This window comes from Hemicordylus capensis, chromosome 2 (assembly GCF_027244095.1).
Source record: "Hemicordylus capensis ecotype Gifberg chromosome 2, rHemCap1.1.pri, whole genome shotgun sequence".
NCBI classification, from domain to species: domain Eukaryota; kingdom Metazoa; phylum Chordata; class Lepidosauria; order Squamata; family Cordylidae; genus Hemicordylus; species Hemicordylus capensis.
Window position 1 is genome coordinate 216,611,138 of NC_069658.1, and position 128,497 is coordinate 216,739,634.

The window sequence follows — 128,497 nt, forward strand, 5'->3', positions numbered from 1 at the left end:
GGCATCTGCCTATCTGATCATTGTCAACTGCAGCCCATAGCTCAGTGGCAGAACACCAGCTTTGCAGGCAGAAGTCCCCAGGTTGAATTTCAGTCTGAAATTTCAGTTTTTGGGTAAGAGCTCCAGGAAAGACCACTGGGAGCCACTGCCAGTCAGAGCTGTCAATACATTATGGTGGAAATATTGGGATACATGCCTCCCTTTCAGAAATCAGCCACTGGGTTCCAAAAGTGCTAAACCATAGGAGAGGGGTTCTTAAATGCAGACCTCCAGATGTTGTTGGACTACAACTCCCATCATCCCACTGCGGCTGGAGATGATGAGAGTTGCCATCCAGCAACATCCGGAGACCCAAATTCTGAGCACGCCTGGTGTAGGACAATCCCGGAAAAGATGGGAGAAGGATCTGCGATTGGGACAGCAGGGTAGACAGACCAGGGCCTTTTTTCTCCAGGCAGTTACCAGCTCTATCCATGGTGGCCTACCTTGCAGGATGGTTGTGAGCGTCAAACCCAATGGGGGTTGGACGCTCAAACCCAAAACCAGCATCGCCAAGCGCTTTGTGAATCTTTCAAACTGAAACGAAAGTATTCAGCAGGAGTATTGAAAAAATGCTTCTCTCCCAGCCTCTCCGTTTGCAATTCCAGATGTCCATCCCTCCGGGGGTGTGGCAGCAAAAGGGAAGCTCAGCCAAGCGCAGCTATTGGGTTGGCCACTCTTTGGGAATCAGCCTGCTTCTGGGAAATGCTTCTGGCCGCTTCCCGAGCAAGCTGGGCAGATGGAAGTGTGAGGAAGTGAGGGGTTGCGGCGGCTAGTCTGAGGCCAAGCCAAAGAGAGAGCCGTAGCTTCCAGAGCAGAGACGGATGTAACGGATCCTGCAGAGCCTGGGAAGGCAAATCCTTTGCTTGTGCTGGTGAGTGCTTGGCCTCTCCTTTGTTTTGCTTTTTAAGGGGGTCGGCTCCATTGACAGCTGTGGAAATGTATTGATGTATTTATGACTGCACCATCATATTTATCACACACACCATCAGTGGGCAGGTCTATCACTGGCTACTAGTCTGGTGGCTGTGGGCCACCTCCAACCTCAGAGGCAGCAAGAGGCCTCTAAACACCAGCTGCAGGGGAGCAACAGCAGGAGATTGGGCATGCCCTCACCTCTTGCCTGTGGGCTGCTCAGAGGCATCTATGGGAAACAGGATGCTGGACTAGATCGGCCTTGGGCATGATTCTTATGTTCTTATGAAGTCCCCAGTCTCTGCCCTGAGGAACCTACAGGTGAATGGGAGGAAGAAAGCCTTGTTTCTCCCTTCTTGCAGATATGCTCAAATCAGCTAACAACAACAACAACAAACCCAGCACAGTGCAACCAGACCAGATAATAAGAACCAGCAATAACAATCAAAGGCAGCAAAAACCAAGCAAAACGTTCGAATCCAGGGAGAGAAATACCCTTCTCACCCCGCAGAAACACATGCATAGCAGGGATGTATTGCAAAATGTTGTTGCAGAGCCATACTTGTAATAACAAACACATCGGGGGCATAGGTACCGTAGAGCAAGGGGTGACGATTGTCCCTCAGCCTCCAGGGTCTGAGAGAAGGCCACCAAGGCACCTCCTTGTCCTCAACCAGGATGCCCCCTTGCCCTTTCCCACACCCAGCAAGCGAATGAAGTGCTCGCTGGCTGGGAGCACAAAGCATGCCCGTCTTCTCCCCAGCTGGTGTTTTACTAAAACGCTCGTTCTGCTTGTTGGAAGTGAAGGACTTTGCGCTGTCCCATGTCTCAGTGACAGAGGGGGACAGACTAGTGAGTCAGAGGGCTAGAGAGGTCAAGACATTGGTCATCCTCTACTGCTCTGACACTATCCTTTTGGTATGTAGATTGCTACTCTTAGGGACTAACTTACTTACTTCCTGCCTGCCACTTCCTCTTCCTCCTTCCCTTCCCTTCCTTCTCCCTTGCAACATGCAAGCTCCTCTCTCCCTGCACTATGTGTGCAGAGATGCATCCATCTGCATCCAGCTAGCTAGCTAGATTAGAGATCCTATCTCTCCACTTTACTATCTGGAATGGAGTTCCCTAATAAATACTCCTTATATTGATTTGAAACTATGAACTGGCTCCAAGTTATTTTACTCTCAGCATACACGTATGCCTAACTAAATTCCGCTGTGTTGTGCCTCTGTGCACTCTGCTATAATGAAAAAGGGTACCAGAGAGAATTCCCAACACTGCTCAGAGGGGAAAGCCCAGCCAGCCAGTGTTTCCATGAAATGCTGACTGGGGAGGGATGGGAGATGATCTGAATGGAGAGGGTCCCTCAAGAAGGCAGGGGAGGGGGCTCCCCGTCAGCGATTCCACGGACCACTGATTGGGGAAGGGAAGCTCTGCTGAGGCTGACGGGCCCTGGCCTTGGCATTAGCCCTGCCCCCTTAGGTCTGATGTCAGATGCAGGGGAGGTGGCTGGGGGGGGGGGGGGCGTGTGCAAAGCATGCACAATTGCAAAGCCTAGGGGGTGGGGGCAGCTGCTGGGAGACTTCGTCCTGCAGCCCAACTCCTTACGCCCCTGGAGCACACGGTCTTGAAGGTTTACAGGTAGGATTCTCAAGTTATTCACAGAACAGAACAGAACTTTATTACAGTCGTAGACGAATATACACCCATTCACACGTTGTGTTCAACACAACACTGGTACAATGGGTGCGTTTATTTATTTGTATTTATTTAAAATATTTATCGCTCGCCCCTCCAGCACACTACTTCTCGGGGCAGCTCACCACGTTTATAAAATAGATACAATGTAAAACAAAAGACTAATATTTATTTATTTATTTATTCATTCATTCATTCATTCATTCATTCAACATATTTTTACACCGCCCAAAACTTAGGGTGGTTCACACAAAAGTTTAAACACTTTTAAAAAGTGTTTTAAAAGACAATTTTTAAAAAGTCTTTAAAGACACATCTGTTCGCCCAGGCTTTTAACTGAAACTGTTTGGATTGTTTTTAATGTTGTCTTAGAATATTGTTTTAAAATTTTTAAAATTGTGGTGTTTTAAATTTCTTGTTTTTGTTTTTAACTAATGTTTTACTGTTGTTTTTATCTTGTTGTAAACCACCCAGAGACGTAAGTTTTGGGCGGTATAAAAAATATGAAAAATAAATAAATAAATAAATAAGATGAACACAGGTACAGTCATTCACACAGACACATGTACAGATATTTGATCTATCTATCTATCTATCTATCTATCGCATTTCGATACCACCTAGTATAGATATCCGCACACCCATACAGCATCATGTCTGCATCAGGCTATTACCCTCTAAGTATTTTCCTTTTCCTGGATGTCCTTTATGCATGGCTGAATTATAAATCTGACAATATATCATAGTAAGCAAGTGACAGAACATTTCAAAACTATTCCCCCCCCCCAGTGGAATTTGAAGTGACGGAGATGCTGTGGATACGGGTCCTTGCCTTTCCCCTGCTGTTCTGGTCTGGGTCATATGAAGACAGCGTTGGGTTCAGTGAAGAAGGAGGTATGAAGAAGGGAGGGAAGGACCACTTTGGGGCGGCCCTTTCATGAGGCAAGGTGGGACGGTTGCCTCTGGTGGCAGATTGCTCAAGCACCAGCTGGGCAGCGAGACGCTCCTTGCTGCTGGCATCGGAGCACCGCTTCGGGACCAATCCAACCCTGGCAAGCTTTTCAAGGAGGCCTCTCCTCACACTCCCAGCAATGCTTGCAAGAAGCGAGAGGAGAGGAGAGGAGGCTCTTGGCAACTTTCCCTCTTCCCTGCCTCCATGCCACTTTCCAAGCTTGCAAGGGTTGGTTTTGAAAGGGGGCTGGCCCCCAGCAGGGGCATGGGGAAGGCAGCATTTGACGCCGTGTCCCAAGTGCCGCAATCGCTCAAGCCACCCCAATCCACTTCCCAGATGGTGGAGAGGATTGGTGTTTTGGTTGCTTAGTTCTCTGGTTCATGATCCTAACATCAAGTGTGAATTGGTTGAAGCGCCACAAGAACTAGCCTCTTATTCCTTGTGGCAACTCCTGCCACAATCTCCACAGAAGAGTGTTCCAGCCCAGGTCTTGTCTCTAAGATTGGATAAAGGCTTGTAGGATCTCAACAGAATTCTGTCAGTCTGCAGTCTCCATATTTTTATACAATTACACATGCGCAAGAGCAAGTGTAAATGTAAAATAGCAAGTGTGCATGCGCAATAGCAAGTAAAACCATGGCTTTTTAGCCAGGCTTTTATATGAGCATTGTTTTCTGGTTGCTGCTGTTTCTGTGTTGTGTTTCATGGAGACTTTCCAGATGGCACCTTGAAATGGCTTCACTGTAAGGCTTGCTGTCCATTGGTATGACACCGCCTTGCATACGGGAACAGTAGGGTGCCGTTTGCATAGCCACAGCCTGTTTCAGATCTTATCTTGAAGTTTCAGGCTTAACACCTTGTATGTGCATCGTGCAATACTAGCTGTTTTTCTGAGTTTTGAGAACCATTTGCAGGCTTGCTGGGATTACTCAGAAGTAAATGATTTAGTTCAATGGGCCTCCTCCTAGGTAAGAGTGCATATTCTTATATTTAAGAGTGCATATTCATAGATGTGCATATTTCTTATATTCCAATTTAACATTTGTATTGTTTTAACTGTTTATTTTGTATGTTTTTTAAAAAAAAATATTGTAAACTGCCTTAAGATTATTTAATGAAAGGTGGCATATAAATCTAGCAATAAAAGAACAAAAAACCCCAAAATAATGTTTGTATTGTTAAGGTGGGCCTGCTCAGTCAGGTGGACTGTCATTAGAAGCCAAACGTCCTAAAAGCGAATGAAATCCAGTGGGCAGTACAGATATTTAGAGGAGACTGTTGTGTGTTAAAGGATGTGGTGTGGAACTCCCAACAACTGGAACAATCCTTTACTAAGGATTGAAACCATCCTTTTATGAAGCCTAACCCTGAATTTGGGTGCAGGGCGGGCCGGCTGATCCAGGTTTCAGGAGACCCTCAGCCAATTGCCTCCCCATAGATGGCACCCTACTTGGGTGGCCCCAAGACTGCAGGAGGGGTGCCAAGCTCTGGTTAGGGGTCTCACTGGTATTTCCTCCTCCTCCGTCACTGATTGGATCTCGTCCGGGCAGGTGAGGACTGAGTGAGTCCTGTCAGGGAAAGAGAGAGTTCAGGACGAAATTGACAATGGAAACTCTCCAGTCTTGGACTCAGACATATTCTATCCAACGGGTCCAAGAATCTGATAAGAGTTCCTTGACGTACAGAGATCTCTGGTTGCAAAGTGGCAAGGGGAGGGATGCGCAGGAATATAAAACACTCCCCTTGTGCTGTATATTCCTGCACATCCCACCCCTTAACACTGGGCCTTGTAGTTGCCTAGCAACAACACACCTTCTTCCCATGACCAAGTCATGGAGGACAGGTCTATCAATGGCTACTAGTCTGGTGGCTATAGGCCACCTCCAGCCTCAGAGGCAAGATGCCACTAAATACCAGGGTGCTTTCCAGGTTACCCACTCAACAGTGGCAAAATGCTTCGGTTCGGGCAAATCGCATTCAAAACGTAAATAGCGAAGCACCCAGTAGGGGGAGCAGTCTCACGAAAACGAACAACTGGAAAACACAGCAAGCTTTTTATGCCGGACATACAACGTTATAGCAATAAATTGCAGTGATTAAATCCGAAACAAGGCATCAGGAATGTGAACGGCACCCTGCTGTCAGCGTAGGGACTGCGGTGTCACAACACAGGAAGTGCAGAAGCACATTTTGGAGATATGCTGTGACCTTGTTGCAGAGTCTAACCTGGAAAGCACCCAGTTGCCAAGGAGCAACACCAAGAGAGAGTGCAAGCCCTCACCCCCTGCCTGTGGGCTTCTTGGAGGCATCTGGTGGACCACTGTGTGAAACAGGATGCTGGAGAGGCCTTGGGCCTGATCTAGCAGGGCTGCTTTTGTTGTGTTCATGTTGACCTCTGCTAACTTGGGCACAGTGGATAAACTGTTGGACTCAAACTGGTTAGGGTCAGGTCCAAATACCTGGAGGAAGATTTTAAAAACTCTCTCTTGCTCTCTCGCTCTCCCTCTCTCACACACACACGGGAACCAAACAGTGCAAACAGGTTTGAATTTGAACTGGTTCGATTCGAAGGTTCAGACTCAAACCAAACAGGGCATTGAATTGGCAATGCTGGTCCGAGTTTGAACCAAACAGAGCGTGGTTCTATTTGAACTGGTTCAAACTGTTTCAAGCCTCAAAAACTGAGTTGGGGTTGTAGGCACCCATAGGTGCCAACTACCACCCAAACCTCAAAGCAATTGGACACTCTTGCAATTTTTAATGATTTTTTGCGTGTGTGCATTTTTCCCTTAGGGAATAATGGGGATTTGAGGATGCCCTAACTGCCCCCCTGGGGGGTGCCTGGGCACCAAAGTGGGTTTGGGTGCAAGGCAGGTATGGCCACAACTCCCCCCAGGAGCCCCAAACCAGTAGGGTTCATGGTTTATAATTTTTTTATAATTTTAAAAATATTTTAGCCTGTTTCAAAGCAATGAGCAGCATGTGACCTTAACTGCTGTAAACTCAGAGTTTACATCAATTAAGGTCACACACTGTTCTACATATGAATGGGGGAGGCACTCCTATACATTGCATACCCCAGTTTTGTGCCCCTAGGTGGTCTGCATAGGGAATAATGGGCCAGTTCGAGTCCCCAATATTCCCTATGGGAAAAATGCAAAAAATGGGAAAATCTTCAAAAAAAATAATTAAAAATTGCAGGAGTGTCCGATTGCTTTGGGGTTCGGTGGGTGGTAGGCACCCCAGGATGCCTACCACCCACCCCAGTTTTGTGCCCCTGGATGCTCTGCATAGGGAATAATGGGCCAGTTTGAGTCCCCATTATACCCTATATAGAACCTTTTAGAACCGGTTCGAGTAGGGTTTGAATAACCGAACCAATGTGTGGGGGGTGTTCCGAGCAAAACCAAAACAAACCTATCCACCCTGGTTCGAATTGGGTTTGAATTCGAACCAAACAGGCCTAACTGGTTTTGTGCCCATCACTCTCTCTCTCTCTCTCTCTCTCTCTCTCTCTCTCTCTCTCTCTCTCTCTCTAATTGCTCTTTTCTCCATTGTTTTTTGGGGAGCAGCAGACTGCACACACCAGCAATATGCCAGCATGGGGGCCTCAGAAGTGTTCCTCCATTGTCCCATGCCCAAAGGCATATCCACAGTGGAATGGAGAGTGAACGGTTCCTCGGGGGCCATTTTGAAGGAGGCAAGAGAAGATGGCAGCCTGGCCTTGTGGAATACCAGTCTGGCCCAGGAAGGGGAATACAGCTGCCACGATCCCACCACGGGACAGGTGTTGCGAAGAGTTCATCTGCAGCTGGGCTGTAAGTGGAAAAAACAGCTCTAGCTTCCTCATGAGTAGAGCTGAACATTCAAATCTGTAATTCAAGGAGTATTTACCTGAAATTTCAGAAGTAATTTACAAGGCTCCTCTCAGGAAGACATATTAACATAGGAACATAGGAAGTTGCCATATACTGAGTCAGACCATTGGTCTATCTAGCTCAGTATTGTCTTCACAGACTGGCAGCAGCTTCTCCAAGGCTGCAGGCAGGAGTCTCTCTCAGCCCTATCTTGGAGAAGCCAGGGAGGGAACTTGGAACCTTCTGCTCTCCCCAGAGCGGCTCCATCCCCTAAGGGGAATATCTTCCAGTGCTCACAGTTCTAGTCTCTCTTTTATATGCAACCAGGGTGGACCCTGCTTACCTAAGGGGACAAGTCATGCTTGCTACCACAAGACATTTTGGATGATTTCAGAGGCAGGGATGCAGGAGGGATGCAGACCGTGGATAGTTCAAGGGGAGCACAGTAAGGGAACAGAATCAGGACCTCAGCTCCAAACAAGGGAGAGACAGCTAGGTGCAACAGACAGTTCAGGATTACCAGCACTGACTGGTAGCATCTCTCCGGGGTTTCAGATTGGGGCCTTTCTCAGCCCAGATTTGCAACTGAACCTGGAACCTTCTGCTTGCAAACCAGATGCTGTTCCACTGAGATATGGCTCCATCTCCAAGCAAGTTGCCTCTACTGAGTTAGATCGTTGGTCCACCTATCTCATGAATGTCAACACTAACCAGCTGCAACTCTCCAGAATTTCAGGCAGGGCTCTTTCCCAGCCCTGCCCAGAGATACTGCCAGGGACTGAACCTGGGGTTTTCTGCATGCGATGCGGCGGCTCTGCTAATGGGCGATGGCTCTCCAGCTGCCTACTGAGTCAGGCCCTCGGTACACCTAGCTCAGGATTGCTAGGCTTGCAGGAGAGCTCAGGATTCAGACAGAGGTCTTTCCCAGCCTTAAACAGAGATGCTGCCAGGGAGTGAGCCTGGAATCTTCTGCATGCAAGTCAGATGCTGTACCACTGAGCTATGGCTCCATCTCCAAGTCAGCTGCCTTTTACTGAGTCAAGCCTTTGGTCCATCCAACTCAGCTCTGACAACCCTGACTGGCAGCAGCTCTCCAGAGTTTCAGATGGGGGTCTGGTTGCATTGGAAGGGATCTGCCACTGAGCTACTGTCTCCTTCCCCAGCAACAAAGGACCAGAGAGTGAGTGGAAGAGAGCAAAGACGCGCTTAACATTCCCTTCCATGACTCTTTGCTTTTCGCACCTTCTCCACAGACCCGCCTGGGGAGCCTACGGTGCAGTGCCGGTCTGCCAGTTACCCTAGTGCCATCAACTGCAGCTGGAAACTGGAAACCGAGACACACCTGGAGACCTCTTTCTTCTCCACGTACAGGTAAGAGCATCAGTTTGAGAAGGGTTACTATCTTTCTCCAAGCAGGAATATAGGGGGATTCCCAGGCAATCGGTGACCAGACCTACACCTGCTTATCTTCTTGCAGGTGCAGTTGGTCTTTGGTCTCGTAGCCACACACCCCTCCTCATCTATCCACACCTAGTCACTCTCTACACAGCCTGGCGGCCGTTCTTCAGGATTTCGGATCAGGGCCTTTTTACGTGGGGATGCCCGGGATAGAACCTGGAACCTTCTGCATGCAAAGCAGGGCCTTATGGGAGGAGAGCTGGTCTTGCAGTAGCAAGCATGATTTGTCCCCTTGGCTAAGCAGAGTCTGACCTGGTTTGCTTTTGAATGGGAGACTGCATGTAAGGGATTCCCCTCAGGGGATGGGGCCGCTCTGGGAAGAGCAGAAGGTTCCACGTTCCCTCCCTGGCAGCACCTCCAAGATAGGGCTGAGAGAGAGTCCTGCCTGCAACCTTGGAGAAGCCGCTGCCAGTCTGTGTAGACAATGCTGAGTGAGATGGACCAAGGGTCTGACTCATAGCTTCCTATGTCTCTGTGCCTCTGCTGCCACTGAGTGCTGCCACTATAAAGCTGCCTTCAGCTGAGTCCATCTAGCTCAGTAGGGCGCTCTTGGTCCATCTGGCTCAGAGAAGATGCTGCTGCAGCAGCAGCAGCAGCTGGACCAGGGGATGGAGAGATGCTCAGAGCTGCTTGGACAGACGTCAGGGCCTGGGGCAGCTTCTAAGCCTTTTGCTGTTGGCCGCTTCTTTGCTCCTATCCACATCCTTCTCTTCTCAGTGCTTTGTCATCCCTTGGTTTCATTTCTTGGGGGGAGCTGCAGGGCTCAGCAGGTGAGGGTAGGGGTGGGCCTTTGTCGGAGGACAAGCATCTCTCCCCGGTGAGCATACCTGCTGGAGGAATGGTGGTGCTTCTAGGATTCGGATGCCAAGCAGCAGCAGCAGAACATTCCCAAAGCACTTTCTAATGGAGGCTGGACTTTTTGAGTTTGGGGGAGGAGAGGAGGACGAGTGGCAATCATGGAGGGGGGGGCAGTCCTTAAGCCTTGTCCTCACAGATGCTGCCAACCTGGGCTGCTCAGGTGAGTCCCCCCTCATACCAAAAGTAAAAAAATATAAAAATCCCTACACTAAGAAAGCTAACATTTCAGGAGGATTCGGTCTAGTAGTCTAACACTGCCATGCTCAGTATTTGAATTAACTAGTATACAGGCGACCCAATATACGCACGATGAATCTACCACTATGTTCCTCTTCAGACCCTCTTTATTGCATAAACTAGAATTATAACATTAGGGGGGGAAACCATCCTCAGTGTACAGAGGAATATTGAACACTGAGGTTGATGTGTTGACGTGGAAACGTCTGTTTTAAGTTTTTTCTAATGCTTTAATTCTATTTTACGCAATAAAGAAGGTCTGGAGAGGAACAGAGACGCTCAGTATTTTCTACACGGGCTGGAAGCAGCTCCGTAAGGTTTTCGGACAGGGATCTTCCCCAGCCCAACATGGAGATGCTGCGGATTGATGGTGGGACTTTCTGGCTCTTCCCCTCCCGTGTGTATTCTACGCCACACAACAGCCACCAACCCACCCATTTTCTTCTGCTGAAGAAGGAGCACTTTGCTAAGCCCTAGCCTCTTTGCACATCAGGTACGGCATGGAAGGAGTGGCACAGGAGTGCGTCCAACCCACCGCAGGAGCTGCCAGCTGCTCCATTGCTGACGTCCAGATGTTCTCCATTATTCCCTACATGCTGAACGTGACAGCAGTGAACGCTCTGGGGATGGCGACCCACATCTTTCCCTTCTTCCTCAACGAAATCAGTGAGTCCACCCAGAATCATTACCCTAGGTTTTCCCCTCTGACACCCCACACCCGGCACCCCACAAGAGTAATTGCTGCAGCCAAAATTTATTTATTTAGGAACATAGGAAGCTGCCAGATACTGAGTCAGACCATTGGTCTATCTAGCTCAGTATTGTCTTCACAGACTGGCAGCAGCTTCTTCAAGGTTGCAGGCAGGAGTCTCTCTCAGCCCTATCTTGGAGATGCTGCCAGGGAGGGAACTTGAAACCTTCTGCTCTTCCCAGAGCGACTCCATCCCGAGGGGAATATCTTGCAGTGCTCACACATCAAGTCTCCCATTCAGATGCAACCAGGGCAGACCCTGCTTAGTTATGGGGACAAGTCATGCTTGCCACCACAAGACCAGCTCTCCTCTCCTAGGAGGAGCGGAGATTTATTTAGCATATTTCTATTCCACTCCAAACTCACATCTCCGGGTGGTTTGTAATCTCAAACCACATGGACTAAAGCAAAAATCAAACCATTTTTTAAAAACTATGACATCTAATTAAAAGTCTGGATGAATACATGTATCTTAACAGCCCTTTTTAAAGTTGCCAGAGATAAGGAGGCTCTTATTTCAGCAGGGGGAACACTCCTCCCTCTTCAGATATTTGAAGTCTGCTCTCATATCCCTCCCCTCGCTGCCTGGATCTTCTCTTCTCCAAGGCAAACATTCCCAGCTCCTTCAACCATCCCTCAAAGGACTCTGTTTCCAGAGCACTCCCTGTCTTGGTTGCCCTCCTCAGAACCCCTTCCAGTTTCTCAACATCCTCCTTTTAAAGCGGGGCTCAGAACTGAACAAAGGATTCCATGGGAGGTCTGACCAGTGCAGAACAGAGTGGAAATGACTTCTTGTAGAGTTTGACCCAGGGACCCACTCCCTGCTTCTTTGCAGGAGTCAGTAGACTTGAGTGGGTCTTCCTCCAATCAGGAATCACCCCTCTGGGACCAAAGACACCAGGGGCGGCTTGTGAGAGGGCAGGTAATTCTCTCCTCCCACACTGAGGCCCACAGGTTATACTAGTGATTATAACTCCTAGCAAGCACAAGCAGTGAGTGAGGCATGACCCTGGACAGCTCACTATAGAGCTGGATGGATACAGAGAGGCAGCAAGCGAAGGTGCTGCTCCAGCAATGGCCTGGAGGCGAGCGAGGGCTTATTTGGTGTGTCTGATATTTACCCAATTTATCTTTGAAATCAGCAGACACCAGCCAACAAAGCTCAAAATGCATCGCTGAGGGAGGGTAGGATGCCTCCATGTTTGAAGGAGGCAATGGTTAGACTGCTCCTTAAGAAGCCTTCTCTGGATCCCTTAGCGATGGATAGTTATAGGCCAATCTCCAACATCCCTTGGTTGGGCAGAGAGGGTGGTGGCCAACTAGCTCCAGGTGGTTTTGGAGGAAACTGATTATCTAGACTCATTTCAAAATGGCTTTTGAGCTGGCTATGGGGTTGTGACAGCCTTGGTCTGCCTGATGGATGATCTCCAATTGGGAATTGACCAAGGGAGTGTGACTCTGTTGGTTCTCTTGGATCTTTCGGCGGTGTTCAGTACCATCGACCATGGTATCCTTCTGGATCGCCAGGGGGAGTTGGGGATAGAGGGCACTGCTTTGCAGTGGTTCCGCTTCTATCTCTCAGGCAGATTCTAGATGGTGGAGCTTGGTGATAGTTGCTCCTCAAAACAGGAGCTGCTATAGGGAGCCCCTCAGGGCTCCATTCTGTCATCAATGCTTTTTAATATCTACATGAAACCACTAGGTGAGGTAATCAGGGGGTTTGGTGCTGGGTGTTATCTGTATGCTGATGACACCCAAATCTACTTCTCCTTTTCATCTGCGTCATCGGGAAATTATGTTCATTCCCTAAATACCTACAGGCAGTGATGGGCTGGATGAGGGATAACAAATTGAAGCTGAATCCACACAAGACAGAGGTGCTAATTGTAGGGGTTCCGAATCTGAGGGATGAGTTAGATCTCCCTTTGCTGGATGGGGTTAGCAGTTACCACCGATACATCTGGTGGCGACTCAGAGGCAGGCCTTCTCTGTAGCCACTCCTGGGCTGTGGAATGCACTCCCTGCAGAAATCCATAATTTGAATTCTTTATTGGCTTTCAAGAGAGCCCTCAAAACCTATCTGTTTGGCCTGGCCTTCCAAGGTTTTTAAATTATTGTAAATGGTTTTAATGTTGTAATCTGGTTTTTCAGGGTTTTAAAATTGCTTTAATTGTTGTTTTAAGGTGTTTTATAATCTCTGTTTTAACTGTTAATTGATTTTAATGATTTTGTTTTAATTGTAAACCGCCCTGAGCCATTTTGGAAGGGAATATAAACATTGAATGAATGAATGAATGAATAAAATAATAAATAAAAGCCAGAACCTTCAACTTGCTCACCGTACTTCTGAGGAAACAGGAAATCCAGACCTTTGAAAACCCCATCAAAACCCAAGAGTCACAGCCATACTCAGGGCTGGAGAAATCCACTAGTCTACTAGTCTGTGACGAGTAAAAAAGTCATAGGAAACATAGGAAGCTGCCATATACTGAGTCAGACCATTGGTCTATCTAGTTCAGTATTGTCTTCACAGACTGGCAGCGGCTTCTCCAAGGTTGCAGGCAGGAATCTCTCTCAGCCCTATCTTGGAGAAGCTAGGGAGGGAACTTGGGAACTTCTGCTCTTCCCAGAACGGCTTCATCCCCTGAGGGGAATATCTTGCAGTGCTCACACATCAAGTCTCCCATTCATATGCAACCAGGGAAGACCCTGCTTAGCTATGGGGACAGGTCATGCTTGCTACCACAAGACCAGCTCTCCTCTCCTGCTGATGTCCTGATGAGTAATGTACTAACATAGCTTTGACGAGTAAAATATTTTGTCTGGCTGATAAACTGAGCCAACATTTTTTCATCCCTGGCCATATTCATCTGCTGTGGCAAAAACAAGAGAGTCCTATTGCATCTCCAAGACTGCCACAGAAGCTCTTGTGGACCAGTGTGACTCTGCTGCAATAAATGTGATAGTGTTTTAAGGTGCTGTGGAACTCTGTGTGGATCAGAATTGCCTCTTCTCAAGGAAATTTTGCTCCCAAGAGAATTCTGCAAGAGAATTTCCTTCTTCCCCCATTTCTTCCCTCCAAGAAAGAATTCATTTCTTCTCCCCAGCGAGCATTTAACCCTAACTTCCTCCGTGTAAGAGATAACCTTTCCCATCACATGTATGGTCAAACACTTTTGATTTGCTAACTTGGGGTGAGACGATTTTCTTGGCAATGTTTTTTGTTAGTCAAGCCTGACCCTCCAGAAGACGTGGAGGTCTCCCCGATCCCAGGAGAAAGGAGGAAGCTGCTTTTGAAGTGGAAGCCACCCAGTTCCTGGCTGCTCCCTGAGTACTTCCCTCTCAAGTATAAGATCCTTTACATGAAGAATGGAACTAGCAACAATGGAAAGGTAAGGAGAGTGGAGAACAAGAGTCATACAGCCCCGGAATCTTTCCAATCAAACTCTGGGAAAGTTTCCTATCTCAGCCCAAGCAGCCAGGGCGGCCATTTCAAGAGGCGAGGTGAGGCAGTGGATTATGGGGATGTCAGTGGTGGGTGGGTGGGGAAGCGGGGAGATGCCCCTCACAACTGCCCTTGGAACAGCTCTTTGAGACTTATGAGGCAAGGCTACAGCATCTGGGGCTTTTTAGTTTGGAACATAAGAACAGCCCTGCTGGATCAGGCCCAAGGAAGCCCATCTAGTCCAGCATCCTGTTTCACACAGTGGCCCACCAGATGCTGCTGGAAGCCACAAGCAGGAGTTGAGGACATGCCCTCTCTCTCCTGCTATTACTCCCCTGCAACTAGTACTCAGAGGCATCCTGCCTTTGAGGCTGGAGGTAGCCTATAGCCCTCCGACTAGTAGCCAATGATAGACCTCTCCTCCATGGAGTTATCCAAACCCCTCTTAAAGCCATCCAGGTTGTTGGTTGTCACCCCATTTTGTGGCAGAGAATTCCACAAGTGGATTATGCATTGTGTGCAAAAGTACTTCTGTTTGTCAGTCCTAAATTTCCTGGCAATCAGTTTCATGGGATGACCCCTGGTTCTAGTGTGATCTGAGAGCGGGGAAAGGTGACTATGGGCAGAGAGGATTGAGGTGTACAAAATTATGCATGGAGTAGAGAGAGTGGACAGAGAGAAATTTTCCTCCCTCTCTCACAACACTAGAAGCAGGGGTCATGCCATGAAACTGAAGGCTGAGGAATTTAGGACTGACAAAAGGAAGATTGTTCAATTGTTTTGATGGTTTTAATGTTGTTTTTAGAATATTGTTTAAATTTTTTTGAATTGCTGTGTTTTAAATTTCTTGTTTTTGTTTTTAACTAACGTTTTACTTTTGTTTTTATCTCGTTGTAAACTGCCCAGAGACCTAAGTTTTGGGCGGTATAAAAATATGTTAAATAAATAAATAAATAAATAAATAAATAAATAAATAAATAAATAAATAAATAAAGTGCTTTCCCCACACTGTGCATAATTAACCTATGTAATTCTCTGCCATGGGATGTGGTGATGGTCACTTTTTTGGATGCCCTTAAAAGGGGCTTAGACAAATAGAGGACTGGTCTATCAATGGCTACTAGTCTGGTGGCTATAGGCCACCTTCAGCCTCAGAGGCAAGATGTCTCTGAATACCATTTGCAGCGGAGCAACAGCAAGAGAGTGCCCTCATCCACTTCTTGCCTGTGGGCTCCCCAGCGGCATCTGGTGGGCCACTGTGTGAAACAGGATGCTGGACGAGACAGACCTTGGGCCTGATCCAGCAGGGCTGTTCTTAGGTTCTTATGCCCAATCTGATCCTTGCAAGCTTTGCAAGGAGCTCCCCACTTCTCACACTTCTTGAAGGAAGCAGCAAGAGAGGAGGCTGCTAGTAAACATCCTTCCAAGTCTGAACGTGGCGTGGCCAGCAGGGAAGAAGGTTTGGTTTTGAAGGAGGGTTGGCCCCCTCCAGGTATGTGGGACAAGGCAGCATCTACAAACATTTCTTACAGGCAGTGTTAGCTATGCCAGTAGCCTTCGTTTTGCTGCTCTCTTTAGGTTATTCTGAGATGCTGCTGATAATAACATTTACAGTCTTATTGTTTTTCCAAGCCCAAACTGTCTGAGCAAACCTCCCTCGTCTTGTCTGGAATCTATCCCGGAACCACATACCACGTCCAAGTGGCAGCAAAAGATTTCCTCGATCATGGCGAGTACAGTCCTTGGAGTGTGCCAGCGACTGGGGCAGCTTGGAAGCCAGAGTAATGGACTCCGAGAGCATCTTAGGTCCCTACAGCAAGGAGGCTTTTTGACCTGCTCCACTCTGCCACATTGACACTCAAGGTTATTTGCCCTCTTTGATTCTCTCTGTATGGAATTCATCCAGAAACTGACCATCTGATTCCTGTGTCAATGTGGGAAATTAAGAATTCTCTTTTTCTTCTGTGTTTTAAAATCAGTAATTATTAACATTAAGAATATTTTATATACCACATTTCAACAAACAAGTTTACAAAGAACAAGGTAGTTTTTAAAGGAATAAGAATTTTTTTTTAAACTCCCCAAATAAACAAGTTTATTTTTTACTTGTTAAAAAAAAGAAAGAGAGAAATGAAGCTCATACAACAGTATAAACACCACGAAAAATAAAATATGCATTTCCTCATTGGCATAAAACAAACCTAAAGAATATAACAGCACCCGTTCATTAAAAAAATTGGGTTCCATTTGGTTCAGGCTCATCTGCATTTTTTAACTCTCAGGCTAATCTGCATTTTTAAACACTCAATCAACTTTAAAAAGTGATTCAGTAGCACTTTTGCTTATACAACTTTGTGAAATAAATCCAACTGTTTTAACTGAAGAGAGAGCCATTTAAACCATTTTAAACTTTATTTTTAGAATGAAAACAACACACACACACAAGATAAACAGCAGAAAAAAAATGTTAACCATAGCAAAAGGAAAGTGCTTGATTCTTGAACTGCTTATTCTGTACTGTTTATTCTGAATATATCTATGTGGTCGCTAAGAGTTGACACTGACTTGATGGCACCTAATCAATCAATCAATCAATCCTGAAGTGATTACCACTTCTTATGTTTAGGGATTCAGTTCAGGGGCAGGTTCAAGGAAACAGATATTTTAGGTTCAGGTACAGTTCTGGTTCATTGAAGAAAACCTCTCTGAATTAGTTTTTGGGTTTGTGTTCAGGTTCGATTCAGCCCCTGGATTTAGACCAGGGGTTCCCAACTTGGTCCCCTGATGCTGAACTACAACTCCCATCATGCCCAGTCACAATGGCCTTTGTCAGGGGGTGATGGGAATTGTAGTCCAATGGGATTGGTGGACTCAAGTTTGAGGAACCCCTGCTCTAGAGACATGGGCCTACAGTTCAAAGCAAAAATGCCCTATGATTCGATAGGGGTGCTGTAGCAGATGCCTGCATTAGTGGGGGGTTGGACTATAAGACCTCTAAGGTCCCTTCCTTTAGAATGGTACCTCTAAGCTCCATTCTAAAATTCTTTGATTTTATGCCTAAGCCCTGCAGAAAACAGCTTGCTCCCCACCAGATATTGGCCTTCCAGCCTGAGGTTTTACTCTTTCCTCTAAAGCCTTAGGAGGTGGTGAAAACCTTAAAGGTGTGGCCAAGTCCTAACTGGTGTTGCATAAACATTTCAAGGGAAGTGCTGGGCTGAGGACCTGTGGTTACCTGAAGTAATACTCCTCACTTCCTTGTGCGTAAGAAGTTCCACGTGGCACTGCTTGGGTTTTGGTTTCCTTTGGATAAGAGATGACTGAAGAGATTGCGTTTGCGATGCTGTAATACTTTATTTATTGTGGAGATGCACATGCGGCATCCCCAGGGTCCCTCTCTCCGGCAGCTCTCTCTCCTCTCTCAGTCTATTCCCCCTTTTGCAGAAACACAGGCAGGTGCATCATCTGACATCTGCCCATCCCTTCAGGACGCTGGAAAATTTGGTTGATTGGTCGGATTCAGCTAGGCTTCTTATTTACTATTTTACTATGCATAATCTCATCCCGCACAGCTGTTTTTTCCATTTGGCAGGATGAAAAGCAGCTTGGATTTTGAGCAGTGGAGTTTGGAGGTGAAAGGGTTAAGTAACACCTCTTGCTCCTCTGATCAAATTTTCTACCCCCACACTAAGTGGGAAAGGAACTCTGTAAATGCTCAGGGCCACCATTCAGTTTCTCTCCCATTAAGCAGGAAGAACTCTGTAAAACAACAACAACAACTTTCCAGTGAGGGGGAAAGGAATATCACACCTGCTCAGAAGGACTTCAGCCTCAGATTCCTTGGAGGACTTTTAGGAAGAAAGGAACTTTTAGGAAGAAAAGGTTTCCTTTTAGGAAGAAAGGAACTCTGCACATGCCCAGAGGCACTTGAGCCTTAGGACTGCTTCAGAGACCTTCCTTCTTTAGAAATAAAGGAACTCTGCACGTGCCCAGAAGCACTTGAGCCTTAGACTGCTTTAAGGACTCCACCCCCCTTTTAGGAAGTAATGAACTCTGCACGTGCCTGGAGGCACTTGTGCCTTAGACTGCCTTTAGTAAAAAAAAAAAAATGTTAAACACATAAAATAAATAAACTCTGCACGTGCCCACAGGGACTTGAGCCTTAGACTGCTTTAAGGACGTTAGAAGGAAAGCAGCTCTGCTCCTGCCGCTCAGGGACAAGTCAAGACTTCTTTCTCGGGTCTTTTCGGGCACGTGTGGGACGGGACAGCAGAACTCTTCATATGCTCAGAGGCACTGACAGCTGGCAGCCCCAATCTCTACAGAAGATTCAAGCCTGGTAGTGGAATGAGACTCCGGGTCCGGATACCATCACCGCTGAAACCGACCGCGCCTTTAAGAAAGTTTCTCACTCACCCGAACTCTTTTCCTCTCTCTCACCCTTGGACCAGCGGAACCTTTCTGCAAAGGCTTCGGCTGCATCCACGGACCACTTTCGGGGGGGGACAGAGGCACGGTGCACGCCAGACGCTCGGAAGCTGTGGGGCGGGCTTAACAAATAGATAGCCCGCATCAGCCAATGAAGATGGGCATATGGTGTCGGGCTCCAAGCTACCAGCCAATAATCACATAAGGGGGCGGGGCGAGTGGGAGAAACCCGGTAGTGCTCGGCATTAGAGGCTGCCTGATCAGAGGGATCTATTTTCTCCCCCCCCCCCACTTTTTTTTAGGAGGGAGCTGAATATCAGTGAAGGGGCAAAATGTCGGAGAGAAAAGTGCTAAATGTTAGTAAAGGAGGGATTTATTTGTGTGGGTCTGGGTGAGGATAGGGAGGTCGGACTGGGGGCGGGGGGCTGAAGGTCTCAGGCATGGGATAATAGGCTTAGGTAGGTGCAGGATCAGAGAGAACAGATCTTTGGGGCCGACCCTCCGTTATTTCTTGGAAGAGGTCTAAGGGGTTACTGTGGGTCTACATTAAGGTATGTAGAGCAAGAGTTGGGGGCGTGGTAAGCAGGGAAAGACAAGGCGGTGTCTATGTGGGGTGTGTGTGGGTCACATTTGTAATATGGGGAGGTTTGCAAAGGCATGAGGAGCAGCTACCCTGGAATTATGGGAAGGAAGCAACTACCGGAGTTATTTATTGATCTAGTGGGCCCTTGGGCCCCCAGATGTTGTTGCACTACAACTCCCAGAATCCTCAGCTGCAATGGGTTTTGCTTGGGGATCCTGGAAATTGTAGTCCAACAACATCTGGGGGCCCAAGGGCCCACTAGATCAATAAATAACTCCGGTTAAGAAACCCTGATCTAATGTATTTGTACACAACCGTCTTGGCTAGACTAGGAGGAATTTATTTTTATTTTACTTATTTGATTTCTATACCGCCCTTCCAAAAATGGCTCAGGGCGGTTTACACAGAGAAATAACAGATAGATAAGATGGAACTCTGTCCCCAAAGGGCTCACAATCAAAAAAATTGCCCGACTGTAAGAGCTCTTTGACTGTGCAGCAACCAGTCTTGCTCTGTGGTGGGCTTTTCTTTGGACAGAGGTTGGAGGGCCAGCTGCCGGGGATGCTGCAGCAGATTCTTGTGCTCCGCAGGGGGCTGGACTAAAAGACCTTCAAGGTCCCTTCCCGCTCTAAGATGCTCCTGATGTCTAGCCCATTGAGGCAGTCCTTCCACTGACGCTTCTTTCCTTGCATCCTAGAAATACTACCCACCGGACTTCGATCCGTCTAAAATCCCCAAGCTCAAACTTCCAAAGGACCGGCAGTATGTGGTCCGTTTGATGGCTCCTTTTAACATGCGGTAAGAGTCGGGACCCTGGGACCTGCATTACACCAGTTTTCCTTTTAAGACTATTGAGATTTTGTTGAGGTATTTATACTTCTAGATACATCTGTGGCTGTTCAAATGGGAGGGCAGAAGGGTTGGGGTTTTGATTTAGTTTATCTGGAGACCTCACAAACACCTCCAAGGAATGTGTTGCTTCTCCTGGGGATTCAAATACATCTCAGCTCTATTGGTCTTGACTCCTAAACCTTTGTGAAGATAGTTGAATGATCTTTCATTTGCCATTCCCTGCATCCAAAAAATGAATGCAGAAAACATTTCTCAACCCCGTTTCTATCAGCCTTTTAAAAGCTTAGCAGCTTGCCTTGAGATCTCCAAATAAGGCAATGGGGTGAAATGTATGTGGGTAATAAAGAATGGTTTTTTATATTGGCCTCATAGGAACCTAGGGAACGGCAGTATTCTGAGTCAGGCCACTGGTCCAACGCATAATCAGCTTGTGGAATTCTCTGCCACAAGATGTGGTGACAGCCAGCAACCTGGATGGCTTTAAGAAGGGTTTGGATAACTTCATGGAGGAGAGGTCTATCAAGGGCTACTAGTCGGAGGGCTACAGGCTACCTCCAGGCGCAGAGGCAGGATACCTCTGAATAACAGTTGCAGGGGAGTAACAGCAGGAGGGAGGGCATGCCCTCAACTCCTGCCTGTGGTTTCCAGCAGCATCTGGTGGGCCACTGTGTGAAACAGGATGCTGGACTAGATGGGCCTTGGGTCTGATCCAGCAGGGCTGTTCTTATGTTCAGTAATTACTACACTGACTGGCAGCAGCTCTCCAAGGTTTCAGGCAGCCCTACCTGGAGATGCTGCCAGGGATTGAACCTGGGACCTTCTGCATGCAATGCAGATGCTCTGTTACTTAGCGATGCCCACCCCCCACCCCAGACGTCCTGAAGAATGTACTTATTTGGGGGGTGGGGGGTCTACTCTGCTTTTCCCATAAAGATTCAAATCAGTTTATAGTAAATAAAACAGCCTGGATGAAATTATGCAAATAAGCACCTCCAGCCTCAGAGGCAAGATGCCTCTAAGCACCAGTTGCAGGGAAGCAACTGCCTCTCAATCCCAGTTGCAGGGGAGCAACAGTAGGAGAAAGGGCATGTCCTCAGCTCTTGCCTGTGGGCTTCCCAGAGGCATCTGGTGGGCCACTGATGCTGGACTAGATAGACCTGGAGCCTGATCCAGCAGGGCTGTTCTTATGTTCGAAGGCATTTCTGCTGTAAACTGCTCCTTTGGAGCTCTTCCTATTCCTCTTCAGATGCTTACATGTCCTCTTTTTCTTTATGAATCTCCTGCCAGCTTCTAAAATAAAATCTTTTATTTTATTCTATCCCTGGGACAGAGACTGGTCGGCTTCTTCTGAATGTCTTGGGAATCAGAAAGATTGTGAGAGACTCCTATTGTTATTGTTTATGATTCCAGGACAATTGTCAGCAACGGGTGGATGGAATGCTTTTTGCTGATGACCACAGTTAGGAGACAGGATCCTCTGGGCATCTCTTTTCTAAAATGGCCTTTCTGGCTGGGCAGAGTTAGGGCAATTGCTGAAGTCTCACTCATTTTCCAACCAATGTACTGTGGCACACTATGGTGCTGTGCGACTGAAGCCAGTGTGTTGTGCTGATGTGCCCCATAATGTAAAGTAAGCTCCCCACCTTAATAGGAACATAGGAAGCTGCCATATACTGAGTCAGACCATTGGTCTACCTAGCTCAGTATTGTCTTCACAAACTGGCAGCGGCTTCTCCAAGTTTGCAGACAGGAATTTCTCTCAGCCCTGTCTTGGAAATGCTGCCAGGGAGGGAACTTGGAACCTTCTGCTTTTCCCAGAGCGGCTCCATCCCCTGAGGGGAATCTCTTACAGTGCTCACACTTCTAATCTCCCATTCATATGCAACCAGGGCAGACCCTGCTTAGCTAAGAGAACAAGTCATGCTTGCAACCACAAGACCAGCTCTCTTCTCCAAGGTAAGCTCCCTGCTTTTGGAGTGGGTTCACATTCTTATACAGCAGGAGGGATGCATCCTTTCTGGTGCATTATGGGGCACGTCAGCTCAACACCCTGGCTTCGGTCCCACAGCACCATAGTGTGTCTCAGCACACTGGCTTGGAAATGCTATGCTCACAAGAACATAGGAAACGGCCTTATACTGGGTCAGACCATTGGTCCATCTAGCTGAACAACAGCAACAAATATTTTCATCCGCTTTTCAACAACAGTTTGCAAAGTGGTAAGATCGACACCATCAACAGTCACTGGAGATATACTGTGCTGTGGGGTGGATAGGGCCACTTGCTCTCCCCCTGCTCAATAAAGAGAATTGCCATGTTTAAAAGGTGCCTCTTTGCCCAGTTAGCAGGGCAAAGTTTACACTTTGTATTGTCTGCACTCAGTATTGTCTGCCCAGACTGGCAGCGGCTTTTCCAAGGTTACAGGCAGGATTCTCTCTCAGCCCTATCTGGAAATGCTGCCAGGGAGGGAACTTGTAACCTTCTGCATGCAAGCAGGCAGGTGCTCTTTCCAGAGCAGTCCCATCCCCTGAGGGGAATACCTTACAGTGCTCACATATGTAGTCTCCCATTCAAATGCAAACCATGGCAGACCCTGCTTAGCAAAGGGGACCAGTCACGCTTGCTGCCACTAGACCAGCTCTCCTCCCACAGGAGGAGACTTCATCAGTGGCCGTAACTCTGCCCAGTCAGGGAAGGTTGGACAAGAATAAAGGTTATAGAAGACTGATAAGGAAGGAAGTGAAAATAAATACGAATTGTGTGGCAGCTTTGCTGCCACCAAAAAAAAAGAAGTGTGTCTGTGTTCAGTTGGCAGTGTGCTCTCAAAAAATTAAAATGAAATTCTCCTGATGAAGCCGGTTGGCAAACATTACTCTAGCACTTGGGCCAAGGCAAAGTTGTCTCTTTCCAGGCAGTGAAGATGTTTTAGGAATGTAAATGCTTCTTCTGCTTCTGTTGTTGATGGAAAGCAGTTTATACATATTCTTAAGGCTGATGCTTGTTAGCTTTCTGTGTATCACTGGAATGTGGCCTCTGTGTTCTTCTAAAACTGAATTCTCCTCATAAATGTGGACACTTCCATTCCGTTTACAAATGTCGGGCGTGATTATTAACCGTCTCTCTAAACTTGGGCCAGTGTTTTCATCCTGCTTCAGAAGATGATTCTGTGGGGCTTGTCCTGTTTGAGTGGCTGGCTGTGTGTTGCTATCCTCCCCCACCCACCCCATGGCTTTGACTGTTTGAAGTGGATGGGTGTGGAACGGGAGGGCCCTGTTCTTGGGGCCTGTCGATTTAAAAAGTAACATCTGACAAAGAGGATTTTAGGAACAGCCGTAGCTCAGTGGAAGACTATCTGCTTTGCCTGCCAAAGGCGCCTGGTTCAGTCCCTGGCAGCATCTCCAGGTAGGTCTGGGAAAGCCTCAAATGCTGGAGAACTGCTGCCAGTCAGAGTCGACAGTACTGGGCTAGATGGGCCAATGTCTGACTCAGTAGGAGGCAGAGCTGGTCTATGGGAGGAGAGCTGGTCTTGTGGTAGCTCAGCGGGACCCACCCTGGTTTGCATTTGAATGGGAGACTGCATGTGAGCACTGTAAGATCTTCCCCTCAGGGGATGGGGCCGCTCTGGGAAGAGCAGAAGGTTCCAGGTTCCCTCCCTGGCATCTCCAAGATTCCTGCCTGCAACCTTGGAGAAGCCGCTGCCAGTCTGTGTAAACAGTACTAAGCTAGATGGACCAGTGGTCTGACTCAGTAGAAGGCAGCTTTCGATGTTCCTATGATCCATAACCCGGGGTAGAGCACCTGTGCTTCATGCGAGATGACTTGCCTGCTTCCTGCTTCAGTCTTAGCATCTCCAGGGAGGGTTGGGAAAGACCTTTCTCCACCTGAAACCCTGGAGAGCTGCTGCCAGTCAGTGTAGTCAGTGCTGAGCTAGATGAACCAAGGGTCTGACTCGGCATCAGGCGAGATATGCATAGATAATGGGGAGGGGGGGAGTTTTCAACCCAGTGGTAGAGCATGTGCTGTGCCTGCGTGAGATCCTAGGCTCAGTCATTCATTCATTCATTCAGTCCTCAGCATCTCCCGCTAAGGCTGGGAATGACTCTTGTGTGAAACTGAGGCGCACTGCTGCCAGTTGGAGCAGACAACCATAAGAGAGAGAGGCCAAGGTCTGACTCAGCAAGAAGCAGCTTCCTGTGTTTGGAAACCCCTGAAGGAGAGACTCTTTTTCCATTGACTAGGTGCAAGACCTGCGGCGAGTACATCTACAAAGGCAAGAAGTTCAACGCCCGGAAGGAGACGGTCCAGAATGAATCCTACTTGGGGCTTCCCATCTTCCGCTTCTACATCAAATGCACTCGCTGTCTTGCGGAAATCACCTTCAAGGTAAAAGGCTCCCTTGCTCTCCCTGCGTTCTTCTTGGAGTGCTGTGACACACTGATGCGGGTGCTTAGAGCCCAAATTGGGTTATTTCCTGGGTTCACATGGCACCTTTAATGATTTGGTGGCATCGTCCCGAATAGAAGAGAACAAAGACGTGTCTTATACCGGTACTGCATAGGAGGGAAAGTGTTCGGTGTGGACTGGAGAAACCTGGTTTCCTATTTCTGTTCAGCTTTGAAGGTCATCTTGGAAGCTCACCTCATGAACTCTCAGGTGAATTTGCTCCTTAGGTGGAGTTCAGATTGAGGGAGAACATAAGAGCAGCCCTGCTGGATCAGGCCCAAGGAAGCCCATCTAGTCCAGCATCCTGTTTCACACAGTGGCCCACCAGATGCCGCTGGAAGCTACAGGCAGGAGTTGCGGGCATGCCCTCCCTCCTGCTGTTACTCCCCTGCAACTGGTACTCAGAGGCATCCTGTCATGGAGGCTGGAGGTGGCCTGTAGCCCTCCGACTAGTAGCCGTTGATAGACCTCTCTCCTCCATGAAGTTCTCCAAACCCCTCTTAAAGCCATCCAGATTGTTGGCTGTCACCACATTTTGTGGCAGAGAATTCCACAAGTGGATTATGCGTTGTGTGAAAAAATACTTCCATTTGCTGGTCCTAAATTTCCCGGCAACCAGTTTCATGGGGTGACCCCTGGTTCTAGTGTGATGTGAGAGGGAGAAGAATTTCTCTCTATCCATTTTCTCCACACCGTGCATGATTTTATAGACCTCTAGCATGTCTCCCCGCAGTCGCCAAAAAGCCCCAGGTGTTGTAGTCTTGCCTCATAAGAAAGGTGCTCTAGGCCCCTGATCACCTTGGTTGCCCTCTTCTGCACCTTTTCCAGTTCTACAATGTCCTTTTTTAGATGTGGTGACTAGAATTGTACGCAGTACTCCAAGTGTGGCCGCACCATAGTTTTGTATAAGGGCATTATAATAATAGCCGTTTTATTTTCAATCCCCTTCCTAATGATCCCCAGCATGGAATTGGCCTTTTTAACAGCTGCCGCACGTTGAGTCGACACTTTCAATGAGCTGTCCACCACAACCCCAAGATCCCTCTCCTGGTCAGTCACCGACTGCTCAGATCCCATCAACGTATACTTGAGGTTGGGGTTTTTCATCCCAATGTGCATCATTTTACACTTGCCAACACTGAACCGCATTTGCCATTTTGTCACCCACTCCCTCAGTTTGGAGAGATCCTTTTGGAGCTTCTCACAATCTGTTTTGGATTTCACTACCCGAAAGAGTTTGATATCATCTGCAAACTTGGCCACCTCGCTGCTTACCCCTGCTTCTAGATCATTTATGAACAAATTAAAAAGCACCGGTCCCAGGACAGATCCCTGGGGGACCCCACTTCTTACTTCCCTCCATTGTGAAAACTCTGCATTTATAGCTACCCTCTGTTTCCTGTCTTTCAACCAGTGAGCAATCCACACATGTACTTGTCCCCTTATCCCATGACCGCTAAGTTTCCTCAGGAGACTTTGATGAGTCTTTGAGGGAGGGAGGGAGAGAGAGAACAGCGTAACTCGATGAAGGAGCCTCTGCTTTGCATGCAGAAGGTCCCAGGTTCAATCCCTGCAACCTCCGGGTCAGATGGGGAATAGCTCTTTAGAACCTAAGAAATGGACTGGGGTCTGCACAGTTTGGAATTCCCCCAGGAAGACTCTGAAACAGCCAGGAAGGCAGGCAAGCAGGGTGGGACGAGATGGGACTCCAGCTGCGGTGCCTCCTGTGTGCCACCAGAGGGCACTCCAGTCTAAGGAAATGGAGGCTACCTGTAGGATGCTGAGTTTGCCGAGAAGAAGCCGTCCTCCTATTTCGTACTCTGCGGGAAAGGAGGCTCTTTAGCTGACTCGGATAGCCAGAGCCTCAGGCTGAATGTCCGAGGCCAACCCCAAGAGCTGCTGTGACAATAGGCACCTGCCGAATGATGAGACTGGGTGCCCCTGCAGAATAGACCCTGTCCCTTGTAGGTAGTCCACCTTGCTTCCCCAAGTGGGGGCCCCGGTGGCCTCAGCTGAAGATCTCCACACCTGGGCAGGTTCATATTGTTGTTCACAACATTTATATCCCGCTTTTCAACCCCCCAGAAAGGTTCTCCAAGTGGTTTACATAGAAAAATAAAGTGTTGATTCCCTGTCCTCAAAGATCTCATAATCTTAAAACCAAAAAGACCCAAGAGAGACACCAGCAACAATTGCTTTTCTCCTGCTCAATGTAAGCAAACCACCACTTAAGAGTTGCCTCTGTGCCCAGTTGTTAGTTAGTGAGGTTTTTATCCCACTCTTCCTCCAAGGAGCCTAGAACAATGTACATGGCTATGTTTATCCTCGCAACAACCCTGCGAGGTAGGTCAGGCTGAGAGAGAAGTGGCAGGCCCAGTGAGTTTCATGGCTGAATGTGGATTTGAACTCGAGTCTCCCTGATCCTAGGGAGACTAACCACTACAACATGCTGGCACAGTCAGTTGACAACACTGGACCAGTGAATATATCGATATCTCAAACCTAGGGGAGGCGTTGACCCTGAGAGCCCATCTATCTGCTCCTGTGAACCTGTAAATTAGGAGATGCCAGAGCTGTAGCGTCTCCTATGCCAGAGCCGTAGTGTTTCCCAAGGCATGTGTTGCACTGAAATGGTTCCCTCATGTTTCCTTGTCTCCCTCAGACAGACCCGGAGAACACGGACTACACCATGGAGCATGGGGCCACTCGCAACTTCCAGGCTGAGAAGCTGCTGGAGGAAGAAGAGAAGCGCTTGCAGAAGGAGAGGGAGGATGAAGAGCTTAACAACCCCATGAAGGTATCCCGCGGGGCCTTCCCCTGGGAGACAAACCTCTGTTCTTTTTTTAACTATCTTCCAAAGGGATTTGGACCCAGCAGGACCCAGCGCCTTGCCATATCTGCACTTCCCCAAAAAAAACCCCAACCCGCCCCCCCCCATCCTGCTGGTTCATGTTGCTTAAATTACTTGTTTTTGTTTAAAGTATTCATACCCCTCCCATCCAGTACAACACTGCTCGGGGCGGCTCACAACACTAATAAAATAGATACAATATAAAGGAAAAGATTAATAAAATTAAACAACTTAAAAGACCAAGCTTGACCTCTGTTCTTAAATCTTGCATTGGGTAGCAGCAACCAGGACTGAGTGTTCACTGCAAACAGAATTCAGCTGATTTCAAATAGAAGTTGGCTTTGAATCGATTTGAATAAATCTCCACTCTGTTCAGTGGTTTCTAATGGATTCGAATTCATATCAATCTGTGCAAATTTCATGCACATCCCTAGTAAGGTGTTGGTCGAGAAGACCTTCAGCATCCCTTTCAACCCTTATGCTTGTGATTCTGGGCACAGAAGCCAAACTCCTACAAACACATACCACACGCCCCACTTTTCTTTCTGGTCCGCCTGCTCCACACACCTTTTAAGAGATATTTCTCTTAAGAACCCATTCTGCTTTTCTTGCCAGGTGCTGGAGAACAGGACCAAGGACTCCAAGCTGGAGATGGAGGTCCTGGAGAACCTGCAGGAGCTGAAGGACCTGAACCAGCGCCAGGCCCATGTGGATTTCGAGTCCATGCTGCAGCAGTACAAGGACTACGAGGAGGAGCAGAAGCGGCAGGAACTGGAGGATGACGAGAGGGAGATGAAGTGAGAGCTTGGAGCCGGGCCTGGTCTGGCTCAGGGGGTCTTGGGTCAAATCAAGGGCTGCGGCGTGTAACCCATCCATTTGGTTAGCTTAACCAACTCAAAATTATTCTGGAGTACTAAAAAGGTACCCCTAATCCCTGGTTGGTGGTTAAAAAAATCTCTTTAATACAGTAAAAACTGCAGGTGGCAAGTTCCATCTTAGAAGCGGTGTTCTCTCTGCGTAAGAGGGAATGCATCTTCTAAGTTGGTATGGGAAGAGGCATTCCCTTGTGTGTGAGAAAGAGGATGGGGCCTCCTGTGGTACTCATTGTACACAAGAGAGAAGATGTTCCTTCCTTTGTGTGTAGACGTCATAAAAATCTCCCTCATTTTTAAAAAACCAAGCTTCTAGACCTTATGGTCACAAAGATATCCTTGGATGTATATTGGCAGTGCTGCTTGGTTTTTTCAGCTTATGTTTGGTCAGTGAAGCACAAAGAAGAGGGAGTTAGTATTGAGGTAGGGATATGGAGTAGGGTTAGCCCGTGGAGGCAAAAACGTGGCATGACTTCCTACCCATCCCTGCACTGTTGTGGAAGCAGTCCGGGGGGGGGAGGGTTGTAGCTCAGTGGTAAAGCACCTGCTTTGCATGCAGAAAGTCTCAGGTTCAGTCCCTGGCAGCATCTCCAGGCAGGGCTGGGAAAGACCCCCCTGAGCATCGGAGCTGCTGCCAGTCAGGGTTGACGATCCTGAGCTAGGTGGACCGAGGGTCTGACTCAGTAGACGGCAGCTTCCTTTCTTCTTTGCGTGCTCTTGCGGTGTCCTAAAGCGTACAGCTGCTCACCCTGCTGTTGCCTTTTCTCTTTTGCCAGAGCAATGCTGGAGCAAGCTCAGAGCCGGCGGCTGCTGGAAGACTCCAGCTCGGACGAGGACCCGGCTCCGGCCCCTGCGAAGTCATCTGTGAAAGTAAACCCCACCGACATCCTGCAGGAGGTATGCCAAGGCAGCTGTGTGAATATGCAAAGCTGCCTTCTGAGTCAGTCTGCGGCTCTGACAAGCCTAGTGCTGTCAACTCTGACTGGCAGCAACTGTCCAGCGTTGTGGACGGAGACTTTCCTCTGGTCTTTGCGCCACAGAGAGAGATTTTTAAGAGATGCTGCAGCAGGCCCAGTGCCATGCTGCAGCTGCTGGTTCAGGATAGCCACTCCTGGGCTCCAGTTGTGTGCAGAGACATGAAGTATATCTGCAGAAGTATTGTGTGTGTGTGTTTTTCCTTGGCCCCACTCCAGGATTTGGAGCCCCAGCCCAAGAAGCAGAAGCTGGAGACCTGGGAGAGGAGCGTGGGCGCGCTCTCCAGCAAGGCCAAGCTGTCGGGGCTGGTGACAGCAAAGAAGAAGCCGGTCTCTGGCACGGCGAACGGAGTGGGGAACCGGAATGCACCGTCAGGCCCAGGTGATGGAGGAAGCGAGTTGGGGGAGAAAGGGGGAGATGGCAGGCAGAGAGATGCAGGCCGTTAAAAAAAACAACACCCAAAAAACACGTTGATTTCACGGTGGAGGTAGAGTCAATGGTGGTTAAGCACATAAGAAGAGCCCTGCTGGATCAGGCCCAAGGAAACTCGTCTACTCTAGCATCCTGTTTCCCACAACGGCCCACCGGAGGAATATGCACGCCCTCTCTCCTGTTATTGCTCCCCTGCAGCTGGTATTGAGAGGCATCCCGCCTCTGAGCCCAGAGGGAGCTTACAGGGGTAAGGACAGGTTAGGGACACAGGAGTCCGACCCTTGGTCCATCTAGCTCGGCATTGTCCACACACAGACTGGCAGCAGCTTCTCCAAGGTTGCAAGCAGGAGTCTCTCTCAGCCCCATCTTGGAGATGCTGCCAGGGAGGGAAGTTGGAACCTTCTGCTCTTCCCAGAGCGGCCCCATCCCCTGAGGGGAATATCTGACAGTACTCACACGTCGTCTCCCATCCAAATGCAAACCAAGGCAGACTCTGCTTAGCAAAGGGGACAATGCATGCTAGCTACCACTAGACCAGCTCTCTTCCCATAAGGATAGCTTCTCTTAGGACGGGGTCACTCTAGAGCACTGGGAGCACCTTGGCTCTCCAGTGGCTGTTGAACTACAACTTCCATCATCCCCAGCCACAATAAATGAATAAATTCAAGGCTGGGGATGGTGGGAGTTCTAGCCAAGGTTGCCTTTCCCTGGCCTAGATGACCCTTGGGGGTCCCCCTTCCCGTTCAGAATCTTAGAATTTAGGAGTCGGAAGGGAGCCTGGAGGGCTTCTTGTCCCACCTCCTCCTCCTCAGTGCAGGGATCTGCTACAGAGGGGGAGAGCTGGTCTTGAGGTTGCACGCATGAATTGCCCCCTTTGCTAAGCAGGGTCGACCCTGGTTTGCATTTGAATGGGAGACATGTGAGCACTGTAAGAGATTCCCCTCAGGGGATGGGGCCACTCTGGGAAGAGCCCCTGCCTTGCTTTCCTGCAGAAGGTTCCAAGTTCCCTGAGCTTTTTTATATACAATATTGCCTTGCGGACACAAGCTGTGAGATCACAAAAGGGGTGGCCAAATTTTTTTATATTGCTATGAGATTAAGGTCTCAATTTTGGGAGTTGTTTTACTGTTTTTAAAGTAATTTAACCTGGATGCTTGTATACTGTTTTATTGTGTGTAACTATCAGCTACCATTTGTGTATATTAGCTATATTTGTTGTTCTGGATTTTATCTTTTGGCTGACCAGTGGCTGTATTAAAAAAAATTGATTGATTGATTGTTCCCAGTTCCCTCCCTGGCAGCATCTCCAAGACAGGGCTGAGAGAGACACTCCTGCCTGCAACCTTGGAGAAGCTGCTGCCAGTCTGTGAAGACAATACTGAGCTAGACGGACCAAGGGTCAGACTCAGTATATGGCAGCTTCCTAGCCCATGGTCCTCCAGATGTTGCTGAACTACAATTCCCATGCCCCCCCGCCACCCCCAGCTACAATTTATTGTGGCTGGGAATGGTGGGAGTTGTAGTTCAGCAACATCTGGAGGACCAAAGGCTGGGAAGCCCCTGTGCTCCAGCATCCCTGACAAATGGCCATCTGGACTCTGTTGGAGAACATCCGGCGAAGGAGAGTCCACCACTGCATGAGGCAGGCTGTTCCACTGGCCTCCAGTGGGCCACTGTGTGAAACAGGATGCTGGACTAGATGGGGCTTGGGCCTGATCCAGCAGGGTGCTTCTTATGTCCTTATGTCAGCTCTTATGGTTCGGAACGTCGGGTTAAATCTGCTGCCGTCAGGCCAGCCCACTGGAGGGGGAGAGAGAGAGAGAGAGAGTATAGATTGATTGTTAAATTTATATACTGCCTTTCATTAAAAATCCCAAGGTGGTGTACAGCAATAACACAAGATAGTAAAAAAGATACAATTAAAATATTAAGTGAAAAATATTAAACAAATCTGATTAAAAATTTAAAACAAAAGCATCAAAGCAATACAGAGTACAAAGAGTAGCAGCAGAGAATCAAATAAATACCTGGGCAAAAAGCCAAGATTGTACACTCTTTCTAAAAGCTGTGATGGAGTCCGAGGAGCGAATGGCCACCGGGAGAGCATTCCAGAGTCTGGGGGCAGCAACAGAGAAGGCCCTGTCCCATGTGCACGACAACCGAGCCTCCCTCATTGTCGGCACCCGGAGCAGAGCCCCCTCAGATGACCTCGTCAAGCGGGTAGTAACCCTGAATCTACCTTCTTCTCTTTGGTTTTGACTCCAAGGTACCAGGAACCGGAGCTCAGAGAACACCACTGGGGGCGCCCCTCTGTCTTCCGGGTCAAGCGCAGGGGCCTCTTCCCTCAGCCTCCTGGGCGCTTACTCAGACAGCGAGGACAGCAAAAGCGACTGACTCCCATCTTCGGACTCAAGGTGGAAGCATTGCCCAGCCCTTTCTTGGCAGAGGGATGGCGTCTCGGTTGCCGCTGGCCACCTCCTTGCAAGCAGAGACTTCCGGGCCATTCACACACACACCCCCGACTCGAGAGATCGTTCCCCTCCATGGGAACGCTCTGCCATTAAACCTGCAGGGCATCCGTTCTTCGGAACTGACCTGCTCCCAGCGTCACTTGGGGGCCGGTGAATGGACACATTCCCCCCACCCCCCAAGCACAGATATAGCGACACCAGCAAACTCTAACGGCAAGCTTGGCTCTTAGCAGTATTTCCTGGTCCAAGTTTCTGTCGGCACTTTAGAGAGGAGGAAGAGACGATGATTGAGTGACCATGACCCGTAGGGGACTCTCTCTGTCTTGGCGAACCTAGAAATTCCTGGTTGATGAAGCTGAGATTGGTTTTCCGCCCTGGGCCGAGCATTTCCCCGTCAGCAACATAATGGCGTGCGCAGTGAAGTTGTCCGACGCCATTCACCCATAGTCTGGAAGATGGATTGTTCTCGCTCACTCGCTCGCTGAATCCAGGCCCTCTGATTTCTGCCAGTTGTTTGAGAGGGACTTTGAAGGAACTGGACAGAAAGATGATGTTCCTTCGTGCAAATGGATTCCCTCAACCCCAAACACTCTAGAGCAGGGCTGTGGATGTTGGACTACAGCTCCTATCAACCCTGACCACTGTGGCTGGGGATGATGGGAGTTGTAGTCCAAAGGCAGCTGAAGGGCCAAGGTTGTTCAGGCCTGCTCAAGAGGGAGCAGAACAGCTAGTTGCTACTCTTATCCACCCAGGTGAGTTGAGCTTTCTGTGTTTTAACCTAATAAAGGAAACGGACAAGTGTACAACTTTTTCCTGTTAACTTAGATGATGTCCAAGTAGACAAACCAGTTTATTTCAGCCCAGTTCTGTTTTTCCTTCTGCAGCAATGTCTACATTGCATGGCACCTGCAGTGGTGAAGCATCAAGCACAAGTTGAGCTGGCGTGAAGGCATGGGGTGTTCAGTGGGCATCTCGACGGTCTGGGGAACAAAGGTGTCAGAATGTTCAGAGGCCAGTTTCTGGAAGGGAAGAGAAGTTAGTATGGCTGGGAGGAAAACTTCACACCAGTGAATGGAGCAGGCCAAGATCTTAGAAGTCTTGGGAGGTAGAGGCACTAAGGAATAACCAGATGCAATGTGAATCCTGGGTGTGATTGTGGGGATTTTGCCAAGGGTGTGCACATGTGAAGTGGTGGGAGGCAGAAATTGGAGAGTCGAGGTGCTGAATGAAGCAGGGAGGGGCCATAGCTCAGTGGTAGAGCACTTGCTTTGCATGCAGCAGGTGCCAAGTTCAATCCCCAGCGTCTCCCAGTAGAGCTAAGTAAAACTCCAAGAGAGCTGCTGCCAGACAGTCCTGAGCCAGATGGACCGAGGGCCTCACTCAGTAGCTGTTCAGCTCCAAAGGGGCTGCCTCATTCCTGCCAGTGCTTTCTCTGACCTGTTGGGGGCAGACTGTGACTGTGAGATCCATCCAAGAGAGTTTGGCAGCTGAAAGGGCAGACCCAGCCAGGCGAATAGCCTGCTGCAACTCAGAGCATCCGCTCGGCCCTCTGGTTCTGCCGGTAAGTGCATCCCATTAGGGAAACCGGTGGCCGTTTGTTAGATAGAGTCTTCAGCAGAGTTCCCAGCCCATCTGTCTCCCCATCAACCCATCTGCGCTCATGCCCGTTTTATTTCCCTGCAAATGTTTTTTGGGCGAGTGACACATGGCGAGATTAACTTCAAAAAAAGGGGGGGGTCTGTCTCCGTTCTAGGTGAAACAATGTCATTCTACCCTCAGAGACACAAATCCGATATCTATCTCCAAAAGAGCTGGAAACTTTATGGACAAATAACTGGAGCAGCTGCAGGCAAGAGGGAGGTATTGGCAGCCTCGGGGTGACCCGCAGATATGTTGGGGTTCAAAAGAAATCTGAAGGGAAATATACTGGGAGGGAGGGAGGGAATTGCCCCATGTAAGTCAATGGGATGGAATGTTCATGGGCCCAGAATGCAGCTAACAGACAGGTGCACAGAGCTAGTGGAATGCCGTAGCGGGGACGGGGAGCAGAAGGACTTAAACAAAACAAAAGCTTGAAATTTCTCATCTTATAGAAGACTCATGCAAGACGGTCGCAACGCTTTTTGCTTCCGAGGGGAAAAGATGCCTAAAACTTCCAAAGTGCTCAAGCCCAGGCAATGCATACTAGGTCCATATTTGCCTTTATTTTTGAAGCTCTAAAGGGAAGACATAAGGACATCCCTGCTGCATCAGGCCCAAGGCCTATCTAGTCCAGCATCTTTTCACACAGTGGCCCACCAGATGTCTCTCAGATGCCCACAAGCAGGAAGATATTTCTCTCCCATATTCAATATTTATACAGCACCATCTCTGGGCTGCAACAAAAAAAGAGACAGATCTTATCTGGTGGGTTGCACCAGCACCCACAAGGAAAGATATATAATTATATTTTACACTTATATTCTGACATTTATATCCAGCTCTTCCGCCAAAGAGCCCAAGACGAGTATCAGGGTTTACCAACGTTGGGTCTCCAGATGTCATTGGACTTCGACTCCCATAGTCCCCAGCCCCAGTGGCCTTTGGTTGGGGATTATGGGAGTTGAAGTCCAAAAACATCTGGGGACCCAATGTTGAGAATCCCTGGTGTACATAGTTATGTTTATCCTCACTACAACCCTGTGAGGTAGGTTAGGCTGAGAGATTCATGACTGGCCCAGAGTCACCCAGCGAGCTTCATGGCCGGATGGGGATTTGAACTCGGGTCTTCCCTGCTGGGTGTTGGCATATTTTCTGGAAGTGTCCCCAGGGTTGAAAAGAACAGGTCCTGAGAGAGAAGAGAGCTCGTCTTGTGGTAGTAAGCATGACTTGTCCCCATAGCTAAGCAAGGTCTTCCCTGGTTGCATATGAATGGGAGACTTGATGTGTGAGCACTGTAAGATATTCCCCTTAGCAGAAGGTTCCAGGTTCCCTCCCTGGCAGCATCTCCAAGATAGGGCTGAGAGAGATTCCCACCTGCAGCCTTGGAGAAGCTGCTGCCAGTCTGTGAAGACAATACTGAGCTACATCGACCAATGGTCTGACTCAGTATATGGCAGTTTCCTATGTTCCTATGAGAGCTGAATTTGGCCTTAGAGAGAGGCAATAGTGTCATGGTGATGAAGGTCAGCTGCTCTGTGCATGCTCAGAGGTTATTTTGTTTTATTTTGCATGCGACCTTGCATGCTACAGGGCTGTGCTTGCCTGTTGAAAACTGGTCTCACGGCTTGAGCCTTTGTCCGAATCCAACCCTCTCCGTATTGCATCGTTCCTCCCAAACGGGCCTGTCCCCTCTGTTAACGGCCCACCAATGAGGTCTTTCCTCCCCGCCTCAGCAATGAGTTATGGCGCGAGGCAGCAAACCGTAGCGCAGGGAGATGAATCTCCATTAGAGGAGACAGGTTGTCCTCTTTCCGGGCTGCGCTCCAACATTTTCTGAGCCGGGTTCCTGGCAGCGGGGGGGGGGGGGGGGACTTGCAATCTGATGGCTGCTGCTCTGTGTCTTTGGCAAAGCTGGAGGTCACCGGGGGGGGGGGTGAAATTCATCATGCGTCCTTTCCCGAAAGCCTCCTCATCGGCGCCTAATGAAGTGCGCGGTCAAGTTGTCCCCGTTTCTCTCTCCTTCTGTTTGATCGTTTTTCCGTCGTCTTTTCGTACACTTGTCCTTTGTATTGCAAAAGACGTAAACAGTCTTCCAAGATTTTGCAATGGCCTGCGCTAAATAAGAATAATATGGCTAGCATTTACATCGTACTTGTTGTGGAGTGTCAGAGCTGGAAGGGACCTCTGAGGCCGTCTAGTCCAGGGATTCTCAACGTTGGGTCCCCAGATGTTATTGGTCTTCAACTCCCATAATCCCCAGCCCCAGTGGCCTTGGGTTGGGGATTATGGGAGTTGAAGGCCAATAACATCTGGGGACCCAACTTGAGAATCCCTGGTCTAGTCCAACCCCCTGCTCAGTGCAGGAATTGGCTGCAGCTCCTCTGACAGTAGTTTGAAAACTTCTGCCTGGCTATTCTAAAACAGGGGCTCTTGACTTTGGGTCCCCTGATGCTATTGGCCTGAAACTCCCATAATCCCCAGCTGCAGTAGCCTGGCCTTCAGTTTTTCTTAAATACTTTACTCCGGAGTCACCAGATTGGAACATATATAGAAACATAGGACGCTGCCATATACTGAGTCAGACCATCGGTCTATCTAGCTCAGTATTGTCTTCACAGACTGGCAGCGGCTTCTCCAAGGTTGCAGGCAGGAATCTCTCTCAGCCCTATCTTGGAGATGCTGCCAGGAAGGGAACTTGCAACCTTCTGCTCTTCCCAGAGCGGCTTCATCCCCTGAGGGGAATATCTTACAGTGCTCACACATCGTCTCCCATTCAGATGCAACCAGGGTGGACCCTGCTTAGCTTGGGGGACAAGTCATGCTTGCTACCACAAGACCAGCTCTTCACTCATCATCATGTTGGACTATAGCTCCCATCATCCACAGCCACAATGGCCTTGGAAGTTATAGTCCAACACCACCTGGAGACTCAAGGTTGAGAACCCCTGGCATGAAGATTTTTTTTTAAAGCCTGGGGATGATGAGAGTTGTAGTCCAACAACATCTAGCCCAGTTTTAAAATATTCAAAGCACTTCATTTATTATTATTATTTCTTGTTTACACAGCCAGACAGGTGTTATTGACTGGTTTGTTTTATCCAGACATCGAGTCCTTCCCAAGGACCTGGGATGGCTGAATTTTATTATCAGTGTTGTTGCTGTTATTATATATATCGTCGCAGAGTATAGGCTGTTCCCAGGAAAGTTGCTTTTTGTAATTGGCTGGTGGTGATTTCTGTGGCCCCTATAGTGTTGAGGTGCTCTTCAAGGTCTTTTGGAACTGCACCCAGGGCGCCAATGACCACTGGGATAATTTTGGTCTTTTTCTGCCACAGCCTTTCCATTTCAATTTGTAGATCTTTGTATTTGGTTATTTTTTCTATTTTTTTCTCTTCTATTCTGCTATCCCCTGGTATTGCTATGTCGATTATTTTGACTTCTTCTTCTTTCTTCTCGACTATAGTTATATCTGGTGTATTGTGTGGCGGATGTTTGTCTGTTTGTAGTCGGAAGTCCCATAATATTTTTACATCTTCATTTTCTACCACTTTTTCAATTTGATGGTCCCACCAATTTTTGGCTACAGGTAGCTTGTATTTTTTGCAGATGTTCCAGTGTATCATCCCTGCTACTTTGTCATGCCTTTGTTTGTAGTCAGTCTGTGCGATCTTTTTACAACAGCTGATCAGGTGGTCCACTGTTTCATCTGCTTCTTGACAAAGGTGGCACTTGCTTTTTGTTGTTGACTTCTCTACTTTTGCTCTTATTGCATTTGTTCTTAGTGCCTGTTCTTGTGCAGCCAGTATTAAACCCTCTGTTTCTTTCTTCAAGTTGTCATTCTTAAGCCATTGCCAGGTCTTGGTGATGTCTGATTTTCCACTTATATTGTGCAAATATTGACCATGCAGGGGCTTATTTCTCCATTTTTCTGCTCGGTTCTTGACTTGTTCTTTCTTGTAGGCCTGCTTTCTTTCATTGGTGTTGAATAGTTTCGTGTTATTGACCATTTGAAGTGCATCTTCTTCACTGTCCTTGATATATTCTTCAAGGCCTCTTTTCTTCTCCTCTACTGTTTGATGGACTTGCAGCATTCCTCTTCCACCTGAGCTGCGAGGGAGGTATAGCCTATCTACATCACTGCGGGGGTGCAGAGCATGATTGATGGTCATGATTTTCCTGGTCTTACGATCTAGCGTCTCTAGCTCTGCCTGGGTCCAATCTATTATTCCTGCAGTGTACCTGATAACAGGTATAGCCCAGGTGTTTATGGCTTGTATGGTGTTCCCGCCATTGAGTTTGGACTTGAGGATTTTTCTAACTTTCCTGATGTACTCACTCCCAATTTTTCTTCAGTGTGTGCGATGTTATCAGCCTGGAGAATGCCCAAGTATCTCTAATGTTCTTTCTTTTCCAGGTTCTATTATTTATTTATTTTATTCACATTTCTATCCTGCCCTTCTTACAAAGAATGGTGTGGACTATTGGTGCTCACAATACGGTGTGCACTATTCTCCTCTCCTGTTTCATGGTCACAACAACCCTGTTAGGTAGGCTAGGCTGAGCTAGTGACTAGCCCCCCAGGATCTCCCACTATGGGAGCTTCTGGCCATAGCCTCCCTTGGCTGGCTGGTGTTTGCAGGGTGTCTGAGATCCTTCCCTGCTGAGTACAATTCATGCAGCAACCCACATCACCTGGCTCATTAGATTGCAATGATGTTTTAGGATCTGTTATTAGTGACAGTGAGCAGAATCCAGACCTATGAGAATGCCTCACTGAAAACCATGAGCCTCTCTTAGTCTGAAGTCCAAGCCTGAACAGCATTTGGTGGCTGACATGCAGTGGTAATTCATAGCTAATATGCTGACATGCAATGGTATGTAGTAGTTGACTGCATTTGATAGCTGACATATTTTCATTCTCAGGTTGATCTACGGAACCTTGGATTTCCAGATTGATTGATTGATTGATTACATTTGTACACCATCCCAAACTTTTGTCTCTGGGCCGCTTACATCAACATAAAACAAATTAAAACAGGAATTAAAACCTTAAAACTATTTTAAAAACACAAATCTAGTTAAAAGCTTGGGTGAATAAATGTGTCTTGTGAGACTTTTTAAAAAGTTGTCAGAAACAGGGAGGCTCTTATTTCAGTAGGCAGCACATTTCAGAGTTTCAGGGTGGCAACAGAGAAGACCCGTCTTTGTGTAGCTACACAAAGACAAGCTGGTGGCAACTGCAGATGAACCTCTCTGGATTATCTCAATGGACGATGGGGCTCATAGTGAATAAGACATAGGAACATAGGAAGCTGCCGTATACTGAGTCAGACCATTGGTCCATCTAGTTCAGCATTGCCTACACAGACTGGCAGCGGCTTCTCCAAGGTTGCAGGCAGGAATCTCTCTCAGCCCTATCTTGCAGATTATACCAGGGATGGAACTTGCAACCTTCTGCTTGAAAGCATGAAGATACTGTTCCCAGAATGGCCCCATCACACAAGAGGAATATCTTATGATGCTTACACAGGGCCTACCTCACAAGGCTGTTGTACACTTTATAAGAAGATAGAGTACGTGAAGCACCTGACCAGTCCTAAGAACATAAGAACAGCCCTGCTGGATCAGGCCCAAGGCCCATCTAGTCCAGCATCCTGTTTTGTACAGTGGCCCACCAGATGCCGCTGGAAGCCACACCGGCTTAAGGTGGTGGCAAAAGTGGCACTGGCCAAGGGCGCAGAGATTTAGGGGCGCTGTTGTTTCCTTCTAAGGGTTACATAGCCTCTAGTCTCTGCCCTCACTGCCGCCTTCTCCCCTTCGTGGCTGCGTTGGCTTTTGCTGTAGTCAGAGCGGAAAAATTGGCTCTCTCAGTCTCCCTCTCTGGCCGTAGCAAGATGGGTCAACTTGGAAAGGGGGCAGGCCCCACAAGTGGCATGGAGCAGGGCAGCATTAGGGCACCCTCTTGCAGCTACTCCCCATATATATTATTATTTCTCCTGGGTGTGCCTTCGAATGTGCGTCCCAGCACCCAGCCTGATTGGCTGGGCAGCGGAGGCACCTAATAAGCTGGCGCACCCAGGAGAATTGGCCGGCGGTGGGTCCAGCCTGGCCACGGAGGCGAGGCGAGGCGGCAGGCCCAGCTGTGGAGGCGGCACTCAGCCTGGCAGCCTGAGCCTGTCCCCGCCCGGAGACTGGGGCAGAAGGTGGGGGTGGGGGGAGAGGTAGCCGGACCCGAAGAGGCTGGCAAGCGGCAGCAGCGGAAGTGGCAGTTGGTGTGGTAGGTCCGTCTGCAAAGGCGGCACTCGGCCCAGCGGTGGCCCAGGTGGTGGCGTGACCAGCTGCCGAGGCCAGGTGCCAGTGGGAGACTGGAGTGGGAGGGAACCAGGTGGCGGGACTTCCCTGCTCGCTGCCTGGGAGGAGGAGCAGTGAAGGAGGGGAGAGGGCAAGAGAGCAGGGGGGAGGGGGAAGGAGGGCAAGAGAGCAGGGGGAGGGGAGGGCAAGAGAGCATGGGGCAGGGGGGGAGGGGGAGGGCAAGAGAGAGTGGGGAGGGCAAGAGAGAGTGGGGCAGGGGGGAAGGGGAGGGCAAGAGAGAGTGGGGCAGGGGGGAAGGGGAGGGCAAGAGAGTGTGGGGAAGGGGAGGGCAGGAGAGAGGAGCAGGGGGTGGGGGGAGGGAGGGCAAGAGAGAGGAGCAGGGAGGAGGGAGGGAGGGAGGGAGGGAGGGCAGGAGAGACTGGGGCAGGAAGGGCAGGAGAGAGTGGGGCAGGAGGGTGAAAGAGGGGTGGGAGGGTGAGAGAGGGGTGGGGGGGAGGGCATGAGAGAGTGGGGCGGGAGGGGAAGAGTGGCAAGAGTGTGGGGCAGAAGGGAGGGAGGGAGAGGGAGAGTGGGGCAGGAGGGAGGGGAGAACAGCCGGCCCCAAAGAGCGCACAGTTGCTCTGTGCGGGTTGGCTAGTGTGATTTATTTCTTCATTTCCCACATTTGAAGTAATCACTCAAAACAGCATCCAGAAATAAGTCACATACTGTAGCTGACTTGAGCTTCTAAGACTGAGTTACCGTCAAGCCAGACTGAAATGAAGTTGATTTCATAGGAAGCTGCCATATACTGAGTCAGACCATAGGTCCATCTAGCTCAGTATTGTCTTCAGACTGGCAGCAGCTTCTCTAAGGAGGCACACAGGAGTCTCTCTCAGCTCTATCTTGGAGATGCTGCCAGGGAGGGAGCTTGGAACCTTCTGCTCTTCCCAGAGTTCCTCCATCCCCTAAGGGGAATATCTTCCAGTGCTCACACTTCTAGTCTCCCTTTCATATGCAACTAGGGCGGACCCTGCTTAGCTAAGGGGACAAGCCATGCTTTCTACCACAAGATCAGCTCTTTTCCTCTATTTTCCCACAGTCTTTTTGGATAGCCATTTTTTCTCTGGATGTGATAGTTTCCAACTCAACCTGAAGCAATATTATATCTCCACCCCCATATTTCCACACACACACACCCCAATTTGTTTTCACAAGATCAAGCTACTTGAATCTCCCAGCTTGCTTTCTAGAGATGGATGCCGGTTCCTGGGAAATCTGGGAGAATCCTATGTCATATCCTCCTTCCTTTGTGCTGGTTGCTAGGTGTGCAAATAGGGCTGAGGTGAGGATGGGGATTGGGGCAGCAAGTGCTGTTGTCACAATGTGGAAACTCCAGCTATCTGGTAGGGATGTACGCAGAACTGGTTTTGGAGGTTCGGTTCAAATTAGAACTGAATTCAGACTAATCCGCCAGTCCGCAAACCAGTTCCGTCCAACTGGCTGGCGGTCTGGTCCGTTCGATCAAACTGGGTCTACCTGGGAAAGCAAAGGGGAATCTTGTCTTTAAAAGGATGGTGGAATCATGTTCTAAGGACGGTAGGGGTGAGGGAGAGCATTCCCTTTTACAACAATCCCCCCCACCGGATCCCCCTTTACAAGCATAGCCCCTCGAACCTGTTTGAACCAGTCCGAATTGGATCGGGCCCAGTTCGGTTCAAAAACAGACCACCTGGTGTTTTTTAAACTGGTTCAGTTCGAGTTTGAACCAGTTGAACCGGTCCAGTTGAACCTGGTTCGATTCCAACCGGTTCCTCACACCCCTATTATCTGGACTGTTAGTATCTCTAGACTTGCTTTCCAGAGCTTCTTGGAGACTAAAGGGCCCTATTTGGCTTGCTGCTAATCTGTTTGCCACAGAGGTTGCTTGACCCCCTCGTAGTATTCTCTTGCTCCTGCCTTACCCTGTTCCGTTTCTTTTCTGCCTCTGCCTGGTTGGCTTCTGTTACTCCATCCATCACGTGTTCTCTGCGTTAATCTTCACCATCCTCTTCGGCGGGGTCTTGCCCGACTTCATCGAGGCTTCCTCCCTGAGAGCTTAGCACCCAACCCTCGGGGAGCAGGGCGACCTCTTGGAATGTGTGGGCGCATCCTATAATAACATTTTTCCTGGAAAGGCTTGAAGCATTTGGGACCTTTTAGCGTAGAAGAAAAGATGGTTAAGGAGGGGACGTGACCGAGGTTTTAAAATGGCGCAGGGTGTGGAGAAAGTGTACAAAGAGATGCTTTTCCTCCTGGGTGTCATGCTAGAACTGAGAGTGAAATGGGTGGGCAGGAGAGACAAAAGGAGAGACAAAAGGGAGGATTTCTTCACCCTGCACGCCATTAATGTATGGAAGTTGCGAGAGCAGGTGGCAGGGGTGGCTATCAGCTTTGCAGGCTTTCAGAAGGCATTGGACACACTCTGGCTGCTAGCAGGGTTTCATCTGCCTGCTGCCGGACACCCCGCTGTGAAACCCTTGGTGCTTTACCCGCTGGAAAATCTGCAACACATTGAGGAACAAGTGGCCGCTTTCGGGCATATATGAAGCCGCTTTCTTGTTCGCCTTAGCCCCTGAGTCTAAAATGTAAGGTGGTGGGTGGGTGGAATGAGGATTCGCCATTGACCGCTCCAGGGAGAAGAGGTTATAGCGGATTCCGCGAGATTGCCAGCACCCAACATGTTGATCTTCAAAGTAGTAATCTGTTGCTTTAAATTTAAATGGGAGGAGAGCTGGTCCTGTGGTCGCAAGCATGAATTGCCCCCTTTGCTAAGCAGGGTCTGCCTGGGTTTACATTTGAATGGGAGACTACATGTGTGAGCACTAAGATATTCCTCTTAGGGGATGGGGCCACTCTGGGAAGAGCAGCTGCCTGCTTGCATGCAGAAGGTTCCAAGTTCCCTCCCTGGCAGCATCTCCAAGATAGGGCTGAGAGAGATTCCTGCCTGCAACCTTGGAGAAGCTGCTGCCAGTCTGTGTAGACAATACTGAGCTAGATGGACCATGGGTCTGACTCAGTGTAAGGCAGCTTCCTACGTCCCTTAATGTTTGTTTTAAAATTTTAACTGTTTTAATGCTTGGTTTTAATTCTAGTTTTATCTTTTATTTTGTAAACAGCCATGAGAGAGTGCTATGAGGAGGTATAAAAATGTAATTAATTAACTGATTGATTGTTTGATTGATTGATCTTCTAAGAGGCAAGCAGCAAGGTCTGAGAAGAAACAAATGCCTTCTGGACTCTCCCTTCTGAAAACTTGTTTTGTTTTAAAAATTGTCAGCCCCTTTGGGACAGGATTATCAATTTTTTAAAATTCTGTAAGCTACTCTGAGCCTGTCAGAAAGAGCGGGATATAAATTGAACAAATAAATAATCTGGTTGCATTCTGGAGGCAACAAGAACCCCAAAGCTGGCTTGTACAGAACATGCTTAACATTAACATTCAACAAGATGTTGATTTTAAAAGGGCCGGTATTCTAGTCCAGATGCAATCTGGGAGCGTCAAGAGTTCTGTGTAACTCAAAAGACTGCTTTCATATGACATAGGAACATAGGAAGCTGCCGGATACTTAGTCAGACCATTGGTCTATATAGCTCAGATGTTGCTGATCTTAAAACTGACCATCTTCTAATCCAGATGCAATCTGGGGGTAGCAAGAGCTCTGTGTGACTCAAAAGATTGCTTTCATAGAACATGTTTACCATCATCGCTCCAGATCCAGGCAAGCTTCTAAGCAAGAACAAACTCAGCCCTCCCAATGGAAAGTGCTGTCTCGCTTGCTGTGCGTTTTCAAAACCTGCTTTCTTGGAAGGCAAAATGTTCCCCTCCCTGAGAAGGCCGCATTTGTGGCTCTGCTGGGAGAGAGCCAGAGAGCCTGTTGTGCACATAAGATTTATGTGATTAGCAATTCCAGATGGCACGGGCTTATTAAGTTACTTAGGTCAACCTTCGGTCAGAGCTGGCGGCTTCCTGCCCGTTTGCCTTGGAACAAAATTTTGCCCGGCTGCGTTAGCTTTGTAGAAAAGAGAAATGCCCCCCTCGCCTTTGTGCCAATGTGGAGCACAGTTGGAATTCTCTCCTACATGAAGGTCAGAGACAGACCCATGTTTTACAGTGGTGGCTACCTTACTGTGACATGGCTGTGGATGCATGCTTAGACTCAGCTACGGAACAAATGAATAGCAGTTCTCTCCCAAACATCCTAGGAAGCTGCCATATACTGAGTCAGACCATTGGTCCATCTAGCTCAGTACTGGCTACCCAGACTGGCAGCGGCTTCTCCAAGGTTGCAGGCAGGAATCTCTCTCAGCCCTTTCTTGGAGATGCTGCCAGGGAGGGAACTTGGAACCTAGATGCTCTTCCCAGAGCGACTCCATCCCCTGAGGGGAATATCTTCCAGTGCTCACACACATAGTTCCCCATTCAAATGCAAGCCAGGGCAGACCTTGCTTAGCAAAGGGGGTAATTCATGCTTGCTACCAGCAGACCAGCTCTCCTCCCCACACACATCCTGTTGTGTGTGTTTATTTAAAATACAGATACCCAGCCCTTCCTTCCGTTCAGATCCACAAAGGTGGTTTAACGATGTGAAATAGTTAGCATACAAGACAGAACAGTCACATGATAAACATCAGGCAGAGGAAGGAAATGAAAGTGAGACTGACGAACAGGAGCAACTGAACATCTGCCACCTCCAAATGCCCTCTGAAATAGCAGTTGTTCGTTGTTGCCTGGATCCTATTTGTGAGGGAAGCAGGAGAGCTTCCCTAGGAAGGAGTTCTATACCTTAGGTGCCACCACCGAAAAGGGCCCTGTCCAGCACTGACACGTAGGATCATAGGAAGCTGCCTTTTACTGAGTCAGACCATTGGGCCTTCTCACTCAGTACTGTCTGCACTGGCTGGGAGCATCTCTTGAAGGTTTCAATTAGGAGTCTCTCCTACCCTGGGGAAGCCAGGGATTGAATCTGGGACCTTCTTCATGCAAAACAGATGCAATGCCACTGAGCCTCATCCCACTGTAGACACTTACCACACAGCCGGTGGTGGTGGTGGTGGTAGTGAGGGTGAGGGATATACAGTAGATTCAGAAGAAATTATCTATGTGAGCACATTGATATGTATGGGAGGAGATGGTCCTTGAGGTCTAGTAGACCATTTGGGACCCCAGATGATGGCGAACTACAATTCCTATCAGTCCTAGCCCCCTGCAGCACCAAACTGGCCAGGGGTGGAACCGGGGGCCACAATTTTAGCCAGGAGGGTTTTGTGTTTTTTTGTCTTTTATTTTTTTAATTGTGTGTTTTATGCTTTTATTTTTTTCATTGTATGGTGCCCTGAGCAGCAGTATTCTGGAAGGGTGGGATATAAATATTTTCACATAAATCTGTGCCGTCCATACTCCCAGGAGGTTTTGAATGGAAGGAAAAAGTGCAAAAGTCGGGTAGGTTAGTCTCCGTAGGAATCGACACTGGGATCATCACAGACCCCATCCTCCCTCCCCCATGCAGTTGGAACCCAGGCCAGGGCGGCGGGGGGGGGGACGGGGACGACAATAGGCCACATGTGCACGTCATGAGGAACTGCCCCCCCCATTCTACTGTCTGCATTTGGACAACAGGAAACATCCTCCCTGCAGCCAGTGAGACTGCAGAGAGGAGGGGGAATTGGCTGTCCCGGCTTCCTTCTTCCATGAAGGACAGCCCACACAGCCAATCACGGCCTGAGTTGAGGGAGGAGCTTCCTACCGCAACTACAGTTTCCGGGGACTCCGCCTGCGGTTCTGAATTTGGACGACACGTAGGCTTCACCCAACCTCGGGTTGCGGCAATGAAACTCACTACAAACTGAGGGCTTAGATTGGAGTTCCAAATCTGAACCCTCGGTTTCGTTACCACACCAAACCCCAATTGCACTCATCCACATGTAGCTCCCGCAGAACCTCTGGCCCCTTTGACTGCGGTTCTGTGTTATGTGCGAATGCGGCCATTCCATTTTCAAAAGCTATTTATTGCTGTAACCCGCTTAGGGACTTCGGTAGTGGATGGTATACAAATATGTGAAATAAACATTGGTTTGACGGCAATATATCAAAGCGGGCGTTGCTTTCGGATGAGCTTAGGAAGGTTACAGCAAGTGGATGCATCCTGAAGGCACCAACATGAAGCGCCAATTGAATATTTTATTGCCTTTATTTTTCTCCCCTTGATTTTTAAAAGCCTTACAACACCCGCATTGGGGGACTTGGAGAAAAATGAGGCTATAAACTCGAATTCTTGCAAGCAAACCCGCCGCAGTTCCAATTTCAATCACACGCCTGGAGGCAAGGAACAGCCCATCCTCTGCCTGTTGTCCCTTCCCCCTCTTGGCTCTCACCCCAAATCCCCATGTCCCTGAGAGCGCTGTCGGCCGTCTCTCCGCCATGCTTGGCGCCGCATGCGACCAGCAAGATAAATTACCGCTCAAGGTAATGAAAGGAGATGAAGAAGCAAACGGGACTGACACGTCCAATTTATTACCCCGCCACCAGCCGTTTTTAACAGGGACTAATGCAATTCCACCAGCCGACGCAATAAAAAAAAAAGCCCTCTAGAACATACAGGTTTATTACGCGGTGCGCTAAGCTGCCGGCAGATATGCCGCAGAGGGAATTGAACTGCGAGAGAGATCCATTTGGCACAGCAGTAACCGAGACCGCTGGGGTGATGGAGGGACGCAGCGAGGATGGCCATCATTTCATGATGCCAGGCCACCGGCAAAATGCAGGGCTGCGTGTGTGGTGGGATGTGGACGCCGAGCTTCTCCATATACTCAAAATGCAGACAGCTTAATTCGAGGAATCATTAAGTTGGTTCCAGTGTGCACTGCGCTCCGTGACTTCGCTGACATCTAGGAACCCAGGAACATAGGAAGCTGCCTGATACTGAGTCACGCCATTGGTCCGTCTAGCTTAGTACTGACTACACTGACTGGCAGCAGCTTCTCCAAGGCTGCAGGCAGGAGTCTCTCCCAGCCCTATCTTGGAGATGCTGCCAGGGAGGGAACTTTTTTTTTTTTTAAACACATTTTTATACCGCTCAAAACTTACATCTCTGGGCAGTTTACAACAGAATAAAAACAAAGTAAAACATTTGTTAAAACAAAAATGCGATGGGGGACACACACACATATTACAACAATTTAAAATATTTTAAAACAGCATTAAAACCATCAAAAAAACATTAATTAAAAGCCTGGGTGAAGAAATGTGTTTTTAAAGACTTTTGAAAAGCTGTCAGAGATGGGGAGGCTCTTATTTCACTAGGGTGCACATTCCAAAGCCTCGGGGCAGCAGTGGAGAAGGCCTGTCCCTGAGTGGCCACCAGACGAGCCGGTGGCAGCTGCAGATGGACCTCTCCAGCAGATCTCAGAACTTGGAGCCTTCTGCAGGCAAGCAGGCAGGTGCTCTTCCCAGAACGGCCCCATCCCCTGAGGGGAATATCTTACAGTGTTCACATGTAGTCTCCCACTCTGATGCAAACCAGGGTGGGCCCTGCTTAGCAAAGGGGACATTTCTTGCTTGCTATCACAAAACCAGCTGTGAAGACAAGCCGCTGCCAGTCTGGGTAGGCAATACTGAGCTAGAAAGACCAATAGTCTGACTCGGTAGAAGGCAGCTTCCTATGTTCCTTTGAGATCAGCATCAGTGGCTCACTGCCACGTGTCTGCATGGATTTACTCCTGAAATGCGGCTACTGCTACATGTTGGGAGTGCTGGCAACTTTCCATGGCCTGGAGACTGGTAAAAAGCCAGCCACATCAAGAGAGTGTTGCCCGGGCAGCAGACAAGCACCTTCCGAGGTGCCTGAAGCCAATTTCAAGTTCTCCTCCTACCTCTCTAAAGTGATTTGCTCAACATCAATAACCTGGAGGTAGAGTGGGGCTGAATCACAGAATTTAGAGTGGGAAGGGTCCTTGGAGCTCTTCTAGTCCATTCCTTGCTCAGTGTAGGAAACTGCGGCAGTGTCTCTGATGGATGGTCATCCTGCTTCTGTTTGGAAATCTCCACATAAACACAGCCATTGCATGAGGCAGGCTGTTCCACTGCCTGAAGCAAAGTGAAGTGAACCCTTCACTTATATGCTATGTAAGAAGATTTTGCCCACAAAAGGGCTGGCAAACAGCTCTTATAGTGAGGAAATGCTGCCTAATGTACAGCCTAATTCTGCTCCCCTGTAATTGCAACCCCATGGTTCTAGTCCTCAGGAGCAACAGAGAACAAGACTGCTCTTTCTTCTATGTGGCAGCCCTTTCGAGATTTGAAGATGGTTCTCACATCTGCTCGTTTGGCCAGCGAGGTGGCCAAGGTTCCAAATCCCCTCCCTGGCATCTCCAAGATAGGGCTGAGAGAAATTCCTGCCTGCAACCTTGAAGAAGCTGCTGCCAGTCTGTGAAGACAATACTGCGTGAGATAGACCAATGGTCTGACTCAGTATATGGCAGCTTCCTATTCTTCCCATGTCTCTGGGTCATCTCGGAGAGACCATATTACTCTTGTATTGAAAGAGCTACACTGGCTGCCCATAAGCTTCCGGGCAAGATACAAGTTGCTGGTTATAAGCTATAAAGCTGTAAATGGCTTGGGCCCTGGATATTTAAGAGAACCTCTTCTTCGCCATGAGCCCCATCGCCCGTAGAGATCATCTGGAGATTCATTGTCTGCCGTTGCCACTGGCTCATCTGGTGGCTACGCAGGGATGGGTCTTCTCTGTTGCTGCCGCGAGGCTTCGGAATGCCCTCCCTGCTGTGACATAAGAGTTTTCCCATCTCTGACAACTTTTTAAAAGGCAGTTAAGACACATTTGTTCACTCAGGCTTTTAATTAATGATTTTAAATTATTTTAATGTTCTAATGTTTTATTTTTATTTTTATTTTTATTGTTTTATTGTAAACCACCCAGAGACATAGGTTTTGGCCGGTATATAAATATGTTGACTGAAAAGAACGAATAAATAAATAAAACTCTGGTAGGACTGCAGTTCAGCGTTCAGACATAACGCTGACACCTTCGAACCTCAGGTAGGAGCGGCGAAGCTCACAACAAACAGAAAGTTCAAACTGGGGTTTCGGGAGGGAGACCTCGGATCGCTTTTGTATCCGAACCTTGTATTTGGACATACAACCTCCGGTCCCTTCAACTACGGTTTCCAGTTATGTGTGAATGGGACCAATCTCTCCAAACTGGGCAACAAAATGGCAGATGCGGTTCAATGATAGCAAGTGTAAAGTGAAGCACATTGGGGCAAAAAACCCCAAATTCACATATATGCTGATGGTGTCTGTGGAGCGGTGACTGACCAGGAGTGGGATCTTGGGGTTGTGATGGACAACTCATTGAAAGTGTCAACATAATGTGTGGCAGCTGTGGAAAAGGCCAATTCCATACTTGGAATCATTAGGAAGGGGATCGAAAATAAAACTGGTCATGCAGGTGAACCCTGTTGTCTGTGGGGGTTCCGTTCCACGGGGGAACCGTGTATATCAGACCCACAGATAGTGGGGCATTGCAGCAGTCTGGATGGAGGAGGGTTAGATTCCTGGAGGCTGAGAAAAAGAGCAAAAAGGGGGCAAAAAATGGGGGCATAAAGGTAAAGTGTGCCATCAAGTCAATTTCGACTCCTGGCGCCCAAAAAGCCCTGTGGTTGTCTTTGGTAGAATACAGGAGGGGTTTACCATTGCCTCATCCCATGCAGTATGAGATGATGCCTTTCAGCATTTTCCTATATCGCTGCAGCCCGATATAGGTGTTTCCCATAGTCAGGGAAACATACCAGCGGGGAGTCGAACCGGCAACCTTCTGCTTATTAGTCAAGCATTCAGATCACTAAATAAAGTGCCCTACCAATCTCAAGCCTTCCAGGAATGCCCCCCCTTCCCCCGCAAGTTGCAAATTGGTCATTTCCCCATGAAAAATCACGGGGGAAATGTTTATTTGTGTGTGTGTGTTTAATGAGCCACAAAATGGCTCTCCTTCACAAAATGGCAGCTGGAAATAACCTCTGAGGTCATTTCTGGCCACCTAGGAGGAACTGCAGGTACATGGGTTTTAACCTGTTTGTATCCATGTATAACTAGGATGGGTGATAATTAAGCATCCGTGGGTATGTGGGACCATGACTAGCAGTACCGTATATAGCAAGGTCCACCTGCATCATAATGTCCTTATAATAATCTAAGGTGCGGCCACATTTGGAGTACTGTATACAGTTCTGGTCTCTGTATCTTAAGGAGGACATTGTAGAACTGGAAACGGTGCAGAAGAGGGCCACCAAGAAGATCAGGGGGCTGGAGCACCTTCCTTACAAGGTAAGCATCTGGGGCTTTTTAGTTTAGAAAAAATAAGTCTGAGGGTTGACGTGACAGAGGTCTATAAAATCGTGCATGGTGTGGAGAGAGTGGCTAGGGAGAAATCTTTCTCTCTCTCTCATAAAACTAGTACCAGTGTCATCCCATGAAACTGATTGCCAAGAAATTTCGGGCCGACAAAAGGAAGTACTTTTTCAAACAATGCATAATTAACCTATGGAATTCTCTGCCAGCAGATGTGGTGACAGCCACCAGTCTGGATGACTTTAAGAAGAGTTTAAATAAATGTGTGGAGGACAGGTCTATCAATGGCTACTAGTCTGATGGCTATAGGCCACCTCCTGCCACAGGGGCAAGATGCCTTTAAATACCAGTTGCAGGGGAGCAACCTGCCTTCTTAAAATGAGGAGTCCACAACAGCACGTAGCATTCTCAGTGAGGTCTGACCAGTGCAGACTAGACTGACCTTCCTGTGGGTTATGGTGACCAATGCTTGCACTTCACCATTCCAAATGTTTCCTTCCGTATCCAGCAATCAGTTTGTTGTGAGCGTTAGCAACATCCGTCCATGGGTTCCCCCAAGGGAAATCATTGTAATATACTTTGCTAATATTTTGTATCCAATTGTAAAAACAAAATTAAAACAGCAGGAGGGACCAACGCAGAGCTCTTCAAGCGGGAAGCAATTAAGATAAAGCACATATTAGGTGAGACACAATTTGATGGCGCTCACTTAAGCCCTCGCCATGTTATTAATGCACTTTCCCCCGGCACAAGACAGATTTTGGCATGCTGCTTCTCTCCGCCCCCCGCCCACCCACACTAGCCGAGCTAATCTGAACTTTCCTGCTCCGAGTCCAAAGACAGTATGCAGACGTTCACTTCTCCCAGGAAGACTTGGTGGGCAGTTCAAAAATGTAGGAAAAGCCTGGCTGGATCAGCCCAGCATCCTAGTACAGCCATAGTATTTTAGAGTTGGAAGGGACCTTTGAGGTCCTCTAGTCCAGCCCCCTGCTTAGTACAGGAATCGGCTACAGCACCCCTGACAGGTGGGCCATCCAGCCTGTGTTTCAAAACCTCCAGCAATGGAGAGCCCACTCTGCATGAGACAGACTGTGGCCACATTCTCATCAGGGGCAGAGCCATCATTGGGTAAACGGGTTCAAACAACTCGGGCCGCCGTCTATCAGGGGCCACGCCTGGTGGCCCCGACACCCCCCTCACATCTGATGTCAGATGCTGGGGGGATTATTTTGCTCCCAAACGGGGCCGCATGGAGGGAGATTGACCTGCGCTGCATTGGCAGAATGGTCGGAACGGCTCTCCCTGCCTTTAAAGGCAAGGAGAGTCGCTCTGGCCCACACTGCCCAATGCAGCGTGGGCCGATCTCCCTTCAAAACTGGGCCACGTGGCCCCATTTGGGAGGGAGGCCACACCCCCTACATCTGATGTCAGGGGCAGTGTCAGGGGGCCATGGATGAACACAGGCCACCTCCAGCCTCACTCCATGCCTGTTTCTCATGTAACGTGGAACTGTGGGTCGAATGGACCTGTGGTTCTGCTCCCCACCCCCCACTCTCCCATCCATATTCAGATGTTCAGAAGAGCAGCCTTTCTGCAGTCAGCAAGATTGCAGAGAGGAGTGAGAACTGGCTGTGTGTGCTTCCTTCTTGCATGAAGGACAACCTGCACAGCCAATCAGGGATGGAGGGAGGGAGGAGCTTCCTCCCTCAACTCCTGGACGGCTGAATGCGGCCTCCTGTGCTGCATTCCAATGGAACGGAGGCTCCGTTTACCCTCCAGAGTTGGACCGGAGTTGGCTGGGTTCGGACGTAATGGTAAGGAAACCGTAGGTCCCCCCGACTCCGGCTTCGCCTTACGTGTGAATGCAGCCTGTTCCACTGTCCAACAGCTTTAACAGAAATCCCTCCGAATGTCTTGCCTGAATCTGCTTCCTTGTCATTCATAAACTCCAAGTATTTCACAGTTGGAAGGTGCCTTGGAGGTCTTCTAGTCCAGCCCGCTGCTCAATAAAGGAATCTTCTACAACACCCCTGACAGGTAGCCTCTGTTTCGAAGCCTCCAGCAATGGAGTGCCCACCACTGCATGAGGCACACTGTTGTCCAACAGCTTTTAACAATTAGAACTTCCTCCCAATCTCTTGCCTGAATCTGCTTCCTTGTTGTTCATAAAGTCCTTCCTCCCAGAGGCCCACAATTTTAACCAAGGATAGTGGCTAGAAAGTAAGCTCTGTCCCTGCCCAGTCGGTGGAGCACCTGACTGTGCCAGTCCGACACAAATGCCAGGTTCGTTGTGGCTCCTGCTGCTGCTGGCTCCCTGTGGGCTAGCAAAATCACCCCCACAGACCAGATCCAGCCTCTGGGCCTTACGCTGTGCAGACCTGGTCTACACTGATTGGCAGCAGCTGCCCAAGGCTGCAGGCAGCCGTCCTTCCCACCCCTACTTGGAGATGCTGTCAGGGACTGAACCGGGGACCTTCTGCATGGAAGCAGAAGCTCTGCCACTGAACCATGGCCCCATCCTCTAAGGGAAATATCTTACAGCAGACCACGTTCACATGTAGTCACCCATCCAAAGACAAACCAACACACACACAGGGGATAATTCATGTTTGCTCCTGCAAGATCGGCTCTCCACCCCAGTCTGTAGAATCCGAGAGTTGGGGGTCTTGGAGGCCATCTAGTAGGGATGTGCGAACCGGCTCAACCTCGAGCCGGCTCGACAGCAAACCGGCCTGGTTCAAGGGCTCGGCCTCGAGCCAGACTAGGCCTGGTTCAGTTCAGTTCGGCTCGAGGTTGTGCTCAACCCCCTCAGCCCGGTTCGGGCCCGGTTTGGGGTACCAGGGTCATTCAGTTGGCGGAGAGGGGGGGGGCTGGTGGACTTACTGCCACCAAGGGCCTCTGAGGCCTCGAGGGTGCTGCTGCAGCCGTGGGGGGGTGGGGGGGTTCTGTCGGTTCCCCTTCCCTCCGCCAGCCTCCCCTGAGGCCAGTTCAGCATTTATTTATTTATTTACTTACTTATTTATTTGTTGGATTTATATACCGCCCTTCCAAAATGGCTCAGGAAGTGGCCATTTTGGAGGCTGCTGTGCATGCACGTGGGCCATTTGCATTGCTAGACTCGGTCACACAAATGGCCTGCATGCATGCATAGTGGCTTCTAAAATGGCCACCACATGCTCAGAGAGCCCTGAAACGGAGCGAACCGGCCTGGTGGGGAGGCTGGCGGTGGGAGGGGGAATCCACTGGAGAGAGACACACACACACGGCCGCAGCAGCACCCCTGAGGTCACGGGGGCCTTTGGTGGTAGTAAGTCCGCTCCCCCCCCCCAAATAATTGAATGTACCTCGCATCGAACATGCCCGGTCTGGTTCGAGTCCGGTTCGGACTTGAACCGAACCAGGCAAACAGGTTTTGTGCCCATCCCTACCATCTAGTCCAACCCCCTGCTGGATGCAAGGCGGCAGCACAGAAAGGGGCGCTCCTGCTTCCAAGGTTGGGATCCAGATTACTGAGATAACAGACGTGAAGGTTCTTCCAGCACTTGAACTGTCGAGCTGTTTCCATCTGGACCAGTGCTCAGACGTTCCATCTGCTCAATAGAGGGGTAGGATATTATGTGGCATTGATCCCGAGTCAATGCCATCGAATCAGAATATCGACGCTTCAGAGCGGGGGCTCGTTTCGAATCGCAGCCCGCATTCCCAAAGCAAGGGCCAGGTTTCTAATTAATGAGCAGGATATTTTCCCCTTTAAAACCAAAACCCAAAAAAACAATTAACCTTCATGTAACCGCCCCCCCCCCCAGCAAACAGGGACCCCTTTCAGGAGCAAGGTAGGAAGAATGGAGGCAGGCAGGTGCTTGGGGGATGCGATGGCAGATACATTAACCTCTCACATTTAGGAGAGGAGAGAGCTGATAAAAGGAAAATTCCTAGATGCTTCTTGATTTTCCTGTTAGCGGAGCGATTAACATGCTTGGCGTTCCCATTATAATTAGAGCCCTCTTCAAATATTCATGTGCTAGAAGTTGGGGTATTTATACAGGGTCTGCATTTATATTTGATGAGGTCTGTCAACAAGGGTCTGGCTTGAGCTCCTCTCTCTTTTCTCCCTTGCGTTCTTTCATTCCCCCCACCTCCTTTCCAGCCGTGCACATAAAACAGAACAATTAGCTCGCTCTTATGGTTATTCCCTGTAGAAAGACACTTAATGTTGCGTTCGCCGTTGTCGATCAGCAAGAAGGAGGGGGTACATCTTTGTTCACAGCAAAAAAGGAAGAAAGAAAGAATATATTATTGTCTGGGGGGGTGAGACAGGCAACACGGCTTCTTTTATGAATGCGTAATACAAAAGGCTACAGGAGGATTACGACTGAGGCACACCAAAAAAACAAACCCCAGATTCCTCAAAGAGAAATGGAACAGTGCACAAGAATATTCTGAATTTTTAAAATGTTAATTTATTTATTTTAAGGACAACATTTCTGCCTCAACAGAAGAAGAGGATCTGAAAAGATGATTTCATGAAGCCAAAGAAGAAATCTTTCTTAAAACCATCTGAAATCCTTTTCAAATCACAAAGGCCGCAAGCAAGAGCGTTTTCTCTTTTAATTTTATGAAAAATAGGCAGCCGTCGAGAGATCATTTTGCTGTGGTTACACAAGTATTTGCTGGAATCTCTGTATGTCACCACGAACATACAATTCACACCACCAAGTGCCAAGTACAACGATAGCACGTATTACAATTTATTTGAGATTGTTCCAAAACAATGCACCCAGTTTTGTGATACAAGTTAACAGCTCTTTGGGCAAACTAAGGAATTCTCTGTGTTAACATTTTACCTGCATCAGAGACCAAATGGATGTTCTTCGCCTCAGCAGTTGTGGACGTCATGGTGTTAAATATTCCCTTCTGGTTGAAACAAATGAAAGCAGTCCAGAAATGTGGTTGCCAAAGGCTAAAGCATGCCCAAAAAATCTTGGGAGCTGGGAAAGAAAATGGAAATGGCATCCCATCTGGCCTTTTTAACCCTCAACATATGCCATGAAATGAAAACAATTGTTGCTATCATGGGGAGGCGAACTGCTCTTGTGGCAGCAAGCATGAATTGTCCCCTTTGCCAAGCAGGGTCCATCCTGGTTTACATTTGAATGGGAGACTACATGTGAGCACTGTAAGATATTCCCCTTAAGGGATGGGGCCGCTTTAGGAAGAGCACCTGCCTGCTTGCAGGGTGAAGGTTCCAAGTTCCCTCCCTGGCAGCATCTCCAAGATAGGGCTGAGAGAGACTCCAGCCTGCAACCTTCGAGAAGCCACTGCCAGTCTGTGCAGACAGTACTGAGCTAGATGGACCAATGGAAGAAGGCTATCCTGTGTTCTGAAGGATATCTATGCATCCCATACCTCCACATTGTGCAGACTTCTGTTCTGCAGGTCTTTCACTATTACTTCTGTGTTGTGCCTTGCACCAAACAGTTCATATTTATACTCCAAAGATGCAAACTTGGCACATCCTAGGGTTGCCCCCAGCAATATGCTTCTGGCAGGTTGACGGTGGGGCTTTTGCAGGAGAATGTCTCAGTGCATCATTCCTCCATGGGTCAGTGCAATCTATCTCCCTCTGTCACCTTTGAAGATGTCCCAAATCAGTAGGCTGTCCGCCCAATGAGGCAGACACCTCTTCTTGCCTTGTAGTTAAACCCTTGTACCACCTTCCATAAGTTTATAGGGTGGGGGGGAATCTTTGTGAGTGGCCCATCACAATATCCTGTGACAATGAGTTCCGCAGGCTAATTTTATTTAATTTATGAATTTATTTAAAATATTCCGCTACCACCCCAAACCTGCATCTCTGGGAGGTTTACAATTTAAAAACAAACAAACAAACAAACAAACAAACAAACAAACAAACAAAAACCCTGTTAGCCGTGAAGAAGATATTTCCTTTTGTCTATCCTGCCCCATGTAAATTGATTTTTCTGGATAAACCTTGCCCTTTTCAGAAGTTACATTCAATCTGTGTGCAGCTCATCATCTATATCAGGGCTGTACAATTTTGGCCCTCCAGATGTTGCTGGACTACAACTCCTATCATCCTCAGCCACAGTGGCCAGCAGTCAGGGACAATGGGCATTGTACTCCAACAGCAGCTGAAAGGTCAAAGTTCTGCAGCCATGATCTATACGTTCCCAAAGGGTCCCTGTGTTGAATTTCCAATTGAACACACGCACAGTCATGAAAGCCCATTGTGAATGTAATGTGAGAGCTACCCTTCCAGCTTGCGGCATTTGGAGTGGATTATTTCCCCTGAGTTCTCTGTCTCCACAATATACTTGTGATTTTCTAAACCTCCACCGCTACCTCCCCTGATCACTAGCCTTGTCATCTGGAAAGCCCCAATGCTTTACATCTTCTTCTTCTTCTTTTTGCAAAATAGATTACTCCCTGCACAGAATATGATGCATCAGAGGCTGGCATGGAAGGTGGCACAGCCTCCGCATTACCTCCCTGGCTTACTTTATCTTTGCTCGGCTGGGTGCATCTTGCTGCAGGCACTGACGTCTCTTCATAAATCATCATTTCCCACTTTTCCCTGTTATGAGCATCCTTGTCCGATGTGTCACCAGAGATGACATAGTTCCAAGGTTGCTGTCTACTATCCACGCCCCCCCCCCCACTCCCGAAAAAAAGAAAAGAAAATCTTCCTACGGCTCATGAATGGCCGCTGTGAAAAATATCCTCATCAAGCTTCGGATCAGAGCAGGCAGCTTCCTTGGTGCTGGTGTGTTCACAGGTTCCAGGTGAGTGTCTATGAGTTTTGCCACCTCTTCTCTTTTCTAAAATCCAGACACCTCAGGCCAAGTGTCCCGGGCATGTGCAGAGTGTCCTTCCCCTGAATGAAGAAACTTTTTTTAAAAAAAGTATTGAAAGGAAAATTTCTTTTATGTTTGCCTTTATTTAGAAAAACAAATCTGGAGGTTTTAATGCCTTGATCGGGTGCAAGAAATTGGAAACATATTTAGCATGCCCAGATGGAGACTAAGACTGGCCTGGAGTCGCCAGTGGGGATGTGCTAGAGCTGTGGTTCGAGCAACGATTCGAGCAGCTGGTTGGAAGGGGGAGTGGGAGATTTAAGAAAGAAGAGAGCAGGTCCTTACCTGCTCTCCACTGCCCCATGCAGCTTCCTGCTGGGGTGACGCTTGGCCATAAGCCTGTGTATGCACGGACACCATGTGCATGTTGGCGTAGTGCCGAGTGCTGCCCCATCTGGAAGCTGCACGGGGCAGTGGAAAGCCCGATCCCAACTCTCGAACTCGAACCACTGCACGAGCACATCCCTAGTCTCCAGGAATCACCATCCATCCCCAGGTGATTTGTGAAATCAAGTCTGGAGATTTCAAGGACTTAATCTGCTGGAAAACATTGGAAAACATAAATCTCCAGGAATAGTTTCAGTCGGAGTTGGCAACCCTGTGCTGATCCCTAAGACCACCTCCATGGCAATAGCCTTTGTGTGGTGAAGAGACACTCTTGGCCAAGAGGGAAGCGAGCTGGTCTTGTAGTAGCAAGAATGGATTGTCCCCTTGGTAAAACTGGGTCCACCCTGGTTTGCATTGGAATAGGAGACTACATGTCTGAGCACTGTAAGATATTATCCTGAGGGGATGGGGCTGCTCTGGGAAAGTACCTGCATGCTTGCATGCAGAAGGCTCCACGTTCCCTCCCTGGCATCTTCAAGACAGAGCCAAGAGAAACCCGTCTGCAACCCTGGAGAAGCCGCTGCCAGTCTGTGAAGACAATACTGAGCTAGATGGACCAATGGTCTGACTCAGTATATGGCAGCTTCTTATGTTTCTATGTTCCTGGGCCTGCTCCATCATTGCTTCCTGTCTCCCATCCTGTCCATCTGCCAAGGCAAGTCCCACCATGAACCTTGGAGGAGTATCATTCAGATAGGATAGGACTGCAATAAGCCTCTGTGTGTGTGTGTGTGTGTGTGTGTGTGTACGAGAAGGCCTCCATGGTCCCTTATGACTGACATTCTAGGATTCGGTGACTCATGGAAGGCAGTTTGCCAAGAGCCCCTTGTAACCATACACACAATCCAAATTCCCTGGGTGGTCATTTCTTGCATAGTCTACCTGCTGTTAGTATGGCTGGCAGATGCCTGTAATCATAGCTGCTGTAGAGTGGATAGAGAGAAATTCTTCTCCCTCTCACATAGCACTAGAACCAGGGGTCATCCCATGAAATTGATTGCCAGGAAATCTAGGACCAGCAAACGGAAGTATTTTTTCACACAGCACATAATCCACTTGTGGAATTCTCTGCCACAAGATGTGGTGGCAGCCAACAACCTGGATGGCTTTAAGAGGGATTTGGAGAACTTCATGGAGGAAAGAGGTCTGTCATCGGCTACTAGTCAGAAGTCTACAGGCCACCTCCAGCCTCAAAGGCAGGATGCCTCTGAGTACCAGTTGCAGGGGGGTCATAGCAGGAAAGAGGGCATCCCCTCAACTCCTGCCTGTGGCTTCCAGCAGCATCTGGTGGGCCACTGTGTGAAACAGGATGTTGGACTAGATGGGCCCCGGGCCCGATCCAGCAGGGCTATTCTTATGTTCTTATTTATTATTATTATTATTTATTTATTTATTCGATTTCTATACCGCCCTTCCAAAAATGGCTCAGGGTGGTTTACACAGAGAAATAACAAATAAATAAGATAAATAAAATGGATCCCTGTCCCCAAAGGGCTCACAATCTAAACAGAAACATAGATAGACAGCAGCAGTAACTGGAAGTACTGTGCTGGGGGTGGATAGGGCCAGTTACTCTCCCACTGCTAAATAAAGAGAATCACCACATTAAAAAGGTGCCTCTTTGCCCAGTTAGCAGGGGTTGCACTTAACACTGGGCAATGGTTACTGAGATGAATCTCAAGATGGTGGCTGCCACCAGATCCAGGATGTAGCCATGCTTTTGTCCCCAGACTCAGAAAAGTCCCTCAAGCATATCCCAGCTTAAGCAGAGCTCCTCCAGTGCTGACTGCTCCAATACTGGATCCAGTGCTTAGCAAATCAGGTAAGTCCTCTTTAAATAACAGAGCCTTCCCCTAGGAAGGGGCGGGACTGATCCACTCAACTATTAACTATTAGAACTGGTAATCGTCTCCAAACATCTGCCGGAGCAACATCCCTCTTATGTTGCTATACCCAGCCCTCTTGCAGTTCTGCTTGGAGCTATCCAGGGTCCTGATTGCTTCTTCCTTGGAGCTGCCCAAGGTCTGTGTCACTCCCAGATCCCTGTCAGAGCAGATGCTCCATCTTGGCCAGGAAGAGGATACCATTGCCTGTATGTATCCCCAGAAATTCTCCCCCCGTCATCCACTGATGGCACACTTGGGTTCCTATTATCAGTACAGCTCATGGAGGAGGAAAGATGTCCAGTTCTGCTTGTTCACTCTCTGCTGCCGAAGCTGAAAATTCCCAGCTAGTTCACCGCTCTTGTTGGAAAGGACCTGCAAGAAATGAGTGGATGCTGCAGCCTCTGAAATTGGCAGTTTGCCTTTCCTCCAGAAATATGTGTCATGTCTGGGCAGGCATGTGTGCCAGGAATACGGTCCATCAGGAGGAAGCAACAGGCCAGGAACCAAGACGTCAGCCCATAAAACAAGCAGAGTCAAAATACAATGGGCCAGAGGTCAGGAACCAGTCAGCCAGTCCATAAATTTTAATTGCTGAAATATGTTAATCTTTTTTATTGGTTGTTTTTTATTGTTTTGTAAACCGCCCAGGGAACTTGCGTTTTGCGGTATAAAAATATGCTAAATAAAAATAATAATAAATAATTAAAAAATCAGGTAGAGTCAAAGTACAACAACAACAACAAACTTTATTTGTTAGTACCCCATAACAAATTGTTCTCTGGGCATCTCATAACAGAGGATTGAAACATACAATGAAAACACATAAAACATTAAATCAAAGCAGACAAAAATTTGAAAAGAAAATACAAAATACAATACAAAGCAGCTTAAAAACTCTTTTTTACGTTAGTTAAAAATCAAATCAGATCTGAAAATCAGAATTTAAAAGGCCTGGGTGAACAAAAAGGTCTTTGCCTGGTGTCTAGAAGAACAAAACTTCACTGGGGAGGCTATTCCATAAATGGGGTGCAACCACCGAAAAGGCCCTCTCCCTGGTAGCCACCTGCCTCACCTCGTTTGGCAGGGGCACCTGGAGGAGGGCCTCTGAAGGTCCGGGTTGGGACATATGGGGCAAGGCGCTCTCTCAGGCAACCTGGTCCCAAGCCATTTAGGGCTTTAAAGGTTAAAACCAGAGCTTTGAATTGGGCCAAAAAACAGACTAGGAGCCAGTGCCGCTGACGAAGCACTGGTATAATATGCTCAAAACGTCCAGAGCCAATTAATAATCTTGCAGCCCTATTTTGTACCAACTGCAGTTTCCGGACTGTTTTCAAAGGCAGCCCCACGTACAATGCATTGCGGTAATCTAAGCGAGAGGTTACGAGAGCATAAGTAACTGGCCAAGCTATTTCTGTCTAGATAAGGTCGCAGTTGGTGTATCAGTCGAAGCGGAGAAAAGGTGCTTCGAGCCACAGATGCCACTTGAGCCTCTAGTGACAGTGCTGGTTCCACAGGCCAGAGGTCAGGAATCAGAAAGGAAGTCCGTTTGTCAGGAGTAGGTGAGGCCAAAGTCAGAACAGGCAAGAGGCAAGAACCAAAAAAATCAGTTGAGCAGAGCAGGCTATGTCAAATATGGATCCTGGGAACAAACAAGAGATCAAGAAAACCAATCAGTCTGGGCATGTTCATCGTGAAGTTGCTTCAGCAAAAGACCAAGACGAACCGAAGCCTTAACTAGAGGCAGGAGTGGGAGGAGAGCAGATCTATGGGAAGAGAGCTGGTCTTGTGGTCACAAGCATGAATTTCTGCTTTGCTAAGCAGGGCCCATCCTGGTTTGCATTTGAAAGGGTTAGGTTCCAAATTCCCTCCCGGGCATCTCCAAGATAGAACTGAGAGAGACACTCCTGCCTGCAACCTTGGCGAAGCCGCTGCAAGTCTGTGTAGACAATACTGAGCTAGATGAATCAATGGTCTGACTCAGTATAAGGCAGCTTCCTATGTTCCTATGAGTACAGCCTGCCCTCCACCCCGCCAAGCCTGGAAAGATGCAAGATGAAGGGGCCTGTTCTCCCACTGCTAGCTGTTACAGAGGTGGGGAACTGTGGATAGGGCCTCTGCCAGGGGCGTAACAAGGCTGGAGTGGGCCCGGAGACAAAATTTTAAAATGGGCCCCTCGCTGATACACACACACACACACACATACACACACACTTCATAAAATATAGTCATGTGACTTGCCTCTGGGGGGGCCCTCGAGGCGTGGGGGCCCCCAGGCAGCCGCCTCCCCTTGCCTGATAGTAGTTATGCCCCTGGCCTCTGCCTCCTTCTCTTAATCAGAAGATGGGGTGAGGGTGCGTTGAGGGGCTCAGGAGATACCAGAGGCCCTGGCAGAGAACCCACTTCATCTTGCAATTCCTTTGTGCTTTCCTCAGGACCAGACTCGACAAACGGGTTGACCTGTGGATAGGTGAATGGTTGGCCGATGAAGCTAAAGGCCACATATTGTCATAAGAACAGCCCTGCTGGATCAGGCCCAAGGAGGCCCATCTAGTCCAGCATCCTGTTTCACACAGTGGCCCACCAGATGCCTCTGGTGACCCCACAGGCCAGAGCTCAGGGCATGCCCTCTCTCCTGCTGCTACTCCCCTGGAACTGGGATTGAGAGGCATCTTGCCTCTGTCCACAGTCACTGGCCCTTTTTGGGAGGCAGATCAATTGGCCCGGCTGGATTTTGCTTCCAGATGGGGCCTTGCGGCCCTGTTTGGAATTGAAATAACACCCTCTGCATCTGATGTCAGATGCGGGGGGCGTGTCTAGGGCCGCACTCGCGGCCCCTGATTGGTGGCAGCCCGAGTTCTTTGAACCCATGAGCCCAATGGTGGTTCTGCCCCTGTTCTCTCCCACACTCTGAGCAAGGGAGAGAACACTCTGAGTGAGGGAGAGAACAAAGAAAATCGGGAGGGGTGAGCCAGGTGGCTCTCAGGAGCTGGGCGGCTCAGGTTCTTTGAACCTGTCTGCCCAATCATAGCTCCACCCCTGAGGATGCAGCTGTTAACCTCTCATGCAAAGGGGGGGAAACCCACCAATTAAAAACACATATTTTAAAAGAAGCTCTTTAATGTTTTATCTGCTGCTGATATCTGGAAGCTTCTTTAGTTTTTATAGCCCTCAGTTTTCAGCTTTTTATTAATTTCCCCCCCTTTAAAAATGTAATTTTAAATGTGGGTTTAGCCTGGTCTTTTAAATTTTTTAACTTTATCAGTCTTTTATTTTACACTGTATCTATTTTACTAATGTTGCGAACCGCCCTGAGCAGCAGTGTACAGGAGGAGTGGGGTATAAATATTTTAAACAAACAAACAAACAAACAAACAAACAAATATTAAATTCTGTAGCACTTTTCAGCTGTGTATGTGTTGTATGTCAAATAATGTTCTTTCTGTGGAATAACATTCCATGACCAGCCTTTACAGAGTGGGAGATGGCAGAGAGAGCTGAAATCTTTTTGTACATAGAAATGCCACTTCAAGGGGTGATTCTCTTTATTGAGCAAGGGGAGAGCAACCGGCCCTATCCATCCCCAGAACAGCATCCCTCCAGTGGCTGTTGCTGGTGTCTATCTTATGTTTCTTTTTTAGATTGTGAGCCCTATGTAAACCGCTCTGGGAAAGTTTGTTGAAAAGCGGAATAGAAATATTACTCATCGACATAATTATATTTTCCCAATTCAAGCTCACACCCACTTCCCAACTGCCTCACGGTTTGACTGGACCAAGTTGCCTGATGTCGCTTCTGGTGTAGTCCATTTCAACCTGAGAGGAATGTTAAAAATCAACAAGGAAAGAAAATATTCTTAAACGGCAAGGTGATCCTGAAAGACTCTCAAGCGTTGGGAAAGTCAGGCTCCCCAACCCCCCCCCCAAAAAAACCTGGTTCTACGTCCCAGGGGGGCGGGCTGTCAGTCCACACAGGCCAGAAGCAGACAGGGGTCAAGTCCAGAGGCAGCAACAAACATAGGAACATAGGAAACTGCCATATACTGAGTCAGACCATTGGTCCATCTAGCTCAGTATTGTCTTCACAGACTGGCAGCGGCTTCTCCAAGGTTGCAGGCAGGAATCTCTCTCAGCCTTATCTTGGAGAAGCCAGGGAGGGAACTTGGAACCTTCTGCTCTTCCCAGAGCGGCTTCATCCCCTGAGGGGAATACCTTGCAGTGCTCACACATCAAGTCTCCCATTCAGATGCAACCAGGGCAGACCCTGCTTAGCTATGGGGACAAGTCATGCTTGCTACCACAAGACCAGCTCTCCTCTTCATAAGGACCAGGGCGCTTTCCAGATTAGACCCTGCAAGGGGGTCACGTCGGATCACAGAAGTGTGCTTCCACACTTCCTGTGTTGTGACACCGCAGTCCCTACACAGACAGCAGGGTGCAGTTCACATTCCCAATGCCTTGTTTCGAATTTAATTGCTGCAATATAGAGCTAAGACATCGTATATCCAGCATAAATAAGTTGCTGTTTTTTCAGGTTGTTCGTTTCCGCAAGACTGCTCCTCCTGCTGTTTACGTTTCAAAAGTGACTTGCCTGAATGGAGGCATTTTGCTGCTGTTGAGCAGCTAGTTCGGAAAGCGTCCGGAAGGACCAGAAACGCAGTCAAAGCCAGTCATAGGTCAAATCCAGAGCAGCCATCAGCAGGGCTAAAACCAATGGGTGACAAGGAAGCAGATTCAGGCTAGATATGCAGAGGCATGTCCTGATGGTAAGAGACAGTGGAACAGTCTGCCTCATGGAGTGTTGGGCTCTCCTTTGCTAGAGGTTTTTGAACAGAGTCTGGATGGCCTCCTGTCAGGGGTGCTACACAAGTTTCCTGGACTGAGGAAGGGAAATCTCCAAGGTCTCTTCCAACTTTAATGATTCCCTACTAATGGCACAGCAGGGAAATGCTTGACTTTCAAGCAGAAGGTTGCCGGTTCGAATCCCCCGCTGGTATGTTTCCCAGATGATGGGAAACACCTATATTGGGCAGCTGCGATATAGGAAGATGCTGAAAGGCATCATCTCATACTGTGAGGGAGATGGCAATGGTCAACCCCTCCTGTATTCTACCAAAGACAACTACAGGGCTCTGTGGTCACCAGGAGTTGAAATCAACACACTTTACCTTCACTATCAGCAGTGGAGCAGTCTGCCTCATGCAGTGATGGGCCCTCCTTTGTTGGAGGAAGCAGACTGAGTCTAGACATTAGGAATGATTTCTTGACTGTAACAGCTGCTTGACTGTAACAGCTGTGGAACAGCCTGCCTCATGCAGTGGTGAGCTCTCCTTCGCTGGACGTTTCCAAACAGGCTGGACAGCCACCGGTCACAAACACTGTGGCAGTTTCCTGCACTGAGCAGGGGGTTGGACTAGATGACCTCCAGTGTCCCATCCGGCTCTAATGTTCTAGGTAGGAGAGGAGAGCTGGTCTTGTGGTAGCAAGCATGACTTGTCCCCATAGCTAAGCAGGGTCTGCCCTGGTTGCATATGAAAGGGAGACTAGAAGTGTGAGCACTGCAAGATATTCCCCTCAGGGGATGGAGCCGCTCTGGGAAGAGCAGAAGGTTCTAAGTTCCCTCCCTGGCGGCATCTCCAAGATAGGGCTGAGAGAGATTCCAGCCTGCAACCTTGGAGAAGCCGCTGCCAGTCTGTGAAGACAATGCTGAGCTAGATAGACCAAGGGTCTGACTCAGTATATGGCAGTTTCCTATGTTCCTATGTTTTATAAGGAAGCGGATTTTATTCATTCATTTATTTTATTTATTGTTGGATTTATAGACCGCCTTTCATTAAATACAATCTCAAGCCGGATTCAGGCTCATCAGGAGGAATTTCCCGAATGTAGGAGCTGTTGGGCAGTGAGACAGCCTGCCTCATGAAGTGGCGGGCTCTCCTTCGAGGGAAGTTTCCAACAGGCTGGACAGCCATCCGTCAAGGACACTGTGGCAGTTTCCTGCACTGGGCAGGGGGTTGGACTAGAAGACCTCCGGGGTCCCTTCCCACTCTATGATCCCACAATTCTATGAACTTTGATTCTTGCTCCAGGTTTCCTAATCCCCCGTTCTAGTCCTCTCCTCTCAACATCAACCATGCCACACCCCTCTCTCTCCCTCCTCCTTTCCCTTTCTTTCTTTCATCTCCCATCCTTTTGCCTTCTTCTTTTTTTAACCGTGCAGCTACCCACCTATCTGACTTCCCCCACTTCCTTCCTCTCTCTGCAGCAGGGGCCACTTGCAATTTCACACCTCAGGAGCGGCTGCTGGGCAGAGAAGCATGGAGGCACACTTGGGCTGTCTCACCAGTGGGGCCTGCCACCTCCCCCACCCCCTTCCCATTTTTAAGGACTGTGCAGAAAAGGAATGGGAGAGGGAGATCTGTCAGCTCTGCTCCTCTTCGCTCCTCTCCCCTCCCCGCTTTTTAATGCCTCCACACACACAACCAACTTTTTGGCCTCCTCGTCAATAACAGCCCCCCTCCCTAAAATCGAAGCTACAAAATGGCCATTAACTACACTACGGTTGGTGGGGGGGGGTGTTGTGAGGAAGAGGAGGGCCCCCGCCGAGAGTTTATCCTCCAGGGTTTAGTGTTAAGGCAGACGGTGGGGGGAGGGCAAATGACCCCCACAGTCCAATCAATACCGGATCCCTGCCCAGCCACCCCCCCCCCCCGCTGCATTGATTTGCCTTTGCAAATCGATTTCTCCAGCTCTCCTAAAGAGGAGAAGGAGAGACTGAGCCCAAAGACTGGAGGTCTAAGGAAAATGATAGCAAAGTGAAGTTACATTTGCCCCTAAATGTAGAAGCACAGTCCTCCCTCCTTGAAATACCATCTCTCTCTCTCTCTCTCCTCCCTCCCTCCCTCTCCCCCTCTAGAACATAGGAAGCTGCCATAGACTGAGTCAGACCATTGGTCTATCTAGCTCAGTATTGTCTTCACAGACTGGCAGCGGCTTCTCCAAGCTTGCAGGCAGGAATCTCTCTCAGCTAGTTTGTTGGTGTGTATATATACTAGTTTGTTGGTGTGTATATGTTGGTGTGTGTATGTATGTGTGTATATATATATATATATATATATATATATATATATATATACCAACCATATATATATATATATACACACACACACACACACACACACACACACACACCAACAAACTAGCTGAGAGAGATTATATATATATATATATATATATATATATATATATATATATACACACACACCAACAAACTAGCTGAGAGAGATTATATATATATATATATATATATATATATATATATATATATATAATATATATATATATATATATATATATATAAAAAATCTTGTCCTATTTTGGAGATGCTTCCAGGGAGGGAACTTGAGACCTCAGATGCTCTTCCCAGAGCGGCTCTATCCCCTAAGGGGAATATCTTACAGTGCTCTCACTTCTAGTCTCCCATTCATATCCAACCAGGGCAGACCCTGCTTAGCTAAAGGGACAAGTCATGCTTGCTACCACAAGACCAGCTCTCCCCCCCCACCTGTCTCATTTTGCTCTGCTTCCCCCCACTAGGGAATTTGACTTTCTCCCCCCTCTTCTCTCCTCTTCCTTCCTTCTTTCCCTTCTTCCCGACCACATTTCTAAATAGCACAGAGCCAAGTGGTTAGAGTGTTGGACTAGGACCAGGGAGACCCGAGTTCAAATCGCGATTCAGCCATGAAACTCACTGGGGCGACTCTGGGCCAGCCACTTCCCTCTCAGCCTAACCTACCCCACAGGGTTGTTGTGAGGAAAAACATAAACATGTACACTGCTCTGGGCTCCATGGAGAAAGGGTGTGATAGAAATATAAGAAATATCTACTACTACTAAGGATATTTATATACCACTCTTCAACCAAAGTTCTCAAAGCGGTTTATACAACAAAATACATAAAATAAGATGGTCTCCTGACCCCAAAGGGCTCACAACTTTAAAAAGAAACATAAGATATAAGCAATACCCACTGGAGGGATGCTGTGATGGGGCTGGATAGGGCCAGTTGCTCTCCCCCTGCTAAATATCAGCGAATCACCACTTTAAAAAGTGTCTCTTTGCTCAGTTAGCTGGATCTATCTATCTATCTATCTATCTATCTATCTATCTATCTATCTATCTATCAAGAATCCTTTCCTTTCTTCCTAATGTTTTTTTTTGGTGGGGGTCTAGGTGGACCCCTTTCGTACTCTGCCCTCCTAGTATCTATAGGAGGGGGAAAGAGAAAGCTGGTGAAACCGACTAGGGAAATATGTGGAAACAGTGTCCCCAGCCCCCACCTGATAGAAATTTCCTCCAGTATTAAAGGGAGCTTTCTCTCCCTTTAATACTGCAGAAAAAATATCAGTAACCATATCGATATGTGATAGAATATACCATCGTGACTTCAGTTTTTTCCTTTTAAAAGCAGGGGAGGGGATAGGGGACACTAGGATAGGTTAAAGAAAGGAAGTGGGTTTTAAAAGGGTGTTGTTTTTTTATGGGATGGTCAGGATTTTACATGCTTTCAAAATGCAGAGGGACAATATTTAAAAAAAAAATGAAAAGGGGGGGATGGATAATGATTCGTCCTCCATGATGCTGAAGGTCTCTTTAACCTTCCTCCCCTAACCCCCCCACCTCACTCCACCCCATACATAAACCCTGTACGGGAGGGTCGCTGGACAGCAAAACACCTCCAGACTCCAGAATCCTGTGCGATCAGCTCCTTCTGATCCCCACAGATCTTCATCTTCCTGCTTCCCAAATGTTCCCCTCCCCAAATTACACCCCTCCCAACAACATGTACATATTAGGGTTGAAGCATGCGATTTCCTAAGAAGTCCCTATCAGGGGAGAAAGAATCGCTATCAAAGAGGAGTCTGGTGTGTTTGCAATTTAGTCTTTCTTTTCTCTCTCTCTTTCTCATGCTCGCCTGCCTGTCTCTGCTTTGCAAGGGAGCTGTTGCTGTCTGGATGCTTGGTTGTGTGTGTGAGAGAGAGAGCGAGAGCGTGCGCACATTTTGGAAAGACATCTCTGGATAGCCCTTGTGGAAGGAGCTTTAAATATTTTTAATCCCCCCCCCAAAAAACCTCACCAAATCTCTTCCTTACTTCTTTTCTTCTCCCCTTCACTGTATCCCTCCCCTCTCCCTCCTTCCTTCCTTTCTGCACTGTATCTTTCTTTCTTTCTTTCTTCTCTGCCTGCCGCTTTCTTCTAACTCTCCCTTCCTTTCACTGCTCTCTCTCATATATACACACACATATAAAAGGCAAGGCTAGGCAGATAAAGTTTCTCCAGTCCAGCTTTTACAGATCTCCCTCAGAAAGGGGAGGAGAGAGAACAAGAGAAGGGAGGTTTGGTTGGCTGGAGGTCTTTTTAATTTCTTCCTTTTTTTCACCTTTCTAAAGAAAGATCTCTGGTCTCTTTTTGTGTGGGGCCTTTGCAACAGATCAATGGAGCACCCGCCTGAAAGTAGCAAATTATGGGATGGCGTGTGCCTGTCTGTCTCTCTCTTTCTTTCTCTCTGGAGTGGGACATGGTTTCTTTTTTGCCAGAGACTGCTGGATTAGACGTTGAATGCATCACCCTTTTGGGTTGTTATTATCTTGAGCAGCGGTGGAAAGAAACAGAAATCAGATTTTCCTGGGTTTGTTTTGCAAATGAAACTCTACAGGCGGTCAGATGCAAACAAAGAAGAAACAACCCTTTATTTCGATCTCCTCTCTAGATAAATTTCTCCTTGGCTTTTTCACCCTGAACTTTGCCCCCCAAAAGGAAAGCCGTAGATGGACCTGAGAGAGACAGATGGAGCTAAAACTAGTAGTGTATTGATTTTGGGAGGGATGGGGGTGGGTAGGGGCTTGTGTGATCTTTAAAGATATGTTTTAACCTAGAAAACCACCCCTGGATTAATTTTCCTTGGATTCTTGCAGAAGGAACAGGTAAAAAAAATTTTAAAAGCACCCCATATTTCCTTCCTCTTTCTCATTTTGTTTTTTAAAAAATACTTTTAAAAATATATTCAGAGTTCTAAATCCATGTTAGGGCTTGTATAAAAAAGGAATCTCATACGGAGCTTAAACATAAAGCTTTTGGAGCAGAGGAGAGAACTACCTTTTGCTCCAGACAAGGAAGTCTGCAAGCATTTATCTTATACGTTGAGTCTGAGCCTAGGCAAGTTTACTCTCAAGTAAACCCCACTGAGTTCAGTGGGGCTTCCTTCCCGGGAAGTCTCTCCATGAAGAATGCAATTGTGTTGCGACCTGCTCCCCTGCATGCTTACTCAGAAGCAAGCCCCACTGAGTTCAATAGAGCTTACTCCCAGGTAAGTGGGTGTGAGGTCTGTAGCCTTGAAAAGGGGTTGGGGGGGGATTTTGTGTCTGTGTCTTGCAGATCTAATAATTACATTTTCAAGTAGGACTGAAGGCAAAAGAAGAAAATATTCTTTTGGACTATTTCGTGGAAGGGGGGGACTTGTCTAAGACGGAGTGCAGAGGTGCAATTTTGTCCAAGGCATGTATAGAGATGCAGTTTTTGTATTTGGCAGGATTTGGGAATGCAAATCTCCAGAGGCACGTTTTAGCAATTAAATTCTCTATTGCAACTAAATGCTAATTAATCCGTTCCTAAGTCCCCCCCGCCCCCACAAACCGCCATCTAGACCTGGATAATAATACCTAAAAACTCACAAACTCAATCAACCGGCAAATTCTCCTGCAAAAGCCCTATTGAAATGGACAAGGCTTGCACCCAAGAACTTTCTGCAAATTGATAATAATAACTTGGCAGCCTTTCGCTCAACACGCTTGGCGAACGTTGCTTCGTTTTTAACCTTTGCAATATTCACGCAAGGCAGTCTGATGTTATTATCTCCATATATGCAGATGGGAGGTGGAGATAAGAGTGGCTTCACAGAATAATAGAATTTTAGCGTGGAAGGGGACCTTGGAGGTCATCTAGTACAACCCCCTGCTCAGTGCAGGAATCGGTTACAGCATCCCTGACAGGTGGCCGTCCAGCCTCTGTCGGAAAACCTTTAGCAAAAAAAAGCCCACCAGTGCATGAGGTAGACAGTTCCACCCTCCAACAGCTCTTGAAATTGCTCCTAATGTCTGTCCTGAATCTGCTGGCAATTTCATCCCCTTGGTTCTAGTCCTCAAGAGCAACAGAGAACACCCCTCCTCCTATGAGACAGGCCTTCAGATATCTGAAATCAGCTCCCATATCTCCCCTTTCTCCTCCAGGCTAGCGGGGGTGGGGGCAGGTACATGCTTCTGTTACCACTGCCATTTCCATGATGTGATAAACTGGCAAATTCTGGGCAGAGAGGGTTTTTAATTGGCTTGATGATCTTGGGCTGAGGTGGGTAACTGACATTCACCGCCTGACATTTCTGGTTTCCCGCTCATACTTACTTGCTGCCATTATGTGTGAAGCCTCCCATTGAATTATAAAATATTAGAGTGGGAAGGGACCCTAGAGGTCTTCTAGTCCAACCCCCTGCTTGGTGCTGGAATCTGCAGCCGCAGCTCTGACAGGTGGCAGCCCCGCCTCTGTTGGGAAACCTCCCACAACAACCTGACCTGCTTCAGGCCAACTGGGGAATTTATATCAGAGGGAAGATTCAACCCAGTGATGTCTTGGGTCATGTTTAAAAGGAATCTCCAAAGATGTGGAGCTTGACCAGCATCTGGTTCAGATAACGGTTGTCACTCATCTACAACAGCCTTGCAGGGCTGGCCAGCTCTGTTAACCCAGTTTGCAGGTGGGGTTGAGTGCTTTCTCTTGAGCTGTCTAGTGAGTTCATGATGATGCGTGATTCGCACTGGGGACCCTCAGCTTTGCAGCTGTCTCTTAAGCCACTGGGCAACTCCATCTCTCAGTTTTGTCTCTGATATTTGGGGTTTTCTTTTCCCCTACAGTCTGAGGAATTTATTTCTTGGACTGTTGTGGGGTGGGCACAGAGAAGGATTGCTCTTAAGATCTACCTACCCACTTCTGCACCAGACCATGTTCGTATTGCATTTGATGCTGGGTGAAATGCAAACCAAACAAGTCTGCAATTCAGCATATCCGAAGGTAATGTAAGAACAGACTTCTGGATTTCTATTTTTCTCTTTTCTTTGTAGCAAGTGTAGCAAAGGAAAAGACGGATGATTCCTAATTTGGATTATAAATCACGTTGACCCGTGAAGGATTATCCGGTTGCGGTTAGAGAATCCTTTTCTCTTCAGGCTTGGCTTGTCTTTGCCAAGAAGGATCAGTAGTCCAGAGGCTGTTGGTGTTGGATTAAAGGGGACAGATGGCCAAGTGGTTTAAGGATTATTTGAGTTTCGGGAGCAGGAAATCTCCCCCGCAGCCCCCCAAACCGGACTACACCGAGAGTGAGATCCTGAAGGCGTATCGTGCGCAGAAAAGCTTGGACTTCGAAGATCCTTATGAAGATGGTGATGGAAAACCTGAGACGGACCCCAGAGGGTCCCCAAACAAAGTGGCAACCTCCGGCAGCAATCCGGAGGGGAAGTACGACTCCCCAAAACACAGGCTTATCAAAGTGGAGGCCTCTGACCTGAACCGGAGCAAAGCTCTCTTGGCCACTGCTGCAGAGGAAGATCTAATTCAGCCCGATCAGGTAGGTCCTGGCCAAGCAACTGGAGGAGAGGGTGGTGAATCAGCAGCTAAAATATATCTCTTGCCCAAAGAGCTGGAGATGTTATAAACCTTATGGATGCATAGTCAGAACACCTGCAGGCAAAAGGAAGGTACAGTATGAAGGGGGGGGGTCCCTAAGGTGGCAACCCCTGCAAAACCTGCCTCAATGTAATTCAATGGAGCGGAATGTTCACAGACTCCGAGGGTAGTTAACCGACAATCAGGTGGGTGGAGCTAATGGAACTCAGTGGTGAAAAGGGAGGGGGGAAGGACTTAAACAAAAAGAGCAGGACATTTTTCAGCTTGAAGAATCTTCCCTCCAGACAGTCACAACCCCTTCTGCTTCAGAGGGGGAAAGGTACCTAAAACTTTCACCATGATCTTGCACAGGCGTAGGCAGCCCATGCACACCAGGGATATACTGTGACATTTTTTCATGGGTCCATACTCGTGCCAATTAATCTTCCCTTGTCCACACATTTGGCATTTGTGCTATTGTGCCATGCCACGGGACACATTCTGTGACTTGTGATCACCCCAGAGGTGTCACTCCTGCTCTGCAGTGTGGTTTTACCACCCTGAGAAAGCCCAGCAGCTCTTCACCGCTTCTTTTAAATGCAAAGTATCTAGTCCTCATGACTTTAGAGCTCATTGTCAGACAGGACAGTCAATGCCAAAGAGTTGGGGGTCTTCAAGGTGAGTGGAAAGACCACATTCCTCATGCGAACATTTCTGTGCAGGGTGTCTAAAGGTAGACTTAAGTCTGTTCACACAGACATGGACATCCCTTGATTCCCATGCACTGGATGGCTGCCATGGGTGTGTGGACCAATTCCATTCACAAGCCTTGCGCCTGCGGTAATCTAGCTAGGATCCTGGCAGTGAAAGGAATATCTGTTTTGTGATGCATGGATGCATGGGGTGCTGTCAAGTTGGTGTCGACTCTTAGCGACCACATAGATAGATTCTCTCCAGGATGATCTGTCTTCCATTTGGCCCTTAAGGTCTCTCTGTGATGCATTCATTGCTGTCGTCATCGAGTCCATCCTCCTTGTTGCTGGTCATCCTCTTCTTCTCTTGCCTTCAGCTTTCCCCAGCATGATGGGACTTCTCAAGGGAGCTGGATCTTCACATAATGTGTCCAAAGTATGATAGTTTGAGCCTGGTCACTTGTGCCTCGAGTGAAAATTCTGGCTTGATTTGTTCTGTTGATCCATAGAACAGGTCGGAACAGGAACCAGTGTGGTGTAGTGGTTAGAGCGCTGGACTTGGACCGGGAAGACCCGGGTTCGAATCCCCATTCAGCCATGAGACTTGCTGGGTGACTCTGGGCCAGTCACTTCTCTCTCAGCCTAACCTACTTCACAGGGTTGTTGTGAGGAGAAACTTAAGCATGTAGTACACCACTCTGGGCTCCTTGGAGGAAGAGCGGGATATAAAATGTAAATAACAATAATAACAACAACGTGCCCTTATTCTCCTAAGAGAAGATGAAGTTGCCTGTCACGGAGTCCGACCATGTCTCCAGCAGCAGCTTTGCAGGGTCTCTGGCAGAGAGAGGTCTTTCCCAGGCTTCTCACCTGGTACCTTCTGCACGCAGTGCCGGTGCTGGGCCCCTGAGTGAAGGAGGCTGCTGCTGAGCATAGGAAGCGGCCACCTGCTGAGTCAGACCCTTGGCTCACCTAGCTCAGGTTTGTCTGCACTGGCGGGCAGAGGCGCTCCAGGGTCTCAGGCCGAGAGAGGTCTTTTCTGTCACCCCTTTGCAGCTGGAGGAGCCAGGCTGGGCCGGAGAGCTGGTCTGGTGGTAGCAAGCATGACTTGTCCCCTTAGCTAAGCAGGGTCTGCCCTGGTTGCATTTGAATGGGAGACTTGATGTGTGAGCACTGGAAGAGATTCCCCTCAGTGGATGGAGCTGCTCTGGGAAGAGCATCTAGGTTCCAAGTTCCCTCCCTTGCAGCATCTCCAAGATAGGACTGAGAGAGAATCCTGCCTGCAACCTTGGAGAAGCCGCTGCCTATCTAGCTCAGTATTGTCTTCACAGACCAGCAGCGGCTTCTCCAAGGCTGCAGGCAGGAGTCTCTCTCAGCCCTATCTTGGAGATGCTGCCAGAGAGGGAACTTGGAACCTAGATGCTCTTCCCAGAGTGGCTCCATCCCCTCAGGAGAATATCTGACAGTGCTCACACTTCTAGTCTCCCATTCATATGCAACCAGGGCAGACCCTGCTTAGCTAAGAGGACAAGTCATGCTTGCTACCACAAGACCAGCTCTCCTCTCCAAACGGGCTTCTCTTTCTCTCCTCTTTGCAAGTCACATCCCTAGAACTGAAACAGGACTGCCTCTGCCTGGGACAACCAATGACTGTATTCAATAACTCTGCCTCTGAACATCCTACCCCAGGTGCTACAGTTTAATTTTTAGTCACCAGGACTCCCTGGTGCCTGGGATTTGTCAAAAGCTGCCTTCGCTGCTGCTTCTAAAAGGTTACAGGTGGAGGGATATTCAGCTAAAATTGGGGGGAATCCGAGAATAGGACTTGTGGGTTATTAAGGACCCCCTTCCCCATAATTCGAGCACTGGTGGAACCTGGGGTCTTGTTGTGCATGCAAAAGCATGTGCCCTACTGTGACTTTAGGGATAAGTAATGCTTGCCTTCAATGCTCAGCGTAAAGAGTCAGTGATGCTCACCTTAAAAGAGAGGCAAGCCTTTGAAATTTGAAAATTCTTCCCCAGCTGTTGAATTCAATTGTGCACTGGATGTGGGAGGGAGATAGAAAGAATCTGGAGCCTTGAAAATGCCTGCACAGGCGTGGGGGGTGGGGCGGGGGAAACAGCAACCCCCTGCTGAAGACCTTCCTGCTCTAAAGGCCTTTAGGAGGGGGCGGTATCCCACCATCAGGTCCTCTTCTCAGCTCCGGAGCTGGAAACTGAAGAGAACTGAAAGCCTTCAATAACCCCATCTGCAAAGGAGAGCTTTGCAGCTGGGTGGGTCTGAATTCAGATGGCCTCCAAAATAAGTGAAACCACTTCCCAAGTTTGGGGGGCATGTAGCTTGGTCATTGTCGTCCCCCGCCCCAACAGATAGGAACATAGGAAACTTCCATATACTGAGTCAGACCATGGGTCCATCTAGCTCAGTATTGTCTACCCAGACTGGCAGCAGCTTCTCCAAGGTTGCAGGCAAGAATCTCTCTCAGCCCTATCTTGGAGATGCTGCCAGGGAGGGAACTTGGAACCTTCTGCTCTTCCCAGAGCAGCTCCATCCCCTAAGGGGAATCTCTTCCAGTGCTCACACTTCTAGTCTCCCTTTCGTATGCAACCAGGGCGGATCCTGCTTAGCTTAAGGGGACAAGTCATGCCTGCTACTACAAGACCAGCTCTCTTCCCATGTGTCTGACGGAGGCTTCGCTTGTCTCTACTGATAGGTGGCAATCAGATTCACGAGGAGTTCCAGTGGTTCAAAATCTACCAGCCAGGGTTGACAGCTTTACATCTAAATGGGAAATAGCTCTGAAAATGAAATTGTCTCATCTGGGCACGTCCCAAGAAAACCTTATAGGGAGTGGTTTAGATCAGGCGATATGTTTTGTGAGGCAACGACTATTGGATGTAGATCTGCAGGAGGAGTGTGCACAACTACCAAGGGGAATGTATATAGGCTCCCAAAATTTCAGTCACAAACTGGCTGAATATTTAGATCATATGTTTTCACCTAAGTTTAGGAGAGCATTGACCCCTGCATGTTTGAATGCCGTTCCTTCTGCACTCTTAGATGGGAAATATAAACAAGTTCCATATGCATTGTGTCGTTGCCCTTGTGGCTCAGGGGATATAGAGTCAGTTGTTCATGTTATTCTGTATTGTCAGTTTTATAGGGATGCTCGTATTAAGTTCATTGCTCCTCTCTTAAAGAATCATCCTGGCCATACGGATCAATTTTACTTGGATTTTTTGCTGTCAGATTTTAAATCGGTTACCTCTATTAATGTGGCCAAGTTTTGTTTTGTTGCATCCAAACTTTGTAGAGCTTGTACTAGCAATCTGAATATTTTGTAAATTATCAATGTATTATTTTAAATGTTAAGCTGGTCTAAGGACAGTAATAAACTTACTACTACTACTACCAGCCAGGGTGCCTAGGCCTGTGCTGATGACCCAACCCACTTAGGAGCACAGATCTGCGTACAGTTTCATCTGTGTCTATCCTTTGCATAGATCGTATGTGCTTTGAACATAATGTGTGCACGGGGCTAAATCTGGAAGCCTGAATTAGCCTGATCTGGATTCAACCTGAGGTTCTCCAGCTGAAAGTGGGCCGCACAGCTCCCATTTAAGATGATGCTTTCCCCCACATCCAGTCCCTGGAGAGATCTGTACTGTTCTACAGAGATCTATGCGAGGGAGAAATGTGGCCAATTAAACCAGAGATCTGATTCTGGTTTCTGGCTTCTGCAGCTCCCAAGTGAATACTTTCATGCAGCCTAGGCACTCGTCTCTTCCCGTTTGTCCTCATCTCCCCACACATTGAAGCTTACTGGGCCCTTCTTGCTCGTTCCTTTAAATAGCACGGATCCACCTGGAGGTGTTAATTGCCCCGCAGGGATTTCACATCACTCCCTCCCTGCCTTCCTCACCTGACGATGAATCTTGCACCCTGATAACGAGATCACAGCTTGCTTTGTGCACCTCTTCTGCTGCGTTCCTTCCAGCGTCCTAATGAATCCCAATGTAGAGCAGAGAACTCAGTAACGAGGGAGCAGAAGTGGACTGAGATGAGTGGTGTGTGTGTGTGTAGAGTGAAAGTGCCTCTAGCAAATTCTTGACGAGCATGCATGCAGACATTTGAGGTTGCCTGTTCCCTCCGTTCACATTACTGTACAATTCAGAGCATTCTGCTCCAGCGGGGAATACAGTAATCCCTTGCCGAATGAGGGTTTACCAACTGCGGGGTTGAAGTCTCCGCAAATGGGAAATTGTGGCCGGTCTTGCTAACCGTGATCCGAGGATCTGCAGTTGGCGAGGTATTTTAGTGGGTTTTGTGGGGGTTGTTAGTGATTTGGGGGAGGGGTTGTTCAGATGTTCAGTCTGCTCATTCCTCTTGATGACCCTTGCCAATTTAAAGTGCATTTGAGTGGGGTCAAAAAAATTGGGTGTGTGTGTGTATAAAACAAATTCCAGAGGTTCAATATGCTTATTCCTCTTAGTGACTCTTGGCAATACTAAGGTTTTTGTTGATTTTTGCTGATATTAAAGCATTTTAACCTTTATTTTTAGGTGTTTTCATGATCATGATTCCCCTAACCCCCTGTTTTCCATTCATTTCAATGTGCCAACCGCATATTTGCCAACCACAGGGTTTTGCCGGAACAGAACCCTTGTGGTTGGCGAGGGATGACTGTACTCAAATTCAATTTCCAGCATCTGCCAGAACCGGTGCTTTGGAAAGGCAGGTCAAATGCGGGCAGTCTGGTGGTGCCAGAGGTGCTCTTGCCCCTGGACGTTGGGGCCGAAGTCCAGGGCCTCCACAGCTCCTGGCCCCCCCCCCCAAATCCTCTTTAGTCTGTCTAGGTGGTGTGGTCACCTGACAGAGCATGATGCTTAATTTGCAAGGGGGGGAGGGCTCCAAAGGCCTTTAGGTCCAGGCTCCGAAATTACCTCTGGGTGGCACAGAGAGGAACAGGAACAGCACCCATGCAAAGGATCCTGTGTGGTTCGCAAGTAACAGGAACCCTTTAATTCCCTCAGCCCCAGATATGGAGCTGGAGTCCCACACAATCACGGAGCTCCAGGCATTCATAAACCCACTTGCCCGCTCACCAGTGGTGAGTGCTCCCAGCCCTCTGGCGAGCAGGACAACCAACCAGCACACAAATCTCCTTCCCAGAGGTCTCATTTCTACTGCCATTTTTGAGAAGGTAAGAAACCGCGGGGATCCTTCCTGAGCAGGAGGAGAGGCCGCCCCCCCCGTTTCTTACCCTCTCCCCATATCCCAGTGCCAATGACAAAAGACCCACTTTCCTCCTAAGACTTGCACTTGCATGCCGGAAAAGGAACTGAGAGAACTGATTGGTGGCGGCCACAATGAATGGCTGGCTAGTGAGCTAAGCCTAAATTTTGGATCTCTGCATATCTTGGATCATTGGCAGTGGCTGAGCTGAGCCAAAGATTGGCCCTCTGGCCAGCCTCCCACTCAGATCAGGCCTGCTCAACTTAGGCCCCCCAGCTGTTTTTGAACTACAACTCCCATAATCCCCAGCCACAGTGGCCAATAGCCTGGGATTATGGGAATTGTAGGCCAACATCTGCAGGAGGGCCGAAGTTGAGCAGCCCTGCCTTAGATGCTGTCCATGCCTACCTTGCGTTGCCCTTCAACTGGCAAGCCTTCCTTACATCATCTGCTTCTCAGCCATTGGTCCTAATGGGAAAGGGGGCGGGCTCACCGGAAACAAACCACAGGTTCTTGAAGAGTGTGGGTTCAGACATAACGCAGAGCATTCCCAGAGGTGACAAGCCACTTCCAGCTTTTGATTACACATCTAGGTTCCCCCATCTGAAATATGCAGTTCCTGCCATAGGGCGGGTTCACGTGATCTCAGAAAAGTGATTACATGTAGGTAGAGATGTGCATGAAACTGGTTTGCCTAGTTCAGTTCGAATCTGAACCAGATTCGAACCAGACCGGGCATTTTCAGTTTTGCCCCCCAAAACAGGAACCCTCGTTCGGTTCAAATTCGAACCGGTTTGAGCCTGGTTTGAGTGTACCAGATACCATTAAATTTTGTTTATTAAAAAATCATGAACCGGGTCACTCAAGTGGCCTGAGCATATGTGCGGCAGCCCAAAAATGGCTGTGTGTGCAAACAGGACTGAAATGGCCCCAAAATAGGAGACTCGGGGGTTGGGCATGTGGGGGAGGGGAGCAGCTGGAGACACACACCTCCATAGCCGCAGCACCCGCACCCCCTGGGGCCACCAAATCCCTCGGCAGTGGTCAGTCAAACTTTCTTCTTACAAAATTTAATGGTACCTGGCACCCCGAACCAGGCCCAAGCTGGCCCGGAGGGTTCATCTTGATCTCAAGCCAAACCAGTTCAAGCTCAAGCAGGCTCAAGATCGAGCCGATTCACGCATCCCTACAAGTAGGTTTCGAGTTATGGGTAAACCCAGTCATTCCGAAGGCATGGGTGTCCAGGTTGTGTGCACATGTCCATCTGTTTGTGTGAATGACTGTACAGTGCCTGTGTTTGTTTCAAAAGTGAGCCCAGGTACAGGTCCCCTCGAATGCAGGGCGCAGAGAGGAAGTGTCCTACTGTATGGGCACTGAACATCATGTGTGAATGTGTACAGCTTTGCATGTTCTGCACTGTGCACAGACTGTATATGTGCTAAGCATGAAGTACGAACGGGGCTAGGGAAAGATGAAAATCTCTATATCAGTGTGGCCAGCCTGAGGCTCTCCGGCTGTGGCTGGACTACAACTCCCATCATCCCCCACCATGGTTGGGGATGATGGGAGTTGTAGTCCAACCGCAGCTGGGGAGCCTCAGGCTGGCCAACCCTGCTTTGTCTTATCCAGTAGTACTCTATCGGCCCTTTGGTGTCTCCTGACATCCCAGGTTGGGAGGCTTCTGGGAAGCTGCGCATGAATCTGCCTTATACCAAGCACACCCTTGGTCTGTTGAGCTCATCGGCCCTCCCAATTTTCAGACAGGGGCCTTTCCCAGTCCTACATGGAGATGGCAGGACTGAACTGGGGGCCTTCTGCATGCAAGGGAGATGCTCTACCACTGAGCCACAGCTGTTCCTTCCAGTCAGCAGCCCTTGTGGACCCAGGAAAATGGGGTCTGGTCCACTTAGTATTCCTTCTCCCAGCCCAGCAGCTCTCAATGCTCAGAGTACATAGGAACATAGGAAGCTGCTATATACTGAGTCAGACCACTGGTCTATCTAGCTCAGTATTGTCTTCACAGACTGGCAGTGGCTTCTCCAAGGTTGCAGGCAGGAATCTCTCTCAGCCCTATCTTGGAGAAGCCAGGGAGGGAACTTGAAACCTTCAGCTCTTCCCAGAGCGGCTTCATCCCCTGAGGGGAATATCTTGCGGTGCTCACACATCAAGTCTCCCATTCACATGCAACCAGGGCAGACCCTGCTTAGCTATGGGGACAAGTCATGCTTGCTACCACGAGACCAGCTCTCCTCTCCACAGCCAGGGAGGGAACTTGAAACCTTATGCTCTTCCCAGAGTAACTGATCAGTCACTGACTCTCAGCCTAACTGAGCAGGTCTTGTGGTAGCAAGCATGACTTCCCCCCCTTTGCTAAGCAGGGTCCACTCTGGTTTGTATTTGAATGGGAGGCTGCATGTGTGAGCACCGCAAGAGATTCCCCTCAAGGGGTGGGGCTGCTCTGGGAAGAGCACATGCATGCTTGCAGGCAGAAGGCTCCTCCACGTTCCCTCTCTGTCAGCATCTCCAAGATAGGAGCAACAGGATCAGAGAGGGCATGCCCTGAGCTCTTGCCTGTGGGCTCCACAGAGGCACCTGGTGGGCCACTGTGTGAAACAGGAGGCTGGACTAGGTAGGCCTTGGGCCTGATCCCGCAGGGCTGTGCTTATGTTCTTAGGGACTCCTGCCCAGAGGCTCACTTACCCCCGGACCTTGGGGCCCCGGTCCGTGGCCTCCAAGGTCTGGGGGGTGGGCTCCAAATGGCCGGGGGGTGGGCGTCCTGCAGCCACCCTGCCCTGCTCTGCCATTGACCCCCGTGACGAATCTCCATTTTTTCATAATTTCAGCTGCCATGTGCTGAGTGGTGGCATCCGGGGGGCGGGGTGAGCCGAGCAGGCCTCGGCAGTGGCTGGAACGACCACTAGGCCTGTCTGTCTGGGCCACAACCCTGTGAAGAAGGTTAGGCTGAGAGAGAAGTGATTGGCCCAGAGTCACCCAGCTAGTCTCATGGCTGAATGGGGATTTGAACTCGGGTCTCCCCGGTCAAGTGGCGCTGGGCCAGGCGGACAGGCCAAGTGGTTGCTCCTGCCACCGCCGTGGGAGTGGGGGGGCCCTGCCCTGCTCACCCCCTGCCGCCACTCCTCGGCCGCACACGTGGTGGCTGAAATTGGGGGGGGGGAACCAGAGGTTCGTTGCACCGATGTTGGCGTGGGGTAGCAGCAGGCAGGCCCCAAAAGTAGGCTGGGGGGGGGGGCTTTGTGGTGGGGGGGCCTCATGGCAGGTGCTGGCCTCGCAGCGGGGTCAGTCCAGGCGCCAAAATTACCTAGGTGCACCCCTGTTCCCACCTGCAACCTTGGAGAAGCCGCTGCCAGTCAGGGTAGACAATACTGAGCTAGATGGACCAAGGGTCTGACTCGGTAGAAGGCAGCTTCCGATGTCCCTAATATGTACCTCACAGGATTGTTGTGAGGATAAAAATTGAGGGGACAGGGCCATGCATGCCTCTCTGAAGAGTGGAATTCTCACATGGCATAATAACAATCATGTTTAATACATGATGGTCTGAAATATTTATAGGCAATATTATTAAACTGCCCAGCAACCCTAAGTGTGACTTTGTGACTGATTGTTTATTGGATCTGTGTGAAGGGGAATTCTCTGCACAGTCCCTCTGGCATTACGTCAGGCCTGCTTAACTTCGGCCCTCCTGCACATGTTGGCTGACAATTCCCATAATCCCTGGCTATTGACTGCTGTGACTGGGAATTATGGGAGCTGTAGTCCAAGAATGGCTGGAGGGCCGAAGTTGAGCAGTCCTGCACTACGTGGAGGTAACTATTCCCAGTATGCAGTGCTGGGCTTTGCTCATCACTGTGGGGGCTCCTTTAAGGGAAAGGGAGCCACCTGGAGCCCCTGCACCATCTGGGAATGCATGCACAGAGTGCTGGGAAGTGTAGTCTTTCTCAGGGCTTTCCTTCAAGAGTTCTTAAAAGAGGGCTCCGTCTCTCTTAAAGGGCCCTGCCAGCACTGAGGAAAGTGCAGGACTGTGCAGAGGTCAGCACAGAAGGAAAATAGTGCTTTCATACTGAAGGTTTGACAACTAAGAGGAGACATTATAGAGGTCTATAAAAGTAGGCATAGTGTTGATTGAGTGGAGAGAGAGAGAATTTTCTCCCTCTCTCTTAACACTAGAACCAGGGGTCACCCCATGCAGCTGATGGCCAGGAAATTAGGACTGACAAAAGGAAGCACTTTTTCACACAATGCATAGTTAACCTATGGAATTCTCTGCCACAGGATGTGGTGACTGCCACCAGCCTGGATGGCTCTAAGAGGGCTTAGATAAATTCATGGAGGACAGGTCTTTCAATGGCTAGTAGTCAAAGGGCTTTGCCACCTTCATCCTCAGATCTTTCGTTGTTGTTGTTGTTCTCAGGATCTTTCAAGAACAAGGATCTTTCGTTGTTGTTGTTGTTGTTCTCAGAGGCATCTGGTGGGCCACTGTGGGAAACAGGATGCTGGACTAGATGGGCCTTGAGCCTGATCCAGCAGGGATGTTATGTTTTTCGCCCAAGTTGGTCCCTGTTCAAAAAATAGTGAAAGCCACCGATATATAGGATTCTTTAAGAAGAAGAAAAACCCTCCAAGTAGAATGCAGACTTTTCAAAAACTTCAAATTTTGCTTTGGAATTCCAAAACATCACCATAGTTGGGCCAGGTTTCTGCTTGCTCACAATGCATTTTGTGGCTGGGAAGATGGTGCACATCTCAAAGGTTGCAGAAAGTGTGAGGAAAGGACTTCATCTCCTGCCCGAATGCGTAGCTGAATTTTCTCCCTGGGGAAATGCTTTCACAAGGAAATGGTCTTCCTAAATGTGCGTGTGTCATAACACAAGGAAACAGTTGTGAGTCCAGGGGGCGGGGTGCCTCCTTGCCGCCGCCATCCAATTCTAATTAAACTGTCGGCAGAAGATTCGTGTCCAACAGTTAATTCGTCAGTGATAATAGAGCAGCAACACCTTCTGTAAATTGTGATGAATGTGTTCTCAGCGGCCATGGCAGAGATGGTGCAGGGTGGGAGAGAGGCTATCGTTAGTGAGAGAACCTGACATTTGATGAGCCAGGATGGAGGTTGGAATGGCCACCTCCATTCATGCAGATGGTGACCCGCCGTTAGTCTTCTTTTGCTTCTAAAGGCTTTGTCCTCATTGTACGAGTGTTCTAAGCTTTTTTGGCAAAAGACGGAGACAGGAACGTTATATCATCTCACAAGAGGCATTTTTCTTTTCTCACACTAGCGGGAATGCCTCTTGTAATATCATATTAGAAGATTGCTTTCACGTGAGATGGAATGCTTCTAGTCATACCATCTTAGAAGATGCATTCCTCCTCTCCCACACTAGAGGGAATACTTCCTGTAACATCATCTTAGAAAGGAATATCTCTTGTTATTGCCACCTTGGAAGAGGCATTCCTCCTCTCCCACACTGGAGGAAATGCCTCTTGTAATACCATCTTAGAAGAGACATTCCTCTTCTTCCACAGTGAAGGGAATGCTTTTTGTAACATCATCTTGGAAGGGAATACCTCTTTAATACCATCTTCAAAGAGGGATCCCTCTTAGCTCAGACTGGAGGGAATGCTTCTTTGTAACACCATCTTAAAAAGAGAGTTTCTTCTTTCTCTTCCGCACGGAAGGGAATGCCTCTTCTGAGATTAAACCTGCTGTGATCCATGCATGCCTCATCTAAAAACAAATCCACTTTCTTTCAGAACGGTTGTTTTATTTATATGCAAATGTGTGCCGTTTAATTAATTAGTCCATTGAAGCTGGTAGGATTAATTGACTGCGATCTCTTTGAGCGAGCGCGAGCCCTAGAGAATACCTCGTTTTGAACCTTCCTCGGTCTGTTTCAGCTTGTACTGGAGTGTTTGACTCCGACAGAATCGCTCGCCAGTGTGTCGGCGAGGAGGCCTCTCTGTTCCAGGAGCCGCGTCGCGAAGAACAATCGGGATGTCATTTTGCAGTCTAAACACTGCGCATCAGGCGCCAGAGCGCAGGCGGGGAACGCACTCCCCCCCCGCCGCCCCCAGTCAATCGAGCACCTTTCTGCGCCACTCAACTGGCAAGCACCAGAGGCTAGAAACAGGGTAATTGCTTAGAGGAGAGGCTGATCGCTGATTTCCATACGCCTGTCTTCTTGTCTGCTTTCCTGCGGCTTCTCAAAACATTTCCTCTCTGCGGGCTGTTTGAGCGCATCTAATGCGCCACGGGAGGGGGGGGACGGCAGCAATTAGTGCGAAAGAAGGGGAGACGCAAGGGAGGGAGGGGAACCCTCCGGGGAGGCAGTGCTAGGCCGCAAAGGGGAGAGCGGGAAAGCGCGCTCAACCTTGTTGCAGATGTCCTGTTGTCAGCAAAAGGCGAGCATCGCAACAGGGGAATTATACACACACACACACACACACATACTGGTTGCACTCAAGGACAAATCACTGGGGATTCGGGCTGACTGGGAAATGGCTCCGCTTCAGAAAAGCCACCTGGAGTCCAAACGCCTCCTGCGGGGATGACGCTTGGTCTCATCGCCCAAGAAGAGCTGGCCTTGGTTTAGCACCTGGGAGGGCAGCTTCACCGCCTGTCCCCCATGCCCCTTAAAGCGAAGCTGTGCATAGAGCCATAGAATGTCAGAGCTGGACGGGACCCGGGAGGTCCTCTAGTCCAACCCCAGATCAGTGCAGGAATCTGCAACAGCATCCCCAACAAATGGCTGCCCTCTGGCTGAAAGCCTCCAGTGGAGGAGCTCTCCACAGCATGAGGCAGACTGTTCCACTGTCCCACAGCTCTTGCAGCTAGGAGATTCTTCCTACTGTCTAGCCAGAATCTGCTTCCTTATCATTCATAGAATCACACTACCGCACAATAAACACACAACACTCACACACACCCCCACCCGCCCAACACACACCCGGGATATACTGCAACATTTTGTTCATTTTGTTGTGGGCCCCTACTTGTAACCTATAGTTCTGTAACAGTGGGAGGAAGCGAGTTGACGCCATACAGGCTATAGTCATTCCAGGTTTACCCACAGAACGTGTCTGAAGCAGAAGACAACCTGATTCCTCTCTGGTTTGGTTCCTGGGAGATTTAAGGGGTCTGGGAGACCCCAACTCCCAAAGAGTGATGCTTAAGGACATCGTCCCTTTGGAGAGACTACGATGGAGCTGAGAAGGCTCTGGGGCAGGTTTCCAGAATGGAGGGGGTGTAAGAGGGGATTTAAAATTGTATTTTCATACATTGCAAACCTGTGGGTCAGAACGCTGGAAAGTAAGTCCTTCACTGTGGCTGCTTTCTTGTCTGTAGCCCCCCGGAGAAAGTGAGTACTCAGACCCCTTCGATGCCCATCGGGAGCCCAAAGAAGATGCGGATGAGGACGTGGGGCAGGAAAACAACGGATATATGGAACCCTACGATGCACAGAAAGTGGTGGCTGGTGAGTGAGATGTGCCTAGGTTCTGGGCACGGCAGGAGGGAGAAGAGGCGAGCTGATGCCAGGCAGTGTCAGTCGGTTTTTAGAACCTCAAGGCAGAGGTGGCTCCAGAAATAGCCAGGGCTGTGTGTTCGCTGCTGTTCTTCACGAGTAGCGCATATTGCACTGGGTGCAGAATTCAGTATTTGGAGAAATCACAGCTGTCATTGACCAACACAGCTCCAGGTTTGTTCACCCAGGCTTGCAGTGAGATACTGTTTAAATAGTCTGATGATTTTTAATAGTTTTGACATTTTAAATTTTAAGTTGTTGTAATGTTTGAACCTTTTTATTTGTTGTTTTTATTGTTTTGTTGTAAACCGCCCAGAGACTTGCGTTTTGGGCGGTATACAAATATGTGAAATGAATGTTAAATAAATAAGGTTCTAGTCCTCATGGATGCAATGATATGCTTGAAATGTTGCTTGCATTGGTTACTGACATCCCAGAAGCCAGAGGGAGGTCTGAATAAAAACAGAACTTAACTTAGCGTGTCCCCATTCCTTGTGGGGCAGCAGGAACAGTCATCATGGGTGGGTGGGGAAGGGGTGGGTGGGAAATGCACCCCCTATCCACAGCTCATCACCAATTCATTGAACTGAGATCACAAAAATATGTAGTTGCCTAGATTATAACATTTGATTTGATCTATTTTATCAGGTTTGTACTTGGCCTTATCACCATCATCATCATAATTTGTTCTTAATCATAAAATGATAGAATGTTAGAATGGGAAGGGCCTTTAGAGGTCTTCTAGTCCAACCCTTTGCTCAGTGCAGGAATCTAGCTAGAGTATCCCTAACAGATGGCCATCCAGCCACCACCGCCACCTCCTCCTCCTCATTAGTATTATTTGGAAAGGTGGGACACACCTTATATCTTAATAGTAATAATAATAAATATATTTAGATAAATGTTTACTATTGAATATGAATACGGCAAATATTTATATGCTGCTTTTCAACAAAAGTTCCCAAAGTGGTTTACATAGAAATTAATATTATATTTATATTATATTATATTATATTTGTTTTTTGTTAGTATGTTTTTAATTTAGAATGTAATTTTAATGTTGCCTTGTTTGCATGTTTTTGTGCACCTCCCAGAGTCTTTGGAGTGGGCGGTATATTAAATGTTTCAAATAAATATTATATTATATTATATTATATTATATTATATTATATTATATTATATTATATTATATTATATTATGGTTCCCAGTCCCCAAAGGGCTCACAATCTAAAAAAGAATCCTAAGAGAGACACCAGCAACAGCCACTGGAGGGATGCTGTGCTGGGGCTGGAGAGGGCCAGTTGCTCTCCCCCTGCTAAATAAAGAGAATCACCACTTTTAAAAGGTGCCTCTTTGCTCAGTTAGCAGGGGTTTACTTTCCCTTTCCATTATTATTATTTTAAAAAATCACAATGTTGACTGTCTACATCCTCATGTCCAAACTTCCTGGCCTGCTTTCCAGACCTCCAGCGCAAAAGTGACTGGGATGAGCGAAAGGTGAAAAAGTCCCGGAAAGGGTTGCAGCTCTATGACACCCCTTACGAGGAGAAGGAAGCTGAGGTTGACCCGGAGGGTCCCACCTCCAGCAAGCCCCGGGAGAGCCGCCTGCCCCAGGATGACGAGCGGCCGGCAGATGAATATGACCAGCCCTGGGAGTGGAAGAAGAATCACATCTCTCGGGCTTTTGCAGGTGAGATTCCAAAGTGCTGGTCTTCCTGAGAGTAGGGGATCCAAGGACGGCAGTTCTCAGGCAGGACAGTGTGCATGCCATGATTGCTGGAGAGTGGGGAGGGGTGGACCACAGAGAATGTGATGCTTGATGCAAACAGCTTTGCAAGAATCACAAGTTTCTAGTCCTTGGGAGAGCATTGGGAACCACGTTGAAAGCCAAGCGCTAGGTGTGTGCAGAGATTCCGCAGGTACCATAGAGAAAGCACTAAGCGTTGCATTGCGCTGTTGAATTCAGCTTATTTTATTTACTGGGCAAAATTCTAGTCCTTATGGTTGTAGAGATATAATTGAACGCGCATAGGTAAGTCTGGCTGAAATCTCACAGGGTGGGACTACAGTGTCCTGCATTGATTCCCTCTTCTCCCCTCATTAGCAAAACTGGAATAAATTATGAAGAGGAATAACAGTTTCAGATTGCATCAGACCTGCTAAAAGAGAGTGTGAACATTTACTGGGTACATAAATCATTTTAGAGGTGTGTGTGTGTGTGTGTGTGTGTGTGTGTGTGTGTTATAAATAAAGTATTGTAGTACATACAGACCTTGTTAGGTGAAGGAGGGGTGTGAGGGAGAGAATGAGTTGAAATTAAAAATCCCCAACAGTTTTTCTTCATCCAGCACCCAGGGTTTGAGAAGTGGAGTCATCGTTCTTTAAATCAGGGTGGCTAGTTCAAGGCTCTCTGGCGATCGTTGGACTACAACTCCCATCATCTCCTGAAAGGTTCACAGCAGGGGGTGATGGGTGTTGTAGTCCAGCAACAGCTGGAGAACCTCAGGTAAACCTACATTCTCACATTTTCCCAGTGTTGGATAGAAAAATGTCATGGCTAACTAAATGCACCAGAAACTATGAAAATGTTTCCACTAGACGTTTGCAGCCTGGGATTGAGTTGAAATCAGATCAGGTCCCTCCCTACATCTGTTCCTGCCTCCTTCACTTCTCTTCCCATATTCCCAATATTGCCTCCTTCCCTGCCGATGCTCTGCAATGTTTTTCCTGGGCTCCCACTTCCCTTCCTTTATTACCTCTCCACTCCTAAATCCATCCTGCTCCTTAGTTCTTAGCTCTGTCCTGGTTTCTCAGACCATTCCCTGCAATGTACTTCTTGTTCCCCTCTTTTTAAAAACAAAACACGAAGTTGAAAAGGAGAGACAGAACTTTCCGTGATGGTTTCCTGGTAACGCTTATTTCCTCCCCCCCACCGCCACAAAAAAAGTTTCAGATGTAGCAGTTTCAGGGCATTGTGGGAAGACAAATGGCATTGCAAGGCATTGTGGGAAGACAGCTGCCCAAAGCTGCTGCTGAAAGACTTCTACTCCTTTTAAACATTGATTTTTCCAGAAAAAGGACCAGCCCCCAAAATGAATAGGGATAACATTATTAAACTATGGCAGTGCTAACATATAATAATATAATAATAATATAAGTAATAAAACTCATGTTTAGTTAGTTAGTCACTCACATATAAGCAACTCAGCTCATTCATGTGTTTACGTGAATAACAATAGCAATAGCACTTACATTTATATACCGCTCTATAGCCAGAGCTCTCTAAGCGGTTTACAATGATTTAGCATATTGCCCCCCAACATTCTGGGTACTCATTTTACCGACCTCGGAAGGATGGAAGGCTGAGTCAACCTTGAGCCCCTGGTCAGGATCGAACTTGTAACCTTCTGGTTACAGGGCGGCAGTTTTACCACTGCGCCACCAGGGGTTCTTAATAAAAAAATGCGGTTTTATTATTTATTTATTTGTTTGTTTATTTACACAGTCAGACAGGAGTTATTGACTGGTTTGTTTTATCCAGACATCGAGTCCTTCCCAAGGACCTGGGATGGTTGAATTTTGTTGTCAATGTTGTTGCTGTTGTTATAGATATAGTCGCAGAATATAGGCTGTTCCCAGTAAAGTTGCTTTTTGTAATTGGCTGATGGTGATTTCTGTGGCCCCTATGGTGTTGAGGTGCTATTATTATTATTTTATAATTTTTACATTTATATCCCGCTCTTCCTCCAAGGAGCCTAGAGCGGTGTACTACATACTTCAGTTTCTCCTCACAACAACCCTGTGAAGTAGATTAGGCTGAGAGAGAAGTGACTGGCCCAGAGTCACCCAGCTAGTCTCATGGCTGAATGGGGATTTGAACTCGGGTCTCCCCGGTCCTAGTCCAGCACTCTAACCACTACCCCACACTGGCTCCATGTTTTGACTCATGAAAACTAGGAGTAACATAATGAAGTGTGCATTGTTTTTCTAGTGCACCCCATCGCTGCCTTCCTTGGGTGCTGTGTTGAAGGAGGGAGCAGCCGTCCTGTTGGGCTAATGAGGCACTCTGCTGAGGGGCGGCCTTTCATGAGGCAAGGTGACACTGTTGCCTCAGGTGGCAGATTCTTGGAATGCCAGCAGGTTGGCAAGATGCCGCCCGCCCCCGCCGCCATCGGAGCAGCTCTTCTGACTGAGCAGACCCTTGCAAGCTTGCAACCTCACACATCTTGTCAAGCTTGCAAGAAGCACAAGGAGAGAAGAGGCTGCTGGGAACTTCCCCTCCTCCCTGTCTCCTGTGCCACTTTCCAAGCTTGCAAGGGGGCTGGCCCCACCAGGGATGTGAGGCAGGGCAGTATGTTGTGCTGTAATCCCTTAGGCCACCATGGCTTTGCTGATGCTCAGAAAAGATCCAGTCTGGCCTTCCTCCTGAGCTGGCCTTGCCCAGCAAGAAATCTGGCACTCTCCTCTCTGCCTCCTGCACATCTCTCTTCATTTCAGAAGCATCCATTGAAATCCATGCCCATCTTTTCCCTCCCTCCTTCCCTGCCTCTCCTCTCTGTCCCTGGCTTCTTCCCTCCCCTCTTTCCCCCCATTGCGACTTTATCACCGTGATCGATTTTGCTCAGGCAAGCATAAACATCAGTTAATAAAGTAATCGGCGCAGGGGGCATCTGGGTCCAGCGGGCGCCACCCTTTCGGGTCAGCCCCTGAAGACAGCCGTGGAGCAGCTGATCTTATGGGGGGTGGGGATCTCAGCAGCTCTCTCCTCTCCCCGCCCCGCCCCACCCCACTGAATAACAAGATCCCTTTCCACCTGGTTAACCAGTTGCCTTTGGGGTTCGCCCCACACAAAGATTGACACAAAGCCCCAAGGGTGAATGAGCCCACATAAAGCACTGTTTGCAAAACAAAAAAAACCAAAAAAACGGGCCATGTATTGGAGCACCAGGATGTGAATGCATTCAAGGCCCTGAGCAGCTGGGAGAATGCTACTGCCGTTCCCTGCCCCGCTGCGGATTTGGAATCAGGAGTAAGACTCCTGCACAGAACAAGACCAACAGTTGGTTTACAAAGCCACTGCAAGCACACTGTGGGGAGTTGCTTCTCTGGAAGCAGTGGGCTGGATTTGTCTCCCCTGCCCTGCTCATTTACTTCCCCATCATTGACCCTTTGCAAGTGACCATTTATCTTCCTCATCCTCACTCCATCTGACTAGGACAGAAATCCCCAAATTGTGAGCTCAGGGCACTGGAGTTGGCCTTGGCCTTTTGAAAAAAAGGGGAATTCTTATTATCTATGATGAGGAATACCACCTAAAGGCACGGTGGGGAAGTAACCTGACTAGAGGGCAGGAGGCTGTTGGTTTGAATCCCTGCTGGTGTGTTTCCCAGAATATGGGAAACTCCGATATCGGGCAGCAGCAATAGAAAAAAGTGCTGAAAGGCATCATCTCATACTGCATGGGAGGAGGCAATGGTAAACCCCTCCTGTATTCTGCTAAAGAAAACCACAGGGCTCTGTGGGCGCCAGGAGTCAACACCGACTTGTCGGCACAACTTTATGATTAGGAATATCTATAGAATACATTTCAACAAAAAGGTTCTCAAAGTATTACGAATATCTCTATATTGCTTTTCATCAAAAGTTCCCAAAGCAGTTTACATAGGTATGTATGTATGTATGTATGTATGTATGTATGTATACATAATGTTTTTAAAATGGCTCCCTGTCCCCAAAGGACTCACAATCTAAAAAAGAACCATAAGATAGACACCAGCAACAGCCACTGGAGGGATGCTGTGCTGGGGACGGAGAGGGCATGAGCGAAAGAACCAGCTGGTTCCCTTTCCCCAAAGGGCTCACAGTCTAAAAAGAAATCCAAGAGAGACACAGGCAAGAGGCACTGGAAATAAGCTGTACTGGGTTCAACAGGGACAGGTGGGAGGGGATCTCAGAGGTCTTCTAGTCCAACCCTGCTGCTCAGCACAGAAAACATTTTCAAGGGAAGCCAAATGAGTTTCTAGAAGGCAAAAGAAATGCCTCAGCAGTGGGGGAGGTCCCAAGAGCTCAAAGCACCTGCCCATAACAGTGGCTGCTTGTTCTGTGTCTGTATGATGCCCTGTTCTAGTCTGGCCTCCTTCCAATCAGTTGGCGCTAGGAGTGAGTACACAGGAACATAGCAACATAGGAAGCTGCCTTCTACTGAGTCAGACACTTGGTCCATCTAGTTCAGTATTGTATGCACAGACTGGCAGCAGCTTCTCCAAGGTTGCCAGCAGGAGTCTCTCTCAACCCTATCTGGAGGTGCCAGGGAGGGAACTTAGAACCTTATTCAGGTAAGCAGGCAGATGCTCTTCCCAGAGTGGCCCCATCCCCTAAGTGGAATGTCTTACAGTGCTCATATGCAGTCTCCCATTTGAATGCAACCAGGGCAGACCCTGCTTAGCAAAGACCAGCTACCCTGCTACCATAAGACCAGCTCTTCTCCCATTCTGTTCTGTCTGTGTTGGGTGTTACTGGATCAGGCAATCACAGCAGAATTATCCTCAGAGCAGGCTGCCTGTCACACCTCTGCATGTGTCTTGGATTGCATGCAACCATGGTCTCATCCAGCAAGGCAGTTCTTACATACTTATGGTATCCTAGCCAGAGTGTGAAAATGACTGTGGGCACGATAGTTTTATCCATAAAGCTGGGGAATTCTGCGCAGCGTCATTTGGCCATCGAGACCCCCCTTTCTACTGTAGGGTTTAAAATCAAGACCACATCTTGTCCTTACTTCTTCCTAGTAATGTCTGGAGTAGCATCATTCTGATATCGGGCTGTGCTCCGCCCCCCTCCAGCTAGCCTATTATGCATGTTGGGGCAAGGTTCTGTTTGATGTCATCCTGTCATGCACTGGGTTCGACTGGACTTCAGCAGGAGAGACACAGTGACGGGGGAGAGCTCCCCCTCCATCTCACTCCAAATGCCCAATTGGACCTGTGGACTGCAGACTGTGGGGGCTAAGTAGCCACTGTGCAGCTGGGGGAGGGGGAGGGTTGGGGACTGTTGCCTGTCTTCCCTTGTCTGTCTGTCATTTGGTCTTTTCTTTTTTATCATGTTTGTTTTGTCTTCCTCTTCCCTTTCCCACTCTCATTTCCTCTCCTGTCTCCTCTTCTGTACTTTCCTCACCATTGTCCTCTACCTCTCCTGTTCCATCCCATGATCTGCTCTCTCCCCTCTCTTTCCCTTCCCACAATCTCCTCTTTTCTATTCCTTCCCATGATCTCACCCTGTCTTCTCCTTTCCCCTCTCCTCTTCCCTCCCCTCTTTCCCTTTCCACTATCTCCTCTCCTCCTTCCCTTCCCACTATCTCTCCTCTCTTCTCTCCCTTCCCACTATCTCCTTTTCTCTCTTCCTTCCCATGATCTCACCCTCCCCTCCCCTTTCTCCTTTCCACAATCTCCCTTCTCCTCTCTCCCTTCCCACAATCTCTTCTCTCTTCTTTCGCATATCTCACCCTCTTCTCTCCTCTCCTTTCCCCTCTGCTCTCCTCCTTCCCTTCCCACAATCTCTTCTCCCCTCCCCTTTCCCTTCTCACTATCTGTTCTCTCCTCTCCTCTTTTCCTTCCTGCAATTGCCTCCTCTCTTATTTCCCATGATTTCACCCTCTCCTCTCCTTTCCCCTCCCCTCTCCTCTTTTCCTTCCCACAATCTCCTCTCTTCTCCTCTCCCCTTTCCCTTCCCACTATCTGTTCTCTCCTCTCCTCTTTCCATTCCCACAATTGCCTCTTCTCTCTTCCTTCCCATTACCTCACCCTCTCCTCTCCTCTCCTTTCCCCTCCTCTCTCCTCCCTCCCTTCCCACAATCTCCTCTCCTCTCTTCTCCTCTCCTCTTTCCCTTCCCACTATCTGTTCTCTCCTCTCCTCTTTCCATTCCCACAATTGCCACTTCTCTCTTCCTTCCCATGATCTCACCTCTCTTCTCCTCTCCTCTTTCCCTTCCCACAATCTCCTCTCCTCTCTTCATTCCCCCTCCCTTTCCATGATCTTCCACCCCTCCCCTTCTCCACAATGCCCCCTCCCACTGCAGTAGACATTAAGGAGACTAAGGTGTTGCCTTGGCCACCGCCGGTAGGACAACTCACAGGGACAGAGGAAGCCCTAGATCCAGAAGGTGATGTCTTGTTTTAACCCTCCCCTTTCTCAGTTTGCCATCAATCTGCCTTCGCCCTTCTGGAATCTTCTTCTCCCCGTTTTCCTTCTTGAGGTCATGGGACCTGGTTATGGTGTCCTTTTCTGGAGCTGCAGTTACTTGCTTCCAGCTTGGGGTGGTGGCAGAGTTGCTGTCTGTTTTATAGAGAGAGGTTTAAAGAAGTGACAGGCAGAAATTCCAGAAGTGTGCTATCCCCCATCAGTACATCTCCATCTGAGGCACCAGCTGCACCTGTTGAATGTCCATACATCATGCAGCTGCAAAAGGCACAGAGCAGGGCTGACCAACCTGAGGCTCTTCAGCTGTTGTTGGACTACAGCTCCCATCATCCACTGATGCGGTTGCAATCTAACAGCTGGAGTGCCTCAAGTAGGCCAGCCTTGACTCTAGAAATGGTGGCAACACATGGGCCCCTGTAGATAGGAACATACAGAATGTAAGCCTATGTACAAAAATTGAAAATCCCGTTGTACTTCTAAAAGAACTGAGTCATGGTTCTGAAGAAAACCTGAGCCTGGACATGGACCAGATCAGCGTTGACTTTTGAGGTTTATTTGGATTGAATTTTCTTCTTGAGGAAATATATGTGCCCTGTTTTTATGTATCTGCTTCCCACAGTGGGGGCAGGGAACACACATTCCATTTGTGGACGTCCTAAGAGAGCCCAGGAAGAGGAGAGAATTGGGCACAACGACTGGGTCGCCTCCAGTGCTCCCTCTAACTCCCTTCCAGATGTTGTTGACTACAATTGACAGAATCCCCAAGCAAAACCTACTTCACAGGGTTGTTATGAGGAGAAACCTAAGTATGTAGTACACCGCTCTGGGCTCCTTGGAGGAAGAGCGGGATATAAATGTTGTTAATAATAATAATAATAATAATAATAATAATAATAATAATAAGAAGAAGAAGAAGAAGAAGAAGAAGAAGCAAGATCAAGAACCTGGAAGAGAAAGAACCTTACAAATACTTGGGCATTCTCCAGGCTGATAACATCGCACACACTGAAGTTAAAAGAAAAATTGGAAGTGAATACATCAGGAGAGTTAGAAAAATCCTCAAGTCCAAACTCAATGGCGAGAACACCATACAAGCCATAAACACCTGGGCTATACCTGTTATCAGATACACTGCAGGAATAATAGACTGGACCCAGGCAGAGCTAGAGACACTAGATCGTAAGATCAGGAAAATCATGACCATCAATCATGCTCTGCACCCCTGCAGTGATGCAGATAGGCTATATCTCCCTCGCAGCTCAGGTGGAAGAGGAATGCTGCAAGTCCATCAAACAGTAGAGGAGGAGAAAAGAGGCCTTGAAGAATATATCAAGGACAGTGAAGAAGATGCACTTCAAATGGTCAATAACGCGAAACTATTCAACACAAATGAAAGAAAGCAGGCCTACAAGAAAGAACAAGTCAAGAACCGAGCAGAAAAATGGAGAAATAAGCCCCTGCATGGTCAATATTTGCACAATATAAGTGGAAAATCAGACATCACCAAGACCTGGCAATGGCTTAAGAATGGCAACTTGAAGAAAGAAACTGAGGGTTTAATACTGGCTGCACAAGGACAGGCACTAAGAACCAATGCAATAAGAGCAAAAGTCAAAAAATCAACCACAAACAGCAAGTGCCGCCTTTGTAAAGAAGCAGATGAAACCGTGGACCACCTAATCAGCTGTTGTAAAAAGATCGCACAGACTGACTACAAACAAAGGCATGACAAAGTAGCAGGGATGATACACTGGAACATCTGCAAAAAATACAAGCTACCTGTAGCCAAAAATTGGTGGGACCATAAAATTGAAAAAGTGGAAGAAAATGAAGATGTAAAAATATTATGGGACTTCCGACTACAAACAGACAAACATCTGCCACACAATACACCAGATATCACTGTAGTCGAGAAGAAAGAAAAACAAGTCAAAATAATCGACATAGCAATACCAGGGGATAGCAGAATAGAAGAAAAAGAAATAGAAAAAATCACCAAATACAAAGATCTACAAATTGAAATTGAAAGGCTGTGGCAGAAAAAGACCAAAATAATCCCAGTGGTAATTGGCGCCCTGGGTGTATTTCCAAAAGACCTTGAAGAGCACCTCAACACCATAGGGGCCACAGAAATCACCATCAGCCAATTACAAAAAGCAGCTTTACTGGGAACAGCCTATATTCTGCGACGATATCTATAACAATTGACAATAAAATTCAGCCATCCCAGGTCCTTGGGAAGGACTCGATGTCTGGATAAAACAAACCAGTCAATAACACCTGTCTGACTGTGTAAACAAGAAATAATTTTAAAAAGGCATGGCAGCTGGGGATTCTGGGAGTTGAAGTCCTCAACATCTGGGAGTCCCTGTTAGAGGGAACACCGGTATCCTCTTCCTGTGCCCCTCACTGGATGGAAGCCAGTGGGCTTTTTCTAAGCCTTCAGAGGACATAAGCCTTCAGGCATACATGGCAGGTTGTAAATCCCGAACATCATCATCATCATCATCATCATCATCATTATTATTACATTTATGTCCCACTCTTCCTCCAAGGAGCCCAGAGTGGTGTACTACATACTTAAGTTTCTCTTTCACAACAACCCTGTGAAGTAGGCTAGGCTGAGAAAGAAGTGATTGGCCCAGAGTCACCCAGCTAGTCTCATGGCTGAATGGGGAGTTGAACTCAGGTCTCTCAGGTCCTAGTCCAGCACTCTAACCACTACACCACGCTGGCTCTCTTTGAACATGAATCGATGCAACCACACTTGAGCTGTGGGGTGGGATTGCAGGGGGGATGATCGCCCCTGAAATCTTATCAACCTTCTTTCAGCATGCAGGTACACACAGGAGAAATCTATTCCTCCTGAAAGATTGAGAACTCAGATGAACTCGAGAGCCATATCTTGGCATTTTCCTTCCCTGCCAGTCCCTCACGTTCTCTCTCTCATTCACATATCTTTGTGTCTCCTCCTTGCTGATCACACATAATTCATCTCCATGACAGCCAGGTTGCATGCAGAGGCCTGGCGCGTAGCATGTTCTGGGGACCAGTAGCTCCTGTGTGTTTCCTTTCCCGGCCACAAATCCCCCCTTCCTAGTTTAATTTGAACAATTCAAACATATCAATTTCTTGCTGCTGAAAGTAGTAATGTAACATAGACACATAGGAAGCTGCCTTATACCGAGTCAAAACACTGGTCGTCTAGCTTTGTACTGTCTACCCAGACTGGCAGCAGCTTCTCCAAGGTTACAGGAAGGAGTCTCTCTCAGCTGTATCCTGGAGAAGCCAGGGAGATAACTTGGAAACTTCTGCATGCAGATGTTCTTCCCAGAGTGGCCCCATCTCCTAAAGGGAATATCTTACAGTGCTCACACATGTCTCCCATTCAAATGCAAACCAGGGCAGATCCTGCTTAGCAAAGGGGATAATTCATGCTTGCTACCACAAGACTAGCAATCCTCCCATAGACTAGCTCTCCTCAGAACAGTCATTCTCAGTTGCTTCACTACAAACGAGTTTCTTTTCTATCTGCTTAATCAGGATAATCTTATTTTGTAGGGGTTTTTTCCCCAAGTAGAGTTTTTAAAACAAACATTTGCAAAGCTGTATACATATGAGGACTGTGCCAAGTATTTTCCTGTGGCAATCTTCAGACCCAACGTTGCAACATTTTCCTGTTACAATGTCCAGATCGGCTTATGGGGCAGGTGGTTAAAAAAATGTCCTAGGTGAAAGGATGACAGCCTACTTCAGATGGAAGATTTTGGGGTGCTGTTAAAGGGTAGTAAAGGAAGGGAAGGAGCAGGGCCAATCCACTCTGCCTCGACAGCAGCTATAAAAACTGGCAGTCAGCTCCAGACATCTGCTGGAGCAACGTTCATCTCCTGCTACTGCATCCAGCTCTCTTGATTGCCTGCTTGGAGCTAATCCTAATCCCCTTTCCTCTTGGAGCTGCCCGTCCCAGATCCCTGCAGAAGCATTGCCTTGGCCTTAAACAGGATGATTATTTGGTGTATGTTTCTACCGTGTGTGGCAGGGCAGGGTTGCTATTTAGATTCCTATCCATCATTTTGGGTGGTCTCTGTCTAGCGCCCAACCCTCCACCCTTTCTAATGGCACCCTCACTCTTCGGTCCCTTCCTTTCCCTCTCCTCCCCTCACAGTGCAGTTTGAGACCCCTGAGTGGGAACGAACCTCCTCGGCCTCCTTGTCTTCCGCACACAAAGAGCGTTGGCACCAGCCAAAGCACCTAACCGGGAGTTCCAAGTTCAGCCGGTCACAAAGTCCTGAGCACAGCTTACCCATCGCTGAGTGCGTGGATCCCTCCTTGCCGCTGGATCAGCAGGCGTAAGTAAAGGGGGCATCTGAGAGGGGTGCATGACAGTGTGTGTGTGTGTGTATTGAAACAATGGGTCAGCAAGTCACAACCACTATGTGAAACTGCTATGACTCCTACCAGAGCCAGGGGCGATGGGAGTTCACTGGGGTTGATTCCTTATCCGTAAGGGATTCAAAGTAGGCTGCCACCACCAATTTTAGGGAAAGTGGATGTAGGAAAACCCACTCTCCTTATCAGGTTCCTAGTGGGGTAAAGGGGCGAAGCCCTGCCTAGAAGGGGCCAAGCCATCCTAGGCCTCCAGAGTCATGTGATTAAGGCAGACCCCAAATGAAGAGCAGCATACTTCACTGTGACACACTTTCCTGTGACACTCTATGGATGTGAAAGATGGACTTTGAAGAAGCAAGATAGAAAAAGCATTGACGCTTTTGAACTTTGGTGCTGGAGAAGACTTTTGAGGATACTATAGACAGCCAGGGAAACAAACCGATGGATCAAAATGGTTTTAATTGTTTTTGAATTGTTTTTATATTGTTTTTAGCACTGTGTTTTGAATTGTGTGTTTCTATGTCTTTTTAAAAATTGTACACCGCCCAGAGCCTCTGGATGGGGCAGTTTATAAATGTAATAAATCATCATCATCATAATCGAACAAATTAATCCAGAATTTTCACTTGAGGCACAAATGACCAGGCTCAAACTATCATACTTGGGACACGTTCTGCGAAGAACCAGCTCCCTTGAGAAGTCCATAATGCTGGGAAAAGCTGAAGGCAAGAGAAGAAGATGACGAGCAGAAGCAAGGTGGATGGACTCGCTGACGACAGCAATGAATGCACCGCTTAGAGACCTTAAAGGCCAAGTTGAAGACAGATCATCCTGGAAAGAATCTATCTATGTGGTCGCTAATTGTCTACACCAACTGGATGGCACTTCATCGATCAATCACACTTCACCAACCATGGTTTGTTATTAGATTAAAAGAAAAAGGTGTGCAATAAGATCAATGGTCTTTTCATAAAACAGGTTGTAAGAGAAAGTTTTCATGAACCTGGCAACGCAAATTGCAAGCAATCAGAAAAGAAAAATTACTTCCCTCGCATGTCTAACTGACTTGGTCCTAACTTATTACTCACAGGCTGTGGCCTTCCCATGTCCCCAGCAGCTCAGCCTGCTACTTCCTCAGGGCCCTCCTGAGGCAGACTAACAGACAAACTAAAGCAGGCCGCTTTCCAGACTAGCTGCTCAACAGCAGCAAAATGCCTCCGTTCAGGCAAGTCTCATTCAAAACGTAAACAGCAGGGGGAGCAGTCCTGTGGAAACACACAACCCGAAAAAGCAGCAACTTCCTTACACCGGATATACGACGTCCTAGCTCTAGATTGCAGCGATTAAATTCGAAACAAGGCGTTGGGAATGTGAGCGGCACCCTGCTGTCCGCGTAGAGACTGCGGTGTCACAACGCAGGAAGTGTGGAAGCACACTTCAGAGATCCGCCATGACCCCGTTGCAGGGTGTAATCTGGAAAGTGCGCTGGTGGCTGAGCCAGAAATCCTTGCCCCGTGCTCTGGATTGCTCCCTTGATTTGAACTTCCTGGGCTCCCCCCCCTTTTTTTTAAGAAAAGACCCTCTAAGGGAGTTGCTCTAAGGGAGGCCTAGCCCTCCCTCTAAGCCTTACCATCACACCAAAACATATTGGTCTACCAATGCCTTTCAGAAAGTGACAACCAGCTGATACTTTATGGCATGTGGACTAGGCTTCTACTCTTACCACCACTAGGCATTACTCTTACCACCAAGAAATACCTCCTAACGTCTCACCTGAATCGGCTTCTTCTTTCCTCCCACTGGTTCTAGACCTGCCTTCAGCAGTGACAGAGAACCAGTCTGTTCCTTCTCCTATGTGCTACTCTTCCGATATTTGAAGACTGCTCTCATATCTCCCATAAGTCTTCAGATTAAACAAAAGGCCATGGTGGCATGGGGATGATGGGAGTTGTAGTCCAACAACATCTGAGGACCCAAGGCCTCTGAGAACCTCTGGTTTAGGGATAGGTTAGAAACCCTTGAATTTTGCTCGCCCTTCTTAAAGTAACTTTCCCCCCCTTTGCTGTCCTGTGTTTCTCTTTTAATTATTTTTGTCCACGTCATTTTTCTCGTTAGCTGCTTTATTGACAAAATTATCGGAAAAGCGGTGGATGAACGGATTTCAGTAAATTGTCATTCCACAGCCACAGAAAATCCTCAACTGATGGACGTGGAGGGAGAGGTTGAAGCCAGATATCAGTCCCCCCACCTTTTGAATTGATATTCAGTGCCGCATGTCCATTACGGTCATTTGGCATTGATTTTCCTTTGCGGGGGCTCTGCGCTGTATTTCCCTCCCGTTAGTGGTGTCAAGCAGCCTATCGGAAAGGTGGCATGGTGATAACTTTTTAAAAGGTGAATAAAATGCTACTGGGCCTGCCTTGCAGGACTGTTGCGGGAAGGCATGTAGCAGAGCTACACAGAACTGTGCCTATGTGTCTATGCTGTTTGAATCCTTCAGGACCACAGACTCTTTGATCCTGCATTTAAAGCACTCCAGGATCTAAAGTTTCCCTTACCTTTCTGCTTCCATTGCCCACTACCAATTCCAGGACCTTCTTCCCAGCAGCTAGCTAACTGCCTTAAGATCTGCTCCTGCTCCCTTAAATGACTTTGCTCTCCCTACCTTGCTGCCTCTTCTACCTGACACACTCTTTAGGAGCCCTGTAGATCTTTGTCCTTTAAGTGACTCAACCCTTTCTGTCCCTTATGCCTGGAACTCTCTCCCATAGATCTCTTGCTTGCTAAAACAATTATTTCCTTGCTCGCTGGGCAAAACCCCTGCTAACTGGGCAAAGAAGCACCTTTTTAACGTGGTGATTCTCTTTATTTAGCAGGGGGAGAGTAACTGGCCCTCTCCACCCCCAGCACAGCATCCCTCCAGTGGCTGTTGCTGGTGTCTATCTTACATTTCTTTTTAGATTGTGAGCCCTTTGGGGACAGGGTTCCATCTTATTCATTTATGTAAACTGCTTTGGAAACGTTTGTTGAAAAGCGGCATATAAATACTTGTTGTGGTTGACTTCCATTCTCCCTTGCTGCCCTTTATGCCTGCAACCCCACTGCTGCATTAAGTAACTCTCCCCTTTCTCTCTTTCTGCCCCTGTGCAGTCTTTCTGTGCATGACTGCACAGCCCTTGTAAATAAGTAACAGAGAAATTAGTAGAGAAACAGGCCCAAAGAGCATCAGTTTGGTCTGGCAATAGAATCGTGTCTGAGCAAGCCACTCTGGTTGCAGGCACACATGAAACCGTGCGAGGGTTGACCCCAGTTCATCTTTATCTGCCCCACAGGTGGTTCCATGGTACGATCAGCAGAGCCGATGCCGAGGCCCTCCTGACTCTCTGTAAGGAGGGTAGCTACCTGGTCAGGAACAGCGAGACCAGCCGAAATGACTACTCCCTCTCACTCAGGTAAGAGGTCAACTGGCCCTTCCTTTCCTCTTTTCTCCCTCTTTATTTTTTGCGGGGGGGGGAGTGGGGAGGGCTGGTTGCTTTTAATATTTCTTGTAAGCCTCATGAGTGTGTTTAATGAAGAGACGGGATATGGTGCTGTTGGTTTAAAAAAAATAGAATCCTAGAATTTTAGAGTTAGAAGGGACCTTAGAGCAGGGATTCTCAACGTTGGGTCCCCAGATGTTATTGGACTTCAACTCCCATAATCCCCAGCCCCAGTGGCCTTTGGCTGGGGATTATGGGAGTTGAAGTCCAATAACATCTGGGGACCCAACGTTGAGAATCCCTGCTTTAGAGGTCTTCTAGCCCAACCCACAGCTGAGTGCAAGAAACTGCCACAGCATCCCTGACAGATGCTATACATCCCTGTCCAGCCCCTGCCTGAAAACCTCCAGCAAAGAGCCCACCACAGTTTAAGGCAGACTGTTCCACTAGCGAACAGCTTTTCCAGTTAAGAAATTCCTCCGGATCTCTAGCCTGAATCTGCTTCCTTGGAATTCATAGAACGATAGAGTTGAAAGGGACCCTAGATGCAGGGCTGGTGCCAGATAACTTTGTGCCCTAAGCAAGGCTAAGTACTTGCACACACACACACCCCAAAATTGTGCCCTATACTCTGTGCCCCTCTGAGGTCTACGCCCTAGGCGGCTGCCTAGTTGGCCAAATGGTAGCACCAGCCCTGCCTAGAGGTCTTCTAGTCCAATCCCCTGCTCAGTGCAGGAAACTGCTACAGAATCCCTGACAGAAGGCCATCCAGAAGGCCTCTATTTGAAAACCTCCAGTCAAGGCTAATCCACTACTTCATGAGGCAGACTGTTCCACTGTCCAACAGCACCTACTGTTAGGAAATCCTTCCTAATGTCTAGCCTGAATTGGCTTCCTTAGAGTTCCAACCTATTGGCTTTAGTCCTCAGGTTCTACAGAGAACAAATACTCTCCTCCTCTTATGTGAAGGCCTTTCAGTTATTTGAAGACAGTTCTCACATCTCCCTTTAGGGTGGGAGGCTAAACTTACCTAGCTCCATCAATTGTTTCTCATAGGACTTGGTTTCCAGACCCGTCACCATTTTGGTTCCCTCCCCAACCCATTCCAGTTTATCAACATCCTTCTGCTAACTGAGCAAAGAGGCGCCTTTTAAAAGTGGTGATTCTTTTTAAGAATTCTTTTTCAGAATCACCATCAGCAACGTGAAAGATTTCTCTTTAAAATTAGGATGGCACAATCGCCTGAGGGCAGGGGACGTTTGAATGTGGTTGAGGCTGAGCTCCATAAAGTTGTGGCCATATTATTTTGGCCTCAAAAAAGGCTAATTCCACCTTTTTAAAGTGGATCAGGGGGAGAGCAACTGGCCTTATCCATCCCGCAGCACAACGCCCCTCCCGTGGCTGTTGCTGGTGTCTCTCTTATGTTTCTCTTTTAGATTGTGAGCCCTTTGGGGACAGGCAGCCATTTTCTTTCTTTCTTTACACACACACACACACACACACAAATCTTTATTTATATCTACATCAACCGCTTTGGGGACTTTTGTTGAAAAGCAGTATATAAATATTTGTCGTATTCGTCTTTTTAAAAATTACTAAATGAACACACATACCAAGTAAGCACAATTAGAGCCGCACCCTAAGATAGGCGAAAGGGCTTCCAGGATAGATACCCAAAAGGGTTGAGTTCAAAAACATAGAATCCTAGAACGCTGGAGATGGAAGGGACCTTGGAGGTCTTCTAGTCCACTCCCTCTCAGGGCATGAAGCTGCTATTGGATCCCTGGCAAGTGTCTGCCCAGCCTCTGTCTGAAAACCTTTCCTTTCCCCCTCCTTCTTCTCGAAATTAAGTAGCAGCTGATCTGCCTCCCTTCTTCTGCTAGGCTGCCTCTAGCACCACTGTGCCCAGAGGAGCCCAGTTGCATCCATGCTGGTGCTCTTGGGTCATGCCAGGTGGAAAGGACAAGGGGTGAGGAATTGGGTTATTATGGGATGCCCCCTGGAGGCACCCAGCTCAGAGCAGACCAGCCTCCCTGCTTTCACCCTCTTAAATATTTGATATCTGGCTCTGGAGCAAGACAGCCACGGGGTGGGAGGGGGAGAGCCGTGCTTGTTGATCTGCACACGCAAGTGATAAAATATTCATTCCAGCATCTTTGGGCCGTCACCTCTACAGCCATGACTCAATATGTACCAACAACACATTTGTGACCCCCGCTCTGGCACGCGAGAGGCAAAGGCTGATGGGAGCAGTCGTGAGGCAGTGTGGGATAGTGGTTAGGGCGTTGGGTGTATGCTGCAGAGATCAGCAGGATTCTGTTCTACTCTGTGAACCACTCAGATTTTTATACGGAGGGCTATCTAAATAAAGCTTGTTTATTATTGTTGGTGTTTGTTTGTTTGTTTGTTTGTTTGTTTGAAATATTTGTATGCCACCCAAAACTTGTTTCTCTGGGCGGTTTACAATTAAAATCATTTAAAACATTAACTCAAATAACAATTAAAATCATTTAAATGAGTAAAAACATTTAAAACCCAGTATTAAAATTATTTAAAACTATCAATCTAATTAAAAGCCTGGGTGAATAAATGTGTCTTCAGTGCCTTTTAAAAAGTTACCAGAGATGGGGAGGCTCTTATTTCAACAGGGAGCGCATTCCAAAGTCCAGGGGCTGCAACAGAGAAGGCCCGTTCCTGAGTAGCCGCCAGATGAGTTATTGTTCCCTGGGTTCAGATTGTATTGGTTGGCCTTGAGCTGGCCATGCTCTCTCAGCTTAACCTACCTTGCAGGGTTGTTGTGAGCTAAAAAGGTATATGCTGCCCTGAGCACTTTAGAAAAGGGGCAGGATTTTTAAGAACATAAGAAGCTGCCATCTACTGAGTCAGACCCTTGGTCCATCTGGCTCAATATTGTCTACTCTGACTGGCAGCAGCTCTCCAAGGTTTCAAGCAGGAGTCTTTCCCAGCCCTGTCTGTAGTTGCTGCAAGGGATTGAACCTGGGACCTTCTGCATGCAAAGCAGACGCTCTGCCACTGAGCTATGGCCCCCATCCCCAAAGAGGAATGCCTTACACTAGAGAGTGCTCACATGTAGTCTCCCATCCAAATGCAAACCATGGTGGACCCTTCTTAGCAAATGGGACACTTCATGCCTGCTACCACAAGACCAGCTCTCCTCCCTTACACCCCTACACATATTATGAACATATGAAGTTTTGGTGGGTGCTCTGGTCACCTCTCACTTAGATTACTGCAATGCGCTGTACTTGGGGCTGCCTTCGGAAACGGTCCGGAAACTGCAGCTAGTACAAAATAGGGCTGCAAGATTATTAACTGGGCCTGGACGTTTTGAGCATTTTATGCCAGTGCTTCATCAGCTGCACTGACTCCCAGTTCAAAGGGCTGGTTTGGGACTGGGTTACTTGAGAGAGCGGCTTGCGCAATAAGATCTTAAGATCTTCTTTGGAGGCCCTCCTCTGGGCGCCCCTGCCAAACGAGGTGAGGTGGGTGGCTACCAGGGAGAGGGCCTTTTTGGTGGTTGCATCCCGTTTATGGAATAGCCTCCCCAGTGAGGTTCGCCTGGCTTCGTCACTTTGTTCTATTATTATTATTATTATTATTACATTTATATCCCGCTCCCCCTCCAAGGAGCCCAGAGCGGTGTACTACATACTTGAGTTTCTCTTTCACAACAACCCTGTGAAGTAGGTGAGGCTGAGAGAGAAGTGACTGGCCTAGAGTCACCCAGCTAGTTTTATGGCTGAATGGGGATTTGAACTCGGGTCTCCCCGGTCCTAGTCCAGCACTCTAACCACTACACCACGCTGGCTCTCAGATGCCAGGTGAAGACCTTTTTGTTCACTCAGGACTTTTACATTTTGGTTTTCAAACTGGATTTTTAACTGATTTTAAGAGAGTTTTTTAATTGCTTTGTATGGGATTTTGTAGTTTCTCCCCCGCCCCCTTTTGGGCTGTTATGGGGCGGCTAACAAATGAAATTGTTGTTATTAATTTGCACAATTGGTGAGCTGCATAATAGATGAGAACAGTAGAACTTCCTAATTCTGCGCTAGGTATTTGAAAAATCTGAACCCACCTTGCGCTTCCTGTTCTCCAATCGATGCCTTCTGCACCCAAGAAAGAGGAGACCACAAAGCAGAGAGAGAGAGTCAGCAGCATTGGTTGGGGAGGCTGCTATAGCTCCGATGAAGCAGGGAGAGGAAAGCCAGCCACGGAGCACTGACCTTTTCGCCGCAGATTATGAGTCAGCTGCCTCTCTGTTCTCTTTCCCTGTCATGGCACTCGGGGATTCACCCCTAGGGAACAAGCCCAGGGCTGCGTACTCTCCTGACAGAGAGGCTGGCTGGAGCCCTGGTCAATCAGGATGGAGGAGCTCGGTTCTCTAGACGGGCCCCTTAGAGAGGGGTCAGTGGGAAAGGATCTGCTTCACGTGAGGAAAACCCCCAGGTTCAATCGCAGGCATATTCAACTGAAAGGACTTTGGGCAATGGAGCTAGGAGGTTTCCCTCTCTGCTTGGAACCTTGAAGAGCTGTGACTGATCAGTGTAGATATGGGGGGAAGCTATGAGTGGGACCTTGGCGGTCATCTAGTCCAACCCCCTGCTCAGTGTAGAAAACTGCTTCAGCATCTCTGACGGATGCCTGTCCAGCTTCTGTTTGAAAACATCTAGCAAAGGAGAGCCTGCCTGCCTGCTTATCTATCCCTTCTTGCCCGCCCTCCCTCCTTTCATTATTATTTATTTATTTGTTTGTTTGTTTGATTGATTGATTGATTGATTGATTGATTTCTATACTGTCCTTCCAAAAATGGCTCAAGGTGGTTTACACAGAGAAATAATACATAAATAAGATGGACCCCTATCCCCAAAGGGCTCACAATATAAGAAGAAACTTTTCTTTCTTTCTTTCTTTCTTTCTTTCTTTCTTTCTTTCTTTCTTTCTTTCTTTCTTTCCTTCCTCCCTCGCTTTCTCTTCCTTCCTTTCTTCCTTCCTTCTTTCCTTCCCTCCCTCCATATCTATCTATCTATCTATCTATCTATCTATCTATCTATCTATCTATCTATCTATCTACTCTGATTTTGCCAACCATTCCCATCTTCCTTCAATGCCCATGAGGACTAGAACCTTATTTACCAATCATATGAGCATAGCACCCCCAGTGCGGCCAACACTTTATAAAGTACCAATAAGAAGACAGGTCCGTGCCCTGAGATCTGCAGTCTAATGAGCCTGGGTTTGTTTTGTATGTTAAATGAAACCCGAGATTGTCAGTAGTCTGGATTTCATGCTCGCAGCACGTGGGACAACCTCACACCCCTGACTTTCCCCTCTCTTTCCCCCAGGAGCAGCCAAGGTTTCATGCACATGAAGTTCACCCGGACCAAGGAGAACAAGTTCGTGTTGGGGCAAAACAGTGCCCCTTTCGACAGCGTCCCAGAGGTCATCCACTACTACACGGCCCAAGAGTTGCCTGTCAAGGGAGCTGAGCACCTTTCCTTGCTCTATCCAGTTGCGGTCCAGACTTTGTAATGCAACGTGTGGCTGCAGAGGAAGAGGAGGAGCTGGTTTGATCCAAAGAAACTGGCCTGATGATTGTCTGGACTGCAGGAGGGGTCTCACTGGGGGTGACCCACAGACAATCTCTCCCCATCCCTTTGGGGTCCTTGCATTGAAGGGGAGGCTCATACGGTGCTCTCTCCTGTTTTCAAGCAATAATTCTGCTTCTCTTCCAATGGCCAAGCTGCCATCAGCCTGTTTTTCTTCCTTTGTGACATCCCCAGAGGTGTGGAGGAACTCTTTGACAGTTACCTGCTCTCCCTTGACATGCTGGAGAATGTCTCAGCTCAGCTCTTGCAAAGTTTATCTTGTTCTTAAGAATGGATGGGAAAGCGGAACTTTTGCCAAGGGCTCCCGAGCAAGCCAGGGGCTCAGACTGTGCAGTGGGGCTCCCGCTTGCCGTGCGGAGGCACTTTTGGGCTGTCCTAGCAGCTCACCTCTTGCAAAGGTGATCTTTCTCATCATATCTTGCAGAGGAGCAGAGCTCTTGCAAAGAGGTTGGGCTGAAGCACTTACCTTGTTCCCAGTTGAGGTTGCCCCGTTGTCTATTTATTTCAGATGTCAATCTCCCTGCAAAGTTCCTCCTCTCCCATATTGCCTTGGGATATGTGCATTCCGGGATCCCCATGTGTATTTGTTTTGCTTATCTAAATTGGCAGAGCAGCTGAGCTATTGCACCATGCTTTGTGTGGGGTCATTTTCCCATTCTCCCCATACTTGGGGTTTTCCTTTTAGGCCCACGTTAAGCCATCTTGGGCTGCTTTTTTAATCAAGATTGATGGGGGTGGGGGAGGGCGAGAAACAGATAATTTTTGCCTTGCACAATTTATAGTACCCTCCCTCCCCTTTATATAAAATGTGACATTTAGGAGGAAACCTAAATGTCCCAGAGCTGCTGTTGGTTCCCACCCAGATCTCCCTTCACTGGGGCCTAAACGTCATGATCCAGGGATCATGTGGCCACCCCCCAAATCAGCCCCCACCTCTTCCTCTTCTCCCCAACATGCAGCCATCGCAGCGAGTGGGGAGTGGGAGGAAATGTCGAAACATGGTGGCAGCATAGAGATGCATTTCCTCTTCCTCGGGGCCAAACTAAACCACCAGTTTGCAGAGTTGTTGTTTTTTCTGTTTCAAATCGTCGCAGCTGCAGCAAGAGGGAAGTCCCGGGTGGGAACTGGCTGGCACAGAAGGGGAGAGGTGACCCTTTGCCTCTACCGCCGTCCCAATCCGGATCGGGGCCTTCCCGCCCCCCGCAGCTGCAGGAGGGAAGCTACCATTGGCCCCAAAGGTTATGGGGCAGAGGAGGAGGAGATGGGGACTGTCTCCTTTGGCACCACCCCTGTAGCAACCATAACGCCCATTTCTGGCCCGAGACTGATGCTTCCGCCATCCCCGCCTCTCCAAAATCCGTGCCATGTCTCGTCATGTTTATCTGGGCGTCTGTGTGGGACTGTTCCCTTTGTCTGTCCCGTGTTCTGGTGCAATATATTCCCCCCTCCTGATGGTGTTGCCTTTGCATTAAACTCTAAAACATGGCCTTGTTTTCCACGTCTCTTCATTATCCCGAGGGTCCCTTGCCACCAAAGATGGAAGCGAGAGATGACATTCGCACTGAATTAATCAATGAACTGATTGAAAAGGCCTTTGACCAACGGAAAAGGTCTCTGATTCAATGAACCACAAGTTTTTTCAAGTATTATTTTAAAGACAAGGACTTCGGAAAGAAATTACAGAAGGCAGGTATCATCCAAGAAGAGGTATTGTCTCTGACACAGAAGGGAGTGCCTCTTCTGCAGTGAGGCTCGGTATGAGACGAGTGCAGATGGCAGGTACCATATGAGAAAAGGTATTTCCTCTCGCCCTGCTTCTTTGACACACAAGAGGGAACGTCTCTTCTAATACATCAAGGAAGAGGCATCTCTTCTTCTCTCATGTACAGGAGGGGATGCCTCTTCTAAAACGAGGCTTGCTGCCACACAGGTGAATATGACGTGCATCATTTTAGAAAAGGCATTCCTCCTTCACACATGCACACAAGGAATGCCTCTTCTAACACAAGGGCAGGTGGCAAGCACCATCTAAGAAGAGGCATTCCCCCTTCTCTCATATACAAAAAGGAATGCTTCTTCTAATACATGTTCAGACAATAAGCACCATCTTAGAACAATAAGCACCTTTTTTCATGCACACGAGGAAATGCCTCTTCTTAGATGACATGGGTGAGGAAGGAAGGAAGGAAAAAGAAAGAGAAACAAACAGAAAAGGAAGGAAGCAGGGAAGGCAAGAAGGGATAGATAGTCAGGCAGGCTCTCCTTTGCTGGATGTTTTCAAACAGAAGCTGGACAGGCATCCATTAGAGATGCTGTAGCAGTTTTCTACAAGGGGCAGGGGGTTGAGATGACCTCCAAGGTACCACTCATAGCTTCTCCCCATATGTACACTGATCAGTCACAGCTCTCCAAGGTCCCTGCCATGTATAAGAAGAGGTCTTGCCCCTCTCACACACATAAGGGAATGCCTCTTCCAAGACAATGTTGAGACAACAGAAGTGTGATTGCGTGCAGGTGCTTTAGGAGACAGCATCCAGAAGGGAGTGCTATGAACTGGGATTAACTGACAAGAGTCAGACAAACCATGGGAAACCATTTTGCACACAGTCCATAAGAGGCCTCTGTAACTCACGGCCACTGGATGTGATCTAAAACCCTGAAATTGGATTCTAGAAAGATGAGATGAATACGTGGAGGAAACCTTACACTGGTGTTAGTTGTAGCTTTGATGGGTGATACTGCCACCTCCCCGTTCAGATTGTCTCCCTCTGCCAACCAGATGCTGGAGATTCACCGTGAGTTAGCCATATCCCCATCATGCCTTGCTTGTGCATCTCCCGGAGGACCTTAACCGGCTGCCTGTTTCTGAGCCGGCCGGACCGCCGCTCTGACCAACAGAGCCTGCAGGATGGACTCTTCAAACGGAGCGACTCCACACAGCTCGTCTGTTTTCCTTCTTTCTGCAGCCTCCCCAGGGAGGAACTGGCGCTAACCCAGCAGCTTCTGGAAGCAGAAGTCGAGAAAGGTGGCGGGGGGCGGGGGGGTGCGCAGGCAGGTCTGATCGAGAGTGGTTTTTGAATAGCTCCAGCCTCTCTGGGCATCCGAAACAGGCCTTTGCACCACTGGCATCGTTCCCGGACCGTGACAGGCCGGCCTATGTGTGCCAACACCCCCCCCTTTTGCAGGGGCTGGTGTGTGTCTGTTTCACGTCCATGCCGTTCCCCCCACCCACCCACCCACCCACCCACACACACACACTGCCCCCTGCCCTGGCTCTATCCCAGCCCGGGCTCCTGGAGGACACCCGTCTCCATAGAAACCAGAGCTCCCGCCAATCGCATCTCCTGTCACTTCAAGGTGAAAGAGGCAGAGATCGGAATTATGGCAGGCCCCGCGTCCCTTGGCTGCAAGCTCAAAAGCACACCAGCGCTTATTTATGGTGGGTTCTGCCGCTAGGCCATTGAACGTGTGCCTCCTCCTCCACTCCCTGCGGACAAGTCCCTTTCTAGTCTGTCTGCTTTCTTCTCCCGAGCAGCAAGAGGGTCTCCTTTCCCCCCACCCACACACAGGCACCCTGCACAACTCCTGGGTTAGGGTGATGCAAGTATGGAGCCACAGCAAAACGTTGCAGAATCTCTCTGATGTGTTGGGGGGGAGCATTGTGAGTTTATGGTGTGGCTGTGTGCATACAGCGATCAGTAGGTTAACAGTGTGCCACTTCCCCCTCCTTTCCTCAGGAGAGTTCGCACAAAGAGTGGTTTTTATGTTATTTGGGCGAGGGGTGGGGGTTAATACCCCACACTGCAAGCTTAAATGTGTTAAACCTGACCCCCACAGAAGCACAAATGGCTGGTGAGCAAATTTAAGGGTTTTAGACTGGCTGGGGGAAGTATTCCTAAAGCTGAGAAATGTCCTGCTTTTGTTGTTGTTCAAACCTTCCTTTTGTCTCCTTGCCACCGAATTTCATTAGCTCCACCCACTTGCGTGTCTGTTAGCTGCCTTCTGAGTCCACTAACATTCCGCTCCATTGAGTTACATTGGGGCAGATTGGGGTGTTTGTTTATTTATTGCTCCCTTGGGTATTTTCTCTCCAGGTTTTTGTGAAACTGCAGGTTACCCATGCAGACATGTTGGTTTCACAAAAATCTGCTGGTACCTGCCTCTGCCAGTCATCCGCTAGTAGCTCCCTCTCACCCACAGGCATTCCAGTTGTGCGTCTATAAGGATCATAAAATTTACAGCTCTTTTGGAAATAGATATACGATGTCCTCAACACAGTGTTTATTTGGTCCACAGACCTTATATTAGAAAAGAGCTGAGGTCTTTGAGATGGCCAGAGCCTCTGAGATGGCCAGAGGTGAGGTCTTTGAGATGGCTAGAACCAGGGGTCGTCCCATGAAACTGGAGGCTGGGAAATTTAGGACCAACAGAAGGAAGTACTTTTTCACACAGCACATTATTAGTCTATGGAATTCTCTGCCATGGCATGTGGTGATGGCCACCAGCTTGGATGGCTTTAAAAGGGGCTTAGACAGATTCATGGAGGCCAGGTCTAGCCATGGCTACTAGTCTGGTGACTATAGGCCACCTCCAGCCTCAGAGGCAAGAGGCCTCTGAATACCAGTTGCAGGGGAGCAACAGCAGGAGAGAGGGCATGCCCTCACTCACCTCTTGCTTGTGGGCTTCCCAGAGGGATCTGGTGGGCCACTGTGTGAAATAGGATGCTGGACTAGACAGGCCTTGGGCCTGATCCAGCAGGGCTGTGCTTATGTTCGTATGACACTGAGTGAGAAATCCTAAATTCAGATCTTGCCTCAACTTACTAGTACAGGGATTCTCCGACTTGGGTCCCCTCCAACCTAGCCATTAAGGCCAAAGTGGATAGCCACAGCCCACATTCATACATCTGGGATTAGTGCTCAGATGACATGATTTTTATTATTAATTATTAGTATTAGTATTTATTTACACAGTCATTATTATTCTCTTGTTTACACAGTCAGACAGGTGGTATTGACTGGTTTGTTTTATCCAGACATCGAGTCCTTCCCAAGGAGGTAGGATGGCTGAATTTTATCGTCAATGTTGTTGTTGTTATAGATATCGTCGCAGAATATAGGCTGTTCCCAGTATAGCTGCTTTTTGTAATTGGCTGATGGTGATTTCTGTGGCCCCTATGGTGTTGAGGTGCTCCTCAAGGTCTTTTGGAACTGCACCCAGGGCGCCAATTACCACTGGGATTATTTTGGTCTTTTTCTGCCACAGCCTTTCAATTTCAATTTGTAGATCTTTGTATTTGGTGATTTTTTCTATTTCTTTTTCTTCTATTCTGCTATCCCCTGGTATTGCTATGTCGATTATTTTGACTTGTTTTTCTTTCTTCTCGACTACAGTTATATCTGGTGTATTGTGTGGCAGATGTTTGTCTGTTTGTCGGAAGTCCCATAATATTTTTACATCTTCATTTTCTTCCACTTCTTCAATTTTATGGTCCCACCAATTTTTGGCTACAGGTAGCTTGTATTTTTTGCAGATGTTACAGTGTATCATCCCTGCTACCTTGTCATTCCTTTGTTTGTAGTCAGACTGTGTGATCTTTTTACAACAGCTGATTAGGTGGTCCACTGTTTCATCTGCTTCTTGACAAAGGCGGCACTTGCTGTTTGTTGTTGATTTTTCGACTTTTGCTCTTATTGAATTTGTTCTTAGTGCCTGTTCTTGTGCGGCCAGTATTAAACCCGTTGTTTCTTTCTTCAAGTTGTCATTCTTAAGCCATTGCCAGGTCTTGGTGATGTCTGATTTTCCACTTATATTGTGCAAATATTGACCTTGCAGTGGCTTATTTTCCCATTTTTCTGCTCGGTTCTTGACTTATTCTTTCTTGTAGGCCTGCTTTCTTTTATTGGTGTTGAATAGTTTCTCGTTATTGACCATTTGAAGTGCATCTTCTTCACTGTCCTTGATATATTCTTCAAGGCCTCTTTTCTCCTCCTCTACTGTTTGATGGAATTACAGCATTCCTCTTCCACCTGAGCCGCGAGGGAGATATAGCCTATCTACATCACTGCGGGGGTGCAGAGCATGATTGATGGTCATGATTTTCCTGATCTTACGATCTAGCGTCTCTAGCTCTGCCTGGGTCCACTCTATTATTCCTGCAGTGTATCTGATAACAGGTATAGCCCAGGTGTTTATGGCTTGTATGGTGTATCTGCCATTGAGTTTAGACTTTAGGATCTTTCTAACTCTCCTGATGTATTCACTTCCAATTTTTCTTTTAACTTCAGTCTGTGCAATGTTATCAGCCTGGAGAATGCCCAAGTATTTGTAATGTTCTTTCTCTTCCAGGTTCTTGATCTTGCTTCCATTGGGCAGTTCTATTCCTTCTGTTTTTCTTATTTTCCCTCTGTTCATTATTAATGCAGCACACTTATCTAGTCCAAACTCCATTGCTATATCGCTACTGAATATACAGACAGTGCTTAGCAGTGATTCGATTTCTGACTGGGACTTTCCATACAACTTCAGATCGTCCATGTACAGCAGATGGTTGATTTTGCTTGATGTTTTAGATGTTTGGTATCCGAGGCCTGTTTTGTTTAGTATTTGTGAAAGTGGGGTCATGGCGATTACAAACAACAGAGGGGATAGTGAGTCCCCTTGGAAAATGCCTCTTCTAATGCTAACCTGTCCAAGTGTCTCGCCATTGATTATTAACTGTGTACTCCACATGCTCGTTGCCTTTTTTATAAATATCTGAATGTTTTTGCTGACACCAGTTGTTTCTAAACATCGTAGTATCCATGTGTGAGGCAATGAATCGAAGGCTTTCTTGTAGTCAGTCCTTGCAACACTTAGATTTGTTTTTCTTCTCTTGCAATTTTCTAAAATTATTATTATTATTATTATTATTTATTACATTTATATCCTGCTCTTCCTCCAAGGAGCCCAGAGCAGTGTACTACATACTTGAGTTTCTCTTTCCCAACAACCCTGTGAAGTAGGCTAGGCTGAGAGAGAAGTGACTGGCCCAGAGTCACCCAGCAGGTTTCATGGCTGAATGGGGATTTGAACTTGGGTTTCCCCGGTCCTAGTCCAGCACTCTAACCACTACACCACGCTGGCTCTTGATTTAGGCCTTGCCGGATGGGTTTCTAATAACGAACCACTGTGAACAAGCTGAAGTCAAGACGGAAGGAGCTATCGGCTGCAAAGCTTACATACGCTTTCCAGAGATCAAGCCCTATTGAACACCATCGGACTTACTTCTGGGTAAATATGCATAGGATTATGCTGAAAGTCAGCAGAAAACACTGGTGCCTCTTTATGAATCTCTTCAGGCGGAACCCAGTGCGAGGCAGGATGGTGGGAGGTGGAGAGAGAAGGGGAGAGGGAAACCCAGTCAGTTGTGGGAGCAACATTGATTTCCCAGAGCACTTTCCATAAACCGGATTCCCTGACACAGCCTTTTCTGCTCTGAATCAATAGCTCCACAAAGGCCAGAGTGGGGGCTTGTGGGGGGAAGATCTGGAGCACCCTGTTTCCACAGAAATAAAATTTGCTAAGTGTACTGGGAGTGGGGAAATGACTTGCCAAGCAAGCAAGAGATTGCTGGTTCGAATCCCTGCGGGTATGTTTCCCAGAATATTGGAATACGCCTATTCCCTGCTGAATTCCTGCTGGTATGTTTCCCAGAATATGGGAAACACTTATATCAGGCAGCAACGATATAAGAAGATGCTGAAAGGCATCATCTCATACAGCGTGGGAGGAGGCAATGGCAAACCCCTCCTGTATTCTACCAAAGACAACCACAGGGCTCTGTGGGCGCCAGGAGTCCACACCAACTGGATGGCACAACTTTCTTTACTCATGCTTTGTTTATTCTTATTTTAAGGCAGGGGTGCTCAACCCTGGGTCCTCAGATGTTGTTGGGCAACAACTCTGTCATTGAGGTCATTTTGGTGAGGGATGAAAGATATTGTAAAGACTGTTCTCACCACCAGCCCTAGGTAGGAGGGTGGAAGTCTTCTCCGGGTAGCTTCCATAGAGTTTGGAGGGATCAGCCTGGCAGCGCAGAGCTCCACCATGAGGGGCATTGTGGGATACCAGAGGACACAGCCTGGTTTCCCCGCACGCACGCACACACCCCGTGCTCTGGGATCACTCGCACACCAGTTGTGTGGGCACTCAAGCTGCAGCAGTGACATTCCCAGCAACCATTAGAGCAGGCCTGCTCAACCTAGGCCCCCCAGCTGTTTTTGGACTACAACTCCCATAATCCCCAGCCACAGTGGCCAATAGCCAGGGATTATGGGAGTTGTAGGCCAACATCTGCAGGAGGGCCAAAGTTGAGCAGGCCTGCATTAGAGGGTGCACCGTACATCTGATTATGCCGTCCCCCAGCTATCTCCAAGGGAGCCACTGGTGACAATATGTTTTGAACAACAACAAAAAGACATAGAGATAACCAGCCAAAAAACCTACAGGGAGCAAGATCAGTTGCATATGCAACTCAGTCATGAGGCTCACTGGGTTACGTTGGGCCAGTTGCTTCTCTCTTGGCCTAGCCTACCTCACAGGGTCGCTGTGAAGGTACCAAAAACTAGGGACACTACCCTGAACTCCTTGGAGGAAGAAGCGGAACACTGTACATATTATTTACTTATTTATCTAAAATATGTGCCTCCCACCCATCCAGGATCAAATATCCATAGGGGCAGCTCACAGTTAATTAAACTGGACTCAGTTCAAACCAAACCTAAAACTCACTAGAGCAGACAAGAACAAAACAATAAAAGCCCCTCTCAAAAGATAAGTCTCTTTAAGTGTTTCTTAAAAACACCGATGGATAAAGTTCATTCGGGAGGGCATTGCAAAGCCAATGAAGAGGCCCTGTTTCTGGTCCCTGCCAGTCGGATTTCAGTCAATGGCGGGGGTATCAGCAGGGTCTGAGATGCAGAGCAGAGGGCCACGGAAGGTTTCCCTGGGCGAATGCGGCCGACAGATAAATGCAATTAATAAGAGCTGTGCTGGCTCCTGTGACCATCGAGCCTAGCATCTGATTTCCAACAGTGAGCAACGGCTTTCTCTCTCCCAAGAAGCAGCAGATATCTTCTATGGTTCAGCCAGGGATGGTGTCTGCAGCAGACGCATGTTGCACACGGCACGGATGGCACATGCTATCCAACGGATCGTGGCAGTTTCAGGATTTGTCAGTGCAACACACACAGACACACTGAGGTGCATTTAAAAGAAAGGAAATGCCACCCTGCCCTATCCACAACCAAGGATTTCCCCGGAGTGAAGCATCAGAGCTGACAGAACTGTTTCTTTCATCCCGGAGCATCAAGGCTGCAGACGCCTGGCACCTCCATCCCCCTGCAGGGTCAGGGCCTGTTCCCCTTTGTTAGCCATGGCCGGACCTGAGACGCACCCCGTCACCCCCAGCCTGTCGCCCCCACGGGGGTTGCCTTTTGTCGGCTAATTGGAGCTGAAAGGCAGTCAGAAGGCATCAGAGCTGAGCCGTGGGTCTTCGGCATGGAGCGCCCCGGTTGTGGGGCTGCGTGGGGGCCCCAGCTGTCTGATACATTATTAATCCGACATGCTTCGGCACTTCTCTGGGCTGAATTATTGATAGGCTTGGGGGCTTATCTGTCGGTAACAATTAGCCTTCCTCGGCTCAGAACACCGGAGGGGGGTGTTTCTTCTAGGTTTGCCTCATCTCTGCACACCCTGCGTGTGTGTCTCTCTCTCTCTCCGTCTCCCTCCCTCCTTCCTTCCTTCCCTCCTATCTTCTCTGGTCTTGTGGTAGCAAGCATGACTGGTTCACTTTGCTAAGAAGGGTCCACCCTGGTTTGCATTTGAGTGTCTGAGCACTGTCAGAGATTCCCCTCAGGGGATGGGGCCACTCTGGGAAGAGGCCCTGCCTTGCTTGCCTGCAGAAGGTTGCAAGTTCCCTCCCTGGCAGCATCTCCAAGATAGGACAAGATTTTTTTATAGGACAAGATTTTTTTTAATTGAACCAACAAACTACCAAAGCATACAATACGTTGCCAAAGCACAATTATATACAAAGTGGTTGTTTGTACATCATATATCTACAAAGATTTACACACAAGGATTTGGAAACCCACAAGGTTATGAAGTATATGCAGGTAGTACTGTAACTCGGGGGTGGGGGATTTCAAGGCACATCAGGTAATCGGGGGGGGGGGGGTTACGTCCAACATCCATTTCCACAATTTGTCCCATTGCTGTTTAGAAGATATACTCTTGTCTTTTTGCACATAACCATACAAACTTTTCCAGAAGAGATTTACCGCCTCATCTGCGTGAACCTCTTGGTCACGTCTTCCCTCCCTATTCCTATGCAGAGAGACTCCTGCCTGCAACCTTGGAGAAGCCACTGCCAGTCTGTGAAGACAATACTGAGCTAGATAGACCAATGGTCTGACTCAGGATATGCCAGCTTCTTATGTTCTGATCTCTCCCCCCCACCCACTTCCTTCTTTCTCTGAATCTGTCTCTCCCCTTATTCCGCCCTCCTTTCCTCCTTTCTCCATATATCCACCTCCGTGCCTACCTATGTATCCTTCCTTCCTTCCTCCTTCTCCTCTCTCTCCCTCCCTCCTCCTGCATTCTTAATTTTGTCCCTCTTTCTTTGTATCTCTCTGGTGCTTCATTTCTAAGCAGAGAGGGCCTGGAGGTTTTTCACACCCGGCTTTATTTCACTTCTCCTCCAGAATGGAGTTGTGCATTCACAATCACATATTGGCCAAATTTACCCCGACGGGGAGCACTTCACACTTGATTCAGGTTTTTCATCGTGCATTCGTGCATTAGAGTGTTGCCCTGTTTATATCTCAGGTTTTAAAAATCCACTTTTTGCATCGTGGGGTGTTGTTGTTGTTGTTTTTGCCCAACTTTGAACTCGCAGAAACTGGAGGTTCCACCCTTTACCTTGGAAGCCCTGCGTGAACGGGGTCAAATTACTGGAACCAAAAGGACTGGTGATAACTCCATCTAGAAGCCTGCTTTGAGGCCATCACCCCCTCTATCAAGGCTGGCTTTCAGGAAGCTTCAGGAGGCAGGTAACTTTCCGTCTCAGGCTTGTCAATTCTCCAGGCTTCACCTGAACTCTTTCAGTGGTTCAGCAGGGCGGGACCAGGGCCAGGGATGGTTATCACTGGACAGCTGCCAAGCCCCCAAGCCCTCAGAAGGGCCCACCGGTTCTAGCAGAGTCATTCAGTGGAGGTGGCCGCCGAGCAACTCTCTCAGGGCTCTCAAAGGTCGGAGGGGGCCACGGAGGCCAATGTCAGGGCCCCCCCTGAAGCCTGAAGGGGTTCCTCTGCAGCCCCCTGCTACAGAGGAAGGCATGGCGTCTCATCAGCAGGAGCCACATTCAAGCAAACAACTTGGTCGTTTGTTTTCCACTGCACAGTATCTGTTTTAAGCTCCGCCACCTTTTCATGAGGCTGCACCGCTGAGCCTTCGGTATAGCCCGGCTCTGCCCCCTGACCTGCCAGATGCCCTCCCTGCCTCCATCGGGCCTCCACTAGGCTCTGCCCCACCACAGGAGGGAGGGAGGGAGGGAGGGAGGGAGGAAAGAAAGAAAGAAAGAAAGAAAGAAAGAAAGAAAGAAAGAAAGAAAGAAAGAAAGAAAGAAAGGAAGAAAGAAAGACGGTAGTGCAGAATGAGATAGATATGCAGAGAAAGAAGAAAGGAAAGAAGATAGAGATTGACAGTAAAGATGGTGGTGGTGGTGGAGGAGGAGGAGGAAGAAGAGGAGGAGATAAACAAATAATATGGAGAAGGGAGGAGGAAGAATGATAGACAAAGAGGTATGCAGAGAAGGAGGAGAGAAAGAGGCCACCTTCTGACATCATGGCAAACTGTGGGTCCAATGGACCCACAGTTTGCCTCCACTCCCCCCCCCCGCCACATTCCCAGACAATCGTGATCTGCGGTCTGCAGAGTTGGTGGGGGCACTGGCTGCGCGGGCTTCTTTTGACGAATGAAGGAAAGTCACGACAACCAATCAAACAGGAGAGAGGGAGGAGCTTCCTCCCCTCAACTGGCTGCCACAAACTGGAGAATAGGGTGGGAAGCTTCAGATGACACGATGCCTCTTTTCAACCTGAGGTTTTGGTAGTGCCACTGAAATGCAACCTAAAGTATGAATTCAGGTCTGGGGGCTGAAATTGACCCACGGTTTGGTGATGAAACCGTAGGGTCACGCATTCGGACAGCCAAAATCTTCAAGCTCTGGCACTGTTGCCTCCGGTTTAGGGATATGGTCAAAGGTGGCCAGGAAGGAAGGAAGGAAGGAAAAGATAGATGGAAGGAAGGAAGGCCCTGCCCTCCTCTTCCTCTGACTACAAGGAATACTCCATGGAACTCCCAGAAATACAGGAAGCTCCCAAGTGCCCCAGAAACTAGCATTTGAGGTGGGAAGGCACAGCCCCTTTAAGCACCCAGAGTTCCTCCTGAAGGGGCGGAGCTGTCGGTATAAGTCAGAATCCAGCACTATTTCAACCCTCAGCTAGCACCAGCTCATTGCTGGAGCAACATCCGAGTTTGTTGTCTTGGGATGCCTTCTATCCAGCTTACTCTGATACCAGCTTACTCTGATACATGGTGCTGTTCTAGTCCAGAGAGCTGTCCGTGGTTGTTTTTCTCTGCCGAGTTCCCTGCTCTCTTTGCCAGACTCTGGCACCTGTAACCCCAACTTCAAAAAGAACAGGAGCAAAATCTGTAAGTTTACAGCACCCCCAAATCCTCTGGGTGTGATCTCGCTTTGCACAGGGCCTAGCCAGCCTGCCCATACACTTCCTCAGTGTCACCTTGTGTCATCAAGGACCTTGGAAAAGGAGAAGTACAGAATGGAAACGACGTTGTTCCCCATATCTTCTATACATTGTGTTGACAGGTATCTGGATGTGTGGAGGTTGGCTGAATATTTGAGGCCCAGTGTTTCTATTTAGCTTCGGCCTTTGACACCTGAAGATTTGGGAGTAATCACCAATATTTGACAGTATCTGACAGCTGTCATACGGCAGCAGTCAGGATTTGACATTGGTTGACAGCTGACAAGCAGGATCCATCAATGTGTGATCATATTCACGGCTGACGTTGTTTGCAATACAAATTAGCATATTACCCAGACATTTCCTGCCTTCATTTAACCAATCCAAACAGTCCAGTTTCATTTCTGGAATGCAAAATTTCGAAGTCCGATGCCAACCCTTCAATAACAAAACCCAGAATCTGTTACGGGCATCCCATGGTAGGCACATTGCTAAAATGCCACAGAATTTCATTTTCTCTCCAGAGACTTGACATTGGCTGTGCATAGGCAGCTGGAAAAGGTCAGAATTCAGGCAAATCTCATAGACTATTTCTAAATTTCTCAAGTGATCCATTTGTCATGAGAATAGAGTTGCACTCGACCAGGAGGTCCCTACAGTGCCATCTTATTGATGGCCATGTTGAATTCATTCTTTCATTTATTCTTTCATTTTATTTGTGCACTGCGCCCTTACATCCCTGGCCAGTTTACAAGAAGAAGGAGAGCTGGTTTGTGGTAGCAAGCATTAGGGATGTGCACAAAACCACCTGGCCCGGTTCGGTTCGAGTTTGAACCGAACTCGAACCGCACCAGGCCAGTTTGATTTGGGCCCCCTTCAACAACCCCCGCCAGTTCAGTTTCGTTCAGTTATGACTTGGCCATGTAGGGTCCCACTAAGCAGGCTCAGTGGCCAGGGAATAGGCCCGGAAAGGGCCGAAAACGCCCGAACCAGGTGATTTCTAATTGAAGGAAGGCTGGCGGGAGGAGGGTGAACCTCCACGGACCCCCTCTCCCACCACCTTGGAGAAGCCCCTCAGACGGGATACGTTAAAAAATGGGGGGGGGGTTAAAAATGTTTGTCGAACCCTCAAACTGGGTGTGGGGGTGTTTTCGGTACAGGGTCAAGCCGGTGACTTTGAACCGGTTCGGATTTGAGCCAGTTTGCATACCGCTAGCAAGCATGCCTTGTCCCCTTTGCTAAGCAGGGTCCACCCTGGTTTGCATTTGAATGGGAGACTACATGTGTGAACACTGTAAGATATTCCCCATGGGGCCGCTCTGGGAAGAGCACCTGCCTGCTTGCATGCAGCAGGTTCCAAGTTCCCTCCCTGGCATCTCCAGTTAGAGCTGGGAGAGACTCCTGCCTGCAGCCTTGGAGGAGCCACTGCCCACGCGTGGAGCCACCATTGCTCAAACGGGTTCGAAGAACCCGGGCTGCCGTGCTTCAGGGGCCGCACCTCACACCCCAGCCATGCCCCTGCATCTGACGTCAGATGCAGGGGCGTTATTTTGCTTGCAAACGGAGAAGCATGGCCCCATTTATGAGAAAAATCTAGCCAGCACTGTTAGCAGGAAGGGCTGCTCTGTCCGCACTGCAAATGTGGCGTCGGCCGGACTTAGCTTGCAAACGGGGCCGTGTGGCTCCATTTGTCAGCTGCGCTATGCCCCCTGCATCTCAGATGCAGGGGTGTGGCTTAACTATGTGCCCTGCGGCTGACGTCAGACACTCACATCTGATGCAGGGGGCAGAGCTAGGGGGCCATGGTGGTGGGCTGAACCCAAGTTGCCGCTGGTCTCGCTCTGCCCCTGCCGCCGCCAGTCTTTGTAGACAATACTGAGCTGGATGGACCAGTGGTAGAAGGCAGCTTCCTATGTTCCTAACAACAGGAAACAAATACATTAAAGCAATTTAACTCCACAATTTTCGTTAAAAAAAGCTTGGGCGAAGAAAGGTGTCTTTTAAAACTGCCAAGGTTAATGCCAGGGTCCCCAACCTCGCCGCCCCCCAGATATTGTTGGCTACAACTCTCACCATCCCCAGCCCCCATAGCCAAAAGGCAGAAGGTCCCAAGTTCAATCCCTGGCAGCATCTCCAGGTTGGTCTAGGAAAGACTCCTGTCTGGAGCCCCAGAGACCTGCTGCCTGCCAGTGTAGACAATACTGAGCTAGATGGACCAAGGGTCTGACTCGGTATAAGGCCGCTTCCTGTCTGAGGACCGGAGGTTGAGGAGCCCTGACATAAAGGACCACAAAGCACAAACCAGCGCCAAACTAAAAGGGGCTTTCCGCTTTGGCCCGCCTGTTCAGAGGCAGTGAAAAATGGGAGGGTGGTGGGGTATCTTGGCCGTCTTGGGTGGGGGGGGAGCACAAAATCGGGGCCCAGAAACTCGCCATTGGCAGTAGGAACAACAGCACTGGTCCATTTTGGAGACTGTGAGTGAGCAGCAGCCCTCCCCCCCCATAATGCTCCTCACCTTTAAGGTGGCTAAATTCTGTTCTATTGCAGTATTGTTGCAGCAGCGAGCTTTTCCTTGATTAACTTTAAAAATTTTATTGATCATTGGTTTGTGGATACTCATCTATATATTTAAATATTTTACTTCCCTATTGTTTTTCTCTATGCTATGAGATGTTGTTATGTTATGTTATGCTGACCTTGGGTCACAAATAAAGAACTTTGACTGGCTGAATGCTCCTCGGAATAACTTAGCATCATCCCACAGAGGGGGATTGCGGGGGGAAACATGGGGGACTCCAAGAACCCCTCTCTGGTAGTGGGAGTACACATCAGTTAAGGGGTGTGTGGCGAGTAGGAGGAGTGTGAGCTTCTTGGAGGAGGGGTGAGACCCCCTGCTAACTGGGCCAAGAGGCACTTTTAAAATGTAGCGGGCTCTCTTAGATTTGTGGCCACCTAATGGCACAGCAATAATCCACCTTAAGTCATGCAGTGGGGAATGCTTGACTAACAAGCAGAAGGTTGCCGGTTCGAAGCCCCGCTGGACTGGTACTATATTGGGCAGCAGCGATATAGGAAGCTGCTGAAAGGCATAATCTCATACTGCGTGGGAGGTGGCAATGGTCCACCCCTCCTGTATTCTACCAAAGACAACCACAGGGCTCTGTGGGGGCCAGGAGTCGACATCGACTCGACGGCATACTTTACCTTTTACTTTAATGGTGCAGCAGGGAAGGAACCTGCCTAGACAGCAGGAGGCTGTTGGTTCGAATCCCTGCTGGTATGTTTCCCAGACTATGGGAAACTCCTATATCGGGCAGCAGCAATATAGGAACGTGCTAAAAGGCATCATCTCATACTGTGAGGGAGATGGCAATGGTAAACCCCTCCTGTATTCTACCAAAGACAACCACAGGGGTCGACACTGACTCGATGGCACAACCTTTCCTTTCCTTTCTGGCTGTTGCTGGTGTCCCAGCCTTCGTGTTTCAGATTGTGAGTCCTTTGGGGACAGGGGACCATCTTCTCTGTATTATTATTTTTCTCTGTAAACTGCTCTGAGATCTTTTTCTGTTGAAAAATGGTATTGACTTATAATAAGAATAATTATCATTATCATTATTATTATTATTATTATTATTATTATTAATGGGTGACAGGATGAAGTAAATTACTCAAAGTAGTCCTATTAAAATTAAAAGGATGTTAGGCATTACCTAATTTGTCCTTTCAATTTCCATGGAACGACTTTGAGTAATTTTCTTCATCTTATCAGCCAGCAGTGAGAACCTAAGAACAGCCCTGTGGGATCAGGCCCAAGGCCTATCTAGTCCACCATCCTGTTTCACACAGTGGTCCCCGCCCCACCGAAACCTCTGAGAAGCTTCTGGTGGAGGCATGCCGTCTCTCCTGCTGTTGCTCCCCCCTGCAACAGATATTTAGAGGCATCTTGCCTCTGAGGCTATAGTGTAGTTATTTCACTTCATGCCAATGAAATGACTATATAAATCAATAAAATAATCGCAATTCAGGAAGAAGGCTTTCCAAATCAGAAGGTGTGGGGCCTCTCTGAGCTCTGGTGCCAGTCTTTTTAGAAATCAGATAGGCTTGGCTGGTGAAAATCTGTTTAGTCCACGGGGGAGTATTTGGAGAGAGCCTGCTCTCAGACTGCACATGCGGATGAGCTAGTGCAGCCTGCTGGACTGTTGTCTTCATTGAATGAGAGGATGATTCCGGAACAGCAGGCAGCATGGTGGTGTGTGTGGGTGGGGGGGAGAGAAGGATGGGATGGTGTGGGGGGGACAGAATTAATCATCCAAACCCTGGCATCTGCTTCATGCCCCGTGGGATGCCAAGAGCTGTTAGGAAATGCCGCAGCAGGGGGGCCTTTCCAAGCAATTTAAAGCAATTCATTAACTGGAAAAAGAAAGTGCCCCCCTCCCCAGTCTTTTCTGGTGGGGGAGGGGGAGGAGAGATCCTTCCCCCGCCAACTTTTCCATTCTGATCTGTTTGCAAATCAGAGCATGAAAGCTGAGAAGGAGGGGAAGCAACTCCTCTGATGGAGAACGTGTGGAATTTGGCGGGGGGGGGGAGTAGAATTTTGTCATTGTCAAAAATACAAAGAGCGATTTTGTTCCCCCAGGGCTCCGTCTGTGCTATTGAGCAGCTGGTCTAATCGAAATGGTCTTGAAAGCTGTGATTGAAGTTCATCTATAGAGATAGAGATATATAATGTTCTCTCCCATTACTTTTTCAAACAAAAAGAAGAAACCCTCCCAGGCCTTTGAACACGGATCAGTCGGTTGGTGGGCTGGAATTTGCTAGGTAAAATAGACCTGGAAGCAATCTGGGGGAGTGAGGAGATGGGTGGCGCTGGTGCTTAATTTGCCACATGCCTGCCAGAGCTCAGTCACAGGTACTATTTCGGAATTTAATCGTTGTTTCATTTTTTTGTGGGGGAGGGTCTCAGCAAAGTGGAAAGAAGCAATGAAAACGTTTCCGACTCTCGTATAATTAAACGGCATTGCGTGGGGGGGGGCGTGTTGCCTGATGAAATTGGACAGCAGTTGGTTGAGGAGAATCAACAACAGAAAGGATTTTCATGCAGGGCCTCGTGAACTGATGGAACTCCCTGCCACTAGGTGCAGTGGTGACCACACAATTTTTCTTTAAAAAAAAAAAGGATCATACAAATTCACAGAGGAGGAGAGTTCTGTTGCTGGTGATTAGCCATTACAGTTCCATGTAACCAGCACATGGCCTAGTAGTTCGAGTGCTGGACTAGGACCGCAGAGATCCGGGTTCAGCTCCCCATTCCGCCATGGAACTCACTGGGTGACTCTGGACCAGACACATAACTCTCAGCCTAATTTACCTCACAGGATTGTTATGAGGCTAAACATAAACCACGTACAGCTAATAAAACGGCTACTATTATAATGCCCTCATACAAAACTATGGTGCGGCCACACCTGGAGTACTGCGTACAATTCTGGTCACCACATCTAAAGAAGAACTGGAAAAGCTGCAGAAGAGGCAACCAAGATGATCAGGGGCCTAGAGCACCTTCCTTATGAGGCAAGGCTACAACACCTGGGGCTTTTTGGTTTAGAAAAAAGACGACTGGGGGGGAGACATGATAGAGGTCTATAAAATAAAGCATGGAGTGGAGAAAGTGGATAGAGAGAAATTCTTCTCCCCCTCCCATAGCACTAGAACCAGGGGTCATCCCATGAAATTGATTGCCGGGAAATCTAGGACCAACAAACGGAAGTACTTTTTCACATAACGCGTGATCCACTTGTGGAACTCTCTGCCACAGGATGTGGTGACAGCCAACAACCTGGATGGCTTTAAGAGGGGTTTGGATCACTTCATGGAGGAGAGGTCTATCAACGGCTACTAGTCAGAGCGCTATAGGCCACCGCCAGCCTCAAAGGCAGGATGCCTCTGAGTACCAGTTGCAGGGGAGTAGCAGCAGGCGAGAGGGCATGCCCTCAACTCCTGCCTGTGGCTTCCAGCGGCATCTGGTGGGCCACTGTGTGAAACAGAATGCTGGACTAGATGGGCTTCCTTGGGCCTGGTCCAGCAGGGCAGCTCTTATGTTCTTATGTACACTGCTCTAGACTCCTCAGAGGAAACGTGGGATATAAATGTAAAAACCCAAGTTGAGAATTCCTGGGATATGGAACGGTTTCCAGTAGCATTGCCTCTGATCCTAGGATGGCTGAACTGGCCCTTGGGATGCCCGCGGAACAGAGGAACAGGTGACTGGTCGGACTGCAAGAGAATGCACCCAAGGCAGTGGGCTTTTGATGTAACAAATGGTTTCGAAAAGCAAGACTCTCCCAGGAGAAGCTAGAGCTGCCGCCATCTGGGTCCCTGTTTGCCGGAGATAACAGGCTAGGCCCAGATTCCCATTGTCTGCACACTTCCCATCTGTGCTTCCATTCCGACCCTCCCCTCCCCCCCCCGCCACTCCACCCCACAACCGCAGAGAACCCTGGAGCTAGATGTCACGAAAGCCCATAATGAAGTTTCCCATCAATTACCACCATTAAGAATCCAATTAGTGCATTAGAACTGGGAGCGAGATGTGGGTGGGGGTGGGCGAAGCTGGGCGGGGGGGGGTAAGAAAAGGGAGGGCAGACAGTGCCAAAAAAAAGAGCTCCGCTCATTGTTAAGCACAATGCGAGCTTGTCATTCTTTTCTTCCGCCTACCCTAAAAGCTGGTTGACAGTTCTCCTGGAAACTGGGTCCTGTTTGACATGTCTAAAAGGAGGCTGATTTAGCAGGTTACGATAAGCCACGGCTTCCATCCAGTGCCATCTCCTCCCCCCCCCCGCCCTTTAACTTCCAAGACTCTGCCTAGAATCACAGAATGTTAGAGCTGGGAGGGACCTTGGAGGTCTTCTAGTCCAACCCCCAACTCCGAGCAGGAAATGGCACGCTTGACAGACGGCCGTCCTGCCTCATTTTGAAGACCTCCAGTGAAGGAGAGCCTGCCATGTCATGAGGCAGGCTGTTCCCCTGTCTAACAGCTCTTGCGGGTTTGGGGATTCCTGCTAAGGTTAACCCTTCTTATCTGAGCACAGAGGCACCTTTAAAGGTGGTGGTTCTCTTGTATTTCGCAGGGGGGGGAGCAACTGGCCCTCTCCAGCCCCAACACAGCATCCCTCCAGTAGCTATTGTGTTGGTGTTTACATTATGTTTCTTTTTAAACTGTGAGCCCTTTGGGGACAGGGAATCATCTTGCTTGCTTATTTATTTATTTATTTATTTATTTATTTATTTATTTATTTATTTCTGTGTAAGCCGCTTTGCAAACCTTTGTTGAAAAGCTGTATATAAATATTGGTAGTGGTAGCAGGAATGTCTTGCTTGAATCTGCTTCCCTGCCCTCAGGAGCAACAGAGGACAAATCCACTCCTCCTCCCATGGGGCAGCCCTTCAATATTTAAAGATGGCTCTTATATCTCCCCTAAGTCTCCTTTTATCCAGGTGAAACATACTCAGCTCCTTCCTTTGTTCCTCAAAGGACTGGGTTTGCAGTCCCTTCACCCTCCTCTGAACTTCTGCCAGTTGAGCAACATTCTTCTTAAAATATGGGGCCCAGAACTGGACACAGTAGTTCATGTGACATTTGGCCAGCGCGGCGTGCCGTGGAGCGACTGTATCTTGTGCTCATTATCTATGTCTGTTAATGCCTAGGATCGCATTGGCTTTTTTAGCCGCTGCGTCACACTGCTGGCTCATGTTCAATTTGTTCAACTATAACCTTTGATCAGGAACAACAACAACAACAACGGCACCTCTGGGCATGTTCAGAGTGCCACTTTGTTTCTCCATCACTCGTAAACCAACCCCTTGATACCTGAGTTTAAAGAGAGGGAGGGCAGCCAATTTTTCTAGCGGGGAGCACATTGCAGTCCAAGGCAAAAAGCAGCACCGCCTGCTCTTCCCCCGAGCCGCACGCCTGGGCAAGCACGGTGCAGCTCCAGTGGCGCCCCCCCCTTCAAGTGGCGCCCCGGGCACATGCCCTTCCTGCCCCACCCTGGACACATGTCTGTTTTGCTTGCTTCTTGTTCTTTTTTTTCTTTTTCTTTTTAGGAAAGGCTAAATATTCTTGCACTAAGCACTGAACGGACCAGACATTTGCTGGACCCTCTCAGGATTCCATCTTCCTGCAAGAACAAAAGAATCATACATATACACTTGTGTTTAC

General features: G+C 48.3%; 3 protein-coding genes across 11 annotated transcripts; all 3 read left to right on the forward strand.

The window, feature by feature from the left end:
* The first annotated feature begins 693 nt into the window (after nt 1–693).
* EBI3 (Epstein-Barr virus induced 3) lies at nt 694–16,761 on the forward strand. Of its 2 annotated transcripts, XM_053292500.1 has the most exons (7): nt 696–913; nt 3,442–3,546; nt 7,177–7,422; nt 8,715–8,832; nt 10,508–10,680; nt 13,994–14,157; nt 15,843–16,761. In XM_053292500.1, exons 2-7 carry the CDS (start codon nt 3,462–3,464, stop codon nt 15,993–15,995), a joined length of 939 nt encoding a protein of 312 aa, XP_053148475.1. In that variant the 5' UTR covers nt 696–913; nt 3,442–3,461; the 3' UTR covers nt 15,996–16,761. The 2 variants fall into 2 exon arrangements, with proteins under 2 accessions (XP_053148476.1, XP_053148475.1); XM_053292501.1 differs by lacking the exon at nt 3,442–3,546 and having other exon boundaries at nt 694–913.
* Nucleotides 16,762–18,831: 2,070 nt separating this feature from the next.
* Nucleotides 18,832–32,920, forward strand: YJU2 (YJU2 splicing factor homolog). 3 transcript variants are annotated; one of them, XM_053292496.1, is made up of 8 exons: nt 18,832–18,991; nt 19,916–20,016; nt 24,309–24,453; nt 27,176–27,310; nt 27,980–28,161; nt 29,013–29,132; nt 29,417–29,592; nt 31,910–32,920. In XM_053292496.1, exons 1-8 carry the CDS (start codon nt 18,968–18,970, stop codon nt 32,035–32,037), a joined length of 1,011 nt encoding a protein of 336 aa, XP_053148471.1. In that variant the 5' UTR covers nt 18,832–18,967; the 3' UTR covers nt 32,038–32,920. The 3 variants fall into 3 exon arrangements, with proteins under 3 accessions (XP_053148471.1, XP_053148472.1, XP_053148474.1); XM_053292497.1 differs by having other exon boundaries at nt 18,833–18,991; nt 29,013–29,133; nt 29,430–29,592; XM_053292499.1 differs by lacking the exon at nt 18,832–18,991 and adding an exon at nt 19,059–19,186.
* A 19,331-nt stretch (nt 32,921–52,251) lies between these two features.
* SHD (Src homology 2 domain containing transforming protein D) lies at nt 52,252–108,952 on the forward strand. 6 transcript variants are annotated; one of them, XM_053292493.1, is made up of 8 exons: nt 52,252–52,268; nt 71,769–72,271; nt 85,598–85,727; nt 87,239–87,466; nt 93,851–93,934; nt 98,138–98,321; nt 101,694–101,813; nt 107,204–108,952. In XM_053292493.1, the coding sequence occupies exons 2-8, from the start codon at nt 71,942–71,944 to the stop codon at nt 107,388–107,390; spliced, it is 1,263 nt and encodes a 420-aa protein (XP_053148468.1). In that variant the 5' UTR covers nt 52,252–52,268; nt 71,769–71,941; the 3' UTR covers nt 107,391–108,952. The 6 variants fall into 6 exon arrangements, with proteins under 6 accessions (XP_053148468.1, XP_053148467.1, XP_053148469.1 ...); XM_053292492.1 differs by lacking the exon at nt 52,252–52,268 and adding an exon at nt 57,143–57,257; XM_053292494.1 differs by lacking the exon at nt 52,252–52,268 and adding an exon at nt 68,695–69,964 and having other exon boundaries at nt 93,854–93,934.
* The last annotated feature ends 19,545 nt before the right edge of the window (nt 108,953–128,497 follow it).

Coding starts and splice junctions, on each gene's coding strand:
- SHD (XM_053292493.1), top strand. CDS start 71,942: ATGGCCAAGTGGTTTAAGGATTATTTGAGTTTCGGGAGCAGGAAATCT. Junction 87,467..93,850: donor CATCTCTCGGGCTTTTGCAG/GTGAGATTCCAA, acceptor CTCCCACTGCAG/TAGACATTAAGGAGACTAAG. Junction 101,814..107,203: donor GACTACTCCCTCTCACTCAG/GTAAGAGGTCAA, acceptor TCTTTCCCCCAG/GAGCAGCCAAGGTTTCATGC.
- YJU2 (XM_053292496.1), top strand. CDS start 18,968: ATGTCGGAGAGAAAAGTGCTAAAT. Junction 20,017..24,308: donor ATGGCTCCTTTTAACATGCG/GTAAGAGTCGGG, acceptor TCCATTGACTAG/GTGCAAGACCTGCGGCGAGT. Junction 27,311..27,979: donor AGCTTAACAACCCCATGAAG/GTATCCCGCGGG, acceptor TTTTCTTGCCAG/GTGCTGGAGAACAGGACCAA.
- EBI3 (XM_053292500.1), top strand. CDS start 3,462: ATGCTGTGGATACGGGTCCTTGCCTTTCCCCTGCTGTTCTGGTCTGGG. Junction 3,547..7,176: donor TGGGTTCAGTGAAGAAGGAG/GTATGAAGAAGG, acceptor TTTGGGGAGCAG/CAGACTGCACACACCAGCAA. Junction 14,158..15,842: donor GAACTAGCAACAATGGAAAG/GTAAGGAGAGTG, acceptor TGTTTTTCCAAG/CCCAAACTGTCTGAGCAAAC.